Consider the following 144179-nt stretch of genomic DNA (forward strand, 5'->3'; position numbering starts at 1 on the left):
AAAATGATTAGAAGGAGAAGGTTACACCCACAAGGACACAAGCAGCATTGACTTTTCTTCTCCCTCTATTCTCTTCAGTCCTTTGTGGGAAAACTACCTGCCCCAAACAAAATTGTACTTGATTCAGACCTGAAGGGCTATGGGAACTGGAGTAGATTGTTTGCAAAATGGCCCCAATAATTCCTCCCATCTCTGTGAACATCTCTTGGCAACGTTACTTTGCCTGCCTCTTGTCAAGAAATAGCCTATTTCCCCAACTCTTGAATTTGGGCTGGTCGTGTGACTTCCTATGACCAAAAAAATATGATGGAAGTGATGTTGGGTTCTTTTTGAACCTAGGCTTCAAAAGACCTTGCAGATTCTGTGTTTGTCCTCTTTGACCCCCGAGAACACCATGTGAAGAAACCTGGACTAGCTTTCTTAAGAATGAGAAACCATGTGGACAGAGGTCCAGCTGACACCTGGCACCAACTGCTAGACATGCGAGTGACGCTGTATCAGACCATCCAGTCTCAGCTGAGCATAGCCGCACGCACGACATCAGTCAAGACCAGCAGAAGAACCGTTTGCTGAACCCAGCCCACATGCTGCTGCACGTAATCGTGAGAAAATGAAATTGTTACATAATTCAAGCCACTGAATTTTGTTATACAACAATAGATTAGCAATAAGAAATAGATACATCATATTGGGATGTTATGAGGAGTATTTCTAGTTTATTTCTCCTCACTTCTCAGTTCCCGCTTTTCCTGATCTTGTAAAAAATTGGGAGGGAATAGTTACCGTTCTGTGTGGATTACTAAAGCTGGCTATTGAGGATATTGAGTGAATATAGGAATATCTCCCTACTGCTTTCTACTTCTTACCAATTTACAACCTTCATTCTTCCAGGTATATAAGGTCAAAATTCTGAGTTAACAAATCTAGGGAAAAAATGTAAAGGAATAGTTACTGACAGATAAAACCTTTAAGACCATATCCTACCTAGAATTTCCCAAGTTGAGTCTCTGGTTGAACTTACAAGGAAAAGTCATAGGTTGTCTTTTTCTGTCTCTACAAATGCTGCATGTTACAGAGGATCAGACTCCTTTCATAAAGAGGTTTCTCATTACAGCAGAGATGGCCAGTGCTCCCTAAACATATCACATGTTCCCTTGCTTTGCTGTAACCTCCATTCAGGCAGAATGAGACGATGGGATGAACATGAGCAGAGGTGATACATATCTCCTGCGGGATAAAAAACTTAAGAGACAGTGTATAACCTCCATCTTTCTCTTCCTTTGCCCCCAAAACCTCAGAGGCCCCATGCTCTAGGCAGTACAAGGTAAGTTCTGCTCCAGCCTAGATCCCTGAGTATAGATCCCCTCTTTGCCCACTGACCCACTGTAGGCGTGAAATGCCATCAAGAAATATACTTTTAATGTGTTAATCTACCAAGGTTTCTGAGTTTGTGTGCTGCAATAGCAATTACTTGCCTTGGCTAATACATTACTTTTCATGTGTTTTAACCTTTGGCAATCAGAGCGTAAGATCCAATGGCTTTACGCATCACTTCATAGCTCTCTGGCTCACACATAAACACAATGTAGCGAGAAAGGTTTAATTTCAGGTCTTTGTGTATGTGTGTTTATGGAAGGAGAAGGATCTGTTCCTACTGAATTTTTCACTAGTAAAGCAATGGTCATTCCTCATTAAAGTTATTATCAATTGTAATTGACTTGACTGTTAGCTGTAATCACAGCTACATTTGTGAGCATTATTCATAGTGTCATCTATACAGATTAAAAGCATGAAATTGCCAAATACATTTTTAATACCCTATTGAGGAAAATGCTTCTACTACGCATCTGGCCTGACAATGATCAAGTGAATCATACTAAGGAGAAATAACAACCAAGACTCTCCACTAATTAACTTTAAAATTAGTTTTATTACTTTATATATTAAAATATTTAATTGATTATATCTTTTAGTCATTTTTAAAAATTTGATAAGATATTACACTTAGTAATTGATACTATTAAATTTAAATAGTAGTTTAGATAGCAGATATATTTTTAAGTTTATAGTTCTTTAAGTATAAACTTTTTCACTTCCTATGTTTAGTTTATTGCATTTTTCTTTTCTCACAGCTATGCCTTTCAGCTTAGAAAGACATTTAAAAATATTGGGAGCTTGGAAGGGCCCATTAGTTAGTATCCCTTTTTCCTGCATGAATTTTGACCAATTCGAAAAATAAAACAAAGACATGTAGGTGGAAGTCAGCATTTCACCTTGATGTGAATGCAAGCTAAGCTGAAAGACGCAGATGAGTGTGTGGGCCAGCTCCAGAATTACACAGAGCTACTCATGAGAAAACTAAACTGGCAGTTCTTCCTGCAACGGAACACGTGGCTCTGGTGGGGCAGAACGTGATGCATTCTCGCTCTTTGCATCCAGCAAACTCTAATGTGAAAGGAAGGGGAAGCTAAATCCATAACAATTACTGATTTTGAGGGCTCATTGGTTTTTGCAGAAGATAGATGGGTCTTAAAGAATGACTATGGATTATTGTAAACTCAGTCAGGAACTAGGAGTCCCTGTGTGGTGGTGGCACAAACAGTTAGGCGCTGGAATACTAACCAAAAGGTTGGATGGTTAAACCCACTCAGAGGCTCCTTGGAAGTAAGACCTGGCGATATGCTCCTGAAAGGTCACAGCCTTGAAGACTCTATGGAGTCCTTCCACTCTGCACACGTGGGGACCATGGGTTGGAATTGACTCCACAGCAGCTCACAACAGCTGAGAGGTCACAGCCTTGAAGACTCTATGGAGTCCTTCCACACTGCACACGTGGGGACCATGGGTTGGAATTGACTCCACAGCAGCTCACAACAGCTGAGAGGTCACAGCCTTGAAGACTCTATGGAGTCCTTCCACTCTGCACACGTGGGGACCATGGGTTGGAATTGACTCCACAGCAGCTCACAACAGCCGAGAGGTCACAGCCTTGAAGACTCTATAGAGTCCTTTCACTCTGCACACGTGGGGACCATGGGTTGGAATTGACTCCACAGGAGCTCACAACAGCTGAAAGGTCACAGCCTTGAAGACTCTATGGAGCCCTTCCACTCTGCACACATGGGGACCATGGGTTGGAATTGACTCCACAGCAGCTCACAACAGCTGAAAGGTCACAGCCTTGAAGGCTCTATGGAGCCCTTCCACTCTGCACACGTGGGGACCATGGGTTGGAATTGACTCCACAGGAGCTCACAACAGCTGAAGGGTCACAGCCTTGAAGACTCTATGGAGTCCTTCCACTCTGCACACTTGGGGACCATGGGTTGGAATTGACTCCACAGGAGCTCACAACAGCTGAAGGGTCACAGCCTTGAAGACTCTATGGAGTCCTTCCACTCTGCACACTTGGGGACCATGGGTGGGAATTGACTCCACAGGAGCTCACAATAGCTGAAGGGTCACAGCCTTGAAGACTCTATGGAGTCCTTCCACTCTGCACACTTGGGGACCATGGGTTGGAATTGACTCCACAGCAGCTCACAACAGCTGAGGGGTCACAGCCTTGAGGACTCTATGGAGTCCTTCCACTCTGCACACGTGGGGACCATGGGTTGGAATTGACTCCACAGCAGCTCACAACAGCTGAAAGGTCACAGCCTTGAAGACTCTATGGAGTCCTTCCACTCTGCACACGTGGGGACCATGGGTTGGAATTGACTCCACAGGAGCTCACAACAGCTGAAAGGTCACAGCCTTGAAGACTCTATGGAGTCCTTCCACTCTGCACACGTGGGGACCATGGGTTGGAATTGACTCCACAGGAGCTCACAACAGCTGAAAGGTCACAGCCTTGAAGACTCTATGGAGTCCTTCCACTCTGCACACGTGGGGACCATGGGTTGGAATTGACTCCACAGCAGCTCATAACAGCTGAGAGGTCACAGCCTTGAAGACTCTATGGAGTCCTTCCACTCTGCACACGTGGGGACCATGGGTTGGAATTGACTCCACAGCAGCTCACAACAGCTGAAAGGTCACAGCCTTGAAGACTCTATGGAGTCCTTCCACTCTGCACACGTGGGGACCGTGGGTTGGCACTGACTCCACAGGAGCTCACAACAGCAATCAGGAGGTAACTCCAACTATAGCTGCTTTTCCATGTCAAGTATCTTTACTGGTGTTGAGTTAGTTCTTTATTCTCCAGATTTACTGGAGATAAAAAGGCTCTTTAAAAGAGTTAAAGAGGCTTGGAGGCTTCTACTTCAGGGTCCTCTTTTTGTTTTGTCTGTTTGCTCGGAAGTTTTAGTTCAGACATTAAACAGACTTTGTTGGACAGATAAGCTTAGATTTAGGCTTTTGTACCACACATTTTGCTACATGACCTGATGATATGTCAAAACATAGAGCAAGTGCTTTTTTTTTTTGCCCCCTTTTTCTTTTTTCTCCCCCCTTTTTCTTTTTTCTCCTTTTTATTCTTTTTTCGTCTCTCTCTGCCCTTTGCTTTTCTATAAAAAATGCTCAGCTTGCTTTTGTTCAGGGAAGTACCTCCTAGTTTTTGCTAGGTGATATGTTTCTGTCCATGCATCTTTTTGAAATCACATGAACTATAAAATTAACCTTGTCAGAATTTCTTTTTTTTTAAACACTGGGATAAATCATCACACTCCCTAGCACCTGTTATGTTGCTATTGATATGAAAAATACCTTTCCCCACTATAAGTTTAAGAGCCACCAAGAGCAGCTTGCTTTTGCGTAGCACAACCTAGTTCACATTCATAATCTTACCTTTCATCGAATCTATTTTCTTACTCTCTGTCACAAGATCAGGAGAGATTTTAAGCATGTCAACACCCCACTGAGCTTCACACTGGTCCGCCATATTGATTACAGAATGCTAACTGGACCTGATGAAGAGGAAGTAGCAAGTTCAGTAGACACCTTAGTAAGATGAGTCAGAAATAGAGGAAAACTCCACTCCAGGTACCAAGCAACACACCACTGTGGGTTCAATCGAGATAACAGAAATAACTCCATGTATTCAATAACAAGAATTTAATAAAAGGAATTGGTTAAAATAGATGTTTAAGAACTGCAGAGTTGAAATATGAACATCAAATTAACACAGAGGTTGACACTTCAGGAAGCAATTGTCACCCCTAGTGCTAAAGAACAAAAGGAAGAAGTTGGGGTTACAAGAACTTAGAAGTTTGGAGGGAAAGCCCTATAGACTCAGACTTCTGAGGAGGGAGTGCACCAAGCTGGCGCCGATTCTTAGGCAACTCAGAGGAAAGGCCCCAGAGTAAAATGTGGGCCTCGAACTTCAAAGGAGGGCTGTTTCTCAGCTGTTGCTATGACCTCTGAGGGAGTGTGATGAAACCTGCAGTGGGAGTGCTAAAAAAAGTTGGAGACCAGAACCAACTGCCCTGCCAGGTGGAGGTTTATTGCTGTGGTGACAATTTGAACAACAAGCAAACAGGAAACAGTAAATCCCTTCTCTTTCTAGCCTCCTAGGCTCTCTAGTTCCCCCTAGGGCAGAATTTACCAGAAGGCCTGGTAAGGGAGAAATCAGATTGCAAAGGCACAGATCAGCGCCTGGTGCATAGCTAGGACTCAATATTTGTTGGATGAAGGAATGAATCATGCTTACTAGGGCATCTTCATGAAGCCTGAAAATATAGCCTACAATTTGTTTTCAAATATTACATAATTTTTATGAACGTTTTATGTAATAATTAATGAAATAGGCATGTTACAGTTTTCAGACATTAAACATTAATTTTAGTTTTGCAGATTTTTCCTTGGTGTTTTGGAGCAAAACACTTATCTTTTCCAATTCTCCAACAAAAGCTGTCTTTGTTCTCTGGTGTCTCCTAATACCCATTCCCAGATGCTTGACTGAAAATAAGCCTTGACTGGGCAGAAACTACAAAGCTTAAAATGCAAATTTATGAGCCAAGAAATTAAAACTACATAAAAAACTGGCTAGAAATGAATGAGGTCCACAAAAACTGGGACACTGGAATTGAAATCTCTGCCCAAATTTGAAGCTCCCCAGTCTGCGCCCAGGGGCAAGGGGTCCAGAGATTGAGTCCCCCAACCAGGGCGTTGGACCCACACGGACTGGAGGTGCCTAAGGAGAGGACTGAAGCTCGGCCCCGCCCCGCCGGCTGAGGCCCCGCCCCACAGGATGAAGCCCGCCCACAGACCGAGGCCCCGCCCCCGGATTGCTGTTGCCATAGAAACTCAGAAAGCGGAATGGCTGCCGCCGGCCTGGGAGGAAGGCTTTTGGCTCAGCCGGCGGCCCCTGTAGCTAAATCACCGTCACTTTCGCCACAGCCAGCAGCTGCCCTCCAAGGAAAGCCGAGGAAGGGTCTGGTTTATCCGCACCCCCCGAGAAGATCCCGCCTGTCTCGCTCCGTTCTGCGCTGGCTGCAGGGCCTGGATCTCAGCTTCTTCCCCAGGAACGTCAACAGGTGCCCGAGCGAGCCGGGCCCAGGCCCCCCAGGCTGGCACGTCCGGCCTGACCGCCCCGGGATCGCGCCCCCCTCGTCTGCCGCCTGCCCCCCCCCGCCTTCCGCTCCCCCCGCCGCCCCTCCGCCTTCCGCCACCCCTCCGCCTCCCCCCCCACCGCCCGCCGCCCGCCGCCCGCCAACCGCCCCTCCACCTTCCGCCACCCCTCCGCCTCCCCCGCCACCGCCCGCCGCCCGCCGCCCGCCAACCGCCCCTCCGCCTTCCGCCACCCCTCCGCCTCCCCCGCCACCGCCCGCCGCCCGCCCCCCCCGCCGCCCGCCCCCCCCGCCGCCCCTCCGCCTTCCGCCCCCCCCGCCCCCCCGCCCGCCAACCGCCCCCCTCGCCCGCCTCGTCCCTGCCCGGTTCCTGTTTCCGATCAGTCCCCCCCACGCGGAGACACAAACACACCTTCCCCTCCGGGGCGAAAAAAAGATGGGATGAGGCATTTCCTTCATTCCTTCAGTCGGCCTTGGCCTTGTCCCTTTACCTACTGTAGAATGCTTTGGGGACACAGAAGGATTCTAGTCGAGGCTTTTCTTCGTGGATATGGGGCGTTAGTATCCGCCGGGACTAGTTTACCCTGCATCAGAGGTTATTAGGGTTTACAAAAGCTGCCGCTTTACTGTAGCCGTCTTGAATTTAACTGGCAGTTAATATTTGCTCTGGGCATCCAAACGAAATTCCATAAGAATTAGGACCATGGATCTTTCCCAGGCAGGGACGCTGGTTTACTAATGGCGTTATTCCACGCAAATAAGGCACCTGAAAGTGTAATGTGCGTATGCATAACCTGTGAATTTTGTTAAAATGAAGATTCAGTGCAAATTAATAGTTCTGGTTTATAAAAAGAACACCAAACCCTCGGGTATGTGTATAATCTATTATGACTCGTGGCGACCCCATGTGTTACGGAGTAGAACTGCTCCACAGGGTTTTCCTGGCTTTCTTTATTGAAGCGGAAGCCCAGGCCTTTCCTTCTGTAGCCTGGTTGGGTGGGTTCGAACCAATAACCAAAATACTGTTTCATAAACAGGGATCCACCTCAGAGCAATGAGCCAACAAAACTCTAATTTTTTAAGTTACTTCCGTCAGTATGGAATATTGAAGTGGTGTTGACTAACTGCAGAATAATACAAATAAAAAATAAAATATAATAAACTACATTAACTTTGTTTCCTTATTGCTATGGAGCAGGGACTTTTCAAATGGCTACCTGATTGCAGAAATATTCAGTATATATTTCCCTTGGGACCTTAAATTGTCATCCTTTGAAAATGGAACTTCTTTAAAAGTCAAGCTGGATAACTGGGCACAGCTGGAGAAGGTGAATCAGCAATCATTTACACTTTTACCTGTTAAGGAATTTATACTGGTTAAAAAATGTTTTTAGAAGTACTCTCCTGAAGTCTTGGCTATCTGTGTTTGTATGTGTGTGACTGTATGCTAGAATACAGTGCCGCTGAGCTGGCTTTACAAAGTAGGTTGTTAAATGCCAAGTGCTTGTGCCGTGAGTCACTCCTGAGACTAAGCATACCCATTTCAAATCAGAATAGAGTATAAAGGTCAGTTTTATACTCTGAATAATAGTATCTTTTAATAATAAAAATATTAAACATAAGAAAATCAGTTAAAAGGTAGATAAAAGGGGGATGAAAATGAATCTGTAAGTAATTGGAAATTTTTATAGAACTTCCTATAATGAAAATATTTTTCTTTCTGCTACTCAAGTTCCTGGCAAGAAAAAAATTCAAATTACCTGAAGAACTAATCCATGGAACCATTCATTGTAAGGCCGGAGTACCGGAAATACTGATACAAGAGGTTTACACTTTGTTAACACATCGAGAGTGAGTGATTTTGCAATTTTCTAGTAACAGTTTAATGTGAACTCTTGATAATATAAACCTCATTACTCAACTATGTTTTGTAAACAGTATTTTATTTTTTGTTTCCAGAATCAAAAGTATCCAGGATGACCTTGTGAATTTCACAGACTATAGTTACCAGATGCGTTTGCCCCTGGTCCCCAGGTCTACAGCTTCAAAGTCTATTAAGGATAACATTCGGTTATCAGAAGTACTAAGCCATCCCAACACGCTCAGCAATGAACTTAAAGTAGAATTTCTCTTACTTTTACAAATGTTGCAAAGAAAATTAAGCAGAAAATTGAATCCAAGTAAGTTTTCCTTGGAAACAATCAACTGAGTTTTTCCAAGCTCAGTAAGAGTACCCTTGAGCCCCGATGAAAGGAAAGCCTGCCAGTGCCCCATTATGGCTTTCTTCTGTCACTGGTTTAAAGAGAGAATACCTCTTTTATGCCATCGGCAGAATGGATTATTATTACCATGGGAGGGGTTTAAGTCATAATTCATTATCTTTAATGAATGTATAGGTCAGTATAGTGTACACTTTTCTTCTTAGGAAAATGTTAGCCCATCCGTTCATGTAGAATTTTGTGGGAAACAAGAAGTTCACATAGCAACTCAAGTAACTAAAGAAAATGGGAATGTTTGGGAATTCATCAGGACATAAGTACATTAAGAAAAGCCCGATTACCACAATTCACTCTAGACACTCTATAGAGTATGGTCAGTGTTATCCTATCATAGGACAGGCAGTCCCCAATTTACGACATACTTGGATTACAATGAACCGCACTTACCGCTGTCCCACTTTATTTTACTACACATCTTATCATAAGTGATATGTACTACATAAAATGTTGCAGTGTGTAATTTGCTGTTCTCATTCTCAGATATAATGTTTCCAAATAAAGATCAAATTTATAAAGATAATAAAAGGCAATAATAATGAAAGCTAAAAAAAAATGAGGTATTTGACTTAAAGTCAGAGCTGACTTATGACAGAGTCCTTGGAATGGAACCCAGTCATCAGTTGGGGACTATATACCTGTAACTTGTTGCAATATAGAAGTTAGGGCAGATTGGGGCATCCTATGGCAATTTCCCAGAGGTATCACAGAGGTAATTCTCAGGGTATCAAAAGCATTTGCCGTCGGAGCCCTAGGCAGACAACGAAGTACGTGAATTTTCTCTTCACGCTTCGCTAATGCTCATTCTGGACACGACTCGTGTCTTGGAATCTTCTTTGATTCCAGACACCTCCTGGCCTGATGATTTCCACGGGCCCCTGACGTAGCTCGTTAGGATTTCTCTGCCTTTGGGACTCTGTTTTCTGAAAAGAAGAGCCTCTTTCTCTCTGGTCTGTGGAAGGAGGAAAGCAACAACTTTAGCTCCCCCCAAAACTGTGAGATGGGTATTTTGGATTTTGTTCTCCCTTGCTCTGTCCGTTCTTCCTGTCACTTCTTGTTCCTCCTCCTTGATTCATTCTCATCTCTGGCTCTTCTCATAAATTTGTGAATAAAGAATGAATTATTAATCCTATTATAGAATTTTATATTCAAAAGTTTAAATAGTAAATTTTTGTTGTGACATTTATCACACATGCATGCAAATAATGTGTATGTACAATTTAAACAAGACCAGTAACAAAGAGTAAACACTTGCACGTCCTTACATAGTTTAAGAAATGGAACATAACCAGCAACTTCACATTCCCCTGTGTGCCTGTCTCTGATTACATTCTCCACACTTCCTTCCGAGATAACCGCTGTCCTTCTGGCTTTGCTTATACCTTTCTTGATTCCATCTGGAATCCTAGAGGTGAAGCAAAAGGCCAAGTAAGAGAGATTTGCAGTGTGAGAGGGCTTGGACTGCCATTGCTCGAGGGGCCACGGGAAAAGCCTGTGGCCTGAAGGGCAAGAACAGCCCTTGACTGACAGCCAGCAAGGAAACGGGACCTCGGTCTCACAACCTCCAGCAACAACTTGAATGAGTTTCAAAGCGGATTCATTTCCAGAGCTTCCGGAAAGGAACGCGGCCCTTCCAACACCTTGATTTTTAAACCCTGCGAGACTCACAACAGAGGACTGGGTTGGTACCCAGGCTACAAAACTGTGAGAAAAAAAGATGGTGTTAAGTCACTAAATATGTAGTTATCTGATATGGCAGAAATGAAAAGCTAGTATGAACTTCATATTTAATACTGTTTGCATCATGAGGTTATAAATATTTTCTCCTTAAACGTTAGCCCTTCACTTTTAAGCAATTAATTCATCTGCAATTGATATGGCAAACCAATTGTCTGAGCACCATTTTCTGAAACCTGTTCTTACCCCACTGACTTGCATTGTTCTCTCATGTTTCAAGTTTCTGTGTATGTATATGGGTATCTCTATTAAACATTGTTTACGTGTGTGTCACTTCGATACCCTTATCGTCTTAATCACTGTTGCTTTATTAAAAAAAAAAAAATCAGGCATTATTATTTTTGACACCTAATGTTTGCTTACATTTAGTCTATCTCTTAATTCCACACACTGGTTCTAATTCTGATTTCTAGAACAAAACTCAGTGATTCCACTTAAATTTTCTATTTTAAAGTCCATGATATTTCTGCACAAAGCTAACCTCTATCTGTCCTCTTCTTTTGAACACAGCTTCTTTTTAGCAATGGATTACCTCAACCTTCAGATTCTTGAATAGTTCTCTTTTAGCATCAGTCTTGATTCTTGAGACTGCTGATTTTGAAAGTTTCTCATCTGTTGCCAAAGCAATTATTGTGATAATCACAGTCCCGGGAACGTAAAAGATCAGGGCTGTGTTTAGCATTAACAGGGCATGACTGATCAGTAGACGTCACCTTAGACACGTCTTCAAGCTCCAGTGAAGGGAGAGCTGCAGGGGAATAGGTTGTTGGTAGACGCACAGGGAGATTAATGCCCACGTGTGGCAGTTTATATACTCAGTTGATAAGTACAGGAAACGTGGGAATAATTTTACATAAAGTGTAAAAATCTTTGCAAAATGAAATAGGTACTTTATGATTTTATTTATATGAAATGTGACAATAAGCCAAACAGAAATCAGAAGAGTGTTTTCCTTTGAACGTAGTGTCTGAGAAGGACAGGAGGGAGATTTTGGGGTACTCTTAATGTACTGTTTCTTCATCTGGGGGATGGTTGTCCAGATGTATTCACTCCAAAACTTCATCAAGCTATAAACTTAGGAACTGTTCATAAGTTTACAGCTTGACGAATATATATATAAAAACTTATTTAAAAAAACTAACATGAACATAAAGATATTGTCTTTAAATTTTTCTAAATATACAAGACTTCCCTTTTTTTTCCTCCTCTCACTTTCTGATTTGTATTATTCTAACATCGCCTCTGCCTTTCTAATTAGGCAAACAGTAGACTCCATATAAGTAACTATTTTGTGCATTAACGGTTTCATGAAAGATGTGCGGGGCGGGGGGTGGGTATTAACCTGTGTAGTCACATCACTCTTAGGATATGATGAAATATGTCTAAATAATTTGCTTAATTTTTACATTGCGGCATCTTATTTTGACAGTGACCCTTGTGGCTCTTTAAGGAACGAATTTTGTGTTTGTATTTTATAGAATGGTTTGAGGTCAAGCCCACAGTGGGAGAACTTACTCTCCATCATCTCCCTGCCCAATCCACCGGGCGCAGAAATAATTCAGCGATTTCCAGGGAGGTAACTGCTCCTGTTGCCTGTAAGTTTATTGTTCATTTGCTTAATTTTACCTGTTAAAATGAATTTTCTGGGGGGCTTTACTTTATTCAACTAAACTAAAAAAATACAATAATGTTGGTCCAGGCAGTCTAAAACTATGTATCAGATTGGTACGCTACTGTGCTTCTTGACAGGTAGAGGGGACATGTGGTCAGCTCAGTACCAATCATGTCAGGGCAGGTTCCCAAGGAAGGGTACCCCCACCTACCATTACTGGATTCATTTCAGTTCTGATTCGTCCTTAATAGGTGAGTCTGAAACACAGGTGATCATCCAGCAGCTGGAAGATGACCCAGTCCCAAGGTAGTTATAGTTACACGCCCACCTAGATTTCCCACCTAGCTGTTACTACAAATAGTGACTGTAAAACCCTGTTAACTCAGAAAGCATTTATATGATTGAAAACTAAGGTCTATGGGCCAAATTCAGCCTGCTCTGGTTTTATCTAGCCTGCAAGTTAAGAATGCTTTTTATATTTTTCAGTGGTCGAAAAATATATCAGAAGAAAAATACTATTTCTTGACACATGAAAATTAAGTTCAAATTTCCATGCCATAAATAAAGCTGTACTGGAACACAGCCACACTTACCCTTTTGGTATCTTGTCTATAGGTAGTTTTACACTACAATGACAGTACTTGCAACAGAGATCGCATGGCTCACAAAAGTAGGTTTACCAGATTTAGCAAGGAAAAATACAGGATAGTAGAACAAATAACTTTTAGGATATACTTGGAACATCCTTTATCTGAAATTCAACTTTAACTGGGTGTTCTGCCATAAAGCCTAAAATATTTATCATCTGGACCTTTAGAGAAATGTTTGTGGACTTCAGCTAGAGGGCATGTTTCCTCAAGTGTTAACAGGGATTTCTTGAAACCAAAAATTCCTTATTTATGTAAGGTCTGGGAAAGCACTGTCAAACAGACTTCTCTTTTTAAACTTATGACTTCTCAGAGACTTTAATATGCTAATATGAATTGTAAACATTCATCCAAACTCTTATCTATTCACACGTCACTGTTACTTGTTTAATGGTCCTGTAGAACTACTTTCTTCAGAGCACACTTGATATGCAGACATCAGGTATACTTCAGGTATACAACCTAGCATGATAGAACCCAGCAGAAGTGAATAACAATGTTTCTGTGAAGAAAATACATCCATAGTTTTATCTTCAGATTCTGGGAATAAATCCTGTCCCTCAACCTGCCACATCTTCTTCTATCAGTATTACCTGCAGCTAAAGTCCCAGCGGGGTGGGAGTTGAAGCTGGGACAATAGGTTGAGGCATGGGAGGAGGGGATAGTGAACGGTACAGAGGACTTGGGACCTGCAATGACAAGGTAGGAAGGAGTCGGTAGTAACTCACAGCAGGGCTTCCTTCCTGTGTAAGAAGCAGATGTAAATATGATGCTAATTTTGAATTGTTAAAGAGTATTTTTCTTTTCTGTTATCCTTTTGGAAAATTCTCAAGGGTCACATTTGAATTCTTAGGAAAACTATGCTATGATTACTTCAGATCAGGAATCCAAGTTGAGTAGATTTTTACCTTTACAATTTCAATCACGTATATCAACAACGTTATATGTGATTGAAACTGTAAAGGTTCAACAGCACTGGGTATAACAACAACCAAAAACCATTGACGTGGAGTCCACTCGGACTCACAGCGACCCTACAGGACAGAGTAGAACTGCCCCATAGAGCTTCCAAGGGGCACCTGGTGAATTCCAACTGCCAACCTCTTGGTTCACAGCTATAGCTCCTAACCACTACATACTCAGGGCTTCTGATCACGTATAAACTGCTGTAAATAACTTCTCCATTTCATTCTCTTCATGCTTGCTTTTATGAATCCCTGGACACTTTTCTTTTATGATTATCTTTTACTTCAATGGTCTTTTCCTCTTCTTTTCAAAATGGCTGCTGGGCTTCTGGAAGTCTTCAAAGGACAAGACAGATGCTTTTCTATTTTTTACTTTTCTCAATCCTGTTTCAGATACTTGGATTCTCTTAGTCTAGGGATACGGGTAATTAACAGATGATGTGGCTCTGACTTTGATAATTATATGGAATGAGAACTGTTTTGCTTTAATTTATTTTTCCCCTCCATGTTTGGTAAAGGGATTCCATTTCAGTTATTTCTGATAAAAGGGTAGTTCAGGTCAGCTAATATGATTTGAAAGTTAATGGGGGGAGGCATGGCAAGAAAACAAGACTGTAGGAATTTAACCCTATTTTACCATCTAAAATGGCACCTAATGGCACTGAAACTGTTACCGGAATAAGGTCCTAGCCTCTCACTGGTCAAGAATGAGCAGGTAAGTCATGTGGCTTTCCACACGAGCAAAGCTTTATTAAAGAGGTTTGCAAGCGGAGACAAGGAGCGCCTAGAGCAACGCTTACCCTCATCTCACAGAACAAAAGAGGGGCCTGAGTTTTTCAAAGTTCTTGGACGGGGAAAAGATTCATGTTTATTCATAGACACGGGCGGGGATATGTTAACTAAGGTGCTCTGCAGCAGTTCTCCAAGAGGGCCCCTGTCCTGGAGGCTTCTGGGATTCGTAGCAGGACTTGTTATGGGATGTTGCACCTGTGTGGTCTCTGGCTCCCCGGTTCGACTCCCCAGCTGAGGCTCTAGCCCCTCTCTGCCCCTGGTGGAAGGTCACAGGTGGATGTTCTGCGCATGTCCCTGGGCCTAGTTTTCTCCAGCTGCTTCTGAAAGGCAACTTTAAAGAAGTTTGTGGGCTATTTTTAGATATCCTGTCCCATTGTTCTGGGGAATGGATTTATTCCTGTGCCCTGGCCCATTTCTTGTTAACTTCCTTTGCAGATCTGGGGGCCGCTCTGTTCCTTGTCTTACTAAGTCCCTAGGTTCTACACCCAACTCCCTTTTACTTCTCTGATAGTTTAGTCCATTTCTCTTTTACTTGCTTCTGCCCTAACCACACCAGTCTCTTCGGTATTTCTCAAAAAGGCACCCTCCGATCTCAGGGCCTTTGCTCCCTGTCTTAAAACCACAGGTTGTTAATCCAAAAAGCTTCTAATTATGAAATCAAACAAACAAACAAAAAAACCCATCACCTTTGAGTGAATTCCTACTCATAGCAACATTATAGGACAAAGTTGAACTTCCCCATAGGGTTTCTAAGGAGCAGCTGGTGGATTCGAACTGCCGACCATTTGGTTAGCAGCCTGAGTTCTTATCCACTGCAACACCAGGGCTTCAATTATCAAATAGGGCTGCCAAAATTAATTTTAAGATAGGTAGTTACCCTTGCTTTTTTCTTTTTTTAATACTTAAGTTTCTCTATTTACCTAAATATAGCATCTAGCAACATAACGGGCCAAGGGAACACAGGTTGCTTAGTTACCACGGCCCTTCACATTAGAACAGAGTGACCCAGAGCCTGGGTGGCCAGCCCGGATGCCTCAATGCAATCGAAATCCAGAAGCTGAATTAGGAATTGTGTAGCTGTGCCAAATCTACGTACCAAATCGTGCCACTATTGCCTCAGCTGCTTTCTGAAGCAATATCTAAAATCAGTGGAGTCGTATTCAGTGTCAGATACACCAGAATCAGACCAGGCTATTTTCAGGCACCGCCTATGACTTTTGGAGGTGGGTGACGTTCGGACTCTTTTTAACCATGGCTATACTACACTGCATGCTTTAAATAGTCTGTTTACCAGGCACTTGGTCCGCGCTCAGCCTGTTGCCAGTCATCCTGCGCATTTGGAAACATGGATGGTTGTGTAAATATTTAATAACCACGAATTGATTTTAATTTTGTTTTATTTAAATCTCCCATCAAATACAGGTAGTGGTGGTAATCTACTTAGAGAAATTCAAGAGAAGCAAGCTGGGAAACATTCTTTTGAGTCTACTATAAAACCTATCAGAAATAAGAAGAAAACCTGAGAAACACCTGTCAAAAGTCACATGACTTTAAAGAAGTGATGCCACCATCTCTTGTCATACTAAAGGGATCTGATCACCTGGTCTTGGATATATTTCAGTAATATGTGAATTAAAGTGGTGTCTTATCCATAACTGGCTAAAGAACATATCTTTTCAATTCAACTCACAAACCATTTATTGAACACCTGTCATGTGCCAGGTATTGTTGAAAATACAAATTCAAGTTAATTAGTACAACAACAAAAAAAACCCATTGCCATGGAGTCAATTCTGACTCATGGCAACCCTATAGGACAGAGTAGAACTGCCCCCATAGAGTTTCCAAGGAGCTCCTGGTGAATTCCAACTGCTGACCTTTAAGTTAGACATAGCTCTTAACCATTATGCCACCAGAGTTTCTGTTAATTAGTAAAGAATGAGTAAAACTAATTCTAAAGGTACAGTTAAACATAATTCAACATGAGAAGAGTTCTTTCTCATATATTTTGAAGGAATAGTGAATCTACTTTGTAATATAATTAAAAAAGCTAACTACTTTGCCTGACACTATATACTTACATGTCACATTCATTAATTAAAATTCGGTTCTAGATAATCATTATTATATGTTGGCCATAGAAGAATCCAGCCCATCTCCATGAGTAGGCTTCATCTAAACAATTCTTACAAATTAGTGTTCCTCTTGTTTACTAATGAGCTATGAGATGGCAGAATCATGCTTTTCTTGGAATTTGGTTCTGGTATTTAGCAATTCATTTATTTCAATTTAAAAATTTCTACTCGTCACTGCCATGCCCTGTGTTCTTAGTGAAGGGAAATAAAACCATTTTGGTATCTAGAAAGGCTAATTATCTTTCATATATTCTTGGAAGTTTTATATTCTTATCTGGAAACCTTTCTTCCAGTGGAATTACCCAGGCGTTAGTACTATCTGGAAACCTTTCTTCCAGTGGAATTACTCAGGTGTTAGTACTATCTGGAAACTTTTCTTCCAGTGGAATTACCCAGGCGTTAGTACTATCTGGAAACTTTTCTTCCAGTGGAATTACTCAGGTGTTAGTACTATCTAGAAACTTTTCTTCCAGTGGAATTACCCAGGCGTTAGTACTATCTGGAAACTTTTCTTCCAGTGGAATTACTCAGGCGTTAGTACTATCTGGAAACTTTTCTTCCAGTGGAATTACCCAGGCGTTAGTACTATCTGGAAACTTTTCTTCCAGTGGGATTACTCAGGCGTTAGTACTATCTGGAAACTTTTCTTCCAGTGGAATTACTCAGGTGTTAGTACTATCTGGAAACTTTTCTTCCAGTGGAATTACCCAGGCGTTAGTACTATCTGGAAACTTTTCTTCCAGTGGGATTACTCAGGTGTTAGTACTATCTGGAAACTTTTCTTCCAGTGGAATTACTCAGGTGTTAGTACTATCTGGAAACTTTTCTTCCAGTGAAATTACCCAGGCGTTAGTTCTATCTGGAAACCTTTCCTCCAGTGGAATTACTCAGGTGTTAGTACTATCTGGCAACTTTTCTTCCAGTGGAATTACCCAGGCATTAGTACTATCTGGAAACTTTTCTTCCAGTGGAATTACTCAGGTGTTAGTACTATCTGGAAACCTTTCTTCCAGTGGAACTACCCAGGTGTTAGTACTACCTCAATAACGGTCTCATTTGACTTCCGAGGTGAACATCACTAATGCTGAATCCCACAATATGCATGTCAGATTCTGGCCAAACTTTATCACTTTTTTTTTGCCTGTATTTTTGAAGGTTCAAACATTTATGTTTGTTTTTCCACCTCCAGAGACTTTCTTGTTTAATTTTACATTTTTTGGATAGATGACATTTAGGAAGAAAACAAACAGGCCCCCGATGATAAGAGATGATTTCTTTGAATTAGGTTTAGAATCCAGTTATACCTGGAAAGGCAGAGAGATGCCCAGTTCAAATGCACATCTGAACAAACTACGGTAATTTCCTGTTGTCTTGCTGGACAATGGAAAAGAAAGTTTGAGGGAGTATTGATGCATTTGACTTGTGGTGTTGGCAAAGAACATTGAGTATACGTGTGGTGCAATGGATCACTTTTATGTGGCCTTTCTTGCCATGGTCTTCTGTCTCCCACCCAAGTGATTGGGTGGGACTCTACAAATAAGGTAATTGTGGTCCACCAAGGGGACCGGTCAGTTTTGCCATCCTGCTAGGCTTAAAAGAGCCAATTCCAGGGCAGGAAGAGGATCCCACCACTACCACCAAGGAAGAAGGGCCAAGAGCGGAGTGTCTCCTTTGGACCCGGGATCACTGTGCTGAGAAGCTTCTGCAACCAGGATAGAGAGAGAGAGAGAGAGAGCTGTAACACTGAAGACGGTGAGAAGTAGCGGCAGAGAAACAGCAGCAGGAGAGACCAGCAGGAGATGACATGGTGGGCTTCCTGGCCCATAGAGAGAGAAAACTGAGTGTTTTGGGGCAAGAGGCTTCCTGGAGAAGTAAGGTGCCTCTGGGCACCTGGTGGAGCAAAGTTTACTGACCCACAGAGACAGAGCTGAGCATCTTCAGGCTGAGGCTTACTGGTGGAGTGGGGTGTCTCTGGGCACTTATCGGCAGAGCTAAAAAAGCTTTGTAACACCTGCCCAAGCAGGGCACAGGATGAGGGCCAGAGAGAGGCATGCTTGTGAGCATAGCTGAGAAGAGGCTGTCCTGATGGAAGAACTGTATCCTGAGCGTTTCTCAACCTGAAATGTAACCTGTTACTTCCCCAATAAACCCCATAATCGTGAGTACGGTCTGTGAGTTCTGTGCGGCCATCACAATGAACTGTTGAACCTAGCAGAGAAATAGTGCTGTGGGAGGGATGGTTGGTGTCAGGATTGGTAAAGATAGCAGGAGGAGGCGGCATGTCTGATCTCCGCCTCATAGGAATCAGCGCTGGGCTGTTGGTCATTATTCTCCTCCCCCTGGTGAAGTGAGAAGAGGTCAGATGTTGCCCCCAAGCCATTTTAACACCGTGCACTGCCAGAAGAATAAACAAATCAGTATTGGAAAAAGTACAGCCAGAAGGCTCTTTAGAAGTGAGGATGTCCAGATTTCGTCTTGCTTATTCTGGACACGTCACCAGGAAAGACCAATCGCTAGGAAAGAACATCATATTTGCTAAAGTGGAGGGTCAACGAAAATGAAGGAAACCCTCTACGAGATGGATTGACACAGTGGCTACAACAATGGGCTCAAACATACCAACGACTGTGACGATGGGGCCGGACCATGCAACGTTTCCTTCTGTTACGTATAAGGTCAAGGAGCCGGGTGTTGCAGTGGATAAAGCACTTGACTGCTAACCGAAAGGTTGGCAGTTCAAAACCACTGGGGCTATGTGGGAGAATGATGTGGCAGTCTGCTTCTGTAAGGATTTACAGCCTTAGAAACCCTATAGGGTCGCTATGAGTCAGAATCAACTCGATGGCAGTGGGTTTGATTTTATATATAAGGTTGGCAAGGTCAGAACCAACAGCAACTAACAACAACAAAGTAGAGAATTACAAGGATAAGTATCAAACCCTTAGTTCCTTAGGCAAGAGTTTTAGAAAAAAGCCTCCTAAAGTTTCGTTGGGTAAAAGATCCTGAGAAAGTTTGGGTTGGCTGTCAAGTAATAAGTTTCTTTCTTCTCTGGGGTCCATGTTCAATCTCCTAAAAAAGCTAGGCACTCATGGGCTGACTATAGTAAGTTCCCAAGACTTACTGTGAGGCCTAAGGAGAGTTGTGAGGAACATAAAATAGTTTGCAGGCTTCATCACATAGTGAATGAGCAAATGGAGGTAGCAGGTATGGTCAAAGTGAGAACCCTCAAGAGCTTGTCGAGGAAAAATTATATCTACAGAAGCCAACACTACAGGCATGTCTTAAGATTGTTTAGTTCATAAAGGATCTTTGACTGAAGGAAGCAACAGCTTTTCTAGGCACCGTACCAGTCACTATAGGAGCAGAACCCTTTTGGTCAGCTTTCCAGCAGAACGCTTATTGTGGGAATAGAAGCTATTGTGATACGCTACTTAATACAATCAGTAAGTACTTTCCCCCCTTTATACTAATTTTGGGTACTGTCTATATGCAATCAAACCCCTGAAGAGCCCAATGAAGGGATTTTCCCAGGTTTTTGGGTAGGGTGATAGCCCAGATGGACAGCCTGGCCCTCCATACCTCTAGTGATTCTGACCCAGCATGTTTAGAGAAACCTCTCTCAGTGTTGGTTTGAGAGGTGAAAACGCCTCTCATCTTAGCAGTTACGTGTGCCGTATCAGGCTTTACCTGCGGTATTTTTTAACTTAGAGGACCTGAAATACACACATATAAATCTAAATAAAGTACATGCAACATTAAAGAGCAATCATATGGGATTTAAATTCAGCATGAAAGTACATGTTTTGATTGGGTATACGTTTTAAAGATTGGGTGCAAGGAGCATTTTCAAGAGCTGACTATTAAGACCACAGTGGTTAAGAGTTCAGCTGCCAACCAAAAGGTCGGCAGTTCAAATCCACCAATTGCTCCTTGGAAACCCTGTGGGGCAGTTCTACTCTGTCCTATAGGGTCACTAGGCAGGTGGCATCCACAGGCCCTCCTTGGAACTTCTATAGGGCAGTTCTACTCTATCTTAGAGGGTAGCTATGAGTTGCAACTGACTCAACAGCAATGGGTTCTTCTTCAATGTTGTAAGGAGAACAAAATACAGTCCTTACTCTAATGCAACCATTTCTGTGGTTTCTGAAGATAACTGGATGATTTCACAGGAATATATTTTTATATACATCTTTACACACACACACACACACACACACACACACTGTTGTTGTTGTGTGCTGTCAAGTTGATTCCAAATCATAGCGACCCTACACAACAGAGTAGAACTGCCCCTTGGGTTTTCTAGGCTGTAATCATTACAGAACCAGATTGCCAGTTCTTCACTTCTGCAGAGCCTCTGGGTGGTTCCAACTGCCAACTTTTGGTTGGCTGCCAAGTGCTTAACTATTGCACCACTAGGGCTCATATACATACACATACTATGCATACATACGTATATGTATATATCCACGTATTTTGATTGAAATAAAAATCGTGTTTTAACAAGATGCAACTCATTTTTATATGTTCTGATTTTGCTAACCTGCTGGTAACTTCTAAAGACAAATTCTTTTTCCAATGTTTTAAAAAAAATCATTGTCCAAACTCTCCTTTCATAAAGGTATACTTAAATCTGCAATATAATATTGCCTGCACTACTGGTAATATTTAAAAACAAACAAACAAAAAAACCATTGCCATTGAGGGTTTCCAAGGAGCAGCTGGTAGATTTGAACTGCCGACCTTTTGGTTAGCAGCCAAATGCTTAACCACTGCACCACCAGGGCTCCACTGGTAATATGGACAAGTTCAAATAGTAAAATAAGTTCATAGTATTTGTTTGGATTTTCAAGCATATGAAATCTAACAATGAAAAAAATACTTTCATAAATTAAATAATTGCTTTGTTTTACATATTAAAGCACAATATATACAGATTGACACAGTCACATGACATATTTACAATTCTATAAAGAATTAATGGTTATAATTATTATTAAGGTATGGAGCCCTGGCTGCGCAGTTGTTAAAACACTTTGCTGACTGAGGTTGGCGGTTTGAACCATCAGCCTCCCCATGGGAGAGAGATGTGGCAGTTCGCTCCTGTGAAGATTGCAGCATTTGAAACCATATGGGGCAAGTTCCACTCTGTCCTATAGGGTCGCTATGAGACATGAGTAACTTGAGGGCAGTGGGTTTGGTACCGAGCATTGCAGAAGTTAAAGAATAACAGAATGGCAGTTGAATCACTCCTATTTTTATTTTAGACAGAAATCCGGTCACTCCTCTATTGTCTTTGTGTGCTAAAGAGTTGTATAATCACCTTAGATTATTTTTCTTCATATTTTATGCAAATATTATTATCCCTCATTCACTAAAAATACAGGGGGAAAAATTATGATTGTTTATATATGTATAACTTAATGACATATTTGGAGGTATTTAAAGCACAAATAAGCATAGGCTTATTTATCTATTTTAAGACAAAATTAAGAGAATGACAGTGGGATTTAGACTGCCATTTTTAAGTGAGGAAATTTATTACATACATGCCAATTAACAATCTTCGTCACCTAAGAGAACTTGGACTTACGCTTACCAGTGGAGTCCACACAAATAGATGTCTGATAGTTTCTACTACCCACTGCATCTCTTGAGTTGCACACATTCTATTTTCTTTCTTTATTAATTTACTTTGTATAAAATGGAATTTAAGCCTATAACATCTTTTTGAGTAGAAATAAGTGATCAGCATTATAAATATGGTAAGTGCATAATATACATTGTTTTCTGTTCTAAGAAACTCATTTAAGGCATTTTTAAAAAGATTTTAAATGGAACAAATTTATAAATAATAAAACTACAATTATTCTAGTTATATGAGCTCATTCTTTAGTCCGATAAAAATGCCTATATTATAAATTATGTAAAAACAACTTGAGTATCAAAGTATACTTTTCATCTTAGTATACACTAATTTCATAAATTTCAAAGTCCAAATTCTAGTCCGACTGAAATACTTGTAATCACATATCAGGCTATTTATAGCTTTATATTTTTAATAAATATTTAAAAAACAATTGAATTTACAGACTGTATCCAAAATTTCAACTAATAACTTACAGAAATTTATTTGAAACTAATTTTTATAAAATAAATTCAAGTTTTAAAAGTTAATATAAATTTGTTTTATTAGGTATATATTAAATGCATTAATCAAAACTAGTATCTGTAACATACCAAATATTTATTAAAAGTCTTTTATCATCTAATGCAAATTCCCACATCTATTTGACTACATTTTGTGTTTTCACCCCAAAATTCTTTTCATGCTTATATAACTTCTATAACTAGACAGTTGAACTTCAAATGAAAACTTGGTAATTTTTTTTTTTAAGTATTTGACTGTGTATTTGTTTATTGATATTTATTAAATTTATAACTGAAAATTTGTATTAAATATGAACTAAAACTAATGGTTTACTACACATTTTGTAATGGACAAGATAGGTGCCTGTTAACTTGAAGATTAGTTGTGCACGCCTTACATTTCTATATATTGAGACATTCGGCCATTCAGATATTCATTAAGTACTTGCTGTATGTCAAGTAGTATTCTAGGCATTGGAATATTTCATGTATTTCAACGTTTCAACAATATTGATATGTTCATAGCTTTTTTGCTTTGTGAAACTTTTATATGCTCTTTTATATTACCAACCCTTTTTAGCAAATATTATTAACTACCTCCCAAGTGTGGTTTCTATATATTATAAAAGACACCTATTTTTACTTTTAATTACATAAATATTTTATTTTTTGAAGTGAATGAATAAAATCAACTGTTGTCTCCACCTTTTTCCCTCCCTGCAACATTTGGTTTTGGTTTAATATTTGGATTCAGGTAATACCAACCCATGAGAGTTCTTCTTTTAAAAAACAAGTCATCATGGAGAAAAACCTTCTATCAAAACGGATTGAGGCGCAGTCCAGTCCCTAGGGGTGAGAATGGGTTCACCTTTGCCCACATCAATGCATCATTCAGTGAGATGGCTGATTTTCCATCTTCAAGGAAAAATACAGGGCCCTGCACACAGTGAGCATTGGGGAAAGAGATGAGGTTATATATAAATCAGCAACATAATTTTACATTTCCAGAAACAGAATCACACTAATAAAACATCACTGGTGATATTTAGGCAATTCCAAGAGGAAATTAAAAATACAAGCAAAATTAGTTTTGGAACTATCGCCAAATACAGCATCATTTTCAAATATCTTAACATTATGTCTTTATGCCCTGATGTCTTTCAAAATAGAAATTCAGTTTCATAATCTGAATTTCTAAGAGTAGTGCTACCAATACGAACAGGCGTTGTTAACTTATCGTTATGAAGTAAATTTATAAAAGCATATTGCCTGGTTATAAACTAAAATATACTTCACTATTTTAATCATGTAGCCTATGCCTATATAACTGGGGTATTCATTTAAGTCGGAAAATTTTGTACTCACTCTCCAGAAGATGAAGAACGTATTTCTGTGTGTGTGTGTGTGTGTGTGTGTGTGTGTGTGTGTGTGTATACATAAGCAGCCCTATGATATACCAGCATACTTATAATTTAGTTACATCACTTATTGTGTATGGCAGGTTAGTTCTGAACAACTGTTGCATAAAACCTCTCAACCTATATTATCCAGCTCTTAAAAAGGAAAAACATAAGTTAAAAAAAGCACAGAATACAACACAAACTTTATTTTTCTTAATAATAGTCTAAAGCTATTAAATTTTTGTCATGATTTCAAATGATACACTTTATAGTTAGCAAATTACTTCTAGGTGTTAGAAAATCCACCATATAAATAGGTAGATAGATTCCTATTAGTGAGTAGTTGACATTTCATAATTATAACCCGAAATATCAATTTTCTGTTGAAATAAAAATGTGCTGGAAGAGTAGCACACCATCTAAATTAGTCATTTGCAGCTTAGTGTATACTGGGTAATTAGTAGGTCCTTTTTCCTGAGTGTAGGTTTGGGTACAGAGAGGTGAGATAGCATATCTATCTATCATTTGGCTATCCCAGACAGAGAAAAGGAGTCTGAAGAGAAGAAGAAAAGGCACACAAAGCTGCCAAGTACTAGAAATGGTACCCAAAGGGCAGTAAGTTGTTCCAAAGACATATCCCAAAAAATTCACAGTGGTTTTTGCTCTTGGTTAAAGGTTACTGAATCTACAGCTTGGTTCTTTATCTCTGATAAATAAATGGATAATAAATATGCATACAACTATGCTTCCTGTCTGTTTTGTGGAATGAATATATTTGTGTATTCTGAGAATTTAACTAGCCTGCAGTGGTAAGCCAACCTATAGTTTGGGTTTACATTAGTAGCAAGCTATTTAGTTTGGTTGTGCCAAAAAAACACCTTTTCCACTGGCTTGGTATGCCAGCATTAGAAATGTAAACACTGAATTTTGAAAGCTTTCTAATTAGGAATTTTCTCAGCAAAATGGGTATGTTACTGGGAGGTGGCACTCTCTTTTAGTCCAATTTGTAGTCTCAATTAGCATTTCCTAGGGATTCAGTTTGGTTTACTTCATGGGAACTCCTACAACTGGTCGGGGCCCTAAGATGAAAAGGCTTCTGTATTTGCTTGAGATAATGCCATGACTGGGTCCCACTGGGAGGTTTTGGCATCGTTTGTCATCACTACTTCGATAGAACATCAGGGACTATTCCCTGGGAATTAGTCTTCTCCATGACTGATCCCGATAACACTTAATCACTGAAAGGCTCAGTAACTCACAATGTAAAAATATGCATGATGTATGAATCAAGTACTATATCAGCTTTGACTGCTTTATGTTTATAAAACACAAATGGAGACTAGAAAGTTAAACTTAATTTACTGAGATATAATAATATATACATAATAATAACTGCAATTTCCCCAATGATATAAACTGTATATATTTTAAAACATACTTGTTACTAAGTATATGAATTACATGAAATGCTTCTATGATAACAGTACAATGACTCTCTTAAGGACAAAAAGGCCACCGTAGGTACCTACTTTTACTCATTTTAGACTTATTTCAAGAGCTTTTTTTTTTTTAATGACTGAAATACATAAACATGATGGAAATGTACCATCTATGCTTGACATTGGACTGTACCTGGATTTTCAGTCCTGTAAGACAAGAGATGTGAATGTCAGAATGACTTGGAAGATTTGATCCGGTCACATAATCTGGTCCGATAATTCCTTTGAGTGGTTCTTCTTTTATTCTCTTGAGTAAAGTTGAATAAACCATTCTTTGTGAATCAGAAGGGGGTGTAGATGGAGATTCTTCTGTTAATCTATGTTATCAACAGATGATAAAATTTGATTTTTGTAGAATCATAGCATTATTGATGTTTACATTAGAAACAGCCCCTAATAATTCTTTAGTCCCCCTTTATAGATGAGGGTAAATCAACTTTAAACTTAATTTATAGTAGGACGAAGGACTTTACAAAGACAGAAAGAACGGCACTGCAAATTGTTACTGATTATATGGTAAAAATATCAAGATTGATTATTATGTTAAAATTAATAGTGAGACAGTACACACTTCTAACAAGTTCATCTATAATATGAGTATTTTTTGCATTCCAATTTTTACATCACATTTCCTCACCGGTTGACGGACTGTGTGCAAGATCTCCATGCATCCAATTCCTCGGAAAGATGTTCAATTTTTAAAGGTACTGACACTTCCCGACGCTTTAATAGCTGACTGAAACACATGAAAAAGAAAGTAACATTTGACATTAAAAATTAAGGTATCAAATAACTATACTTTTAGATTTCATAGTACTGTGCAAAAAATTCAGTATGTGTATATACATGCAGTTCTGTTCTGTCCTATAGGGTCACTATGAGTCGGAATTGACTTGACAGCACATTACAACAATATACCCCACTGCTTTTGTTCATTCATTTAGATACCGCTCTTGCTCCCTTCCCACTTTGCCTGGTATATGTTAGCTGTCTCTTTCCACTGTGTTCTCAGGATAACCTGCATTATGGATACTATGACACACATTTTATTATAATTGTTAGTTTCTGTTTCTTATCAACTGCTCTATAAATTCCATGAAGGCAAGGGTTATGAACACCTTACTCATTTGTATCCTTAGTGTTTAATTCCCTGGCAAATCAAGGCTGTTTGATAAATAATGGATGGCTGGGTGGCTAAGGGAGTGATTGAATGAATAAATGAACTTCATAATGTACAGAGAATTATTATATAAGGCAAGCAATGTTGAATAATAGCTAAATGTGGTTACTGTATTGTCCAATGCACAACTGTATTAAAGATAAATATTACAGACGAGCGAGAAAGCAAGAGAGAACAGTGACAGAAGAATTTTAGCTAATGGAAAAGAATGGAAATGCTCATTTCAATTCTTTAAAGACGAAGTGCGTGAAAAAAAAGCAGTGAAGCAGCCAGAGTAGGGATCCGTCATGCAGATACACAGAAAATTGAGAAGCAGAGACATAATGATTAACTAGGAGGCTTTAAGAATCGTTAGTCCCAGTTTCTATAATAAAATCTAAACTCAGTATGTCTAAATTAATTGAAAATTAAAAGCTCTTTAGGGGATAAGAAAGAAAGAGAACATAAGGCCTTAGAGACAAGTTAACAGTAAAAGTATTTCCTCCATTTACACTTCATGGTTACTCTTGCCAGTTGTCATCATTCTGAGGGACAGTGATAAGAACTGGCGAGAAAGACAGGTATAAATACTTCCTCCCCTCAACACATGAATCCAAATCTAACATGTCACTAATATCTCAAATCTATTTAGTAACATTTTTTTAACCCAAAAACAATGAATTAAAATTTTTTTCTTGACAATGTGGCTTAAATAATAGGACTTCCCTTTCCACAATTTTGTACTTGCTGGTACTTTATTTGCCCAGTAGTTTTTGATGGTCTACTACACATAAAGCATTGTTAGGGAGTGAGGGAAAAAAACAAGTTAAATAAGCAGATGCAACACTGTGAACAAATATCAGGGTGGAAAAGCTTACAAGTAATTTAGCTTGGCTGAAATAGAGAACACGTAAAAGGGTACAGTGGAGGACAAGTTTGGAACTGAGCCTTTGTGCACCTCCAATGGAAGACTAAGGATTTAGAATGTTATTGCAGATAGTGGGGAGCCTTGGAAAGTACCGGAACAAGGTTGGTGCCTTCAGGAAGGTTGTTATAACAGTAGTACTTGGGACAGACTGACAGTAGAACAACTGAGCTAGGGCAACTAGATGCCCTCATCTAGTTACTGTAGATGATGAGAAAAGGTATGGATGTGGGGATTTACCAAATAATTGGACATGGACAGTGAGGGAACACTCAGTCCTGACCCTGATCATTTAATCCCGGATGACTGGAATATAATAACACCATCAAGAGAAAGAGAGAACACAGGGGAATGAGTAGATTTGAAAAGGAAGATGATGATTTTAATTTTCAGCATATTAAATTTAAGGTTGGAGTTCAGCAAGCTGCTAGATACCCACAAAAGAGCTTGGAGAGTAGGCTAGGCCTGAATATAAAATAATGAATTACCTTCAGAGAGTTGATAAGTGAAGCCATAAAAACGGTTAGATTTCTGGGCACAGAGTATAGAAAGGAAAGAGAAGAGAAGAGAAGTGGAGATGTGGGAGGAGAGTGAGATGGGGCAGCAGAACAAAGGGAAGGAGAAGACAGGGAGAGAGCAAAAGAGAACAAAGACAAAAATGCGTGATAATGTATTTAGTGGCTAAGTGAAATGTAAGCAGCAAGAGAAGACAACAAAGACTGAACTGTTAGAGAAGTAAGTTTTTTTTTTTTATAAGTGAGAGTTCTTAAATTTCTCTTCCTAATTTACAAATAAAAACCTTTGCTTTGGTTTTTGATATTGCATCAAGTGATCATTCTCTCTTTACTTTCATAATTACTGAAGTTATATAAGGCTGAACATGTTCCATTAAATATTATCTTAATTTTGTGATACATCATATTGTTCCTGTATTTTATTATTATTTAAAGTTACTTTGGAAGTTCTATAATAATTGCTGGAGACTTCAATATACCACTTTCAGTAATGGATAGAATATGTAAACAGGAAATCAATAAGGAAATATAAGACTTGAAGAATACTGTATACCAGTCAGACCTCACAGACATATAGAGAACACTCCACCCAACAACAGCAGAACGCACATTCTTTTCAAGTACACACAGATCCTTCTCTGGGATACATGAGACCACAAATCAAGTCTCACTAAATTTTGAAAGTCTGAAATCACACAAAGGGTGATTCTTTGACCACAATGGAATGAAGCCAGAAATCAAGTACAGAAAAGAAAAAAAAAAACTAGAAAATTCACAAACTATGTGGAAATTAAACAACATTCTTAAGTAACCAATGGGTCAAAGAAGAAATAACAATAGAAATTAGAAAATACTTAGAGATGAATGAAAATAAAAACACAATATGCCAAAACTTACGGGATGCAGCAAAGACAATGCTCAGAGGAAAATTTACAGACGAAAATTCCTACATTCAAAAAGATTTCAAATCAATAGTCTAACTACACCTAGGCTACAAACTAGAAGGAACAGGGCTAACTAAATCCAAAGTTGGCAAAAGGAAGGAAATAGTAAAGATTAGAGCAGAGATACATGAAATAGAGGCCAATAAGGGAATAAAATGGTCCCTGGGTGGCACAACTCATAGGATCCTCATATAGGATTGCTATGAGTCAGAATCAACTTGATGGCAATGGGTTTTTGGTTTTGGGTGCTGCAAATGTTTAAGTGATCCATTACTACCCCAAAAGTTGATGGTTTGAAGCCACTCTCAAGCACCTGGTAAGACAGGTCTGGCAATCTGCTTCTCAAAGGTCACAGCCTTGAAAATCCCATGGAGCACAATTCTACTCTGACTTAATCAAAAACTTCTGTGCATCAAAGGAGGAGTCCTTGGGTAGCACAACGGTTAAGTGCTTGACTAACCAAAAAGTTAGTGGATCTAACCCACCCAGAGATACCTCAAAAGAAAGGCCCGGTGATCTGCGTCTGAAGGTCACGGCCCTGTAAACCCTATGACGTGCAGTTCTACTCTACACGCCTAGTGTCGCCATGAGTCAAAACTGGTTTTCATCTTGGTGCATCAAAGGACATTACAAGAAAGTGAAAAAAAAAAAAAAAAAAAACCCTACAGAATGGGAGAAAAAATTACAAATCATATATCTGATAAAAGCTTAATATCCAGGATATATAAAGAACTCCTACAACTCCACAACAAAAAGACAAGCAACCCTATTAAAAAAGGGACAAAGGACATTAATAGACATCTCCAATCAAGAAAAACCAATGACCAATAATAACCTGACAAGATACTCGACAACAGTCGTTGGGGTGATGCAAATCAAAAGCACAATGAGATACCACTCCATACCCACTAGGATGGTGGAAGCTCTGCATAGACCAAGGGGCAGTCTTTTAAAATCAGGAAAGGTGTGTGTCAGGATTGTATCCTTTCACCATACTTATTTAGTCTGTATGCTGAGCAAATAATGGCGAAGCTAGACTATATGAAGGAGAACATGGCATCAGGGTTGGAGGAAGACTCATTAACAACCTGTGTTATGCAGATGACACAACCTTTCTTGCTGAGAGTGAAGAGGACTTGCAACACTTACTAATGAAGATCACTATGGATTACACCTCAACATAAAGAAAACAAAACTCCTTACAACTGAATCGATAAGCAACATCGTGATAAACAGAAAACACTGAAGTTGTCAAGGATTTCATTTTACTTGGATCTACAATCAATCAATGCCAATGGAACCAGTCAACAAATCAAATGACATATTGCATTGGGAGAATATGAAATGATTTTTTTAAAAGTTACTTTCTTTCAAATTTTGGTTATACTGCCTGTGTAGAAACATATTTCCTTGAATACCGTGAAGTATTGACCCCGTGTTGTTACTACTGCATGCCATACAGTTGATTCCAACGCATACTGAGCCTGTAGGACAGAACAGAACTGCCCATAGGGTTTCCTAGGTTGCAGTCTTTACAGGACAGATTACCATATCTTTTCTCCTGTGGAGCGCCTGGTAGGTTCAAACCCCCCAGCTTTCAGTTAGCAGCCAAGTGCTTAACCACTGTGCAACCAAGACTCCTTATTAACTCCGTATTACCCCTTCATCTACACTAGGCAGCAACTACTGCTTCACCTACACAAGAGGGACAAGTTAGGGATGAGAAACCCTTTTGCTTCTCTCGGAATTATCTGACCCACATAGAGAATACTCAGAAAAATTGTGAGAACCATGATCCTATAGACACCCAGTACCTTTAGGAACTAAAAAAAAAAGGGTCACCTATTATACTAGAAGTTGGAATCAACTCGATGGCAACCATTAGCAAACTAGTAAGTGGCTTGGAAATGGGTTTTTAACATGGCGCTGTGCATTTTATTTTTGAACATAACAAGATTAAGCATAATAACCGGAGTTTCAAAAGCTGTGAGAAACATAGGAGTTTGTAAGGTAGGTTATATCTGAATATAAAATAGTGGGTTACCTGACACTCATAAATCCTCTTTTTTTCACTTTTTCTACTATAGAGATTGGAGAGCTAAAACAGTCAGTTTTCTATATTCTTTTAAAAGTACTGTTACAAAGTTCTGGCCAGTGAGATGTAGGCATAAAGCCTTAAGCAAGACTTTTCTTACTGAATAATGTGCTGCCAGGATGAAGCTCTTTATGGCCTCTACTTTTCACCCTTATTCTTTTCCTGTTTAGGATGTAGACAGAATACACGGAAGGGTAGCAGCTATCTTGTAAACCATGGGTAACTCAAGCAACAGGAGAGAAGCCAAGGATGGCAGAGTGGAAAGAAGGGAAGGATCTAGGCTTTTGATGGAACCGTGGTGCAGCTGTAACGTGAAATGCCTATCTCAAGTGTGTGTGGATGCAAAGCCAACAGACCTATGTGTTTAAACTAATTTTAGGATTCCTATTTTTTTTTTTTTATTATTTACAGCCTACTGCATTCCTAATTCATACAGTTCATTGTTTCTGCATTATAAAGTACATGTGGAGTGAATAAATGGATACAGACAGCAGCGGGTTAATTGTGTCTGGTGCCTTTTATGATCCACTTAGAGATTAGCCATCCTAGTGAAAGGAATTCCTCTAATTTCACGATAGCAAGAGAAATGATTGTTTTTACCTTGTGTATTCATAAAGTGCTGGAACAATGCTTTGGTACTGTCTTCTGATAGCCAACAATGCACCAATGTAACCACATAAGATGAGTAACTCATTCCGTGCTCTAAAAGAGAAGGTATTCATTTTTTTAAGCTCACAATTTGAGGCCCAGAACATTACTCTTATATATAGTTCATGCATTTGTACCTCTATATTTTGATGGATGACATTTATAGCAAAATGTTTAGAAAATTTTCAAAACTTTAGGAACATCTTTTATTCACCAGTTCATAATTCCTATTTAGGTATTTATGTTGTTGTTGTTGTTAGGTGCCGTTGAGTCAGTTCCAGCTCATAGCGACCCTATACACAACAGAAGGAAACAATGCCCGATCCTGAGCCATCCTTACAATCGTTGTCATGCTTGAGCTCACTGTTGCAGCCACTGTGTCAATCCACCTCGTTGAGGGTCTTCCTCTTTTCCATTGACCCTGTACTCTGCCAAGCACGATGTCCTTCTCCAGGGACTGATCCCTCCTGACAACACGTCCAAAGTATGTAAGATGCAGTCTTGCCATCCATGCTTCTAAGGAGCATTCTGGTTGTACTTCTTCCAAGACATTAGATATTTATACTATATCATAAAAATAGCCTAAAGCCTCTCTTGCAAATTATACATGAGTACACGGCTTTAAGTCTATGGATAACAATGTCCTTAAATTTTACTTGAATTCAGAGATGGTGTCTAGTTTTTACTTCCTAGCTCTCTCACTTTCCCCTAAGCCAAGTATGATGCTTTACATACAATAATTAGTATATATGACCATTAGTTGTTCAGAGACTCGAGGTACAAAACTACCCAAAAGCTTGAACCAGTGTGTATGAGTGTGTATCTGTGTGTGTACACACATGTACAGACATACATACAGTAAATATTTCTAACTGGACCACAAAATTTAGTATTTCCCTTTCAAACTGACCTCTGTCTTTTTAATTAAGAATGTAATACAAGCGTAATTTTTCTACAAGGGCAGCCACGTGTAGAAGATGATTCCATTGCTTGATCTGAACATCAAAAACAATACAGCCTTTTTAAAAACAACACAAAGGTTCGTGCCGGTATCTTGGAGAAAAAGTACTCACACAGTACATGTATGCAAGACTAGTTTTTCAGTACGAATGTAACTCAATAGGTCAAGAACAGGATAAATGGTATCCAAAGTCCAGTCTGAACTGCTGATGCATTCTGGCAAAACAAAAACAAGCAAGTATCAAAACTTGTTCACCCAGTTTTAACTCATGTAATTGCTCATCGGTCCCATCCACCTCTATATTCCCTAGATCACACCTATTGACCTACCCACTCTACTATTTATGCCATAACCATAAAACCAGAAGGGATGCCGTATATCACATCAGCACTCTCCATCCTTTTCTAGTTTAGTGTGGCTAGTGTTTGCTTGACTTTAAGGCTAATTATCATATGAGCGAAAGGATCAAATTAATGCATGGATTTTAAACTGGATCACCAATTAGAAACTCACCTTTAATAAAGCTAACACCAATAGGAAGGGCTTTTTCAGGCTCTTGACTTAATAAGTAATACTTTATAGTTTCAAATATATTGCCATTTGCATGGGCTGTCTCAGCTAACTGCATACATTCTTCTACCGTGGGTAGCTTGCACTAGAAAATAATTGGTTTGATGACAATGTTAATAAAATTTATAGGGATAAAAGCAACAGGAAAAGTAGTACATATTGCAAACATATCTAATATTTTTTCTTACTAAAGTTGCCCAACAGAGGTGCAAATGAAATGATTCATTTTAAAAGCATACATTTATAGAAATAACTTTAAGATCTAATAACAACAAATGGTGTCATTAGCTAACGACTCAGTAGTTTTTCATCATACAGATCCCCATGAAAGAGGTGAAAGTAAAGAAAACTGTCCTGATTGAAATACTGGAATTAGTACCTGTAAGTGCAATTTAGCAAAAAAAAAAAATCTGATATTAGTTATTTGAGAACAAATATCCTGACCACGGTCAAAAACTACATTAAACGTAGCAAACATAAAACGCTTACACGCTCTCTACCCTGCCATTTAATTTCACTTGGCCTTTGAGATAAATTAACTTAATTTCAAATGCACTGCTGTCGAATCGATCCCGACTCCCAGCAGCCCCACAGGGTTTCCAAGGCTGTACATCTCTCCGGACGCAGCCTGCCACATCTCTCTCCTGTGGAGCCACTGGTGGTTTCAAACCATCTACCTTTCGGTTAGCAGTCAATCACTTTAACCACTGCGCCACCAAGGGTTCCTGTTACTTCAACTAGAGGCAAAAAATGCAGACACTCTAAGTTTTTAGCTTTGACAATCTGAACTGCCATATATACCTTAGATTTCAGTCCATGAAGTCTCATTCACTATAAACTGAAAAGTGATACTCCCATTTTTTCAAATATTTTTTTCTCTGTTAAAACAGAGCATGGTCCTCCCTCAGTTAAGTGCTTCTGCTTCCAAAATTCCATAGGTAGGAATTAAGTTACCTTTTATATCAAATTCCAACATGTTTATGATTTTTAAGTTTTGATGTTTATCTGCTTTGAAGCAACACTCATAAACCATTGTTATAATAAACCCTTGGCCACCACCGAAACTGACCTTCCAACATTTTGTGTTGTGGCTCCTGACGGGGTTCATCCCCACTAGGGTCATCCTTCTCCTCTCTGTTTGAGACTCGCCACTCTCCTCCCTTTTGACTTTTCTTTCATATCTCCCTTGAGTCAGTATGATGGTTTATTCAATTTATTTTTTAATGCATTTATTCAACATTTTTTAAAATTTCTTATTTTTCAAAATTTAGGTAACTTGACATTTTAGGAACTGCTCTCTCAAAAATAAATTATAACAAGCTAAATAAAGTGGACTCTCATGTATAGAACATTTCATATTGTTTCCCGACCCTCAGTCACTAAATGCCAGTCATTTACTGAGCAACTACTATGTGCCAGGCACTGTGCCTGGCTAGACAGTCTTCATCTTGATCCGTGCTCATGGAGTAAAGGGAATTAAAAAAATGGCTCCCATTGAAATTTCATTCTCAAACAGAATAAGAAAAGTAAGATGATCATCCCTGTAACTCTTATCTTAAAATTCTAAAAGTTAATAAACTGACATCATATTTAAATATATAATTGAGTTATTAACACTTCTACACATACTCACTAGGTTTTCAAGAGAGTCATTAATGGAGTCTCACAAAAAAACCAAGCCAAACACATTACTGTTGAGTTCAACTCATAGTCATTATGGGTCGGAGTAGAACTGCCCCACAGGGTCTCCAAGGCTATAAATCCTTACAGAAGCACACTGCCACAATCTTTGTCCTTCAGAACGGCTCAGGGGTTCGAACCACTGACTTTTCAGTTAGCAGTCAAATGCTTTAACCACTGCACCACCGGGGCTCCTTGAAGTCTGACCAGAGAGTCTAATTATAACCTTTGAGCATGTAAGATCAAAAGACTAGGTAAATACTATTTTTGCCCCATCATTAAGAGCTGTGTAATCTTAAACAAGTCCCCTAACCTCACTAAGCCTTGATATTAACATCTGCCTCAGAGGATAGCTACTGATGTACATTAAAACACCACTCAGTAAATGTAAGCATAATTGAGAAATGCTCCTGCTTTCTTCCAGATAACCTTTAAATTTCAAACTAAAATAGCTTTTATTTGTCATATTTATAATAGTAAAGCAGAGCACATTTAAAATATAATTCACAGAATACAAAGTGTATAAAGAAGTTACAATCACCTATAATCTCACAACCCACTGTTAATAACTTTGGAAATTTATCCTTTCACAAGTATTTGTCCTGAACTCTCTCTCTCTCCCTCGGCCACACACACACACACACACACACACACACACTCACTTTTTATCTATCTGTATTAACACAATACTCAGTACACATCTATGGTTGAATGAATAGGGCCCCTCACTCCCTGGGGGAAAAATCAAAGTTTAAATAAGCGAAGCAAAACTTTACAAAAGATGAGGAAAATGTTGTATTTGTATCTTATCTTTCTCAAAAAGGAACTATTGGTATCTTCTTAAATACATACACAGTTACTTTCAAAGTAAGTCATATGGCATGTGCCTAATTTTTTAATCTATATTTTATACAACTGTCTTATAGGCGTCTATCAATGTTAAGGGGCCTTGGAAGTGCCGTGGTTAAAGTGCTCAGCTGCTAACGGACAGGTCGGCAGTTGGAACCCACCAGCAGCTCCACAGGGGGAAGACATGGTAGTCTGCTTCCGTACAGATTACAGCCTTGGAAACTTTATGGGGCAGTTCTGCTCCATCCTATGGGGTTGTTATGAGTCCAAATCAACTCAATGGCAGTGGGTTTGGTTTTTTTTTTTTTTAAACCACTGTTAATAAAAACAGACCCTCATGATCTTTTCCCTGAGTTCATAGCACTGAAATATACAATTATACTATAATTTAAATAAATAATTGCACTATTGTCAAACATTTCTGTTGCTTTTATATATAATCTTGATACACAGATTTCTACATTCAGCAAAGAAGCATTTTTATAAGCATTTTTACAATAATGAATGTGAATTTTCTTATACTTAGTTAATTCATTTAAAGACCCTACATTGTCTATTTTTGCAAGTTAGCATACAGATGTCTCAAAACGAAAGTGGGGTAGTAGAAAGAGCTAGGGATTTAGAGCTGGGTTTGAGGTTTTTTTTGAGTTAAAATTCTCACTCCACCATTAACTAACTAATTTAGGCAAGTTTCTCACCTTCTCCAAGCTCACTTTCTTTGTTTACAAAATAGAAATAATATTGTCTCCTTTTCAGAGTTTCATGAGGATTTAGTAAGATACAAAAATATGTAGAAATTTAGTTCCAAGCACACAGAAGATGCTCAATAAATGTTACTCCTTACTGTTATTAGTTTTAGAAAGGGTCCTGTGGAGCCCCGGCGGTGTAGCGGTTAAGCATTTGGCTGCTAACCAAAAGGTCGATGGCTCAAATCCACCAGCCGCTCCTTGGAAGCCCTATGAGGTGATACTACTCTGTCCTCTAGGGTTGTTATGACTCGGGATTGACTCGATGGCAATGGTTTTTTTTTTCTTTAAGCTACTGTATATTTGTTTTTCTGCATGTATCTCTATTTGCATAAACTTAACATTAGTTAAATCATTGCATTTCATTCCAAACTAGAATATTTAATATCGCTGGCATACCTTCTCGTGAAGATCATTTAATTCTTCAGTACACCCTTGGTAGAAAGCACAGAGTTTTATTAACTGTAGTTCATGATCAGGAGTCATCAGGAGAAGGTCAGCTGCCAAATTCCTATTCACACAAAAGGAAAAGATCTGAAAATAATGTTTACAGTTATTTCAAAGGAAGGAGGTTCTTATGACGCCTTCCTTGCTTTGGTATTTACATAAGCAGTACTGATCTCCTACTTAATTGTGAAGCTTCTCTAAATGTAGATAGCAAAAACCAAAGGGCATGAAGGACATTTTATTACAAAATTCCTAAATATTTTCTAAGACTCTAAACTGAGTCTTCACATATTTACAAACAATTTTATTATTACACAATAATTCCCTAACCAAACGAAGTAATGTTCATTTTCACACTACTTTCCCCAGCCATTTGGTAATTTTAAGCTCTCCCCAAACTGTCACATTTTTATTATAATTGGTCAATAAATCTTTGAGTATTTTCCAAGTTACAAATTAGATTGGTTTATCTGTTCTTGCTGAAATGTTTGAATGACTGTGTTTTCTGATACTACAATTTAATAGCAGTTTTAAATAATTCCCATGAGAATAAAGAAATTATCATTTGCTTTATAGTATATAAAACAGCTTGCTAAATTTCCATGAAAACTTCCATGGCTTGCTTATTTAAGATTTATATCCTGATAAATAGTGAAATTTACAGCAAGATCAGTTAATTTCATTCAATCTTTACTCTAATTCACTACTTATTACAGATTGAGTACATCAGTGTGGAGGTATATTGATATTGATATGTAGATATATTGATAGAGACCAACCAAATGATCTAAATTCTTAAATTTCACTATCAGAACAGGTATATTTATTTGCTTAGTTGAGTTCGGTATTACGGGGTGTTGTACAAAGCCACAGTTCATCTATTATACAAGTGTTAAGCATAAAATCACGAGACTGATGTTGTACCTAGATTACAGGAATTGTTCTCATTACTTTGTGGTCAGGTTTTATCCACTATAAATTATGTAAATTAACCAGCATTGTGTAAAGCAATGAATTAAAAATAGGTAACTAATATTTACTAATATAGAATTGCCCTTCCAGTAATAAAATAAAACAGTAAGTTACTTTTTTGAATTAGACCTTTTTATTTAAATTGGAAACTTGGTGGTGTAGTGGTTAAGTACTATGGCTGCTAACCAAAAGTACAGCGGTTCAAATCCACCACTCCTTGGAAACCCTATGGGGCAGTTTGACTCTGTCCTATAGGGTCACTATGAGTCAGAATTGACTCGATGGCAATTTTTTTTTTTATTAACGTAAAACTAGGTACCTGTATCCAACAGATGGAAAGCTAGGAAAAAAAAAAATTAAAATTGCAATGAATACAAAGAAGAAGCCAAGTTTTACCAGTAAACGTACAAAAGAAAAAAAAATAAAGACATGTTCTTGGTTTACAACATTATGAATGTTATTTTGAAATTATGAAGCAGCCTTAATTTTTTTAATTATGGAGCTCTATTAATAGCCATGAGGATTACAAATTTCCCCTGGAGAGAACCCTAATCAGCACTAATATATGTCAGAATGTGAGCTTTTTCTTGGTTTCTGGGATATGTATCTATGGAGGTATAAAGGAAGAACTCTTGGGAGGAGTCACAATGAGATAAAAGTTTGTTGGTTATTAAAAGTAACCAAAATGTAAATAAAGTCAGTTGAAAGGATTTTAAATACATTTTTATTTAATATATATTCTTTTTGCTATTTTTTACCTTTTTTAAAGAAAAACAAACTAATCCTGTTTCATTTAGATAAGTTAGCTTTTTGCATGGAGTCAGCTATCTTTGTAAATAAATAATTTTGAGTTAGACCTCATGGCTTAGCATGGGTATGAGGCAAGCTGTGGTAACTGTCATTGACAATTATAATCCTTGACCAAGGAATAACTGGGTGCTTTCATGGGAAGACCAGAATTAAACGCTAAGACCGACAGTGGGGTACCAACACATTTTGGTTGAGGGGAGGGAATTTGTATATCACTGTCAGACATGGGTAAAAATTAGAACAGCCCTGAAATTCCTGATTCACCACGAAGCACCCAGGTCCAGATAAGGAGAATGGAAAGGGCTACTCCTTGTCTGAGTTAGTCCCCATAAGGAGGAGGGATAGAGTGGTAGTTCACTGTGCAGGCTGTGGACCCAGTGTGTGTAAGTTTGCATCTTGGCTCTACCACTTACTGAGAATCAGGAAGATCAATATTGACTTCATAGGACCTAGTGAGTTATTCCATGTAAAGTGCATAAAACAGTCTGGCACACAGTCAGCAGTACAGAATGGCAGTTAGTTAGCTGCCATTATTGCTGTTATCTGTAGTGTTCACAGGTATAGTCATCTACATAGCTCCATATGGGTGGTGTACGTATATACAGGGTATATAGTGGGGAAGGTAGCAGTCCTGATAAACAAGTTTAGTTAGAAACTTCTTGAGGTGCTAAGGAGTTTGGGGGAAAGAGAAGATAGAAGTCTAAACCCATCTTTATTCAACACACATTTATTGAGTGACAGCATCCTCTCTTTCCTAACAGACTGTCTGACCTAAGAACAGGGCTCTGCAGGTGTGAGCTAGGATTGCTTTAATCTGGATTTCCAGGTTACCCAAGTGACTTGCACAGGTCTGTATCTTAGAGTGTCACTAGAGTTTGGAGAGACTGCCTGTTCCAAGGCTCTAGCCAAACCATCTTTGTTTACTATTCTCCATTAGAAAAGTGGCTTTATTCCTCAAACTTTAAATGAAGATACAAGATCTGAGAAGAATGAGTGTATATATGTAGAAGATTAAGAAACAGAAGTGAGTTGTCCCCACAGTCTTAAGAAGTGCACATTTCCTGTCTCGTGATGTGCTGACAACGTTATGTGCTTTGGTGCTCAGGGCTCCTAGCTTGTCTCATATGTAATCATTTCAGTTTTTTTCCCCAGTCTTTGTTTTAAGAGGGATCACGGCAAGTGTCTGACTACTCTGCCATCTTGCCCCCGCCTCCTACATTACATGTGCTGAAAACATTATAGAACTACAACTGGCCTACTTCAGAATTGGTCATGGTAGATGTCCTTATATAACCATGGTTGTTCTTATCACTTTATTCTTGTATTGCTGCTTCCTCCCACAAGCTTATTTTTATATTTAAAAAAAATTCTATATTTTACCAATGCACATCTTATTGAATGCAATTTACAATGTTTAAAAAATGCATTCTATCAACTGTAAAATTACTCTTTGAATTTACAAATTCTTACCATGTTGGAAACATCATGCATTTTCTCGCCAATAACTCCAGGGCATAGTGGGTTGCTGGTGCTGCAGACTCTCCTAGTACTGTGCCCACACAGACTGCCAACTCTAGCTCATTCCCACGGATCAGGTATGCCATAGCAAGCTTGCTCAATAAGAAAATAATTTCTTCAGTTGCATGGATGCTGGACAGGATCATCATTCCCCTCCAAGCTCATAAAGTAGACAAAGTAGCATTAACCTATAAATCAATTATTCTTATAAAATATGGATTGTAACGTTCCTACAAAGTCCCTGTGTAAGAGCGACAGTGATTTTTAGATGGAAAAACTAATAAGCGAAATGTGGGAAATGTTACAAGGGCAGAATTTAAGCATCTAGAACCCTCGCCTCTATTTTTGAAATTAATTAACATCAGTCTCTGCAATATAGTCAATATGCTTCAATCTCCATATCAGAAATATATACATTCTTAAAAGCTCCTTCAAGATTGTACAATTACTAACCATTCCGCAAAGCCCACATATTTCAGCATAAATAGTAAAAATGCAAAATAGAATCTATAGCCCACTTAATATTTTCCTCATTACATCAGCAAGTCAGGTGAAAATCATTTTAAAAATATAACTTGTGAGGAATATACTTAGTTATACTTAAAAACAAGCACTTTCATTTCCATTTGTTTTCATAATCCTAATAGCTGCATGTGAGATTGGTAAGGTAGGTATTGATATTTTTACCTCAGAGCTGTCAACACTTGAGACTCAGAGAAATTAAGTGACCTGCCCAAGGTCAGTATGTGAAAAGAACAGGACTTCAAGTCAGGCCTGTTGAGTCTCAATCTAGTGCTGTCTTCCCTTTACTACACTGCAGATCCTCACATCTGATGAAATGCTTAAAGTGAGGTTGCTATAAATATTTATCTTGGGAGAAAAAGAAATAAAAGAGCTCATAGACTGTACAGAGTTTACATATGCTTATTGGGCACGTGTTACACAGGCTTGGAAAGCAGGTAATACGAGACCTTAGGAAGGAAGTCACCATGTTTTTTTTCCCTCCAACACCATGACATAGCTTTTCATTCACATAAACCAACTTAAAATGTTGTACCTCAATATTATCTACAGCTAGATGGCAACATGCGGCTAGCACAGCTTGGCCATCCCGAAAATACCATTCTGCCAGTTCTTTACTGACTTTGTGCAGGAGCCTAGAGAGAGAGAAAAAAGTACACACTCTATACAAACACAGTAATTCCATCATCAAAGTAAACGAATGCCCCTTTATAACAGGCTTATTGAAGGACCAAGTGGGGTCTCATTTGACATTCATGATTTAGGCATAAAGCCTGAATTTTGGGGAAAAAAAATCAGGAAAGCTGTCTTTCCTGACACAAGAGCTGATAGATAAGCACACCACAGCCGTCAGAAAAGAGGTCTAGGAAGCCTAAGAGGAAAACTTACCATTCTGCACTGAATAAATTATAATTCAACTTTAGGGAAAGTTAACCTTGGAGAAATTACATATTGAAATGAAACTTTTCAGAATTTATGTGGTACCCAAAATACGTCTAGTACATGGTAAGCCTTCAAAATGTCAAGTTTAAAAATGGCAGAGAACAGCAGCAAACATTCTCAGAATACCCAACTCTTAACACACTATTTACTGAAAGTTTTATACTTTCTATTTGATGAAGGCCCTGAAAGATTAAATAAATTTTTCTTAGGGCAATACTAAGAGTCAAGAGAAGAAGGAAGTATTTAGTCTAGGATTACAAAAAGAGTATAGGCTGAAAAAAAAATCTAATTTTCATTTCCTTTTTAGGCTAATCTTTTGGGTTTCTTTTTTAAAAAAAGAGGACCAAATGCTATTCATGACACTACACTGTGGTCACGGGATTACAAACTACATTACTGTGACATTATACATACTGGCTTTGCAGTAGTAAGCAGCACACCTCATTTTTATGATTCTCAAGTCCCTAAGAATTTAGGTGTCTTATTTATAGGTCAATCTCTCTACTGAATGTTTTTGCTTCTCTGGAAGGAACATAAAACGTGTGTAGGCTGCATCTGCATGCCTGACACTTCTGTGTTCATCTAGAGATGGATGCTGTTATGGAACTTGACTGAGGTGAGGAATGCCATAGATGACTTGAGACAGCCAAGACCTCTGTGCACAGAGAAGGATGGCATGCATGGCCCTCAAAAACTCCTAAAAGGAAACCAACCATAAACAATGCTAACCAAAAACAGAATAAATCACTCACTCATTAAAGTCTTCCTTGTAGATATCATCAGAATATGAAGATCCTTTAGGTGTGGAAACATGTAGGGTCTGCATATTTCCCTCAAAAGCAGCCTAGAATTTAATTAAACCTTTAATTCACCTAAAACTAATCAATAATAATGGAAAAATTTCAGAACATTATTTTGAGCAAGGCATACTTACATATTGTTTTACATTTATACTACTATTTGAAGATAAAAAAAATAATAATAATTGGAAGATACCAGATATTAACTACATTGGGAGTATCAAAATGTAGTTTTAAGTAAATGATTGCTAGAAAAGTTTGCTCAAGTGCGTGGTATAAAACATTCAGCAGCAAGTGCAATGATCATTGTTGAGTTGCTGGCATGGTTAAAGATCTAAAATAAATCCAGTTGTGACCAAAACAAATACAGTAAACTGAAATATCAAGAGATGGCCAAGGGGGGAGGCAGAAGCCAAGCCACTCATAGCTTTGTTAATCACGTGACAGTGGGTCAATCAACATAATCTTCTCCCTTTTACCCACCCAGCTGCCTACCAAATGTATGTGGCTTATAGGTAAATGAAGTTGTACCTGTGCAACAAGCAGAGATTCTTTAAGTTGACCTCTTGACATAAAAAAATTGACTAGTTTTTTCACATCGCCAATGGCTATGCAATATGGGATGACCTCATCCTTATCTTCCTGGATTAACTGGTCAGCTCTCCTAATAAAATAAAAACATTTTTTATGACATGCTAATATCAAAGTTCTCAGTTGGACTGAAATTTTCTGAAAGCATATTTAAAATTCAAAAGGAATTTCATAAAGTCCTCTTTGGCAAACCTTTTTTTTTTTTTTAAACTTAGATTTTAGAGTCAAATCACATATGGAAGACAAATAAAAGTTTTCTAAAATAACAAATACTATAGGTAATTCTCTTTAGGAAATTATATATTTTCATATTTAAATGCCTGAAACATTTCAGGTTTTAAAATCAATTTAGTTTATCTATCAAAATGAGCAACTTATTTATTTTAAAATAAGTTCTAAACTAGATGTATGTTATAGGATATCTACCCTCAACTGGATTAATCAAATATGTGGGTTAAAGACAGAATTTTTAGTGTTTTAGTGAACACAACAAAGGGTAAGAAAGACTCTAACCTCAAGTATCTTAACAATCATTAAAAAGGATAATACACCTAAGTCCTCACTTACTATCTTGTTATCCAAAATTTCACGTTTACAACAATAGTAAAAAATCTACTATCCAACTATTTTGCCCATTAACAACGTACATCTGGCAATAATGAATACCGAGGTGTGAGGCAAGAGTAATGCTGGCTGTGATGGTTAAGGTTATGTGCTGATGTGGCTGGGCCATGATTCTCAGTGGCTTGCCAGTTACGTAATGATGTAATCTGGCAGTTATGTAATGATGTAGTCATCCTCCATTCTGTGACTTGATGTGGGCATCCTCCATTTTCACATAACAACCTGGTCTTTGGAACCTAACCATGTTGGTAAGTGATAAGTGGGAATACAAGAAAATAATTATTGATAATAAAATGCAGAATATTTTAAACAAAGGAGTTTAAAGAACAGTGATATTCCAGATATAAAATGTGGGAAATGGGAAGAATTATAGGGAAGAAGAGAAAAAATTATCTAGTAGTTTAGACCCTGATCTTGGGGATTGTGAAGGGTCTATCTCTACCTATATGTCTGTCTCTCTCTCTCTGAGCTCCCTGTTGTCTGTCTTTTTGTCTCTATTTTTTTGTCTGTCTCTAGCTAGGCCCCAGATGCTTTCTCAAAGGCCAATCTAGCTAATTCTACCCATAATGTTTAAAGTCAGCTTTTCTAAAAAAAATAAAAACTGGTATATTTATGTTGGCATTTACATTAAACTTGAGTTCAAAGTCCAATCTTTGAGTAAGTATAGTACAAACTTTTTATGCTGTTTCCCAGCTCACTGTAAACAGTCTCCAATTCATAGAGTCATTGAGATACTCCCCAACACCTATGTTTTTTCTTCAAGGTTAATTCAATTATACAATTTTCTTCTTTTTTGTTGTTGCTGAAAATATACACAGCAAAACATACACCAATTCAACAATTTGTACATGTATAATTCGGTGACATTGATTACATTCTTCAAGTTGTGCTACCATTCTCACCCTCCTTTTCCAAATTGTTCCTTCCCCATTAACATAAAATTACTGTCCCCCAAGCTTCCTATCTAACATTTCCAGTTGCTGCTGCCAATTTGCTCCCATATAGACAGTTCTTTAAAAAAGCACAATACTCAAGACAGACATATTTTACTATTTAAGCTAAATTATTCTTTGGTTTAAAGAAGACTTCAGGGGATATTTTTGGTTTATGGTTTAAAGATTATCCCCAGGGCAACAGTCTTGGGGGTTCATCAAGAACAGCTATGTTTTTGCTATGTGACCCTAATTTCATTGTTATAGCTGCTTGGAAATAATATTTTCTTCCTGGGAATTTGGAACCAGGACTGAGAGACTACCAATCAATCCCTTTGAATGGCTGATTCTTTAACACATAAACAGAGGCATTATAGGGAAATCATTTTCTGGCCACTATGTGGACTAAAGGAGCCCTACTGGCTTAATGGTTAAACGCTCAGATGCTAACCAAAAGGTCAGAGGTTCAAACTCACCAGTGGCTCTACGGTAGAAAAGACGTGATGACCTGCCTAGGAAACTTTATGGGGCAGTTCTGCCCTGTCATATAGTGTCACTGTAAGTTGGAATTGACTCGATGGCACACAACAACAACATGTGGACCAAGGAGCAAAGAAAACTAAGTGTTGGTTTTCAAAGACAAATAAAACAGAATTGGAAAGGTTGTCTATAATTCCATTTGCATTCCTTTCCCCTTACTCCACATAACCAATTTCAATCTCACTGTATTACCCTTTCTGCCAAAACAACTCTTACTGAGAGGAACAATACCGTTCATGTTGTCCAGATTTCTTTTCTTGGCTGTAGGCTCAAGATTGCCTACTTGATGTTGCCACTAAAAAATTCACAAAGGAATGTCAGACTCACCACATATAAAGAGAACTCATGATCTGATGTCCCATTAGATTCAAATCCTCTACTAGTTTTTTTTTTTTTTTAATCCCAGTTTCTCTCCAGTTTTGCAAACCAAAAACTCTAGGAAATATTTGACACTCCATTTTCCCCTCTTCTGTCTATTACCAAGTTGATTTTAACTCCTAAATATATACCAAATTTACCTCATCTACTTGTCTCCATCTCCACCATCCCTACTTAAGGCCTCTATTCTACTCTCGTCTCTTGACCCGACTGTTCTAGTTGCCTTCTTCCTATTCTCCCCGTATCTGTTATTCACCCTTTCCAATCTGCCCTCAATATTTCAGCTGGTGTGATCTTTCAAAATGCAAATCTGAAAAGGTCACTTTCTACCTTGTTTAAAATCCTTTAATTTCCTCTGCTCTTAGAGCAGAGGAATAAAAAAAAAAAAATCTTACTATGTTTATAAAGCCCTAAAAAGTCTAGCCCATGTCTACTTTTCCACTCTTACTTGGCACTACTTCCCCCTGGTTTCTGCACTCCAGACACAGTAAAGACATAAACAGTTGCCATCACGTTGACTCTGACTCCTGGCAACCCCGTGCATGACAGAGCAGAACTGTGCTCAGTGGCTGTAATCTTTCAGAAGCAGATCACCAGGCCTTTCTTCCAAGGTGCCTCTAAATGAGCTCAAACCACCAACCATTTGGTTAGTAGCCAAGTGCTTAATCATTTGTGGCACCCAGGGACCCCCCAACACAGGAGCCTCCTTTTAAGTCCTTTATGATGCTCTTTAGGCCTGTAAATAGGCTTTCTCTAGCCTCTGCACTTGGCTACCCCCTACTTCATTCTTTATAGCTCAGTCCACATGTTCTGGGCTAGGTCAGGTTCCCTCTGTTCCAATACACCTTGGATATGCCACATTCTAAACCTGTGAGTACCTAGCAAAAATAAGCAATCAAAAAAAAAAAAAAAATCAAACCCATTGCCACTGAATCGATTTGACTCATATAGTGACCCTATATGACAGAGTAGAACTACGTCATATGGTTTTCAAGGAGCAGCTGATGGATTTGGACTGCCAACCTTTGGTTAGCAGCTGAGCTGTTAACCACTATGCCACTGTAGCATATTAGTATTACTGGATGATAGCAAATTATGTCAATCAATATTCGTATACAATAAAAATTATTTTTGTTTTTGAAAATGTTTAACATTCACTTGACCATACCTTGAACCCAAATGGCATTCAATTAATTTTTTCCCTGAGGTCAAAACACAAATCTTCAATGAAATAAATGTCTTCTGCTAACTTGACTTTCTTCAGGATTCGGTGGAAGCAGTAACTTTCACAGTTCTGCAATGAGGTTAGGGGGCCTTAGAAATATTTGGGGTAGTTAGAGCTTAGGGTAGAAAGCCTACAGTCTGAGCACTGGGGCCAGCCTGTTGCTTAACTTAGTACTGGGAAAGGAGGTGCTGGAGAACAGACTACTTTCCCATGGCAGATGTGCTAATCCTTCTGGATGTCACGCTTAGCCTTTGGTTGATTTTTATCGTGTATGTGCTTTGCGTAGCGGTTAAGTGCTACGGCTGCTAACCCAAGGGTCAGCAGTTTGAATCCGCCAGGTGCTCCTTGGAAACTCTATGGGGCAGTTCTACTCTGTCCTACAGGGTCACTGTAAGTTGGAATCGACTTTTGGGTTTTGGTTTTTTTTGTGTGCTTTGCAGTGGATTTTTTCCCAAACCCTGTCCCACAAAAGAAAAGTAAAAGCTTCTAATTTTTATGTCATAACCAAGGTATTCCTGTAATAACCTACAGCCCTAGCACAGTAATCGGCAAATAAACCAAAGATAGTTGCCATCTAGTCAATTCCAACTCACTGCAATCCCGTGTGTCCGAGTGAAACTGTGTCCCACAGAGTTTTCAATGGCTGTGATTTTTCAGAAGCAGATTTCCGCCCCTCTCCTCTAAGGCACCTCTGGGTGGATTCAAGCCACCATCCTGTCAGTTAGCAGCTAAGTGCTTAACCGTTTGCACCACCCAGGGACTCCTGATTGGCCCATAAAAAGCCAAAAACCAAACTTGTTGCCCTCAAGTGGATTCTGACTCATAGTGACCCTATATGACAGAATAGAACTGCCCCATAGGGTTTCCAAAGAGCAGCTAGTGAATTCGAACTGCTGACCTTTTGGTTGGCAGCTGAGCTCTTAACCACTGCACCACCAGGGCTTCAACTGGCACATACCTAAACCCCATTGCCGTGGAGTTGATTCCGACTCATAGCAACCCTGTAGGATAGAGTAGAACTGCCCCTATAGGGTTTCTAAGGAGTGTCTAATGGATTCAAACTGCCGACCTTTTGGTTGGTAGCCATAGCTCTTAACCACTACACCACTAGGGTTTCCCAATTGGCACAAGGTGGGCACTAAATAAATATTTATTGAATGAATGACTAGAACAGAATAGTCTTAGATGGTGAGTGAACTGTGTCCCCCAAAAAGATATGGTGAGGTACTAACTCCCAGTACTTGTGAATGTGACCTTAGTGAAAAGAGAGTTTTGACAGATGCAATTAAGATAAGGTCATGAGGGACTAGTGTGGGCCCAAAGTCCAAAATAAGTGATGTATTTATAAGAAGAAAGTCTGGACACAGAGACACATGGAGGAGAATGTTATGTGAAGATGGATGGAAGCAGGGACTGGAGTGATGCTTCTACAAGCCAAGGGCTGCCCAGGATTTCTGGCAACCATCAGAAGCTGTGAGAGAGGCATGGAATAAATTCTTCCTCAGGACCAATCTGCCAACATCTTGATATTCAACTTCTAGCCTCCAGGACTGTGAGAATAATCCTGTTGTTTTAAGCTACTCAATTTGTGGTGCTTTGTGACAGCAGCCCCAGAAAACCTCCTAGAACCAATCTTCTTAGTTAATTGCATTCTAGAACAAGGACTTGTAGTGAAGCCTGCTCAGTGGTGAAACCATTCTTTATCATCAGTACATCCCTTACCTCCACAGACAGGAAACAGCAGGAGGTGGTGTCTACAGAAACAGTTTTGGGGTTTTTATAGAATAAGTATGCCTCTAATTATACAGTCACTATGAGTCAGAATCAGCTCAATAGAAATGAGTTTGGCTTTTTGGTTTTTGACCTTCATCAGAGGTCAGGTCAAATGCAAGAACACCAAAATGACTTGTAACCAATTTATTTCGTTTATTGTATTAGTAGATAGAAAATTCTGTCACTATTTGAAATGACATAAGAAATCTTACAAGCTACTACCATATTCATATACTGCTTCTTTTTAACACGTGATTTTAAAGCACGTATTTGGACACAGACCCTCTGCCTTACCTCTGCATTAACTTCTTCCAGTATTTCACAGACACTCCTGGTGCAACCGACAGAGCTTTGTCCCACTGGATGAGAAGAGAAGAAGAGCGTAAGCACGTCTACTTTGACCACATTGTCTATCCCTTAACAGACTCTGTTTTTTGATAAACTCATATTTATAAGATGGAATTTTTTGAGTGCTTAGATTCACAGAATATTTTTGTATTCTATCTATGCATTCCACAGAGTATAAGTATGATCAGATTTAAAAATAAAATGGTAAGACAAGTAAAATTACATTATTTAGCAGTGAAAATCTCAAACCTAGAGACACAGTAAGAAAGAAAAAGGAAGGAGGAGTGGAGAAAGGGAGAGAGACAGCGAGAGATGGAAGACTGATACCAACTGAAGTATGTAGTTCAAAAAATATATTAACCTACAGAGCAACACCAGTCATTTGTTCTACCATCTACAATAATTTGTACTGAAGTTTTTATTTCACCGTTACTTATACTTAAGCTTTTTAGCCTCTCTCTACTCAGTTTTATAAATTTTATTTGTCACTTTTTCCTTTATAATACTCGTCTCCATATTTTAAAAATTAGACTGCTATTGAAGAAGCTCACTGTTCAGTCAAGTCTGGTGGGCTGTCATTTGATAATATGGATTTCAAGGGAAGGGAAGGGAACTGAAGAGAAAATATTCTGTAAATATTCATGTTAACTACTAATTAACCCCCAAACACTAAGATTCTACTGTAATTAAAGCTAGAAAACTGACAATTAACTTGAAAATAACAGGTTGAATTTTAAGTAGGTAATTTTTAATATTATATATTTGAATTATGTCACCTTTTTTTTAAGTAACTCTTAAAAATATGTTTCTAGTAGGTTTTAGTAGAAATTTATCTTTACTAAGTGGGGGCAAGTAGAGGAAAGAAGTTGAAATGTAGACTAAATTAGCTTTGAATTTATCAAGCTCTGTCAATAAAAACATATTTGGTAAGTGAAAAAATGAAATGTTTTTCTACCTCCAACAACAGCCCCATAGCATAAAGCTTGCAGAAACAGAAACTATTCATGAGCAGGTGACCATACAAGGATGCCCATAATTATAAAGGACCACAAGCACAGTTTTTGGATCATTAAGTCCCCTGAGGAAACTGCACACCAACAAAATCAGTAAGCTGTATTAGTAACTATCTGACTGAGAGAGGCTTTAAATTCATGATGGTTTAAAATTATATATGTTCAAATACAAAACTCAGAAAGATAAAAAATGGCAGTGTTCTACCAAAATTTATTCCTTTCTCCTTGATTTTTTAAAATACCATTTTACTGTATTTTCAGTGAAAGTTTACACAGCAAATCAGGTTCCCATTTGACAATTCCTACACAAAACTGTTCAGTGACATCAGTTACATTTTTCACAATGTGTCTACATTCTCTTTAATTGTATTCTGGTTATTCCATTTCCAGTACTCAAGTTTCCCTGTCCCCTCATCTTCTCATCCATGCTTTAGAGTAATTGTTGACCTTTCAGTCTCATAAAGATGGTTTTTTAATGGGGCACAGTACTCACAGATAATATTCCTTATTTTGTGTGTCAATCTGTTGTTACACTAAAAGGTGACCTCAGGATAAAGAGTACCTCAGGTGACAGTCTCAGGGTGTTCTCTTGTCTCAATTGGTCCAGTGAGTCTGGACTTTTTAAGAATTTGAGTTCCATTCTGCATTTTTCTCCCATTGTATAGGGTCACTACAAGTAGGAATTGACTTGATGGCAATGGGTTTGGTTTGGTTTATCAGGGTCCATCTATTGTGGCCCTGTCTCCTTGATTTTTGTTAAATTCTTCCTTGCAGTGCTGTCAAAAGTAACTGATATGTCAAATCTTTACTTGTTCAGAAGTAAAATTTTTACATTTCTCTTAAATTATTGTTGTTAGCTGCCACGGAGTGCGTCCCTTACTCCATACATAATGGGATCCAGTACTTAGCTGTTATCTATAGGGTTTTCACTGGCTGAGTGGTGGCTGGGCTTGAGGTACACTGGCTGGATCTTCTGCTTGGAAGGCAAGAATTCTACCACTAAACCACCACTGTCCTTGCTCCCAAATTAAATACTTTCAAATCTGCAATCCTTATCGATAACATTTTTCAATGGCACATGTTATTATTTCAGGTCAAGCAGTAACTTATTGTTTGTCTCTGAGTGTATGGGGAAGTAAAAAGGTGAATTCAATTTAATTTTTATATATTATAATGAAACTATATTGCTTAGTTTGATTTCATTTATAACTATTCTTAATATCATGTTTTATAATCATAAAATTAACCAACCTACAACTTTTCAAAGGAGTCCTCGTGGCATAGTGCTTAAGCGCTTGGCTGCTAACCTAACGGCTGCTCTGCGGGAAAAAGATGTGGCAATCTGCTTCCATAAAGATTTACAGCCTTGGAAACCCTATGGAGCAGTTCTGCTCTGTCCTATAGGTTGCTTGCAGTTGGTATCGATTCAATGGCAATGTTTTTTGTTTTCCCAGAGCTTTTCAAAAATGATAAACTGTGAAGTGAGTCCATGACATCTTTTTTTTTTTTTAATTGGGGGAGGGACAAGCTATTGAATTAAAATATACACACAGATAAATGAAAAGCCCAAAGAATTTTCACAAACTATCCACTCATGTAACGAGTAACCAGATAAAGAAACAGAATATAACCAGCACCACCTCTTCCTTCTGCTTCCTTCAAGTCACCACCCATTTCTTAAAGTAACTACTACCCTGAATAACTACAGCATAGATTCATCCTGAGCCTTTTTGAAAAACCTGTTTTGTTGATTCAGTCCATCCTTCACCAGGTGCTCCACAGTGGAAACTCCTCTCCTGGCAAATGTGGGACTGAGTTATGACAAACAGTATTAGCAAGGGGATCCCAACCCACCCAACCCACGGCCATCAAGCCGATTCCGACTCATAGCGACCCTATAGGACAGAGTACAACTGCCCCATAGAGTTTCCAAGGAGCGCCTGGCGGATTTGAACTGCCAACCTCTTGGTTAGCAGCCGTAGCACTTAACTACTACGCCACCAGGGTTTCCCAAGGGGATCCCAGTGTGAGCAAATTAGTCAATACGTATTTTTTCTTTTTTAAAGAAATGAGGATTCTATTCTAGGGCAGTGGTTCTCAAACTTTAGCATGCAGAGGAATCACCTGGATGGTTTTTAAAGACACAGATTATTGGGCTCCATCCCAGAGCTTCTGATGCTATAGGTCTGGGATGGGGCTGGAAAATTTGCATGTCTAATAGGTTCCCAAGTGATGCTGATTTTGCTGGCCTGGGGATTTTTCTTTGAGAACCACTGTTCTAGGGTACACACCTGATATCAGATTGGCAGAGAACTAATCAGATTTGGAGAAAAAATAAGCTCAATACTTAGTATTTAACTAATACTTTTTAGAATACTTAGATAGACTCATTGATTTTACTTGAACAGCATATTACCTCTCCAAGTTCAACCATCAGTTCACAGTATCTCTGAATCTGTCCTAGTCTCAGGTGTATTTCAGCGGCTTCCTTCAGTCTTTCCTCTTTAGTAGGTACACCAATACCACCACCAAATTTGGACATCTTGACTGTTGTTAGTTCTTGAGCTTCAGACTGGTTAAAAAGAATACAAAACGTTCTAAATTTCTAGCGATAACAGATGATTATAAAAGCATTATATAAATAGATTTTAGAAAATTAAATGTTTAAAAATCAATACTCAAAGAGTAAATCCTAATGTAAACTTACTGACTTTAGTTAATAATACGGTATCGATATTGGTTTATCCATTATAACAAATGTTCCACAGGAACGCGAGAAGTTGACAGTGGTAGACACAGGGTGCAGGGAGGAAAGGAGGTATATGGGCACTCTGTACTTTCTGCACAGTTTCACTGTAAACCTAAAACTTCTCTAAAAATTAAGTCGATTTTAAAATACAATGGTTTCTCCCTATAAAACATGATACCTATTTAAACAGAAGAGGACACGGAACCAGGGACATCATTGCTGATATCAGATGGACCCTGGCTGAAAGCAGAGAATACCAGAAAGATGTTTACCTGTGTTTTAATGACTATGCAAAGGCATTTGACCGTGTGGATCATAACAAATTACGGATAACATTGCGAAGAATGGGAATTCCAGAACACTTAATTGTGCTCATGAGGAACTTTTACATAGTCCAAGAGGCATTCGTTTGGACAGAACAAGGGGATACTGATTGATTTAATGTCAGGAAAGGTGTGCATCAGGGTTGTATTCTTTAACCATACCTATTCAATCTGTATGCTGAGGAAATAATCCGAGAAGCTGGACTATATGAAGAAGAATGGGTCATCAGGATTGGAGGAAAACTAATTAACAACCTGTGTTATGAAGATGACACAACCTTGCTTGCTGAAAGTGAAGAGGACTTGAAGTACTTACTAATGAAGATCAAAGACCACAGCCTTCAGAATGGCACCTCAACATAAAGAAAACAAAAATCCTCACAACTGGACCAATGAGCAACATCATGATAAATGGAGAAAAGATTGAAGTTGTCAAGGATTTCATTTTACTTGGATCCACAATCAATAGCCATGGAAGCAGCAGTCAAGAAATCAAAAGACACATTGCATTGGGTAAGTCTGCTGCAAAGGACCTCTTTAAAGTGTTGAAGAGCAAAGATATCACCATGAAGTCTAAGGTGCGCCTGACCCAAGCCATGGTATTTTCAGTTGGATCATATGCATGTGAAAGCTGGACAATGAATAAGAAAGACCAAAAAAGAATTGACGCCTTTGAATTGCGGTGCTGGCAAAGAATATTGAATATACTATGGACTACCAAAAGAATGAACAAATCTGTCTTGGAAGAAGTACAACCAGAATGTTCCTTAGATTCAAGGATGGTGAGACTGTGTCTTACATACTTTGGACATGTTGTCAGGAGGAATCAGTCCCTGGAGAAGGCCATCATGCTTGGCAAAGTACAGGGTCAACAGAAAAGAGGAAGACCCTCAACAAGGTGGACTAACTCGGTGGCTGCAACAATGAGCTCAAGCATAACAACGATTTTAAGGAGGGCTCAGGACCAGGCAGTGTTTCGTTCTGTTGTGCATAGGGTTGCTATGAGTCAGAACCGACTCAATGGCACCTAACAGCAACAACATTTAAACATAACATCTTGGTATGGGTGATGGGGTGGAAACTGGAGAGGAGAAGCTCAATCCCATTGTTCTCAAAACTTTCCAGGCGTTGTGAAAATACAAAAGTGCAGGGGCCAAACGGTAGCGATAATGAACTGCAGTATATAACTGGTCAAAAAAAAAAGTACTTCCTCTTTAGAAAAATAACTTCCTTTATGACCATCAAAACCACATCCCTGGCACAATTCTCTCCAGTCTTTAACCGTTAAGGTAGCCGTTGATATTTATTCACTGCAAACATGTAAGTGATTTCCTCTTTCTGGTTCCAGGATTAATTTTGCTGTCACCACAGGGTATCACACTAGGTGTCAGGTAACTGCTAGTTTTGCATTGAGCTTCATTAAGAGCTAAAATCTGACCAACTTTAATACAAAGATCTCAGAATACAGCCTGTTAGGCTCTCTGAGGGTAAAAGCAGGGTAGTCCATATGTCACAATCATCCGGTAACAGGGTAAAGATTAAAAAAACTTCAAGGAGTTCCAAGTGACCTCTGAAGAATTTCATGAGATTCAAACCTATTCAAAACTACGGCTACTTTAATTTGTTTGTAAATACGTCATACTCTCATAATTGGTTTGCCCAAAGATTTATTTCCTTGATGTTGACTTACTTCAGTCTGCCCATTGTAATCATACAGATTTTTAGCTTTTATCATTTATTTACTTTGATAGTGAAAAAGCAAAATAAAAATTTTTGCTTGAGCACATCATATTTGCATGCTTTACTTACTGTTCTAAATTTAATCAGGTGTTTCAAATGCATTATTCCCTTAGAGTAGTTCTGAGGAAGTAAGCTATCATCTTGCCCTTTTATCACAGCAACCAAGTTCCATAAATTGTTACTGCCACCTGGAGGCTAAAAAGTTGACACTGAATTACCAAAGATATAACAGTGAACAAAAACCCACAGCAGTTTGCAATTTCACAAACATTACAACGCAGGTATATTTAAATAAAAAAATTCATAAAATAACTGTACCTCATTTATTGGTTTTGGTTTTACATTCGCTTCCTCACACTGTACCAGTTATGCTAACAGGGACCCACTGAATTGGGACGGCACATGTAAACACCTGGCAACTTAATGACTATAGCTGTGATGATTCATTTTGGCTAAGGAGACAAAGTTCACGGTTAATTCCTATTATACTTACTGATAAACATTCTGAGAACCATCTTAGTTTTTTCACTCGAAGGTTCCCAGTTACTTTCTCTATTTCTTGTTTAATATCTCTTGACACTTTACCACACAAAAGAGGAGGAGTGCCTTGTTCAATAGCGTTATCTGAAGACAGACAATGTTCAGTGAGAAAAACTGCTTATAAAATATTATTTAAAAAATAAAATCCAATGCATACATATGGTCAATACCAGTGTTCCCGATAATTTCTTCCCAGGGTCTGTCTGCCAGAATATTTATTTGTAAAGGAGTGATGAGAGGTGCTAAGGACCAGAGTCTCACGGTGGAATCACGGGAGCATGACGCCATAGTGAAAGGGCGACTCGAATGGCATGTTAAACCTGATGGAAAAAACAAACCCATTTTAACTAAAGTAGACATTCAAAAATGCTTCTATTTTATATGTACCTCATAAAACTTTTACAGAACTCAAGTTGTGAAGAAACGTTGTGAATAACTTCAAGGTTCTCGGAGCCAAAGTACGTTACAAATGTATTTAATATATTGTCCAAAAGAATAATATAAGAATGTATCACTTAGCATACTGTATAAATATGAAATGTAAAATTGAATAGTTATTATGAAGCAAATGGTCCTTGATGAAAATGCTGAAGCTATATTTCAGTCAGTTAAGCAGCAGATATGCTGTACTACCAACAGGGTGCATGGTAGCCTGTGAATTAACGGATGGATGGAGGCAAGTTACAGTTACGAGACAAAGGAAGAGCTGGGGCTTTAAAATTTAGAATATCAAGAAATGTGATTCTCTTTCATATTCAATTCCACATTGCCCAGCTAAAAAGTCATTGGAGTAAAGCATATATGGGTGGGAATGGCTGGATTGGGGTTACAAATGAGGGTCGAGTGATGTGCAAATATAATCTGACCGTCCATACCCAGTACCACAGTGCTGTTACCTTCTGATAATTTCCAGCGACTCTTTCTACTATCTTCTATATATTGTGATATTTTGATAATAAACATTTAATTTTCTAATAAAAAAGTTATTTATAAAACAAAACACTGCAAGATATTTGAAATACTTATTGCTCAGAAATAACAATAATAATTAATACATCAAAATAACAAATAAATGAAAACCACTTTACCATACACATCTGCACCATGATCGTACACGGTATCCAAACAAGTTCCTTCTCGAGTGTCCCATACTTTTATAGTATAGTCCCAGCTACCAGATATTAGTAGATAAGGAATCTCAGTATTCCAAGTTAATCCCCTTACAGGTGCAGTGTGTCCACTGAGAATGTTTATGCAAGCATCTTGAGTATAATCCCAGATTCGAACAGAACTGAAAATAGAATATTATACTTCATTCAAGGTATAATTTATCTAAAGGATTAACCTATTCTTAATGGAGCACAATGACGATTCCTTCGTATATTTAGAAACCATTTTTAAGATATATTAAGATTTCTTTTTTTTATAGAAGATAGAAATGAATATTTAACTATCAAGAGTTAGCCAATTCCAACATAGTTTTTCCCTTACTTTCACTGGCCATTTACTACTGAAAATAAAAACACTATCTCATAGTTTATATATTAAAAACAGCTTTCTTAAAATCCAGAACAAATACAGCCAAAGAGAAAAAATGACTAATAACATAGATACAGTAATTTAAGAGTTCTCACGTTGTTTGTAAACCATGAAAGTGTAGCATGTGTGATGGTGGGTATTATTTGAAAAGTCTCTTAGTAAGTATGCTTTCAACAATACAATAAATCACTTCTTCATGTTTCTGTCAGTAAAATTAGTCATTTAGCTTGAACTCAGTCTCAGAGCAGGAAAATAAATATGTGTGGTTGATTCATGATATTACTTGAATCTACTGATTGTAGAAAGGAAAAACATTATTGAAATTTAAGACCTCCAAATGCCAATTTTGTTTGAGAAAGTGACAATACTTTTTTTGGTCACATATTTTTGTCAACCTAACAATACCAAAATATTAATACTTCAAAAAGCAAAACGAAACCAAACCCGTTGCCATCGAGTTGATTCCGACTCATTGTTACCCTTCAGGACAGAGTAGAACTGCCTCATGGAGTTTCCGAGGAGTGTCTGGTGGATTCAAACTGCTGACCTTTTGCTTAGCAGCTGAAGCTCTTAACCACTATGCCACCAGGGTTTCCATAATACTTCAAAGGTTATATTATATTATAAAGGAGACCCATTATATATTTTTGTTTCTTTGAAGCATGTCTCTTTCTGCTTCATATAAAAAATTTCCTTTTCCTCTTATCCTTGTACAAGACAATGTATCCAGATGTACCATAAATCTAAATTTTGTTAGTGCTAATATCTTATATATGTTAGCATTTAAGTTATTTTAAATTTGATATTATATGTTCATAAATAAGAATATATTAAAGTGGATTGTATTAAAATACTTTAATGTTACTATAAACCTGTTGCCGTCAATTCTGACTCATAGCGACCCTAGAGGACACAGGCCACAAAAGCAGGCATCCTTGCTTTTATGGCATAAGTTAGATTAGGCAAACATTAGGGTTTGAGGTTCCAACATATGTGTGTTGGTAAGATTTCAGGTGCCCCTCTGTACACAAAGAGTGCCTAAAACTTTCTAGTCTGAAGCGTAGTATGTGTGAGTTCTCCCACAAGTACAAGAGCAATTAATGGTTTCCCTACAATTTTTACTCTTATTTAAAGTTTCTAGTTAACATGAGTGAGGTACAACCTCTATTTAAAATAACTACTACTAAAGGGACCAATAGTCAAAATTCATTAAACCCCTTCAACTTGCATTATCATAGGTCAGTAAAATGCTTTATGATATCTTTATGACAAATATTTCATAGACAAGGACTGAAGACTACACCTTTTACCATGAAGAATATAATTTAGAAGTTAAGAGACTGGAATAGCCTCAGAAATGAACTCATGCTCACTTTCTCATGATACCCTGATTAGAAGTGCCATTTTAAGTGATAACCCACAAAAATCTCAAAATTGTTCCTTATCCAATTTGTAGTTATCCTCAAATTTCAAGATAAAATTACTTATTCAATATCAAACCTATGGTTACTAAGTACTATGACTTTTACTTGCATAAAATAAAGATTTTTCTTACCTAAATTTATCCCCTCTTTAAACAGAGACCAAAACTATACTATACAAATCTATCTCGTTTGAATATAAAATACAGACAAGATTTCAGAAGCACTCATAAACCTAGAAAAAATGTTTAATCGCTTTCATTTCTAAAATATCTTCTATTCAGGCTAAAATCTATGACCTTCTTTTATTCCATTCAAATGAAAACACGGTACAACTCTTTTCCATGTTAAATGCAGGAACATTTTTTTAAAACAAACTCTGCTCTATATCTTTGAGAGATTTGTTTCAGATCTTTGCCCCTTTCCCCACAGATCCTTTTAAAATTCTTGTTTCTGTCAACTTTGTTGCTAATAAGATAGAAATAAGCAACCATATTAAGCAAAATAAATAAGGAAACAAAAATCATGAAGATTAGGATAATATAAGCGTGGTAGAATTTAGTTTTGGTTGAATGCAATTAGGAGCTTGTTAACTATTTACTTGTTATATACATATTTAATATATTCCTACATGTTATTTGAACAGACAACTACATATATTTCTTGAAACATATATGCTTATGATTTTAGGCTCTAGAAAATTAGAATCCAAAAATACATACCCATCGTCAGAACCGCTGCAAAGAATTCCCTCCCTCAGAGGAGACCACCTAACATGGAACACTTTTGCTGTGTGCCCACTGAACACTTTCAATGGTTGATCAGAGCTGGTGGCTATGTAATAGACACGAACATTTTTGTCTTCACAGCCAGTGGCTATCATGTCTCTAAAATATCAATGGCACATTAAAATATGAAAATGTTGACATTATTTATTAATAATAATTTAAAATGTAGAACATTCCTAATTTCTAAAAACAGAATTTGTGTCAGCTAAGTTTTACACGTTAAATACTGGGCTCTTAAGCAATGCTGTCTTTTCAAAACTACCTACGTAAGTTTGCACAACCTGTGAAATTCTCGAACACGATGGCAATGGAAAGCCACGGTGGAACGACATTGCACAGATTCCTGAAGTTTAGAGGAAGGGTCACGTTTCTACGGTAGAAGCCACACACAGACTGAACTTATTTCTACGTTTCATTAGTTGGTCCTATGCTTTTCTCCCAAGTATCAGGAAGTTGTTTTGAGAGCAGGAAATCAGTATTTCTAAAGCATGTACAAACTTCAAGAAATGAAAATAGATAGCAAAAATAAATGAGCATTCACAAGGCTTCTCATTTTTTAGTCAAGGGCAATATTATCTTAAAAAAAAGTGACGTGTATTACATATAGGAATAGCATTAAAATTTATGGTTATTTAAAATCTCCTAAATATAATTATTAATTATTTCAGGGAGAGGGGTAACTTACTTGTTGTTTTGGCTCCAGTCACAACCAAAAACTGCAGCTGGATGTTTGTATTTGTGTAGTACTTTACCATCAATTGTTCGAATAATACTGAAATTAATTATGTTAATAGAAAAAACAGCATTCTTAATATGTTATTCACTGGAACAAAGTCAGAGTTGTATAATTCAAATAGAAATATCTTAGGATACAGGCCTTGATTGCAAAGCATAAGGAACATTTAAAAGTGTTCTATAAATGACATTACCAATTATGAGTATATTTACATTAAATTACATAATACTAATTATGGTAATCAAATTAAGGGTGATAAATTTTGAGTTAGAAACTATTGCTTATAGAATTTTTTGAGGAAAAATATAGTTTAATAAAATGTTTTGAAACATATGAAATAAGTAAGATATGTTTTTCAGCTTTAAAACTTAGCAGTTCAAAATTTATAGTATTTAGACAACTCATTATAAATCTGGTTGCATAAGCTATTACACCAAGAACAAGACGTGTGTTTTAACCTCTTCATGGTACATTCTCAATGATATGGCTAGACATTCAGAAACCCCCAAAGATCCCATATACGTTAACTGCTCTACTACCCTATGTTATACCAAAATGTAAGAGCTATGATTCTAAAAAAAAAAAAAAAAGTAGGGGGAAAAATCCGTGTATAAGTTAATGTATTACGGGGTTTTAAAAGTTTGAATAAGACCTTTGAATAATAAAAGCCTTTGAATAAGACCCAAAGTTTGAGGGGCCTGACAACATTCAAGAAGTTAAGTATCATTAAATTTTTAGGTTATGGGGGAGTTTTGGCGGCCTATGCTTACAAATGTTTACTCATTGAATGTGGAATTTATAAAATAAATAGTGCCTTGAAAATATACAATAAAACTAATTACGTATTAAAAACCAAACCCATTGCTGTACAGCTGATTCCGATTCTAGTAGAAGCATTCCATAGGGTCTCCAAGGAGCGGCTGGTGGATTCCAACTGCCGACTTTTGGTTAGCAGCCGAGCTCTTAACCACTGTACACCAGGGCTCCTAATTATGTATTACTTAATCAAAAAGTTTTGGGTATATTCTTTCTATTTTGGTATCTATCAATTAGCAAATCGTTCCTTTCAAGGAAAAAAATGACCATTATTGTTATTTCTGCATGTTTGAACTTCCTGGTACAAATTCTGGTTTCCATAACTACTATCTTTTCCACTACAACAGGGAATACTCAACAACCATGAGCGTCTATACCACTAGATTTACTACCTGTCAAAGATGACTACACCTATAGCTAGAGGGTACCATTATCTGAATTAATTTCTTTTCTTCTTTTTAATTAAATTCTGCCCTTACATATTTTTACTTGGCAATCTACTTTCTCTCAGGACATAACAGAATTAAGAAAGCACACATTTCTGAAACACAGGGTCAGAGGAATTAGCGCCTAAAAATAGCACTTCCCATATGCATTACCTTATTTTTCCTCACAAAGGCTTTCTATGCTTTTATAAATAGTATCTACAAAACTGTGAACAAGTTTCTAGAGCGCTTGACATGAATTACCAGTGAAACGGAAAGTACCAATTCCCCTAAAATGCGATGAGATTTATTTAGACTCTTTGTGAAACATCCTTGGAGCTTCTCTGAGGCAATTCAGAGTCCTTTAGTTATAATTCAGATAACACTTTTTCATTTAGAAAGTAATGACTGGTTCATTTACTTATTTTTCAAATACCAATACAGCATTATTATTGAAACATCATAGGAACATGGTATGTGCTTATAAATAATATTTATGATGGTTGGTAGCACTGTAAAAGTGAAATCTCAGAACATCTTAATGTACGTGCTAACATGATGCAATTGGTGCTATCTGGTGCGTCTTTTATAAACGGCACTGTTTCGTACACTGTACTTACCAGAAACCATCGCCACTGCAAGTTGCTATTCTTTTGGAATCTTTATGACTCCAGGCAATGCAGAATATTCCATTTTTTCCATGCTTCAAAAAATGCAAAATACCTATCAATAAGAAATAATTCACCCCTTTTTTCTCTTATTTATTTACTTCTTCTAAGTATTACTTTTCTACTAGGAACTTTCTCGAAGTGATACTAACAGAGATTCTTGCCATTAGCAGAAAGAAGGCTGCATATACCCTTTCAGAGAGCACAACACTGTCAATCTTAGAAAGCAAACCACTTCTAAGACATAACTCGGGGAGGAGGGCTCTATCTCTCTTTGTTGAACACAAAGTGAAGAGCCAAAATCCACTTCTTCAGCATGCTCAGGACTAAGCCTCGCTCAGCGCCTGCTGCCGGCAATGGCAGTCGGAAGGAAGACAATTACCCACCTGCTGTGAAATGCACTCCTACTACAACTGTAGACTGAGATAGAAATGTCGCAACTCACTGTCGCTATTGCTTGTTCTTCCAAATTTCAAAGCACTATTTTTATAAAAATAAATTAAGGTCAGCTTATTCCTGTAATAAATCACTCTGAATGTATCTGGTTCTCTGCATTCTTGGGCTGGGAAAGCGTTGAGGGTATCATTAACAGCTGGTCTGAAGGGAATTTTTTTAAACACAGGCACAATATTATGCATGGAAGTGCCATTCATCAACTGCGTCATGGGTGACTGAAGGTTGTGGTCAATTGATTTCCAAATTTAAATAAAGAACATTTCCATTTTACATGAGGCTTAAAATGTGGCTGCAGTTAAGGGGGAACGAAAATGACTTATCCTGAGTTTCAAGATTACTTTATAAATACACAGTTTCAAGTTCATAAGGGAATTCCTAGTTTGCTGTTTTTACCTCTTTTTGGGGGTAGGAGTGGGCCGTCTTTAAAAAGGTGGCTATAAAAAGGGACTAGACCCTTTACTCATTCAGTTTAAGGGGCTGTCCGCCTCCTCTATGCCATGAAAAGTGCATTTACAAATCTCTAATACCCTGCATTTCCGTTAGGGAGGTCTAAGCCACTCAGTCCAAGCTGGCATCATTCATTTTTCCCATTTTTATTATCCAGGATTTAAGTGATTTTGATATTGGTCTTGATTACGCTCCCGAATGCTGAGAAAGACATGAATAAGTGTAAGAGAGGTCCCTGATGCTAAGACGCTGGCACTGAAGTGGGGGCTGTTCTTGTGCTAATACCAACAGCCACAAGAGGAAAACAACAGCTCTGATCTCTAAGGACGCATTGGTTAAATCCATGTCACAAGTTTCACTGCAGGCTCATTTCTCTTCTATCCCACTATGCACTATGGGGTACGTGTTGTTTTGGGGATGGAAGGGCAGAACGAGAGCTTTGTTAAACTGAAAGAGCACCATCGTGTTTGGAGAAGATGGGAGGAGGTAACGTAACCAATCCTCCGTCACAGGTTCTGGTCTGTGAGCACAATTGCTCACTGGTGGTCGGTCAAGTTTCCCAAGGCTCTGCATTTACTACATTACTACAGTCCCCCGGGAGACCGAGGACATCCTCACAGGGCTAACAGTCTTGAGTTTTAAAGCCTCAACTACGTAAGCAATTTTCAAAGAAATCAAATAGAACATACGTATCACCTGGTTATTAACTGTTAAATTAAGAGAGAAAAAATGTTTTAAAAAATAAGTAGTATAAGACATTATTTTATTCAGCTAACAATAAATACATCTTACCTCATTAAATCGTTGTACCATTTTGCCCTTTTTAATATCCCAAATAAAAGCACCATTTCGGGAAGTTGCCCCAGCAATGCAATTTAAATCACCTTAGGAAACAATTTGTGAGATATTATAGTAAACGTCTGCCACAAACACAGCTCTTCTAAAAAGAAAAAATGTTATGGCTGAAAACTAAGACTTCAGATTTGCAAAGTAGTGCCTTTTTCACTCTTTTTTAATGGAAATTATCAAATGTATGCAAATGTAGAGAAAAGAGAACAATAAATTCCCATGGATCCAGCACACTGTTTCAATAATTATCAATATATGGTCAATCCTGTTTTGTCTACAACCCTTACTGGATTTCTCTGGAGCCGATCTCTGACACGATTTCATCAATAAATACTTCAGTACGGGTGTCTAAAAGACTGCCACCATCACCAGCTGCCATCAAGTCGATTCCAAATCCTGGCAACTCCACGTGTGTCAGAATAAAACTCTGCTCCACAGGATTTAAAACGGCTGATTTTTGGAAGTAGCTCACCAGGGCTGTCTTCCAGGGTACCTGTGGGTGGACTTGAATCTCCAACCTTTCAGTTAGCAGCCGAGCACATTAACCATTTGCTCCACCCAGGGACAGTGTTATTAACATGACCAAAGTATCACAAGCACACCTATAAAATTGTCAGTAATTCCTCACTATTATCATACACCCAGTCAGTATTCACATTTCCCTGGCTGTGTAATGATTTTTTTTAATGGCGAGGAAAACGTTTCTGGATTTCAGTTTCTCTACCAAAAATACAAACAATGCTTTCAGATTTTAAATGTATTTTTTTCAAATAAAAAATTCTGTGAAAAACTGCTAAGTTACTAGATGGTGCTAACTCAAGGAGTTAAATAGGATTTTCCTCCATGGGAAGAAAAGCACAGTTGTCATCTGCTGCCTGGGAGGATAAACATGGAGGAATTAAAAAACTATAATGCTAAAAAAATAAGTCCTCAACATATATATGATATTTTCATTCTGCTCTCCTTTCTAGGTTTCTAAATCATTGGAGGGAAGTTTCCAAATTATTTGCACTTTTTTCTCCTTTTTCTGTGTCATCTGCTCTAAAGTATAGAGAAAATTATAAATTGTCTCTACCCTAATGTATTTATACCCTTGTCAATCTTCCTTCACCTTTTAAATTTCATCCACACTTAGCTAAAAATAGTGCTTCATCAGTAATAACATAAAAAATAATGACAACATTTCCATTTTCCAACATTTTTACTTGCTTGATGCAAATTCTCAATGTAGAGAGTGAAAGAATGCTTTTAAGTGAGGTTAGGCTTCCCGTGTTCTGAGTTGAAAACCATGATATTTACAGTCACAGCTGCTAGTGAAGCTTTAGATTTGACAATTATATACTTTCGTAGGAGGAATAATGTTCAACTAACTGCTGCTATAGTGCTCACTACTGTCCTGGCTGGTCCAACTAGCCCTGGGCACCTGCCGTGAAGATGTACGCTGCAAAGGTTAAGAGCATAGGGTTGTGAATACAACTGAGGGTTGTTTGAATCTTGATTCTGCCACTGTTGACTTAAGTTACTCAGCTTCCAGGATCTCAGACCTTTTAAATAAAGGCCAGCCATGGCAACGAAACAGTAAAATAGGGATGGAGGAGAAAGGAGGAGGTGAGCGACCACACCAGTTCTTTTTGTGCTGCAGTCCTTAATTAGTGAAGTAACGGTTTCCTTCCAAAGAGTCTTCGATCTACAATGGCGTAGGTATGTTCTTTTTAAAGGAACAACCACTGTCATTTAATGTTGTAAGGAAAACATTTTTCTAGATCTTTTTCCTCATTGTAGGATTGAACCAAAAAAAAAAAAAAAAACAAAAATCCGTTGCCATCAAGTTGATTACTACTCATAGCAATCTTATAGGACAGAGCAGAACTGCCCCGTAGGGTTTCCAAGGCTGTAAATCTTTATGGAAGCAGACTGCCATATCTTTCTCCTATGGAGCGGTTAGTGGGTTCGAACCACTGACCTTGGGGTTAGCAGCCGAGTGCTTATCCACTGCACCACCAGGGCCCCCTTGTAGATACAGGAAATGAGCAATACATAAAACAGTTAACAATTTTTGTGTCTGGACTTTTCTGAAAATTGGATTCATTTTGACAGATATAGGCATATACACACCGTCACTAAAAATTATGTATACAATTCCAAGAGATTTCCAGAATCATTGAAAATATCTCTAACCCTTGTGGGCCCACAGATTCAAGGTTAAGAATCCCTCTGTGTAGGAAGTCATGCTAACAAATAAGCTATATCCTGGTTATGGGTGGAGATTAATATATTACTACTGGAATAAAAAAGTAAACCATTGTAGAGTAAAATCATCCTTTTAAAGTGAACGTTTTACTTAGGTGTGTAAAATGGTTTATTATAGGGAAAGGGTTACCATTTGGGGAAAATGTCAGAGGCTTGATTGGGCAGATTGTCTATCTTTTAGGAACAGAAAGGTACGAAGGTACTCTCTGAAATCAAAGAAAAGAAGAAACCTCATCATGGCATAAAAGTTCTTTAATATCACAAAGGTGCAATTCATATAGAATTGCATGGTCACAATTGATATATAATCATTCATATTTATAAAACAGATGAATCAGGGAAGGGTACCCATTGCAAACTTTAGAGAATAAATTTCTCTTCATTTTCAGTGATTTAATTCCATAAATTTGATTTACACACAATTTTCAGGATACGTGTATCATGGAAAATCGTTATACTTTGTGTATCTTTATAAATGCAGCTAAAATCAGGAGGACCAACATCATCCTGATTTATTGTGGCTTTTCTATATGATTATGTCATATGCGAGAGCCCAGGAACAAAGTCTCTCTGCAGGTAGTCTATTCTAAAACCCCACAAAAACTAAATTAACCTAACATGTTGGTACTAAAATGTTCCTATAATCATTTGAAAGCAGGTGGCATTGACGGAAAGAATTCAGATGAGAACAAAATTTAGGAAAAGTCATTTAACCGTATTCCCAATTAAAAAAAAAAAAATACTTCTTACCTGGAGCCCATGAAAGGGAATAAATAACCCCTTCATTACCAGGAGAAGTGTACACTGCTGTCAACGTGTTTATGTCCCAGACTTTGATAGTGCCATCGAATGAAGCCGTCGCTAAAAGATTAGGATCATCAGGTTTGAATTTGCAGTCAAAGATAGTTTCCACATGTCCCTAAGAATACAGCATAAAAAAGCCAGCCAATGAGAAAGCATATTGTCAGGAGAAACGTCACATGATTTAAAAACAAAGTATAATATATAATCAAGCTGAAACACGTACCATAGTTTTCAAGACATTAATGAAAAATATATAGACAAGAAAAAAAAAAAACATAAAATTGGGATCGCCACTGTGACTGAACGCTCTCTGTGCTATATTACTGCATTATTTTGTACTGACCTAGATTTCACTCCACCACAATTCTTCAAGTCAGAAATTTAATACATACATGTACCAAAGTTTTCATTCTTCAATTTCAATTCAAAACATATTTTTCTGATTATTTATAATGCAGAGGATGCTATTCTAGAAATTTATAAAGTAACCAACTATAACTGTTAAAAAACCCACTGCCGTTGAGTCAATTCCGACTTTCAGCGACCCTACAGGACAGAGCAGAACTGCCCCACAGAGTTTCCAAGAAGCACCTGGTGGATCTGAACTGCTGACCTTTTGGTTAGCTGCCATGGCACTTAACCACTATGCCACCAGGGTTTCCATTAACAGCTAGTATATGTTATTTTGGCAGTATAATAATAATAATTAAAGATAAAACCAAAACTACAAGTCCTTTAATTCATACTCCAAGAAAATTTTCCAATTTTGGCAGAAATAAGAAAAATCAGGCATGGCCCCAATTTTTAATGAAATTTGTTCTGAACTTCTCTAGCAGGTTTATTGTTTGAAGCTTGGTATATTTGTTCCCATTACATGGTGATATGGATCCCAAACAGCCCACAAGATTATAAAATGGTTTATACAGGTATATGTTAGCAACAACAACAACAAAAAAAAACACTGTTGTTGAGCAGATTCGGACTCAGTGACCCCAAAGGACAGAGTAGAACTCCCCATAGGGTTTCCAAGGAGCACCTGGTGGATTTAAACTGCCAAACTTTTGGTTAGCAGCCAAAACACTTAACCAGGGTTTCCTACATGTTCATATACATCTTTAAAATCAAAACCTATACTCATTGCCATTGAGTCAATTCTGACTCAGCAACCCTACAGGACAGAGTAGAACTGCCCCATAGGGTTTCCAAGGGGCGGCTGGTGGATTTGAACTGCTGACCTTTTGGTCAGCAGGCGAGCTCTTAACTACTGCGCTACCAGGGGAGCTTGCCCATGAGCAAGTCTATTAAGAGCTCAACTTAAATGGCCAGAGTTACATTTTGTCTTTTCCAGCTGTTGTAGAGTGGGAATTAAAACTCCTACTCCAAGCAGCAGAAATTGTAACATGTTGGGGTCTGGGGAAGAAGTTAAGGGACAGGGCTAGGGCTTTACATTCACCAGCTGCTGTCGTAAAGGCACAGAAGGGAGCCCTTTAAATTCTCTGTCTCTCACTAAGCAGCGGCAACCACAATCTTCAGGAAACTAAACAAGGGCTATAAATCTCTTTTTTAGGTGGAAAGTTGATAAGAGAAAAATCTCAAGGAAAAAGGGGGTTTTCCAGCCAGTGGTACATCTGGCTGGAGTTGTTCCAGGTTGTCAGGCCCACTTTTAAGAATATACTTAAGGCAGGGACTGTCTGTATGTACATTTTTTTTTAATGTGATTTTATTACTACACCTTCAAATTTTATTTTTGAAATTTGAAGAGTCATATAGCAAGAACCAAATTACAAATTTTTTTTTTCTTTCTTCTGCTTATCAAGGGGAGGGTACAAATAAAGAGAAAAATTGTGTAGCATGTTTCTTAATTTTAATCAATCAAACATTCACAAGGAATTATACATGTTAGACAGCATTTAATAAGACTTTACTTATTCCGTGTAATATGGAGTCGCTGAAGGTGCTTTACGGGTACATGTCAGAATCAGATGTTTCTTTCGGTAGTACTTCTGGTAATCTCAAATTTGGGGCTAAACTAAGATGAGAGAAATTACAAGGCAAAAATGGCTGCCTGTTCTAAATAGCAGACATTTTAAAAGTGAGAAAAGCTACTGAAATAATTTTAACTAAGGAACTTTTTAATATACACTAGAATTACAAATTTAAAACAGCTCTTAAATGACGCATATTTTAATGAGGCTACATACCTTAATACAAAGTCTATTGAACTTATACTACAAGACTTCTTTTATTAACTTGTAACAGATTAAAATTTATTCTTATATTTTTCTTCCTTTCCATTTTTTAAAAAGTAAATGGTAATTTGAATGCTAGCAAACACTCACGCACTGAGAAAAGCTAGAAATACATAAATATGGAAGAAAATACAATCATCTTCTAACGAATATCCACAAAAAGAATGCTTCAAAATAAGCTTCAACATTGTCTCAAAAATATTTTTTGCTGTTGTTCAATATTTTCATTTTGAGGAACGAATTAAAAGAGTAGTCTTGAAATGCTACGGCATTACTGAATCTTGCTCTTCCTTTTACAAGAAAAAATATAGCTCTAGATTCTTTTTCAAAGTGAGATCACAGAAAAACAATGAACATTTAAAAGTTTCAATAGATCGGTGTAATTCAAACCTGTAAAAATGGAGGCATTTTTATAAACTCTGACCCAAAGAAGAATTAAGAAGGATGATTCTTGGCAAATATTAATTACAACACAATATACATTACCATATGCACTCATTCATTCATTCGACAAAGCTTAATAAAGTCTTGCTACGTGCCAGGCACTATTTTAGGGAGTAGTGAGAAGGCACAGAAAAAGGCAAAAATGGGAGTCCTCAGAGAGGTCACAATCTATTCTATATAGCGCCTTTAGGAGTCCCTGGGTGGTACAAAGGGTTAACCACTTGTGTCCTAACCAAAAGGTTAGTTGTTTGAACCCACCCACTCGAAATTTGAAAAGTCACACAGCAGGAACCAAATTACAAATATTTTTTTCTTTCTTCTGCTTACCACGAAGAAGGTACAAATAAAGAAAAAAATTGTGTAGCATGTCAGTATGTGCATTTTTTTAATGTGATTTTACGACTACATTTTCAAATTTTATTTTTTGAAATTTGAAAAGTCACATAGTAAGAGCCAAAGGATGTGCCTTGGAAGATAGGTCTGGTGTTCTGATTCTGAAAGGTCAATGCCTTGAAAATCCTATGGAGCAGTTCAGGTGGGGTCGCATGAGTCCGAATCTACTCAATAGCAGCTAACAGCAATGATCATAAGAACAGAAGTCATAGAATTCTGTCAGCAATTCTGGTAATAGTTCAACAATGCAAATGAATCTTAGAAAACATCTAATTCAACCTTGCTCATTTCACAAATGAGAATAAGGCCTGGAGTAACTGGCAGAGGTGGGCACCTTCTTCCTGCTGATAGAATATCCTATTCCTCCTTTTGCTCCCAAAATATAATACAGCTAGACAACTTTCCAATACTATTTGCTATAAAACATAAACTAGGTAAATATTAACATTTAAAGAAATCTAATAGTTTTATCATCATTCCATACATTTTCCCAAAAGTCTCAGCCAACTAAGATGCAGTCCTAACATATCATTACTTAAAAAAATAATAATTTTAATAATATTAATATGTAGGTAAAATTAAACATCATGGATTTACAAAACATAAGAATTGTGTACAATAGAATAATAAGATATTAGAATTAAGGAATGCCCATAGACATACCAAGTCCCTAAGAAAATCCCATTTCTTGGCTCCCATGTCATAAAGTCCAACTCCACCATCCAAGAAACAGCATACTGCATGACCAGGAGGAAGAGAAAAGGCTTGATTCTGTGTCATATTTGGGGGTGGAACTGCTTCGCTGGTTGAGGATGTGTAATGATTTTTGGTTGGAGACTGGATTGAAACTATTAAAAAAAAAAAAAAAAGAATAAACAGGTAAGTTTTGTGCTCATCTACTAAGGTGAAGGCTGTGGTTCAAAGCCACCCACCAGCACGGTGGAGGAAGGGGTTGGTGATCTCCCTCCATAAATATTACAGCCAAGAAAAACCCTATGGAACAGTTCTCCTCTGTCACACACAGGAAGGCCATGAGGCAAAACTGACTCCAAGGCAGTGGGTTTGTTTTTCTTGTTTGGTATTTACATCAGTAGCTTCCCCTATCCTGGAATGAAGGCAACAGAGCTTAATTCATAGAGAGGCTCCATTGTTCTCCCTTATTCAGAATCTGTACCAGTAAACCCTTAAGCAATGATCACATTTTTCTGCCACAGGGTACTTGCACAACATCACCAAAAAATGTGGAAATTTAAGCACAAAATTAAATTAAAAAACATTATTTTGAAGAGATATACAGAAGTGCAGATGAAATGAAATGGATTAAAATTAGCACGTAAGAAATTACAACCTATTGTGGACATCTGGTTGCTGATTTCCCTGAAAATTAAACCATAGCATGAACATTTCTAAATTTTAATCTTCTTCCCAAATACTGAAATCATAGTTTATACTCCTTCCCTTCTACAGACACAAACGCATATGATTTTTTCTCTATTTTAAAGCAAATAACTCTTCCATTAATTTCCAAGCCAAGGAAAATAATTCTTCAGATTATTTATAATTCACTTTAATTTGGCATACAAATTAACACTTACTGTCTGACATATATTTGGACCTGAGTTTTTCTTTCCTGTTTCTCAGTTTGTTTTTTACTGCTCACAAACTCTCATTTCTCCTATTTCAATTACATAAAAGTCCCCTTGCTTAATTATTTTCTGTATATTCCTTTTTCTATATTCTGTTACTTTAATAACTACATTTTCCAAGAATATTCTCTTGTAAACATAATCCAAAACAATAACAGTGTAAATTATCAGACCAATTTGTTATTAATTAAATTTTGAATATGGATAAATATTCTCCAGTATTTTCTTTTTGGATTCAAATAAAAAAGTCTTTTTTATTGTGTTCATTAAGGATGACATTCATTTCTCAGTACATGAGAACACAAGACAGTCCAAACTAGAATGAACCACTACTAACAGAAGATTCAACATGGTTGTAAACAATTTAGTTCAATGCAATTTGCTGACAATTTGGTTAAAAACTCATATATTCTGTGACCTATTTTTCTTATGTTTTACCACAGTGACATTATGGATGGTTCTGACACTCTACATAAATATCTGTTGTTGCTGTTAGGTGCTGTTGAGTTGGTTCTGACTCATAGCGACCCTATGTGATACAGAGCGAAACAATGCCTGGTGCTGGGCTATCCTCACAATTGTTGCTATGCTTGAGCCCACTGTTGCAGCCACTGTGTCAATCCATCTCCTCCAGGGTCTTCCCCTTTTTCACTGACCTTCTACCTTACCAAGCATGATGTCCTTCTCCAGGGATTGGTCCGTGCTGATAACATGTCCAAACTACATGAGACAAAGTCTCGCCATCCTCCCTTCCAAGGAGCACTCTGGCTATACTTCTTCCAGACTTGTTTCTTCTTCTGGCAGTCCGTGGTAGAGTCAATATTCTTCACCAACACCATAATTCAGAGGCATCGGTTCTTCCATCTTCCTTATTCACTATTCAACTTTCCCAAGCATATCAGGCGATTGAAAATGCCATGGCTTGGGTCAGGCACACCTTAGTCCTCAAAGTGACGTCTTTGCTTTTCAACCCTTTGAAGAAGTCTTTTGCAGCAAATTCTCCCAATGCAATACAATGTTGGATTTCTTGGCTGCTCCTTCTGTGGGTGTTGATAACAGATCCAAGCAAAATGAAACCCTTGACAACTTCAATATTTTCTCTGTTTATGATGATGTTTACTGGTCCAGTTGCAAGGATTTTTGTTTTCTTTATGTTGAGATGTAATCCATATTGAACGCTGTATTCTTTGATCTTCATCAGTAAATGCTTCAAGTCTCCTTCACTTGTTTGGTATTTACATTGGCAAGCAAGGTTGTGTCATCTGCATATCACAGGTTGTTAAAGAGTATTCAACTAATCTTTATGCCATGTTCTTCTTTATGTAGTCCATACAGATTGAATAGATATGGTGAAAGGATACAGCCCGGACGCACACCTTTCCTGATTTTAAACCACAAAGTATCCCCTTGTTCTGTTGGGATGACTACCTCTTAGTCTATGAACAGGTTCTGCATGAGCACCATTAAGTGTTCTGGAGCTCCATTCCTGGTAATGTTATCCATAATTTGTTATGATCCACACAGCTGAATGCCTTCGTATAATCAATAAAACACAGGTAAACATCTTTGTGGTATTCTCTTCTTTCAGCCAAGATCCATCTGTCATTAGCAATGATATCCCTCATTCCACATCCTCTTCTGAAAAAAAAAAAAAACAACCCAGTGCCATCAAGTCAATTCTGACTTACAGCGACCCTATAGGACAGAGTAGAACTGTCCCATAGAATTTCCAAGGAGCGCCTGGCGGATTCAAACTGCTGACCTTTGGTTAGCAGCTGTAACACTTAACCACTATGCCACCAGGGTTTCCATCCTCTTCTGAATCTGGCTCTAATTTCTGCCAGTTCCCTGTCAATGTACTGCTACAACTGCTTTTGAATTATCTCCAACAAAATTTAATTTGCATGTGATATTAAATTATACTGTTCGATAATTTCCCCATTCTGTTGGATCATCTTTCTTTGGTATGGGCACAAATATGGATCTCTTCCAGTTGGTTAGCCAGGTAACTGACTTCCAAATTTGTTGGCATAGACAAGTGAGCGCTTCTAGCACTTCATCTGATTGCTGAAACATCTCAATTAGTATTCTGTCAATTCCTGGAGCTTTGTTCTTAGCCAATGCCTTCAGTGCAGCCTGGGCTTCTTCCTTCAATACTATCAGCCCTTGATATCTTAACTTCTGAAATGGGTGAACGCCAACCAATTCTTTTTGGTACGGTAACTCTGTATAGTCCTTTCCTCTTCTTCTATGCTCCCTGGGTTGTTCAATATTTTGTACACGGAATCCTTCAAAATTGCAACTCAAGGCTTGAATTTTTCTTCAGTTTTTTCAGTTTCAGAAATGCCAAGTATGTTCTTTCATTTTGGTTCTCTATCTCCAGGTCTTTGCACATTTCATTACAATGCTTTACTTTGTCATCTTGATCCACTCTTTGAAATCTTCTGTTTAACTCTTTTAATTCATCATTTCCTCCATTCGCTTTAGTTACTCTATGTTCAATAGCAAGTTCCAGAGTCTCTTTTGACATCCATTTTGGTCTTTTCTTTCTTTCCTGTCTTTTTAATGACCTTTTGCTTTCCTCATGTATGATGTCCTTGATGTTATCCCACAGCTCGTCTGGTCTTCGGTCATTTGTGTTCAAGATGTCAAATCTATTCTTGAGATGATCTCTAAATTAAGGTGGGATATATTCAAGGTAGTACTTTGGTTCTTGTGGACTTGTTTTAATTTTCTTCAGCTTCAGCTTACATTTGCATATCTGCAATTGATGGTCTGTTTCGAATTCAGCCCTCAGCCTTGTTCTGACTGATGATATTGAGCTTTTCCATTATCTTTTTCCACAGAAGAAGTCTATTTGATTCTCGTGTTTTCCATCTAGTTAGGTCCATGTGTATAGTTGTCGTTTATGTTGTCAAAAAAAGTTATCTGCAATGACGTCATGGGTTTTGTAAATTTCTACCATGATCTCTGGTGTCATTTCTATTACCAAGACTATATTTTACAACCACTGAGCCTTATTTGTTTCCAACTGCCCCACTGCAATCACCAGTAATTACCACTGCATCTTTATTATACGTTTTGATCAATTTCAGACTCCAGATGTTGGTAAAATTCTTCAATTTCCTCATTTTTGGCATTAGTGGAAACCCTGGTGGTGTAGTCCTTAAGACGTACAGCTGCTAACCAAATGGATGGCAGTTTGAATCCTCCAGGCGCTCCTTGGAAACTCTGTGAGGCAGTTCTACTCTGTCCTCACAAGGTCACTAAGTGTTGGAATCGACTTGATGGCAACAAGTTTGGTTTTGATTTTTTGGTATTAGTGGTTGGTGAATAGATTTGAATAATAGTAAAATTAACTAGCCTTTCTTGTGGGCATATGAATATTACCCTATCCCTGACAGCTCTGTACTTAGATCTTGAAATTTTTTTTGTTGTTGATGAATGCAACACTTCTATGGTTTACTATGCTGGAAATGCCAAATTGAAGAGCAATGGCATTACGTTCATCATGTACATCTCTAACTAGCTATAACTCATTTTTTTAGATCTGGTATGTCTATATTTTAAATTATTCATTTTCAACCAGTTGTTCCTATTCCACATTTTTGTTATATTAAATAATTGAGGGGGAAAAAATTAGATGTCTAACAATAGGGGACCTGAAAGAATTACTCAGAAGTGGTTTGTTATAAAACCCAGAACCCAGTGCTGTCGAGTCAATTCCAACTCATAGTGACCAGTTTGTTATATGCTTTTTTTATTTTCTGATTTTTCTCTAATGGTCCCAGGCTGCTTTTGAAATATGAGAAAAAAAAAAAAAATGAATGAAAGCAATCCATGGTCTTTCAATTATCTCATGATATAGAAGTTCATAACCATTAAAAAACAAACAACTAAAAATTCAGGATACATAAACAATATACCAGTCTCCAGAATATTACTTCTCTAGTTCTAATATTTCTAGACACTCCAGCTTCCAATATCTAGAAATATTAGGACTCCACAGAAAAGTTTAAATTTGTAGAATGGGTGGAGGTTCAAATATAGAGATTTTCTGCTACTTCCCATTGCCTGCAATATTAGACATTAAAGTTGCTTGCCAAAATAGCATTACTTTGAAGAGTCATTGCTAATTATTTAATATGTTATAAAGGTAGAGAGTAGTGAGTAAGGAGTAATCAATTACTCTAGATATCTGAATTACTAGATTTACTGCCTCATTGTTCATGATCCACACAAAAATGGGAACACTACTAGCATTCAGAGTACTCATGATTGACTTAGGAATTAGATTTTTTTTTTTCCATGCATTTAGAAGAATTTCGAATTCTAAACCTCACCCAAAGTTCCAGATTTTTTTAATTTTATGGCTTAAGTCTATTTTTTTCTTCATTACAGAAGCAATGAATGATAACTAAAAACGCACACACACACAAAAAAAATAAATGAAGAACATACAGAAAATACATATAATTAACTATTAATCCAGTTGCAACTGTCCTTCTAGATCCTATATTTTGAATATTAAGATTATTTGAACTTTGTTATAAACCATACAACTTGTAAAAGAGCCAGGTTTTAAAACATAAAGTCTCCTAGTTCAGAACAATACACTTTAACTCCAAACTTCTTCATATTTTTAATTTATTTACATGAATATCATTTATTTTTCCCATGGAGATGACTCAAGATTACCCAAGTACTCTCACTTAACTGCATCTTTTAAAATGTAGGTTAGCTCTAAATATTTCATTTTAGTAATATTAGATATTGTAGGGCTTTGATTATTCCTTTAGCACATATATTCCCAAACGTTATTTTTTAAAAATTTACTCTTCAGTAGCATATGTTATTTCATATATTTGTGGCACTGTATCAGTCATTTTATTCGACGGCAAATACAATATTTTAAAATATTAAAAATGTGATGTTTTTACTTACATTTCTTCCTTGGAGGAGAATTAAGTACATGTAAGCAGTGAAATCCCGTTTTCTTCAATTTAAAGTTATCAATAGGTGTTGTTTTTGAAACATTCCAGATGCGCAGAACACCCACCTGAGAATCTAAGGCGATCAGGAAGAAGGCATTCTGTTAAATAACGACATTGCTGAGACATAAAATAACAAAAATTTGAACTTGTAAGATTTTTAGGACAACTTATTCACATCCTTCTAACAATAATGTGTACAGTCAAAGGAACAGTTGAAATGTTATTCAACGGTTACATTTTAGGTATGTTTTATGGGCAGCTTCTCCCCATAAAGAGCATTATGATAACTGGGGAACAAAAAAGTTCCCCACTGACCCCTACTTGTTCTAGGAAATGGCTGGCCCACAGAATACTCTCTACCCTTAACACTAAATAATCCTCCTTCTTTAAAAGGTTCTTAAACTTCTTGCTTATTCACTGCAGCCAAACAAGGACTGCTAAATATACATGAACACCAATTAAAAAACCGCTTCTGCCACCACTTCCAAAAGCCCCACATGAACAGAACACTTCCAATCAGAGACTGTCTCAGTATTTTTTTTCTTTTTATTCCATTAAATGTACTCTTTCAAACACCTTTGGATCTCTGCTGAAGAGAAAGTGAGGGCAGATGAATTCATTTGTCACAAGTTTGTCTACACAATTTTTGCTGATTTTGACCTGGACTTAGTTTTGTCTTTAAGAAGGCGTTCAACTGTGTGGATCATAACAACTTATGGATAATACTGTGAAGAATGGAAATTCCAGAACACTTAATTGTGCTCATGATGAACCTGTATGTAGGCCAAGAGGCAGTCATTCAAACAGAACAAGGGGATATTACATGGCTTAAAACCAGGAAAGGTGTGCATCAGGGTTGTATCTTTCACCATGTTTATTCAATCTGTATGCTGAGCAAGTAATATGAGAAGCTGGACTACATGAAGAAGAACATGGCATCAGGATTGGAGGAAGACTCATTAACAATCTGCAATATGCAGATGACACAGCTTTGCTTGCTGAAAGTGAGGATCTGAAGCACTTACTGAACAAGATCAAAGACAGTATGGATTATACCTCAACATAAATAAAACAAAAATCCTCACAACTGGACCAGTAAGCAATATCATGATAAATGGAGAAAAGATTGAAGTGGTGAAGGATTTCATTTTACTTGGATCCACAATCAATCCCCATGGAAGCGGCAGTCAAGAAATCAAACAATGCATTGCATTGGGCAAATCTGCCGTAAAAGGCCTCTTTAAAGTGTTAAAAAGCAAAGATGTCACTTTGAGGACTAAGATGCACCTACCCAAGCCACTGCATTCGCAACTAACTGTCTCATACAAATGCAAAAGCTCGACAAAGAATAAGGAAGACCAACGAAGAATTGATGCCTTTGAACTGTGGCGCTGGAGAAGAACACTGACTATACCATGGACTGACAGAAGGGACAAGTCTGTCTTGGAAGGAGTGCAGCCAGAGTGCTTCTTGGAAGCGAAGATGGCAAAGCTTCCTCTCACGTACTTTGGACATGTTATCAGGGGAGACCAGACCCTGGAGAAGGACATCATGCTTGGTAGAGGGTCAGCAAAAGAGAGGAAGACCCTTGGGAAGATGGATTGACACAGTGGCTGCAACAACAGGCAACAATTTTGAGGATGGTGCAGGACCAGTAGGTGTTTTGTTCTGTTGTACACTGGGCCCCTATGAGTTGAAACTGACTCAACGGCACCTGACAATAACAATGAGAAGTGTCTCATTTTTACCTAGCCTCTTCTATACTGTTTGTAATTTTATTTTTTTACATTTATAATAAAGAAAAAAAAAAAACACCTTTTATTTAAAAATGTCCTTGATAGTTACTTCTGCTTAGGATACAGAAGGCTGCCAAGAGAATATTACTCCCATCCTAACAATGAAAAAAGGAAGATAATCTAAAAAGAAATCATAATTTTCTTCAGTCAGAGAACTAAGGTTGCATGGTAACCACATGATCTGAATTCCAAAAAATAACCAAAACCAAACCCACTGCTGTCGAGTCAATTTCAACTCATAGTGACCCTGTAGAACAGAACAGAACTGCCCCATAGGGTTTCCAAGGCCATAAATGTTTACAGAAGCAGACTGTCATATTTTTCTCCCACGCAGTGGCTGGTGTGTTCGTTCAAACCGCTGACCTTTTATTCAGCAGTTGAGCACTTAACCACCAGGCCACTATGGCTCTAAACGAACAATACTCCCTTTAAGAAGAAAGGAGATCCACAAACTTTCACTTTTGGCAGAAAAAAGGAATATGAGGTGTTCCCCATAAAAGTGGGTAACAAGAAAACAGCTATAATTTAATGATGTCATACTCCAAGAAGTAGAGCATATGATAACTAAGGCCAGTTGACTGATAATCAGCTATTCCCAATCTTCATTTTCCATTCATCTCTCAAAGTCTGGTTATAAGTGCTGAGTTACATCGTTCTCTTCATTAGAATTTTCTTATATTCTTCTGTGTCCAAAAACTTGGCATGATTCAGGCTTAAAAATTATAATAAACTATGATAATGGAATATAATAGTTTATCAACAATATTTATAATAATAGGTGACATGTAGTAAGCTCTAAATATGGATCAGAATTTATAAGATTTTACACAAATTATTTCATTTACAACAACCATATTATCTTTACTTTAAACGTTAAGTGACTCACCCTAGATGTACCGCTACTAGTGGGGGAGCAGCATTAAAACCCAACTAGTTTGATGTTAAAGCCTTTACTCTAACAATGAAGCCACATTTCTGAAGAAAATTCTCTTCATTACTATTACAACCACTCCTCAAAAAGCAAAAATATTATGTGAAGATTTATTACACAAAAACTTACTTAAAAATTATGATTTATTATTAAATAGTAGTATTATTAAATATTGAGCTCGGTATTGAGGGTTTAAATTACCCATTTGGATCATAATGACCCAACCAAGGCCTGAGACTCAGGCTTTGCCAAAGAAGAAATTATGTTCTGTATCAGTTTAACAGCAGTCATATAGGTGAATGAGGTAGCTGTAAAGTAAGATTTGTTAGCTTTAATCTGAAAGCAACTAAAACAGTAACATAAACTCTGAAAAGGCTACCAGTGTATTACATTAAATCATGATAAATATTCTAATTCACATTAATAAGTGAAAAACAAGAGAACATATCAGGATGTAACAGCAGAAGAGGAATGACTTTATGGTAAAATTCTAGACCTATGCCAAGAAAACTCAATGGGGAAAGAATAGTCATCGGTGTTGGTACAACTGGATATCGATATGCAAAAGTATGACATTCAATCTCTACCTCACAACATATACAAATTAATAACTCAAAATGGATCAAAGACCTGTCACCTTTAACGCTGTGTGTCAACTTGGCTGGGCCATGATTCCCAGTGGTTTGGCAGTTATGATGTAGTTTGGCAGTCATATGATGATGTGATCACTTCCACAAGGAGATCTGATACAATGTGATCACCTCCATTATGGGATCTGCCATGAGTAGCCAATCAGTTGAAATGGAGTTTTCTCGGGGATGTGCCCTGCATCCAATACAGGTGGACTTCTGGCAAGTCGCGTGGGCTTTTGCTTGCTCTGGATCCTGCAGCTGGCTCTTGCTCATCTGACATCCAGTTCTTGGGACCTGAAATAGCAGCTTACCTGCCGTCTTGCCTGCTGATCTTGGGATTCCTCAGTTTTCTCAGCCTGTGAGCCAGAGCCCTGCTGTCTGACTTGCTAATACTGGGTTCTCCAGCCCCTGCAGCTACATGAATCAGAAGAAGCTTCCAGCCTGACCCATGGACTTGGGACATTCCAGTCTCTACAACCCTGTGAGCCATTTCCTGAATATAAATCTCTCTCTATATATTCATATGCTGTACTGGTTTTGCTTCTCTAGAGAACCAGCCGAAGACAGACCTAAATGTAAAAGCTAAAACCATAAAACTCTTAGGAAAAAATATAGGTATAAATATTTTCTGATTTCAATCAGGCAATGATTTCTCAGATACGATACCAAAAGTACATGTAAAAAAAGAAAGAAAAGAGGCAAATAAAAACTTTTTGCTTCAAAGGACACTATTAAAAAAGGGAAAAGACAACCCACAAAATGAGTGATTGAGAAAAAATATTTTGCAAATCACATATCTGATAAGAGTTTACTATGCAGAATATACTAGAACTCTTAAAACTAAAAATAGAAAAGCAAATAGCCCAGTTAAAAAATGAATTGGAGCAGACACTTCTCCAAAAGACAACGTCCAGACTATGAGCATGTCAAAGGATCTTCAGCATCATTACTCATTAGGGAAACGCAAACCAAAACTACAATGAGACACCATTTGGCAACCACTGGGACAGCTACGGTCAAAAAGACAGACAATAAGATGTATTGGTGAAGATGGGGAGAAAGTGAAATCCTCCAACACTGTCAGTGGGAATGTGAAACGATGCAGCTGCTTTTGAAAATAGCCTGGCAGTTTCTTGAAAAGTTAAACATACAGTGACCATAAAAACCAAAAACCAGCTGGCATCAAGTAGATCCCAACTTATGGCAACCAGTTACCTACCATATGACCCAACAATTTCATTTCTAGTAATATACGCAAGGAAACTCAGAATATATATCCACACAAACACACCAGTATTCATAGTGGTATTATTCATAATAGCCAGAAAGTATAAACGATCCAAACGTTCACCAATGAATGAATGGATACACAAATGTGGTATGTCTATATGATGGACTATTACTCAACCATAAAGGTACTAGGTATTAATACACGTTGTAACACAGGTGAACCTTAAAGATATCATGCCAAGTGAAAGAAACCAGAAACAAAAGGCCACATATTATATAATTCTTATTAAGTGTCCAGAAAGGCAAATTCATAGACAGAAGGCATATTAGAGGTTTCCAGGGTCTGTGGGAAGGAGGGAAATGGGGTGTGACTGCTACGGATAAGGTTTTTTGGGGACGAGGGGTTTAGTTACATCACTCATGAAATGTTTGGGAATCAGATAGTGGTGATGGCTATACAGCTTGGTGAATATACTGAAGTCTGCTGAATGCATACTTTAAAAGGGTGTATTTTATGGCATGTGAATTATATCTCAATAAAAAAATAATTTAAAATATTTTAAAAGTTTCAGACCTATCATTAATGATAAGAAGTCCCTGAGTGGTGTAAATGGTTAAGTGCTGGCCAAAAGGTTGGTGGTTCAAACCCACCCAGAGGCACCTCGAAAGACAGGTTTCCAATCTACTTCCAAAAGGTCACAGCCTTGAAAACCCTTTGAAGTGGCTCTACTCTGCAGCCTGGGGCCGCCATGAGTCAGAATTGTCAACAATCATTGATGATGATATCCTGTGAACCTGAAGGCAAATGTATACATTAACAGCCCATCTACTGCCGTGTAATGTAAGTGCTAAAGAGGTAAGGAACTTTGTAAAAAAGTTGAGGGGATAAAGGGAATTTGTCTATTGTTTTATGCTAAGCAAATAAAGGAAGTATTTACACAGCACCCTAAAGTGCTCTGTCTCTTCAGAGGCCTTTATCTCTGAACCTAAGTGAACGGTCAATGTTTAATGATCACTTAATTTCAAAATATGATTCCTAATCTCCCATCTTCCCATCCCCCAACATGTCTTAAATTTGCTACTTCTCTCATGATTAGGAAACCATGATTAGGAAAACAGTCTTTCCATCTATGCTGACAAAGCCTACTTTCATTTTCAGCATGGGTCTAATTAAGCACATCTGGTCACTGACGGTCAAAAGTGCTAGTGAAGTTAATACATCTGTCATCCAGTTAACCTTTTCTTCTGGTCACTACCTTCACTGTCATCCTGTCATGCCTGACATTGAACTTTGTCTTCTGTACATACACGCACACACACACCCTTACACGTGTACCTATATAGGATGTATTCCAATGTGTTTCCAGAAACCTGGAATAACAGGCCTTAACTTCATTTTTACTTGTCACTAGGTTAACGATACACAGTACAGATAAAAGTAAACACAGAATTTACTATCATAAATATTATTTGTATATTAAGTTTTGCATAAAATTAGTAAAAGGGTCTAATTTCTCAGATTCAATTAAATAATACACACATATTTAAAGTCCTGGGGAATGAGAGGAAGCTTACCTCCAGTTACAAACATCCCAGGAGCACTGGGAACCCAGGCCAAACATTGGACAGAAGCTGCTGCACTGGGAAATGTGAATGTTGTAATGCAATAAAGTGATTCAGAATCAACTAGGCGGATTCCATAATGCAAGTTAGCTACAAGAAGGTAATCGGTAGACAGTGGGTCCCATTCCAGGGCTGTAACTGGATCCTCTTCATCTGTGCCTTCAAGAGATTCAGGTCTCAGAACATGTTTCTGATTTTTACTACCTAGTGAAATATGAAGGAAACTGTTTCAAACAAGATTAGAAAAAACAACAATTTAGATCATATTACCGCTCTCCTCTACACACCACTGATCTCTGAGAGCACTCAGGGTCTGAATCTGGAATTTCTGTGCAGGAAACATAATTGACATGTGAATTCAGTGGAATCAGGGTTTGTCCCAAGGATGAAAGTCAGTCTGAACTGCTTTGCTTTGGCAATCTCTAGCATCTTGGAGGTTTTTCCTATTTATTACTAAAGAGCTGTTAGAAGATGACACAGGTAAGGAATAAATAATACATTTGATCTTGTGAACAACTACAAACTTCCTAAAATTGAAATAGCATACTGCCTGGGTTCAAAACCTAGTTCTACCATTACTAGCTTTGTGGTCTTGGACAAGATACTTAGCCACTCTGTGTTTCAATTTCTTTATTTTGATAATTGAGGTTATAACAGTACTTAAAGAGTTTTTTTTTTTTTTAAATTATGAGTTAGCTGATGTAAAGTGCTTAAAACAGTGTGTGGCATATTATAGTTTATGTATTAACTGTTATTATCTTCTCATATCATTTATGATCATAATTCAAACCTGATTACTGGTACAAGGCAGCCAGAAAAATAGGGGGATAAAATAAATGGAATTAAACAAAGTAAAAGATCATCAAACATTCCTCTTGTTTCCCCTAAATCGTGTACACAGCTGGCACCATGGAAAATGCTTTCCCGGGATGTACCCATGTGGTACTGTAGTACTGTTCTAACCCCCACTATAAAAATAATGAAACTGAGACAGAGATGCTAAATGTCTTGCGCAAGACCACAAGTCTAGGCTTTGAACACAGGCAATTTGCTGTTTCAATTATAAAAGTAGGGGAAAAAGATTTCCTTGGATAATTAAGGCCTTTGTTAAGCAAAATGAAAACCTTGTGGTTTCTTGTTTGGATACAATTTGTCATATTATTCTTCAACACAAGGTGAGTCTTAAATAAGAGATATTTTATTTTAGAATGTTTCCACACATAATCCTAGAAGATTGATGTGAGGTTTCTTTTATTTAGTTTTACCATATTTTGATATATAACTTCCAAGAAAAGTTTGTTTGCTTTTCCTTTTCCAAAATAAGCATCTACTAAACTGCTATTTGATACACCGACGGTGACTAATTTCTTCGAGTTGATCACTAAGAGGCAGAGAGAGAGTTAAAAAATGACTTATTAACCAAAACTGTACTGTTTCTTATTTCAGGTATTTGTATGTGCCAGTTAGCATTGATTAAAAATATTTCAGCTTGTAAAAAAATATCAGAACAGCCATACAAAACATGGGAAATTCTGCAACATTAATACTGCAAGAAATCTTAATTGTTATTTCAAAGCCCCAGGCTTACACTCAAAATTATAATGAATTACATTTATTGCTTTCTTTTCACCTTGGTACTGATTTTTTTTTAATTATAAAATACAGAAAAATGAATCTATAAAATTTTATAGCCAGTCATTAGAACAATGCAATAAACAATAGGTGACAACATTTCCTAATTTGTCGTTATTTATTTCTTCTTATTATTTATGTCTCATTTTATTATACAAATTCAGGCAATTCATATCGTCAGATAAGGACAGAAACATGATATGAACAAGCTAATAAAAAGATGAGGCTCACAATGTCTATATTAAAAAAAAAAACTGGGGCAAGGGAATTGGGGTTCAAAATTAAAATAATGTATAGTCTGTATAGTTGTTAAAGCTGAGAAAAAATTCTGATTTTCAGATAAGTAGCCAAAGCAAAGAGGAAAGAAAACAGGAAGGGTTACACAATTCATAGAGCCCATAGGATAAAAACAAAACAAAATAATCAAATAAAAAATGTGACCTAGGGGACAACTTTTCCTAGAATTTAGAAAGAAATGTCTCCTGTGAGTTTTCAAAAGGGGGACACAGTGTTACACATGGACAATGTCATCGACAACATTCCTAAAATTAAACAACGCAAATTTAATTAATGCATACACATGAGATAATACGAAGGTCAATTCTAATATGACTGTTCCATTACGAAGGACAAAAACAAACTTCTCTCCTGGTCTGGCTCGGTCTAAGCATACCACATGAAATAGCTAAAGCTTTAGGTTTCCAGCTTTTCTGCCTTAGAATTCTCTGTTCAAATAAGAAGTTTTACATGAAAGTCCTACACATAACATAGCAGAAAATGGTGCTTTTCAGGTTCACGGGAACAGAAGACTTAGGGCCCAGGTGGGTCACCAGCTAAGTCCTCCTGCCTCACGTATAAATATACAAACATACAAAACAGTTTAAAAATCACGGATTTAAAATGATGCAGAAACTGCATAAAATGATGGATAAACTGCATTATTAACTCAATTTTTTTTTCTCCCTCTTCTAAGAAAGCTTTTGATACAAACCCTGGTCTACCTGGAGTGTGAGGTCATAGTCTCCTGCGAGAACCTGGAAGGCAGAAACTCTACGTTGCTAAGGCAGAACAGGCCATCTGTGGAGCCAAGAAGTCATTAAGAAGGTAAGATTCAGAACTCCTCATGAAAATTAAGAAGCCTAACAATACTTAATTAACACTGTATTAACGCTATCAGTCTCACTGTTTCAAAGTGGCAACTCAGAATGCAATGTCAGAGTTAAAATTGTAGTGTCTCCTTCATGATCCGTGAGCTCATTATACGTAAGAGGAAAATATCTAGGACTGTGCCTTTTATTTGTACATATTAATTGCTAAATAAATTCTGCAGAATAAATGAAGTCAAGGAGATCCGGTATATCCAGAAAAACAACACTGGATGATTTGTTTATAGGTCCATAAATTAACACCCGGAAGACTGAGTTATTGGAAAACAGTGGCCTCTTCCCAAAGTCACATAGCTGAGATTGTTGGAATACTGTACTTTCTATCCTGATGTAAACCTAGGACAGAGAAAAGCGGAGGAGGCTTTGGTTCTTCCCTATCCTTTCTATGCTAAAACAGGAATACAATACCTCATGTTTTCTATATTAAAACCTTGCAGGATGTTTAATACTAATAATAAAACAAAAAAGAGAGAAAGCCATAGTGGATGAAAAAGTACACAATAACAATCACAAGATATGAAAAACATCTAGAATGAAATTTGAACCCAAATAAGAGCAGGGTCTCCATACCCTCTTCAGATCTCAGGCAGCACACAAATTTCTCAAAAAGAAAGTGTCACATTCCTGATAAAATCCACAGGTGTAGGCCAGCCAGGTGAAGTGGGGAATGTACATAAGGAGATCTGGCTACACATTCCAGAGGTGCCAAAGAGGAACCGTACAGTACATCATCTTCTTTGTTGTTTGTTGTTGCTAGGTGCCGCCAAGTTGGTTCCAACTCACAGCAACCCTGTGTACTACAGAACGAATCACTGCCTGGTTCTGCGCCATCCTCACAATCGTTGTTACACTTGAGCCCATTGCTGCAGCCACTGTGTCAATCCATCTTGTCAAGGGACTTCCTCTTTTTTAGCTGATCCTTTACTTTACCAAGCCTGATGTCCTTCTCCTGGTACTGGTCCCTCCTGATAACAAGTCCAAAGTACGTGAGACTAAGTCTCACCATCCTTGTTTCCAAGGAGCATTCTGCCTGTACTTCTTCCAAGACAGATTTGGTCATTCTTCTGGCAGTCCATGGTATATTCAATATTCTTCACCAGCACCATAATTCGAAGGCATCGGTTCTTTTTCAGTCTTCCTTATTCAATGTCCAGCTTTCACGTGCATGTGAGGCAGCTGAAAATATCACGGCTTGGGTCAGGTGCACCTTAGTCCTCAAAGTGACATCTTCGCTTTTCAACACTTTAAAGAGGTTCTTTGCAGCAGATTTGCCCAGTACAATGTGTCATTTGATTTCCTGACTGCTGCTTCCATAGGCGTTTATTGTGGATCCACGTGAAATGAAATTCTTGACTTCAACCCTTTCTCCGTTTATCATGATGTTGCTTAACGGTTGTGAAGATTTTTTACAATCTTCTTTATTGGACATAAATTACCTCCCAGCTACCAAGGAAGACTATCAGAAGAGATGAATTGCAGGAGGGAGGAAGGGTGGTACTCACCAGATCAAAACAGAGACAGTCTGTGAATTAAGTTGCTTAACTGAGATCCTGAATTATCCATTATAACCAGAATCTGCTCCTAATGCAGAGAACGTAACAGATTTGGTGAAGAAGTTTTTGAGACAACAAATCCAAATGAAGCAACAAATGGTCACTGATCCCTTCCATACTAATCTTCAACAAATAGATGAAACTACCCACATGTGAAATCAGTAAACCAGAAGGAACGACAGAGGACACGTACAAAGACACTGCAGAAGAACAAGGAAACTCGAAAAGGAAGTACAGTGCGTGCGTCATTGTGGTGGGCAGAATATCTCCCCCTACCCTGCAGAATGTGCCCACGTCGTAATCCCCAGAACCTGTGAATGTGTTACACGACATGGGAAACAGGACTCTGCAGATGTGATTACATTAAGGATCTTAAAACAGACAGATCATCCTGGATCGTTCAGGTGCGCACGATGTAATCACAAGCGTCCTTATAACGGAAAGAGGAAGGCCAGAGACTTGGCACCAGAGAAGGAGATGTGACGATGAATGGCAACGTGACAATGGAAGAAGAGGTTGGCGTAATGCAAAGCCACGAGCCAACAAACGTGGGCAGTCTCTAGAAACTGGAAGAATCAAGGGAGCAGATTTTCCCCTAGAGCTTTCAGGAGGAACTCAGCCCTGCAATACCATCATTTTTGCCCAGTGAGACCCATGTTAGACTTCTGACCTCCAAAACTTAAAACACCTTTGTGTTGTTTCAGTCCTCTAGAATTGTGGTTATTTGATACAATAGCAGTAGGAAACTGATACAGTCAAAATGATAATGAAAGAAGAACGTGAAACGGCAGAAATCAGGAAAGAAAGAAAAAAATAAAAATAGCGACAAGAGCCATGTCGAAGCCCGTTAGGTGCAAGAGGATACAATCAGGATGGGCTTCTGCTTCTCCGTTGTAACACTGAAGGCTAAAAGACAGGAGTACAGCCTCCAAAGTCCTGAGGGGAAGGCAGGGTAACCCACGGAGTACCACGCAGAGCCAAGGTATCCCTCAAGTATGAAGGCAAAGGTAAGATACCCTCAAACACAAAAGAGCTCAGAGACCTATACAGTGTTGAAAAGCCACCACCATGAGTTGTTCTGAAATGTAGCCAGACTAAATAGTAATAAAAATAAAGAACTTTGGGTTGTAGAAGCTGAAACCTACAGTACATATCAAAATCATTTAAATATAAGAATAAGGTTATAGCACAATAGGATTTGGTTAAAAATGTAAATGTTATAAACCCTGTTTTATTATTATAAAACTAATAATATCACGATTATCAAGAGGTAGAGCGGGGGGAGGAGGAAAAGGATTGTTTCTTTTTACATTTTAAAAGAAATAATAGATACTATTTAAAATTTATTTAAAAATTTAATGGTGCTAATCTAGCAAAGGTTTACATAATCTTTTTTTTCTGAAGAAAGATTTATTTGAAGTTCAGCAATTTTTTCTGTTCATTTTCAACTTACTCTTCTATTAAGATATGTTTAATGTAATATGTTCTGTGAAAGTTGTGATTCTAGTCATGAAAAAGTGTTTTCACCCATTGATCTAGCCCAACGGAAGTTAACATACATCAGCAGAGATGCTAGACAGCTAAGGGCTTGTTTCCCAACTGTTAAAAATGCTTATTTACAAGGGAAGAGCTATTCCAGAAATTTTACATTTTCTTCATTATACTTTACTGTATTGTTTAAATTTTGAACGAGAACATAAGCTGATTTCCCAGACTGTTTCATTCAGCCAGATTAACAACTAACAAAAAGTTCAAAGGGTTACCGTTCCTTTTTATACCAGGATCAAGGACTTTGCTAAGGAGCTTTGGGATCAGAGGGATATTTTTACAAGCAGGTGGAAAAATATTTTGGAGTAGTGTAAGAAGGCTGTCATGTCTCTGTCCATTCAGGTTTTTTTCTTAGTAAAGGAGAAGAAATAAAGAATTGACTAAAAAGTAAAAACAAGGAATACATAACTGATTTGGGTTAATTCAAAGTCAAATCTACACAGTTGAGCTGAATGTATTACAAAGCATTACAAATGAAATTTACATCAAATCGCTGTTTAGAATTAACACAATGCTGAATAGTGTTTGTTGTTAAGTGCTGTCAAGCCCGTTCTAGCTGATAGTGACCCCATGTACAAGAGAACAAAACGCTGTTTGCCCAGTCCGGCACCATTCTCACAGTTGTTGCTATGTTTGAGCCCATTGTTGCAGCCACTGTGTCAATCTATCTCGTGAGAGTCCTCCTCTTTTTTGCTGACACTCTACCAAGCCAGATGTCCTTCTCCAAGGACCGGTACCTCCTGATAATATGTCCAAAATACGTGAGACAAAGTCTCGTCATTCTGGCTTCTAAGGAGCATTTTGGTTATAATCCTTCCAAGGCATATTTGTTTGTTCTTCTGGCAGTTCACAGTATACTCAGTATTCTTTGCCAACACCATAATTCAAAGGCACCAATCCTTCATCAGTCTCCTTATTCACTGTCCAGCTTTCACATGCATATGAGGCAACTGAAATACCATGGCTTGGGTCAGGTACACCTTACTCCTCAAAGTGACATCTTTGCTTTTTAACACTTTAAAAAGTCTTTTGCAACAGATTTGCCTAATGCAATACATCCTTTGATTTCTTGACTGCTGTTTCCATGGACATTGATTGTGGACCCAAGTAAAAGGAAACTCTTGACAAGTTCAATATTTTCTTCATTTATCATGCTTATTGGTTTATTGGTTTTAGTTGTGAGAATTTCTGTTTTCTTTATGTTGAGGTGTAATCCATATGGAAGGCTGTAGTCTTTGATCTTCATCAGTAAGTTCTTCAAGCCCTCTTCACTTTCAGCAAGCAAGGCTGTTTCATCTACATATTGCAGGTTGTTAATGAGTCTTCCTCCAATCCTGATGCTGCATTCTTCTTCATATTGTCCAGCTTCTCGGATTATTTGCTCAGCATACAGACTGAATCAGCGTGGTGAAAGGACACAACCCTGACGCATACCTTTCCTGACTCGGATGCAGTATCCCCTTGTTCTGTTCAAACAATTGTCTTTTGGTCTATGTACAGGTTCCTCATAGACAAAAATTAAGTGTTCTGGAATTCCCGTTCTTCACGACGTTATCCATAATTTGTTATGATCCACTTAGTCAAATGCCTTTGCATACTCCATAACACACAAGTAAACATCTTTCTAGTATCCTCTGCTTTCATCCAAGATCCACCTGATATCAGCAACGATATCCCTCATACCAAGTCCTCTTCTGAATCCGGCTTGTATTTCCGGCAGTTGACTTTCGATGCACTGCTACAACTGCTTCTCAATTAACTTCAGCAAAATTTTACCTGCATGTGATACTAATGATATTATTCCATAATTTCTGTATCCTGTTGAATCATCTGTCTTTGGAATGGGCACAAATATGGATCTTGTCCGGTCAGTTGTCCAGGTAGCTCTCTTCCAAATTTGTTGGCATAGGTGAGTGAACACCTCCAGCACTGCATCTGTTTGTTGAAACATGTCAATTGGTATTCCATCAATTCCTGAAGCCTTGTTTTTCACCAATGCCTTCAGTGCAGCTTGGACTTCTTCCTTCAATACCACTGATCCTTGATCATATGTGATCTCTTGAAATGGCTGAACGTCAAACAATTCTTTTTGCTACAGTATCTGTGTATTCCCTTCATCTTCTTTTACGCTTTCTCTATTGTTCAATATTTTGCCCATGTTGTTGTTGTTGTTAGGTGCCATCATCTCAGTCCCAACTCATAGTGACTGCACGTACAATGGAACAAAACACTGCCCGGACCTGCACCATTCTCACGATCATTGTTATGCCTGGGCCCACTGTTGCAGCCACTGTGTCAATCCATCTCGTTGAGGGTCTTCCTCTTTTTTGCTGACCCCCTACTTTATCAAGCATGACGTCTTTCTCCAGGGACTGACCCCTACTGATAACATATCCAAAGTATGTGACATGTAGTCTTGCCTTTTTTGCTTCTAAGGAGTGCTCTGGCTGTAATTCTGCCAGGACATTTGTTCATTCTTTTGGCAGTCCATGGTATATTCAATGTTCTTCATCAACAGCATAATTCAAAGGCATCAATTCTTCTTCGGTGTTACTTATTCAGTGTCCAGCTTTCACCAAAGATGAAGAAATTGAAGATTTTTACCAACTTCTGCAGTCCGAAATTGATCAAACACACAATCAGGATGCATTGATAATTTCTGGTGATTGGAATGCGAAAGTCAGCAACAAAGAAGAAGGACTGGTAGTTGGAAAATGTGGCCTTCCTGATAGAAATGATGCCAAAGCCCACAATAGAATTTTACAAGACCAACAACTTCTTCATTGTAAATACCTTTTTTCAACAACATAACCAATCACTGTACACGTGGACCTTGCCAGATGGAATACACAGGATCAAATCAACTACATCTGTGAAAAGAAATGATGGAAAAGCTCAATATCATCAGTCAGAACAAGGCCAGGGGCTGCCCTGGAACAGACCATCAATTTGCTCATATGCAAGTTCAAGTTGAAGCTGAAGAAAATTAGAACAAGTCCATTACAGCCAAAGTACAACCTTGAGTAGATCTCACCTGAATTTAGAGACCATCTCAAGAAAATATCTGACACATTGAACACTAATGACGAGTCGTGGAATTTTGCCCATAGAATCCTTCAATATTGCAACTCAAGGCTTGAATTTTTTCTTCAGTTCTTTCAGCTTGAAAAATGCCAAATGCTTTTGATTTTCTAATTCCAGATCTTTGCTCAGTTCATTGTAACACTTACTTTGTCTTCTTGAGCTGCCCTTTGAAATCTTCTGGTCAGCTCTTTTACTTCATCATTTCTTCCGTTCACTTTAGCTACTCTACGTTCAAGGGCAAGTTTCAGAGTCTCTTCTGACATCCATTTTGGTCTTTTCTTTCTTTCCTGGCTCTTTAATAACCTTTTGCTGTCTTCACGCATAATGTCCTTAAGGTCACACCACAACTTGTCTGGTCTTCAGTCATTAATGGTGAATACATCAAATCTATTCTTGAGATGGTCTCTAAATTCAGGTGGTATACACTGAAGGTTGTATTTTGGTTCTCGTAGACTTGTTTTAATTTTCTTCAGCTTCGACTTGAAACTTGCATACGAGCAATTGATGGTCTGTTCCACAGGCAGCCCCTGGCCTTGTTCTGAGTGGTAATATTGAGCTTTTTCATCATCTCTTTCTACAGATATAGACAATTTGATCCCATCCAGCATGGTCCCTGTGTGTAGTCACCATTTCTGTTGCTGAAAAAGGTTATTTGCAGTGAATAAATCATTGGTGTTACAAAATTCTATCATGCAATCTCCAGTGTTGTTTCTATCACGAAGGCCATATTTTCCAACTCTCGATCCTTCTTTTTTTCCAACTTTCACATTCCAATCACCAGTAATTATCAATGCATCTTTATTGCATGTTCGATTGACTTCAGACTACAGAAATTGGTAAAAATCTTCAACTTCTTAATATGTGGCCTTAGCGATTAGTGCATAAATTTGAATAATAGTCATACTGACTGGTCTTCCCTGCAGGCAAATGGATATTATCCTATCATTGTCAGACCTGTACATCAGAATAGATCTTGAAACGTTCTTTTTGACAACGAATGTGATGCCATTCCTTTTCAATTTGTCACTCTTTACATAGCAGACCATATGACTGTCCAATTCAAAATGGCCAATACTGCCCCTTTCAGCTCATTAATAACTAGGATATCAATACTTCTGTGGTCTATTTCATTTTTGATGACTTCTAATTTCCTGAGATTCATACTTTGTACATTCCATGTTCCAATTATTAATGGATGTTCCCTGCTGTTTCTTCATTTTGAGTTGTGCCACATCGACAAATGAAGGTACTAAAAGATTGACTCCATCCACATCATTAAAGGCAACTCTAATTTGAGAAGACAGCTCTTCCCTAGTTGTATTTTGCATGTCTTCCAATCTGAGAGGCTCATGTTCTGGCACTATGACAGAGAATGTTCTGCTGCTATTCATAAGATTTTCACCAGCTAATTTTTTCAAAAGTAGGCCACCAGGTCATTCTTCCTGGTCTTTCTTGGTCTGGAAGCTCCGCTGAAACCTGTCCACAATGGGTTACCCTGTTGGTATATGAAATGCTGGTGGCCTAGCTTCCACCATCATGGCAACACACAAGCCACCACAGTACAACAAATTGACAGACGAGTGGTGGGAATAATGTTTGCACAACTATTATCTGTCACAAAGTTTTAATTTTAAAATAACAGAATAATGTTTGCAAAACTATCATTTTGAAATTAAAACTTTTAATTACCTTAGGCTTTATGCCATGGAAATAAAAAAATTACATATGCTAAGAATATAAAATTTAAGATTGAATTCTTACCTGGTTGAAAAATTGATAGACTTCCATCAGTATGACCGAACACAACTTTCCCTTTTTTCTGAGTATGCCATCGGAACATACAGATATCAGACAGGAAGCTATTAGCATCTTTGTGCACAGTCACTCCACTATCTGGTCCTGAGATGGTCCACATTAACAGTGGGCCTCTGTGGGAAGCAAAGGCCACAGTATCTTCTGCATTCCAGCACCAGCTAAGAGAGGCAGGCATTCCTGGAATAAATTAAACAAATAGATGCACCATACGGAGATATGGTATAGGACTGTACTGTTAAATATTATTTGCATTGTACATTTCTAAAATACAAGAATACGTTGGTTGTTCAAAAAATAAGTTGTATCCTCATTTGGGAGCTGTATTCATATAGCAATCCCGAAGAATAAAGTTAACATACAAACATACGTAGGGTACGTCCATGATAAAAGGAAAAGTACCCTAGTTTGGTCCAAATACCACAGATATGTTTTTATTTGATCCTATACTTTCACTGGGTTTTGGTTTTTTTTATACTTTCATACAGTCAAAGAAATTTACAAAAGTCTTATTTCAGTAGACTATATACTGTTACATAGAAGCAACATATACTGATTGAGTAAGCCCTGGTGGCGCAGTGGTTAAGAGCTCGGCTGCTAACCAAAGGTCAGCAGTTCAAATCCACCAGCTGCTCCCTGGAAACCCTACGGGGGCAGCTCTACTCTGCCCCATAGGGTCTGTCTGAGTTGGAATTGACTTGACGGCAATGGGTTTGGTTTTTTGGGTTGTGTATAAGGCCTCCTCCAGGCACACAATTATACACAGTAGTATAGGATAAAATTCTGTTTTGAACCACTTTAAATATGAATTGGGGAGATAAGGATTAGATGCATGAAAAATTAAATGTTACCATAAAATTTTAATAACAAAAATTAATGTCATAATCTGTCTTGTCTGAAGTTGAAATTAAAATCATAGCTTTGCCTCAGATGAACTGAATAAGTCACCTTCCCTCTCTAAACCTTCATTTCCTCATCTATAAATGGAGACAACAATATAAATAGCTGACTTACCTATGTCACATGAATGTTAAGTAGAAGAAATATAATAATATTTGTAAAACAGCCTTTGAAATTAGAAGACAGAATGTAAAAGTTGATTGTTAATATTCCCATTATTGTGATCAAATAAATCATATATGGAATAAGTCTTATGGTAAGTTTATGACCCAGAAGAGGTTACTGAATATCCCAAACACCACCACCAAAAAATGAAAACAGAAAAAAAAAACATTGTTGGTGATTAAAGTGCTTGGCTACTAACCAAAAGGTCAGCAGTTCAAACCTACCAGCCACTCCATGGGAGAAAGATGTGGCAATCTGCCTCCATAAAGATTTACAGCCTTGGAAACCCTATGGGGTGGTTCTACCCTGTCCTATAGGGTCTCTATGAATCTCAAACACAGATACATTAATTGAATCATCAGCCTAAATATGGCCTATTAGAACATGCCAAGTTAAGTCCCATTAGGGGAAAAAAAAAAAAAAAAACAAAGCCAAATCCATTGACGTCAAGTCAATTCCAACTCATACGAATCCCACAGGACAGAGTAAAACTGACCCATAGGGTTTCCAAGGAGCGGCTGGTGGATTTGAACTGCTGACGTTTTGGTTAACAGTCATAGCACTTAACCACTGTGCCACCAGGGCTCCTGTTAAAGCCCAGGAATCTGTTTTTAACAAGCTTCTCCAAATGATTTTCATGTACAGAAGGATTTGAATTTGATATATACCTTAAATGAGGGACAGAATTTAAATATGTGGGATGAATAACATTTCCCAGGGAGAAGAAATGATATGAATAAAGACACAGAATTGAAAGTTTTTCATTGACAGCAAGTTCAGTACGTGCCACCAGTCCACAAGCCCTAAGAGGTAGGAACTGGAAGCTTTATGCCTAGTTCAGAGCCTGGCGTATAATGGGAACCCCATAAATATTTACTGAATGAATGAATAAGAATGCATGAATATGGTCAAAGAAAAAGCTGATGTGGTTTTAGTATATGTTAGCAGAAGTAGAATTTCCCCAATAAAGAATAAGATACTCTGTATGACTCAAACTACCAGACTGTAAGTACATTGAAATGCTACCACTACAAACGCATACCGAGAGAAAGGTAGCAAGGAAATTAAGGGGCCCTATGAAATTTTTTTTTTTTTATGATCACACGTCATGTAATCATCATAGCAAACTCTTCCATAGTGGCTCCTTATGTACTAAGCACTTCTTAGAGCTCCACAAATATTAACTCGTATCATTCTCCTAGCGATGTTCTAGAAAGTAGGTAGTACTATTATCCTCTTTTACAGTGTTTAGTTTTTTTTTTTTTCTTAAAAGGTTATTATTAAGTGTGACATTTTTCAAGTTGGTGACAATTTTAACATTTTACATTTATTCAAACTAATGCTCATTTTCCTTTAAAAGGATTGTTTCATTACAAGAAGAAAAAAGAACGATGAAGTGAAAAATAGAGAGGAAAGTTCAACTGCTGGATGAGGAAGCTGAAATATTAGCAAAAAAGTTGACTAATGCAAACTTCTACTTAGGCTGACATTCTAAAAAGAAAAACCGAAGTCTAAGACTTTTCAAAAGAAATTATGTTCAATGAAAATAACCAAAAGTATTTACAATGATATTCTTTCAAATAAAATATCAAAGCTTTCAACTTTCAAATTAAAAAGACGTTTGGAAATACAGCAAGAGGAACTTGCTGATAAGCCCTTTGAATGTTTTTCAAAGAAAGAAAAAATAGGCAAAATTTACTGAAATTATTACCACCATTTCTTAATCATTCTACAACTGTTGCTAATAAAGTCTTGTTTAATTGTACATCACGTGGCAAAGTAAGCTGTAGCGTCCAGAGCTAACGGAAAACGTTCCCCCCGTCATGGCCGGGTACGATGCACATGGCTTGTGATATCAAACCAGCTGATACAGAACAGTATATATTCTATAAATTATACTTCTGCATAAAAGTTTCAATAAACGTGTTTATTATGCAATACGGCCTGCTACAGATCTTGCATTAACACTTTAGAAAAGCACTAATATTATGGGACATTTTTAGTTTATGTCAGAAAACACTGTGAAAGTTTTGTAAAAACGGTTTGTTGTACTGTTTAAAATTAATCTCACACAAAGCTGGATTTAAAGGATTTAGAAAGAGCATTGTTGATCAATATATAAACAATGTTTGCCAAAACCTGTACGATTTGTAGTTGATGGAGCAACGTATGTGACCAGAAAACATAGGGAGACATAAAAATTCTTGATAGAGGCTACTAATCACTATTTATATATCACAAAGCTTTGCAACAAAAATAATCTGGCTTTTTCTCATTGATGGATACAAAAGTAAGGGGAAATTGTTAATTGCATCAATGGAAACTCACTGAATAGCTGGTTTTTAAAATATTAAAAACTGGAGGAAACCACTCTCTCATAGGGAAGTTCGTCAGTTGTTGCAATGAAAATAATAAGCAGGGCATATAAATTTGGGAATGAGACTCACATTTTTCTAGCTGAGAAATTAATCTCGTTTGGCAAATATTTTAAGAGGTGGCTAAACAAATTGGTGTAGTTGACTGATATTTTTTAGTAGTCTTGATCTAAATTTGAAAAGACAGGGAAGATCCAATATACTCAATATGTTGAACATATTCTAAGGTTCCAAAGACATTATGATTATTTTGGAAGCAAAAAATTGCTTATACATTCCAGATATTGTTGCTACATACTGAAAAAAAATGTTATCAATTAAGAAACTTTGACTGAAATTAAGTTAGATTTTTCACTTTTCAGTTTTCTATGTCAAATTTACAATCACTAATTTTTAGAGAAGAAAATTTAAAATATTAAAGAAAAAATATTTGGAAAAAGTATCCAGCAGTAACTTTCAAGTGGAGTACTGGTGGACAGTGTCAGGCTGCTAACCCAAAGGTCGGCAGTGTGAATCCACCAGGTGCTCCTTGGAAACCCTATGGGGCAGTTCTACTCTGTCCTACAGCGACGCTCTGGGTCACAATCGACCCAGTGGCAATGGGTTTGGTTTTGGTTTTTGCTGTTGTTCAAAGAATAGATTGAATTATTGTGACATTTAACATAGAAAAATGATTACTTAATCTTAACTTTATCATTGTTATAAACTAGACCAAACCAAACCCATTGCTGTTGAGTTGACTGGATTAAATAAGTGTTTTGAATGCTAAGTAGAAAGAGTATAATGATATTATTAACATCTACAAACCTATTTGTATGAACTAGGACTTTCTACTTTGACCTAATTAAAAACAAAGGAAACAAACCGGCTCAACAATGCAGAGTAGTTGCATAATATGGTCCTTGTATGTTTCAGAGTGTAATAAATAATTAACAGCAAGGCCATTTGCTTCACTAAGAAAATCTTTTCTAACTACTGTTTTTATATTTATTTTGGAAATTTTACGTTCTATTTAAATATTAATGAGATTATATTTGACATCAACTGTGTTTACCTTATCATTTGTACTAAATATAATTCTTCAACGAAATTTTGTTTTGGTGGCCATACACTCACACACACACAATACTGAGTCATGATGTGAAATGTTATTTTTTAATAAGTTATTGTTAGAAAGTTTGAAAATATTTCTATAAACCTTAAACTGGTAATACTAATAGCGTTTACTGAAATAAAAATATTTCATTTGGCAAAATAAATTCCAGGCAATACGGTTACCTTTTGTACTGTTGAGTTTAGCAACAGCTTTCTGTTCTGCCACGTTCCAAACGATCACCAAGTTATCGCTACTGCCACTTGCAAACAAATCCGGGTTATGCGGACACCAGGAGATTGCTGTGATTGTTTTCTTATGTTCTGACATAATTGCATGAAGTTTAAACTCATTATAACGATGATCCAACTAAAACAAAATACATAAATAAAACATTTCAGTGCTTCCTTTTAGATAATACAGTATCCATTAAAAATCACATTATAAAAACAAAAGCTACATACATGAAAGCTGGCACACCTCATAAGAAAACTAAGAACATATTTCAAGCCTTGGTCTACTTTCAAGTGTATTCAAATGTATTCAGTCAGCTGAAACAAACCATTTGAAAAAAGAGAATTGAATAAAACAAATTTTTTAAATAAGTAAATGTTTTAGATTTAAATATGCATAATACTTCAGATTATTATTATATTTCCATAGCCATACCTACTTATGAAGGTAGAAAAAACTACGTTATGGAATCATTTTTTTCTGTAATTTAACAACAAAAACACTTAAATGAACCAACTGCTCAATTTTTCATTACTACAATGTCCAAAGTTTCCAGAGCAATGCTGTCATGGATTCACTTTTCATTATTATTATTATTATTATTATTTTGCATGGGGCATTACATCGTGTTTTTATATGTAAATAAGCAAAAAGAATAACCTCATTTTTCCTATTTGTTTTATAAATATGCCCCCATTAATCAATGGAGAATATACAATAAACAAAATTAATAAATGAATCCATGAAAATCTTATGTTATTTTTTACTCTTTAAAAAGTAAATTATCTTTGTGATCACTGTAGAAGGCTTCAAAACTCTCAGTTGAGGAAATCAGTACTAATACTCTGTTGGATTTCCTCTACCATTTTAAACATATTTGGGTTTATATTGCATGCGTCATTTTGTTGTGCCTGGCTTTTTTTCCTTAAATATTTAATAAACCTTTCACAGTGTTACTGGAAAAAAATCTTAAATCATCATTATACTATTTATTACACCAACCTTTCTTTAACTATATACTTGAGTAAAATCCTAACTCTTAGCACGGCCTTCGAGGCCCTACTGATCAAACCTCTACTATGCTGCCAATCTCATTTGGTATCATCCTCCACCCTGCTCGCTTTGATATTCTCGTTTCTCTAATACAACAAACTAACTCATGCTTGCTGTTCCCTGGCCTCAAATGCTCTCCCCAAGGCTTTACTCATGGTTATTCATTCTCCTGTTCAGGCCTCAGTTCAAAAGCACCTGCTCAGAAAGGAAATCTGCTGATTACTCTTTCTAAATTCATTTCCCTCCCTGTTACGTATCCCATGACTTTTTATCCTATCTGTTTTTTATAGTCTTTGTAGAACACATTCCCTCCTGGAATGCTTACTGACTTGTATATGCACTTATTTATTTTATGACTTCTCCTCCCACTCTAAGAATATAAGTTTCACGAAAGACTATGTCTGGTTTGTTCACAGTAGCATTCCTGCTGATGACATATTGATGAAAGAATGAACCATTATGCTACTGTTTAGCACGTAGACAACTTTAAATTTTTGCTATCACAAGTAATGCTGCAGTGAACATTTTTGTATACAAACTTTTGACTACAGGTCTAACAATTGCCCAAGGCTTTCTCTTCTCTAATTTCTGTGTCTCCTACTACCTGAACTTCACTATTCTTGGAAAAAATTAGGTGAAAACATTGTTAAAGATAATCCAGCAATGCATCTATGATTTTCAGTTGATCTATATTAATTTATAAATGAATTTGTAGTACACTGAGAAATGAATAGGTTTTTAAATTTTAAATTATTCAGCAATTTAAGTTACAATTACACTAGTTACTGTGAATGTACATGTATCCAATAGAAAAAATGCTTCATAAATTACAAATTTAGTAGACAATTCCATAAATACAATTAATGTACTGAAAAGCTATGCTTCACACCAATTATCTTCAATTGCCTTACTATACAAATTATCCACATAGCATCTGCAAGCACAGTATATATAACGTACTATCTGTTTATCTGTAGGGATTAATTTATTTACACATACCATGGACTGCCAAAAGAACGAACAAATCTGTCTTAGAAGTACAGCCAGAATGCTCCTTAAAGGCAAGGATGGCGAAACCGCGTCTTACATACTTTGGACATGTTGTCAGGAGGGATCAGTCCCTGGAGAAGGACATCATGCTTGGGAGAGCACAGGGTCAGCGGAAAAGAGGAAGACCCTCAATGAGGTGGATTGACACAGTGGCTGCAACAATGAGCTCAAGCACAACAACAATTGTAAGGATGGCTCAGGACCGGGCAGTGAGTGTTTCGTTCTGTTGTGCATAGGGTCGCTATGGGTCGGAACCGACTCAACGGCACCTAACAACAATTATATTTATAATCCACTATTATGAGAGTGTACTATTATATTCAGGTGGACCATAAATTACTTTCAAAGTAGTTAATACAATAAATTAGCTCAATACAACTGTATGGTTAAAAAAAAATTCCAGTTGCATTTAAAAGTATCATTCAATTGTTCAGAAAAATCTGATAATCCATCAGGGTCATTATCCAGGATAGATTATCAGGCTTTGTATACTGACACTCAGTGCTATTTAATAAATATTTCCTCTGAAAACCATATTTTATACTTATGTACTATAATTTTCAAAGTACTTTTATTTAGATAATCACACTTTAAATATTAATATAATTTAACATTAATGTCACCTTTAATAACATAATTTTCCACTGGCATACTTTGAAATGAACTTTTACTATGAACTTTGTACCAAAATGTTACCAAGTTGGGTTTGCACTAAATTCCAAGGCCAAGTAATTTTTGGTTTGGTTTTCAGTCTTTGTTGTTGTTAGGTGTCATCAAGTCAGTTCCAAGGTTCCAACTCACAGTGACCCTATGCACAACTGAACAAAACACTGCCTAGTACTGTGCTATCCTACAATTGTTGCTAAGCTTGAGCTCACTGTTGCAGCCGCTGTGTCAGTCCATCTCATTGAGGGTCCTCCTCTTTTTCGCTGACCCTCTATTTTCCCAAGTATGATGTCCTCCTCCAGGGACTGATTCCTCCTGATAACATGTCCAAAGTATGTAGGACATAGTTTTGCCATCTTTGCTTCTAAGGAGCATTCTGGTTGTACTTCTTCTAAGACAGATTTTTTCATTCTTCCGGCAGTCCACAGTACATTCAATATTCTTCACCAACACAGTTCAAAGGCGTCAATTCTTCTTCGGCCTTCCTTATTCATAGTCCAGCTTTTGCATGTATATGAGGCAATTGAAAACACCATGGTGTGGGTCAGGCACACCTTGGTCCTCAAGGTGACATCTTTGCTTTCCAACACTTTAAAGAGGTCTTTTGCAGCTGGTTTGCCCAATGCAATGTGTCTTTTGACTTCCTGACTGCTGCTTCCATGGGTGTTGATTATAGATCCAAGTAAAATGAAATCCTTGATAACCTCACTCTTTTCTCCGTTTATCATGATATTGCTTACTGGTCCAGTTGTGAGGATTTTTGCTTTCTTTACGTTGAGGTGCAATTCATCTTCATCAGTAAGTACTTTAAGCCCTCTTCATTTTCGGCAAGCAAGGTGACACAATTCCTGGACCCTTGTTTTTCGGCAACGTCTTCAGTGACTTGGACCTCTCCCTTCAGTACCATTGGTTCCTGATGATATGCCACCTTCTGAAATGGTTGAACGTCTGCCAATTCTTTTTGGTATAGTGACTCTGTGTACTCCTTCCATCTTCTTTTGATGTTTCCTGCGTCGTTTAATATTTTTCCCATAGAATCCTTCAGTATTGCAACCTGAGGCTTGAATTTTTTCTTCAGTTTTCTTTCAGCTTGGGAAATGCTGAGCATGTTCTTCCCTTTTGGCTCTCTATCTCCAAGCTTTTGCACATGTCATCATAATACTTTGTCTTCTCAAGTTGCCCTTTTGAAATCTTCTGTTCCACTCTTTTACTTCATCTTTTACTTACAGTCTTTAATGACATGCAAATTTTCTTCCTAGGTGTTTTTATATTAATATTTTTAGCTTAATCTTCCTAAATTTTTATGTCACAAAATGTTATCATAAAACCTAAGACATATGAAAATTTTTTAAAACTAAGTTCTGGCATTATCCACTCAGTTTCTTATCAGGCTTACTGCTTGAGGGAATAGTTTGCCTTGCCTCATAAGTTTCTCTTCTTTAAGAGGAAAACCCAGGAAAGAGGAAATAGGGCAAAAAACAAGATCAAGCGCTAAGACTAGGTAAAATGTTTAGCGGGAGGGATTTTGGAATGAGAAGGCTGGGAGCACAAGCAGATTGTAATAGAGGTCGATGGGTGATAAAAGGAGGTACTTAAAAGTACTACTCCTGTCTATGCAGCTAATGGAAGAATGGGAGTTATCTGGAGAGTGCATCTTCATTACTAGATGTTTCACAATCTTGAGAAATGGATTACATAAAATCGTACTCTATGCTGTGGAAACTTAATTGTCTTATGGATTAATGCTATTATTTCTTATATTTGCAATAACTGACAGCACTGTTAATAATAAACTAATATGTAGTACTGGTAAGGAATTTTTACTCCAGAATAAAACTGTTATGTTTATTCTTAACTGAAATAAGCTGGTATCTTAAGGCTTTTTTTAAAATCATTCATTCGAGAAAGAGTCAATGAATATCTGTAAGTGCCAAGCAGTGTGCAAAAACTTGAGAATTCAAAGATGGGGAAGACTCATTTCTGGTAGATGGAAGCATGCAGAGAGGCAGTCAACTTTGTGAGACCCTTCACTAATAAGAAATGGAAAAGGTAAGATATGGAAAAAGTTGACACACTTGAGCTGAGATCTGAAAAATGAGGAAGTGTTCTGAAGATGATGAAGACAAAAATTCAGTGAAGCAGCAGCAAGATATGAAAGCGACTGAGATGTTCTGAAAGATGCCGTTAGTTGGGTGTGTCTGGAGCACACAGGGACACGGAGGCAGGTGTGGGTACGTCTGGAGCACACAGGGACACGGAGGCAGGTGTGGGTACGTCTGGAGCACACAGGGACACGGAGGCAGGTGTGGGTACGTCTGGAGCACACAGGGACACGGAGGCAGGTGTGGGTACGTCTGGAGCACACAGGGACACGGAGGCAGGTGTGGGAGATCAGGAAAGGCTCTGACTGCTACACAATGAAATCTGGGTGTTAATATCAGGGAATAAGAAGCAACTGGAGAGATTTTAATGTAGTAGGGTAATACAACTAGATTTGCATTACACATGGTTGATTATACCGAAGGATAAATTAGAGAGAGCCGAACAACCAGCAGAGAAACTATTTAAAAGCTATTATAACATTTCAGATGAAAAGCGATGAAGTCTGAGTAAAGAGAGAAGGAAAAATGATATAAAGAAGATAACAAAATATACAATATACTAGAATCGCTCTTGGTTGCCTAGGGTACAGAATGGTAACTCTCGTATCTCTGGTTTGGGTGAATGGCCAGCTGGTGATGTATTTCACTGAGAGACTACAGGCCTAGAGGGAAAGACTGGATTTAGGATTTTAGGCACATCTCTACGGAGTTATTCAGGAGGCCATCAGCTCTATAAATTGGGAACTGATAAGAGATGTCTGGATGAAGCTATCACATGAAAAACAAAAGTAGAATATAAAGGTTTTCCCATAAGAATATCGCAAAATATATTATACCTGTTGCTGTCGAGTCGATTCCGAATCATAGCAACTGTAGAGGACACAGGAGAACTGCCCCACAGAGTTTCCACAGAGCGCCCGGTGGACTGGAACTGCCGACCTTTTGGTTAGCAGCTGTAGCTGCAGCCACAGCACTTAACTACTATGCCACCAGGGTTTCCCAAAATATATCTGTAGTAATTTTCAATTACCTAATGATCTCCAATAGACTACCCACATTCTTCAACTGATAAAATTTTCTCACATCATATGTTGCTACTGAGGCTGGAAATAAGTAATAAAATGGATTCCTTTTATTTATATGGGAACCTAGTTACAGACACTTAAAACCTATTTGCTCACCTTTCCTAAAATGGGCCTTTTTAAATCTTGAGAGATTCTTTTTGATGAACAGCTCATAAAAGATTATAAAATCCATTAAGATTTTGCTAGTCATTTAATAATATAAGCATTTTCTAAGTATAAATTATGAAACCAATATAGAAAATATAGCAATAAGATAGAAAATATAAATAGCAAAAAACTTATAGCATCATATTTTTTATGAGATGTTTAACAACAGATGTTAATTGCATAATAATTTTACTTGAAAAAATTAACAATTGAAATGAGTCAATATAAATTTTACCTGATAAACATAGATGGCCAGGGTAGCACAGTAGGCAAACCTGCCCCCACTGGCAGCACAGACGTCTTTGTTCCATGGCTGACATCCAGCAGGCAGCAGTCCCACTTGCCTTACCTGGGACATGTTTGCCTTGAAAAACAAATGTGGAGAGATATCAGTGATTTTCATTATTTCATAAGCTACCTAATCACTGTCTTACATCGATCTTCTCTAACATTTACAGACATCTGACAGGTAATTTTAATTAGGTAAACAAGAGATTATCAGGTGATAAATGACTACTGACAGGCCTGGGAAGCCCACAGAAGTGAAGTAAAACAGAAAGTGTACATTCAATTTGAAGAGCTCTGGTACCACTGGAAGGAGCCCTGGTGGCACAGCGGTTAAAGTGCTTAACTGGAAACGGAAAGGTGGGATGTTTCAACTTGCCAGCTGCTTCATGAGAGAAAGATGTAGCAGTCTGCTTCCGTAAGGATTTACGTCCTTGGAGACACTATAGGGCAGTTCTACTCTGTCCTCACAAGCTCACTATGAGTTAGGATCGGCTGAAGGCAACGGGTAGTACCATTGAAGAACTCAGCCCATGTTGCCAGATTTATGGAACCTGCCAGAAAAACTAAAATATCCAGATTTTTATGTGAAATGCACCAATTTTTAAAAAAATGGCCAGGTTTTGCACATGCTGAGTTTGAGACACTACTTAGCCTTCAAAGTGGACACAGACTGCAGAATCCGTTCTGGAGTTAGAGGGAAGGTCAGAGCCGCAGACCAAATGTGGGGATCTCTGACAGAGAACTTCATGGTTTTCACATTGGTTCATTTTATCTTCAAAAATACTACTTGAAGTACACAATGAAGGTACACAAGCTGGGTTAACAATGTTGTTCATTGTTAAGAGGACACAGAAGGAAGGTGGAAGCTAGTTTATATTTGAATTAAAAATTGTAGGTACAGCAGGAGAAAACATAATTGGAATAAACAACCCCCGAGATGGAAACAATGTCATGTAGCAGAAGCACCCCAGGGCTGACAGTGAGGAACTGGATCGAAACCAGCTAGGCATCAAGTGTAAGGAGCTCTTGTGGTACAACAGCTAAGTGCTCGTCTGTTAACCGAAAGGTTGGCAGTTCAAACCCACCCAGCGGCTTTGCAGGAGGAAGACCTGGCGATCTGCTTCCACGAAGATTACAGCCTAGAAAATTCAATGGGGCAGCCCTACCCCGTCCCATGGGGTGCTGTGAGTTGGAATGGACTAGACAGCACCCAAAACAACAATAACAACCCTGTGCCAAGTGCAGAGTGTAAACTGCAGTAAGGCCTTTAAGTCGTAGGTCTCTGTTTCCTCATACCTAAAATAAAGACTCTGAACCAGGTTTTGTCCAAGATTCCTCTTGGCTCAAAGAATTCTATGACTTTATATGTCAATTCTAAATTCAGTTGTTCTAGGAGACTACAGGAAAGAGAGTGAAGAACGAGGCTATCTGTCAAGACTACATGCCTCCTAATGAGACAGCTCGTTCCTCCTCTCCACCCTGTATTCCCTGTGTCCATTCAATCAGTTCCTGTCCCCCTCTTTCCGAATCTCATATCACCACTGGACAGGAGTTGCCCACACAGTCTCATGTGTCTACTTGAGCCAAGACACTCACTCCTCACCAGTATCACTGTCTATCGTACAGTCTTATAGTCCAATCCCTGTCTGAAGAGTTGGTTTCCGGAACAGTGCCAATCTTGGGCTAACAAAGGGTGCAAGGACTATGACCATCAGGGTCCCTCCAGTTTCAGTCAGACCATTAAGCCTGATCTTTTTACAAGAATTTGCGGTCTGCATCCCACTGTTCTCCTGCTCCATCAGGGATTCTCTGTTGTGTTCCCTGTCAGGGCAGTGATCAGTGGTAGCCAGACACCATCAAGCTCTTCCGGTCTCTGGTTTATGTGGCCCTTTCTGTCTCTTGGGCTCATCTTTACCATTTGTCTTTGGTGTTCTTCATTCTCCGTTGCTCCAGGTGGGTTGAGACCAATTGATGCATCTTAGGTGGCCGCTTCCTAGCATTTAAGACCCCAGACACCTCTCGCCAAAGTGGGATGCGGAATGTTTTCCTAATACATTTTGCTACACCAATTGACCTAGATGTCCCCTGAAACCATGATCCCTAGGCCCCCGTGCCTGCTACTCCAGCCTTCGAAGCATTTGGTTGTATTCAGGAAATTTCTTGTCTTTTGGTTTAGTCCAGTTGTGCTGACTTCCCCTGTGTTGTGTGTTGCCCTTCTCTTGACCTATTTTTTTTTTTTTTTTACTATCTAGTTAGTAAATATCCCTCTCCCTCCCTCCTCAACCTCGTAACCATCAAAGAATATTTTATTATGCATTTAAAATTAATCTAGAGTTCGTATGATAGTGGTCTCATACAATATTTACCCTTTCTCAATTGACTAATTTCACTCAGCATAATGCCTTCCAGATTCCTCCATGTTCCGAGATGTTTCACAGACTAATCGTTGCTCTTAATCATCGCATAGTATTCCATTGTGTGAATATACCACAATTTATTTATCCATTCATCCTTTGATGGGCATCTTGGTTGCTTCCATCTTTTTGCTATTATAAAGTGTGCTGCAATGAACATGGTTGTGCATATATCTGTTCCTGTGAAGGCTCTTATTTCTCTAGGAAATATTCCAAGGAGTGGAATTGCAGGATCGTATGGTAGTTCTATTTCTAGCTTTTTAAGGATGTGCCAAATTGATTTCCAAAGTGGTTGTGCCATTTTACATTCTAACCAGCAGTGTATAAGTGTTCCAGTCTCTCCACAACCTCTCTGTTGTCAACATTTATTTTATTTTATTTTTTTGCATTAATGGCAGCCTTGTTGGGGTGAGGTGGTATCTCATTGTAGTTTTGATTTGCATTTCTCTAATGGCTAATGATCATGAGCATTTCCTCATGTATCTGTCAGTCGCCTGAATGTCTTCTTTGGTGAAGTGTCTGTTCATATCCTTTGCCCATTTTTTAATTGGGTTATTTGTCTTTTTGTTCTTGAGTTTTTAAAGTATCACATAGATTTTAGAGATTAGATGCTGATCGGAAATGTCATAGCTAAAAACTTTTTCCCAATCTGTAGGTAATCTTTTTACTCTTTTGGTGAAGTCTTTGGATGAGCATAGGTGTTTGACTTTTAGGAGCTCCCAGGTATCTAGTTTCTCTTCTGGTGTTTGTACATTGTTAATAAAGTGATATCTTTGCTTTTTAATACTTTAAAGAGGTCTTTTGCAGCAGATTTGCCCAATGCAATGCATTCTTTGATTTCTTTACTGCTGCTTCCATGGGCATTGATTGTTGGTCCGAGTAAAATGAAATCCTTGACAACTTCAATCTTTTCATTTATCAGGAGGTTGACTTATGGTCCAGTTATGAGGATTTTTGTTTTCTTTACATTAAAGTGTAATACATATTAAAGGGTATAGTCTTGATCTTCATCAGTAAGTGCTTCAAGTTCTCTTCACTTTCAGCAAGTAAGGTTGTGTCGTCCGCGTATTAAAGGTTGTTAACGAGTCTTCCTCCAATCTTGATGCTGCGTTCTTCTTCATATAGTTCAGCTTCTAGGATTACTGAAGTAGAGAAAATATATTGTCTCTAGTGTTTTAGTATTAAAGTACAGGGAATATACTTCCTAGTTTTTTTACAGCTGTATAAGCTGTGATTAATCTGTAGTCTTTGAAACATATTCACTTCCTCTAAAATCTGTCTCGAGATTGTTCCTTTAAAGAAAAATGAGGTGATCAATTTTTTTTATTGTTGATTAAACTATGTTCCTCTCCCAGGGGGAAAAACCACACAAAACCAAGATAGCTGAAAAAAGCTTGGCTCCACCTCAAAGAGAAGTCAACATTCCTGGAAATCTCTAAACCTTGACAGAAACCAGGACGGAGTGGAGAGACTAGCAAGACTCCAAGATGACATGAAGAGACTTACAAGGCTTCAACGATAGATCACTTTATCATCATGACCGCCACAAAGAAAAGTCAGGATTTTTGGAAATCTCTAAACCCTGAATTTCCCCCTATAAAACCCTCCAGTTAGCCCTTCAGAGTTAGACAGACTTTGGGAGAAATTCAACCCCTTCTGTTTCCCGGACACTGGTGTTTGATAAAGCCCTCTTGCTGCTTACCTCCTCCTGTCTCAGTGTTGGCTTTGGGACAGGTGGCTTGAATCCGCGATTTGCGGTAACATTATTTGCTCAGCACACAGATTGAATAAGTAATGGCAAATGATACAACCCTGATGCATACCTTTCCCGACTTTAAACCATGCAGCATCCCCTTGCTCTATTCAAACAACTGCCTCTTGGTCTATGTACTGGTTCCTCATGAGCACAATTAAGTGTTCTGGAATTTCCATTCTTCACAGTGTTATCCGTAATTCGTTATGATCCACACAGTTGAATGCCTTTGCACAGATGATAAAACACAGGTAAACATCTTTCTGGTATTCTCTGCTTTCAGCCAGGATCTATCCGAAACCAGCAATGGATATCCTTGTTCCATGTTCTCTTCTGAATCCTGCTTGAATTTCTGGCAGTTCCCTGTCAATGTACTGTTGCAACTGCTTTTGAATGATCTTCAGCAAAATTTTACTTGTATGTGATATTAATGATACTGTTTGATAATTTCCACATTCAGTTGGATAACCTGTTTTTGGAATGGGCATAAATATGGACCTTTTCCATTTGGTTGGCCAGGTAGCTGTCTTCCAAACTTCTTGGCATAGATGACTGAATACTTTTAGCACTGCTTTTTGTTGAAACGTCTTAATTGACACTCCATCAATGTCTGGAGCCTTGTTTTTTGCCAATGTCTTCACTGCAGCTTGGACTTCTTCCTTCAGTACCAGCAGTTCTTGATCACATGCTACCTCCTGAAAGGACTGAACATCGAACAATTCTTTTAGTACGGTGACTCTCTATTCCTTCCATCTTATTTTAATGCTTCCTGTGTCATTCAGTATTTTGCCCAGAGAATCTTGTAATATTGAAACTTGAGGCTTGAATTTTTTCTTCACTCCTTCCAACTATGTAATGTAAAAAATTTTCTCATTTTTTTTTTTTACTTTAACTATCAATATATCATGGAGTCCTGCTGGTGTAGTGGTTAAGAGCTTGGATGCTAACCAAAAGGTCAGCAGTTCAAATCCATCGGCCACTCCTTGGAAACCCCTACAGGGTTGCTCTGAGTTGGAATCGACTCGAAGGCACTGGGTTTTTGTTTTATATCTTGAGTATTTATTTAGTTTCCAAAATTAGACAATATCAACTTTCCTACAATGACATACAATTCGGTATGTCCTTATCCCTAAATAATTTTTCAAGTCTTACATTCCAACAACTTAAATTCTTTTAAAATTCAGAGTGGAATAACTTGTCCAAGAAAGTCATTAAAATAATAAATAGGATAAAACAAATGGAAGCTTATTTTTAAAATCTATGATTTTGAATGAAATATAAAAAAAAAATCATTAAATATAAAAATAGCACTGCATTTAAAAATCTGAATTATATATTTAAACAACTGCGTATTTGAAACTTCTGGATTATGTTTTGAAAAGCAATGGAAAATATATGTAATACTTTAGTAGCCTTTACTAAGTGATACCTTCAGTTGCCAAGGAGATGAAAAGACATGTCCAGAAGCTTTTATTATCTCTGTAGTCAGCATGCATGGTCACACAATTAGTGATTCTGCATTACTGAAAAGAGAGAACATTCAACTGAAGCTCTCCTTCAAAATAGATATTTATATTTAAATCTAAATCCTACAAAATGTAACACATGGCATTGAACTGCATATTTCAGATAAGTATTAGCCATGCTTCATGTTTCCTTTTTATGTGCGCTTCTTAAGTATTTCAGTGCCTGTTCCAAAGATTTGCTGCTTCAGAAAATATAATCTTTTTGGACCCACAACAACACACATCACTTGACAGATGAAGTAGTAAGCCCTACAGTTCACCGAATAGTGCAGATTCATAAAGGATTCAGACAGAGAGCCTGAGCACTGTGTCACCCCACAGGCAACGGACAGTGTTCGTAGCCCAGCAACTACAGGGCTTGAAGAGATATTATTTTCATTTTTTTAACCTAAATTCTACCCTGGTTTCAGTCTCATCCTGTATGACATACACACACACACACACACACACACGGCATAATTACACTAAGTTTACTGTTAAGTCCAGGAAGGAATACACGGTAAAGAGGCTTTGCACGGTAAGTGAATGGAATGTAAAAACATGTGATAAGAGTATATCTACATGAGATTTGCACAGGCAATGAAGCTCAGTTTTGAATATGCAGGAGTATTAACATATGAAATAATCATAATGAAGTTAAAGCTAATATAGAGCTCTAACTGCGTCAAAAATAAAACTATAGCACAAAGTCAAAACCAAGCCCCTAAATTCATGTCTGCAAGTGTACGCATAAGCCATAAGTATGAATTATATCAAAGTGAAAATGACAATTCAGCACTCAAAAGACCAAATTTACACCTCTATGTTATTTTTTTTTAATGTCTAAATTACTCATTTTAACTCAAAAGTCAAACTTATCTCTTCCTGTAATTTTTTTTTTTTTTTTTTAATTTTCAATGAGTCGTCTCAAAAATTCACGACACAGAATGCTCATTATATAGGGTGCATACTCACATACACAAATCGTGGAGAATAAAAAGCTCCATTTCTGGGAGAAAGTAAAGTCAATATTCATGTGCCAATTTTATTTATTTAAAATATGCTTTTTCATTCTCATCTAAGTCTGTAAAATAAAGAACGCATAAAAACAGGCTGTAAAAAGGAGCCCAACCTCATAAAGACAATATGGTAATTCTAGGGTTGGACTATTTCTGTATGTAAGAACATCTACTCTTTTAATATGTCTCAGGATCAGGAATTCACTTATAAAAGGCAGGTAGTAGTGTTTAAGGGCAGTTTGGGGCCAAGGTGGAAGGAAAGGTTTTGAACCCCCACAATCTCCATGAGCTACCCCAAAGCCACTTGAAAGAAACCTACAATTTTGGTAAAAAGCATTCTTCTGCAAATCAGTCTTCATACTCCCTACGAATCAATCATACGATCAGCCCTAATCCCTCACACAGAGAAATGTATGGGCTGCACTCTCTCAAAACATCGGAAATGCACTTGTTATTAGGTTTAAGAGGCACACGCACAATACAAAGGGTGCTGGTATGTTTCCAGTGAGCCTTGGAGTGCTACTATTAAAATCATATGCTGGACTATTTCCACCCTTTACAGATAAGGCTGGGATTCAAGATAGAAAGCTGGCCACTATTTCCCACTTGTTTTCTGAAGAAGGCCGTAGGACTAACAATTCGATTGTTACCCAGACTTAGATATTTGCTGCCCTAGAAATCTTCATTAACTTGTTTCACAGCTTTAAAAAAACAGATCTGGGGGGAAAAAAAAAAAAAAAAAAAACCCAAGTGGGTTTAAACAGCTGAGGATTTAAGACAGTAAAAATAGAATAGAATAGAACACTGAGAAAATATCTTTGATTGGCACGATTAGGATGGGAACCCAAAGACGTAGGGAGGGAGAAAAACCAATGTGGCTTGTCTTTACCAGCATATGCCTTTGAACAACAATGGGAAAAAAATCTGGGGAATATTTTCTGGCTCTTCTGTTCTAACCATTAATGAGAAGAAAAATCAACAATGTGTCTTTCATTTAAATAATTAAGAAATCTTCCATTACAAAGGTGAAAATAGTCAAAGAAATAGAACGTATACTGTCCTAAACTAAATCCACTTTGTAAGATGTATTTTTCAATAGCACTTTTTCTACTGTTACAATAACAGATCAGAATGGCTATTTTCAAAGTACTGTGCAAAAGTTGCCATAGTAACAATGCAAAGTCTTTTGAAACATAATCGATAGCCTGAAAATTTACCAGATGTGGTTTGGCACTCTTCCTCAGAAATTTTTTATATCTTTTTTTACAATATTGTTATAATTTAAAAAAAAAATTTTTTTATTATATACATACTATTATTATATACTTGACTTCTATTTCATTACATGTTTTTCTTTAGTTGAAATGACTTCCTTGAAACTTGATATTTTCACGCATCAATCTCATTTCATAAAATGCTATTTTATATTTAAAGCCTAAAGACAAACTGTAAACATTGGTAAGAATTTGCCCAGAATAAGGGCAGAAAAAAAATGCCTTTTCTCAAACATATAATTTTAACTATCTTTATATATTATGAGAACATATAATATATAAGAAATACACTTTGCTTTGAAACTTATTAAATGTGTCTTTTCACCTTCAGAATTCTGCAATGCAGAAGTATCCACTATACAAACAACACAGAGATACAGCTCCATGAGAAACGTAACAGAAAAAAAAATCACAGAAAAGCATAATGACAACACATAAATATGTCTTACTCTTTGTAGTCCTTCATACCAATCATCTTGATCAAACCAATGTGAAATGTAGGTCATCCAAGCCATAGGGTGTTTCTACTTTAATCGAGGCAACTGGAAATTCGGCATCAGAATAGTTAGCACCTAAAGTAACAACAACGTGTTTCAACTCAACAAGCTTTACCAAAACCTGCTTTGTGAAATGTTTAGTTTAAAAAGCTGGATCTGTGTAAACATTTCAACTAAAACAGTTTAATGATTTTCAAAAAACAGAATCTGTTGTAAGAATACTAAATTAGAAAATGTAAGCCTATATTCAAACACACACACACATACACACACACACACACACAAAAATCAAATACTAATTATGTTGTTTTACAGTACCTAAAAATGCTATACCAAATATTTTATCAGGCTTACAACTTACATCCTAAAAAAAGCTTAGATTTTACTCTTGTAAGAAACAGGAAAATGAGTTTTTAAAGTTATCAAGTTAAAAATAATGAATCTAAAAAAATCAAGAAGCAGAAAATTAGTTCCATTTTCAACTTCAGGAGTTGGACATAAAACTAGAAGAAAACTTCTAGCTTAAAAGATATACAATGACAAGGTCAATCCTAGACTTGTATTTGTCACAACTAAATATTTGAGAGTTAAATCATTTCACAATTAGCTGATTGCCTACTACCTAATCGGCTCAAAAGTGTAAAGTCATCGCATCACTTAAAACATAGCTAATACGTTGAACAGACAATCGAAACCCCATGAATTCGGTTTCTTTTTATTTGTACTCACTTCCTGAAAAAAAAAATGTATTTAATAGCCACAGTTAATAAGAGATTTGTTGATACACTGGAGAATATTTGTACTTCAAAATATCCACCATAAAGTCTAGGTGCTTCACCGTTTAAGACATGAAACAAGTTCCAAGTTATCTTTTCCTGACAAAACTCATCAACCCTGGTGGCGTAGTGGTTAAGAGCTACAGCTGCTAATGAAAATGTCAGCAGTTAGAATCCACCAGGCGCTCCTTGGAAACTGTAAGGGGGAGTTATACTCTGTCCTATAGAATACACAGGAATCAAATCGACTACATCTATGGAAAGAAATGATAGAAAAGCTCAGTATCATCAGTCAGAACATGGCCAGGGGCCAACTGAGAATTAGACCATCAATTGCTCATATGTAAGCTCAAGTTGAAACCGAAGAAAATTAGAACAAATGCATGAGAGCCCAAGTACGACCTGGAGTATATCCAACCTGAATTTAGAGATCATCTCAAGAATAGATTTGACGCATTGAACACTAATGGCCAAAGACTAGATGAGTGGTGGAATGACATCAAGGACTTCATATACAAAGAAAGCAAGAGGTCATTAAAAGACAGGAAAGACCAAAATGCATGTCAGAAGAGACTCTGAAATTTACTCTTGAACGTCGAGTAGCTAAAACACGAACAGAAGAACTGATGAAATAAAAAGAGCCGAACATAAGATTTCAAAGGGCAGCTCGAGAAGACAAAGTAAAATATTATAACGACATGTGAAAAGACCTGGAGATAGAAAACCAAAAGGAAAGAACATGCTCAACATTTCTCAAGCTGACAGAAATGAAAAAATTGAAGCTTCGAGTTGCAATACTGAAGGATTATATAGGGAAAATATCAAATGATGCAGGAAGCATCAAAAGAAGATGGAAGGAAGAATACACAGTCACTATACCAAAAAGAATTGGTCGATGTTCAACCATTTCAGGAGGTAGCATATGATCAGGAACCAATGGTACTGAAGGAAGAAGTCCATGCTGCACTGAAGGTATTGGTGAAAAACAAATCTCCAGGAATTGATGGAATACCAATTGAGATGTTTTAACAAAGGGATGCAGCGCTGGAAGTGTTCACTCATCTATGCCAAGAAATTTGGAAAAGAGCTACCTGGCCAACTGATTGGCAGAGAGCCATATTTATACCTATTTCCAAGACAGGTAATCCAACCAAATGCAGGAACTACCAAACAATAGCATTAATATCACTCACAAGTAAAATTTTGCTGAAGATCATTCAAAAGTGGCTGCAGCAGCATATCGACAGAGAAATGCCAGAAATTTAAGGAGGATTCAGAAGAGGACGTGGAACCAGGGATATCATTGCTGATGTCATATGGATCCTGGCTGAAAGCAGAGAACACCAGAAAGATGTTTACCTGTGCTCTATTGACTGTGCAAAGGCATTCAACTGTACGGATCATAACAAACTATGGATAACATTGTGAAGAATGGGAATTCCAGAACATTAACTGTGCTCATGAGGAACCTGTACATAGATCAAGAGGCACTCGTTCAAACAGAACAAGGTGATACTACATGGTTTAAAGTCAGGAAAGGTGTGCGTCAGGGTTGTATCCCTTCACCATACTTATTCAACCTGTATACTGTGCAAATAATCCAAGAAACCAGACTATATGAAGAAGAACGTGGCATCAGGATAGGAGGAAGACTCATTAACAACCTGCAATATGTAGATGATACAACCTTGCTTGCTGAAAGTGAAGAAGACTTGAAGCAATTACTGAGGAAGATCAAAGACCTGTGGTCTGGAAGTGTTCACTCGTCTATGCCAAGAAATTTGGAAAAGAGTTACCTGGCCAACCGATTGGCAGAGAGCCATATTTATGCCTATTTCCAAGAAAGGTAATCCAACCAAATTCAGTATGGACCAAAAAGTAACATCATGATAAATGGAGAAAAGACTGAAATTGTCAAGGATTTCATTTTACTTGGATCCACAATCAACACCCATGGAAGCAGCAGCCAAGAAATCAAAGGATGCATTGCATTAGACAAATTGGCTGCAAAAGACCTCTTTAAAGTGTTAAAAAGCAAAGATGTCACCTTGAAGACTACGGTGCACCTGACCCAAGCCATGCTGTTTTCAATCATCTCAGATGCATGCAAAAGCTGGACAATGAATAAGAAAGACAGCAGAATCGATGCCTTTGAATTGTGGCGATGGTGAAGAATATTGAATACACTATGAACTGCTAAAAGAATGAACAAATCTGTCTTGGAAGAAGTACAACCACAATGCTCCTTAGAAGCAAGGATGGTAAGACTACCTCACACATACTTTGGACATGTTATCAGGAAGGATCAGGCCCTGGAAAACGACGTCATGCTTGGTAAATCAGAGGGTCAGTGAAAAAGAGGAAGACCCTCAAGGAGATGGATTGACAAGGTGGCTACAACAATGGGCTCAAGCATAACAATGATTGTGAGGATAAGGCAGGACCCAGCAGTTTCATTCTATTGTACAGAGGGCTGCTATGAGTTGGAACCGACTTGAAGGCACCTAACAACAACAACAACAACGTAAGTTTATACGTCTTTGTGTCTATATGTCTATACATCTCTCCAAACATACACATAGCAGGTTGGGAACAGCCTTATCTATATTACGATTCCTTACTCTATAGAAGTATTTTCAATACCGTAATCTCTGCTTAAAGACCCAGGTCAAAATGCTTCGGAACAGACCCTTGCACAGAAAGCTCCAGGAGGGGCATAATCTTTTGCTGCTAATCAAAATGTCAGCAGTTCAAATCCACCAGCTGCTTCCTGCAAACTCTACAGGGCAGTTCTACTCTGTCCTATCGGGTTGCTATGAGTCAGAATCAACTCAACAGCAAAGGGTTGGGTTTTTTGTCACTGCATCAATAGTCCCAGCTTCTCTCCTAATACACTTACTTCTTCTACCTGTGCCAAACTCCTAAACTCCATTTCAAACTACCTCCTAATCCTAGATCCCCCAGCCTTTCATTGGGCAATCTCAATATCAACATGTTTATATTGAGAGTCTACAGTATCTTTCTCAAGTGAGAGTTACCTTTCTACCATCCCCAAACATTCTTTTTCCTGCATTTCCCATTTCAGTGAATACCATTATATTCTAGATAGTAACCCAAGATGAAAACCTCAATCCATCTTGGATTCTTTTGTCAACTTCCCTTCCCCCTCCTACTAATCTGATCGCCAAATTTTATCTCTTTAAAAGACCCTTTTTTCTCTATCCCTAATGCTACTGTTTTTAGTGAAACCCTTCATTGTGTCTTGTACAAACTAAGTCAACAGCCTACTTACTGGTCCTTCTGCTTTCACCGAAATTCCCAATTTTACAGGAACTTTCACAACGTTATGCCTTGAAGATGTGAAATGACTTTGCCTGGCATGCCCTTCTCCTTCACCTTTTTCTGTGGATAATGTATCTTACATATTTTACAAGGCCTAGCTTAAATATTCGACCTCTTTGAAGCCTTTCCAAATTTTCCAAACCCCTTATCTGTGCACCTGTATACTATGCTTGTGGTTATTTGTGTAGACATGAATTGTGAGTTCCCCACGACAAAGGACCATGCCTTACTCATCTCTGATGAGAGGATACAGAATGTTAAGTGAATTGACACCTGCAGAGCTGGGAAAGTTTGTCACCTCGCAGCAACTCACATGAACTAAAGGCACATATTACTGAAACTCAGAAATGATATAAAGGAATGTCTCCAATTGACAGGTCATGTGCTCATCAACCAATGAAATGTGATGACCATTTAAGGATAAATGGGGCCGTCACTAAACCACATCATTTAGGAAATTGTTTTTTTAAAGGGTAAAATAAAACACAAATTTGGATTGGCAAAATGATTATTTTTGTAATCATGCTAGGCACCAAGTATGCATTTATTACAAATCTAACATAATTAAACTTAATATGCTGTTTATGAAAAAAAAAAAATTATTATTTATTTATTTATTTTATGAAGCACACCATAATTCTGATTTCTTATTTCCTGATACCCTTCCATGAGCACTATTTACCATATTTGCAAGAATAAAAAAAAAAGCAGAATATTTCGTCATGTAATTTCAGATGAAATATTATCTTGCACAAAAATATATACTTCTTGGCTGTACTCCAGTCAAGATTATCTGAGAGTCAATGGGATCTGGTTCACTTAGTATAAGAACATGAAATAACTGTTGCACATCCTTGATTGGTTATGACTATCTGGGGTGCAGAGTTGAAAGCTTTAGCTGAACTCAGTGAGAAAGTGTGTCATGATCACTTAGCTATAACTGAGATGGCACTTATTAATACCACAGCTTTGCCTCTTGGTATTTGTCCGTTAGTATGGTTAGCTAATATTTTGGTAAAATCAGAAATTTAACCAAATTCAGTCAGAATACTCTTATTACCTATTAAAATGAGTGATGGAAGGAAATTTGTTCGTTGAGTGCTAGATAGAGGTTCAAGGTGGAGTTAAAAATAATAATCAAAAGCTAAATGTCACCATGTAAAATAAAATAGTAAAGACAATGAAGTCAAGTGTTTTTCAGTGTCAGAAAACCTACTGTAGACATTAAGTATCCAAACGCACAGGTAACCTGTGGTCTGATTATTGGTCCTGATTTTTTTATATCCTCGCTGCATCTAAGCCTTTGCCATGGCCTCGTCATAGGAAGACAATCTGTCCCTGCCTGCTGCCTTTGGACTTGCCATGTAACTTGCTTTGTCCAATGAAATGTGGGCAGAAGTCACCATGTTCCGGTTCCATGCCCAAGCATTATGACTTGTTTCCGTTCACACCACTGTGCCTCTGCCATCAACATGAGAAGAACATGCCATGGCTACCCCATTGGTCCAAGAAAGGTGATAGGCACATGGAGCAGAGCTGCCCCTGACAAAACACAGACCTCCAGTGAGAAGGAGGGTCACTCAGCCAAACCCAGCATAAATCAGCCAAATTCAAATTTTATACTCGTAAGCATAATGCTTATTATTACTGCACTGAGTTTTGGAGTGGTTTGTCACATGGCATTTTTGTGGCAATGGCTGTTGTAGGCTGGGTTCTCTAGAGAAGCAAAACCAGTAGAGAGTATAAACATATATGTAGAGAGAGATTTATATCAAGGAAATGGCTCACACGGTTGTAGAGGCTGGAACGTCCCAAGTATATGGGTGAGGACAGAAGCCTCTCCTGATTCACACAGCTGCAGGGGCTGGCAAACCCAAGATCAGCAGGTCAAAGAGCAGAGCTCTTGCTCACAGGCTGCAAAGATCTGTGAATCCCAAGACTGGCAGGCAAGACCGCAGGTAAGCTACTAGCTCAAGTCCCAAGAACTGAAGGCCAGACAAACAAGAGACAAGTGCAGGATCCAGCATGAGCAAAAAGCCCCAAGTCTTGACAGAATGTTCACTTACATTCAATGCAGGCCACGCACCCAAGGAAACTTCCTTTCAACTGACCGGCTACTCACAGCAGATACCATCAAAGGAGTGATCACATATCAAATCTCAACAGGGAAGTGATCCCAACGTTATATGACTGCCAAAACACAAAATCATATCCCAGCCAAGCTGACACACAATCTTAACCATCATGTTAACCAACAATTCCTCCTAGAAATACTGACAGCCAGCATGTCCATACTCTATGCACTAAGAGATTAGTTAATCAAATCAACGGTCTTGCCTTACATTTACTGGGAAATCAGTGTCTAATAGCCTGCAAAACTCATAGGTGCTACAACAATCTATTTCTGGCAACGAAACACAATCTTAAAAGATAGGATTTTTTTTTTAATTAACTAAATATAGCAAGAGATTATATAAAGAATCTGAGTTATATCTTTGTTTTCTCGGCCTCTAACAATGCATCATTGAAAAATATTTTCGATTAGCCTCTCTTTTCATGAGAGGAAGATTCATCAGCACATCTTGTGTGATCCATTCATACATGTGTGATGTATCCTATTAGTTATTCCTCCCCCTTTTCTAAGTAACACTTTGTAATAATTTGGGCTAGGCCTGTTAGAACTTTGTAGTGGATGTAGCAATCTTAAGCAAATAAAGTATCTCTAGGGCCCTGCTCTCATTCTCAGAAGCTGGTCATACCTGCCAGTCATCAACAATCTACTACAAATATGGGATTTAAAATCACGACACAGGACTGGCAATCTATGTCCTAGAACTGAAAGTATTAAAAGTGCTCTAGTTATCATTTTGTGTGAACATATTTGCACCAGATACTGAAATGCTTATTTCTGCTCTCTCTGGCTACACTTGATCATCTCTTTATTCACTCACGCCTGTTAAAATCTTAAACAGAGTAAAAAGCATTTTTGCCTCTTCTGTAAAGCTTGTTCTCAATTATTCTACTTTGATTCTACATCTAGATTTTTCCATCCAGTTTTACCTGATATCCCGTACCAAGATATTGGCTTAATCCTTGGATTGTGGGAATGTACAGGCTATTCTTTTCCCTACTAACTTCCTCCCTTCCAAGGCATGTCTTCTTACCTACTGTATTATCTTCGGGTCTTAAGACTCTCTTAGTCAGCCCTTATCTCCCTCTATTTTATGACACAGCCAAAAACCACCAAACTCATTGCCTTCAAGTTGATTTTGACTCATAGCGATCCTATAGTGACCCTACAGGACAGAAGAGAACTGCCCCATAGGGTTTCCAAGGAGCAGCTGGTGGATTTGAACTATCAACCTTTTGGTTAGCAGCCATAGTTCTTAACCATTGCACAACCATGGTACACCGTAGCAGTGATACTTATTTAAAACTTCCTAACAATCTAGGTGAAATGTAAAATAAACATATAAAATAAACAGGGCAGAATCAAGTATAAATTATATGGCATTACTTAAAACCATTTTCTCTTAGATATTTGTAGCAGCTCTTTCTAAAATAATGGTTGGGAAGGTTGCAAAAGAACGGAGGACTCTTAAAAAGAAACTCAGGCATGTAAATGCTTCTCGAGCTGAAGATGTTAGCTGCACAGGTCGATATAGATCTGGGAACACCTATCTGCCTATGAATAGAAGTTTCTTACTAAGAACAGGTACTCCTTTTGAGGAATAAGAATTAGATGTGAAAAGCACTATATTGATAAACTTTGAGTTGTCCTCCCTAACTAGGTTAAAAACCTACATAAAAATGTGAGAAGTCTGAGTTAGCAAGCAGATGTACAGCTAACCCAAGTGTGCTTTGAATAGTCAGAATGATTCTGAATTTTAAAGAATTAAAATATTGTTACTTATAAGACCTTAGCTTCCAGCAATGGCAGACTTCTTATTGTTGTTGTGTACCATCAAGCCGATTCTACCTCATAGTGCCCTACAGAACACAGTAGAACTGCCCCATAGGGTTTTCAAGGCTATAATCTTTATGGGAGTAGATCGGCAGGTCTTTTCTCCCAGAGAGCTGCTGGTGGGTTCCAATGCCCAACCCTCTGTAAGCAGCTGAGCTGCTTAATCACTACACAACCAGGGCTCCTTCAATGGCAGGCAAAACATGTATATCCAAGTCTCCCACTGAAGACAACTAGAAAAACTGGAAAAAATATGTAAAATTTAACACCAAGATCCCAGAAACCAGGAAAATCCAGAGTCAAACCAGCATTTTTTGTTTGTTTTTGGTATTGCTTTTCCTCATGTATCTACTGTTCCTCTAATATACTGCGTCTACCATTCAACGAAAAATTATGACACAAAACTGGGAAAAAAAAAAGACCCAATGCCAAGACATAGAAAAACAAACAAAACCAGGCCCAGAGATAACTTAGATGTTGAAATTAATAGACAGGGACATTAAAATAACTATGATTAATGTGTTATAAGATCTAATGGAAAAGATGCACGGACAGACTGGGGAATTTTAGCATATCAAGAAAAATTATGTAAAAGAGTCAAATGGAAATGCTAGAAATAATAATAATAATAGAAACGATGGTTTCAGAAATGATGAGTTATTTGTCAGGCTTATCAGCATACTGCAAATAATCAGTGAACTTGAACATATCAAAACCAAAGCAAACCAATTGTTCCCTGTGGATTCTGACTCATGCCGACCCTACATGTTTCAGAGTATAACTCTGCTCCACAGGGTTTTCAACTGCTGTCATTTTTCAGAAGTAGGTCTTGCGGGAGGCAGGGCTAAGATGTCAGAAGAGACAGGTGCTTATGGAGAGCCCTCTTACAACAAACACCCAAAAAGACAAGGGAAATGAGTATATTTACGACAAGCTAGGAGCCCTGATCATCAAAGACAAAGTTAGAAAATGAACTGAGTGGCAGAGGGAGGAAGAGACTGTTCAAAAGTGGAGAGGAGTTACTGGACCTGAATCGCAGAGAGCCCTCAGGCACCATTCCCGGGAGTGGCTATGGTGGGCTGATACTAGCATTCGGCCACAGTTTCCTCAGGGAGAAGCAGCCAACCACACAGCCTACTCACACCTCTGGAACCAGAGAAGAATGGCGCTCTTGGCAAAAGCTAAGTACTTATGTATATTTTACGACGCTCCCCGCCGCAAGCTGGCTTCAGTAGCTGTTGACTTCCCTGAGCCTGTGATAGGCCCTGTGGAGCACCCAGAGTCATCCTGCCAGCCTTGGAGAAGGAATAAATTTGCAGTTGGGGGAAAAGATAATTTGCCAGCTCCACTAACCGGCAGAGATCAGGACAGACGCGGCTTCTGTCCAGGCATTAACGGTCAATGTATTTTGAGTACTTTTTCCCTTGCATGGACTTGTGTGGGCCTATTTCAGGAGAATAGGCCCTTGTTTGCAGACTACAACTTTTTCAGCTGTGTGGTGGAGACGTGGGTGTTTGATGTTTGACACCACTGTGCCTACTGAACATGGTCCTCACCTACACACATCAGGGGCCTAAAGACTGGCTGCTCCACTCGGGTCACCTAGCAACCCAAGACAGGGGTCCAAGGATAACTGGTACCTCTCAGTCCTTACAAGCAAAAACATTGGGTCCCCATGGTCTGTCTGCAGAACCCACCCACCTGTATGCTCTAGGGAAGGACACGCTTACCTCAGAGACACTTGGGGGATGATTCTCAGCCCCTGCCTTTTTCATAGTGTCACCCCCTCCTGCAACCAGATACCAGTACCTACACCAATCGCTGCTTCCCCTCTAAGACTGTAGGACAGAGCCCGTACCACACACTTGATGATCAGCTACCTGGACACCTGAGCAGAATTCACAGAAGAAAAGTGAATGGACTCCTAGACTGATATACCTGATTACAGCTCTAGCCATCTGGGAACAGGATGTCAGAGCTCCAAAAGCAAAAATAATCAAGCTACCTCACTCAAGCAACCCACCTGGGCATATCAAAACAAAACAAAGCAAGAAGCTACAATACGGTAAGCAAATATAAAATAAATTAATATAATAACTTATAGATGCCTTGGAGACAACAGTCAATATCAAGTCACATAAAGAAACAAAGCATGATCGCCTCAACAAGCTCTCAAAACAAAGAATAAAGGGATCTTCTAGATGAAAATGCCTTCCTGGAATTACCAGAGGCAGAATACAAAAGATTAATATACAAAACCCTTCAAGACATCAGGAAGGAAATGAGACAATATGTAGAATGATGCAAGGAACACACAGAAAAAGCAGTTGAAGAAATTAAAAAGGTTATTCAGCAACATAATGAAAAACTGAATAAGCTGGAAAAATCCACAGAGAGCAATCAGAAATTCAGAAGATTAACAATAAAATTACAGAATTAGACATCTCAATAGAAAGTCAGAAGAGCAGAAATGAGGAAATGGGAGGCAGAGTTGACGAACGTGAAAATAAAGCACTTGGCACCAATATATGTGAAGAAAAATCAGATAAAAGGATTTAAAAAAATGAAGAAACCTGAACAATCATGTGAGACTCTATCAACAGAAATAACCTACAAGTGACTGGAGTACCAGAACAGGCAGGGAAAACAGAAAATACAGAGAAGATTGTCGAAGATTTGTGGGCAGAAAACTTCCCTGATATCGTGAAAGATGAGAAGACATCTATCCAAGATGCTCATCGAACTCCACATGAGGTAGATTGTAAAAGAAAGTCACCAAGACATATTATAACCAAGCTTGCCAAAACCAAAGATAAAGAGAAAACTTTAAGAGCAGCTAGGGATAAACTAAAAGTCACCTACAAAGGAAAGTCAATAAGAATAAGCTTGGACTACTGGGCAGAAACCATGCAGGCAAGAAGGCAATGGGATGACTTATATAAAAAACTGAAGGAAAAAAAACTGCCAGCCAAGAGCCCTATATGCAGCAAAACTGTCTCTCAAATACGAAAGTGAAATTAAGACATTTCCAGATAAACAGAAGTTTAGGGAATTTGTAAAAACCAAACCAAAACTACAAGAAATACTAAGGGGGGCTCTTCGGTTCGAAAACCAATAATATCAGGTATCAGCCCAAGACTAGAATGCTGGACAGAGCAATCAGATGTCAACACAGACAGCGAAATCACAAAAATAAATCGAGATAAAAAAATGCTCAAAACAGCAAAACAGCGATGTTATTATGTAAAAGAAGACAATATTAAAACAATAAAGAGGGGATAAGAAATGTAGTCATGCATCTTTCATATGAAGAGGAAGACAAGGCAATATAAAGAAATAAAATTTAGTTTTAAATTTAGAAAAATAGGGGTAAATATCACAAAGGAGATTAACTATCTTGCATATCAAAATAAAATACAAGAAAAAAATAAGGACTCAGCAGAAACAAAATCAACAACGAACATGAGGAAAAAACAATAAACTACTCAGCACAAAAAATTAAGTAGCAAAAAAACACTGTCAACAACACACAAAAAACACATCAAAATGACTGCACTAAACTCATAACTATCCATAATTACGCTGAATGTAAATGGAATAAATGCACCAGTGGAGAAACAGAGAGTGGCAGAATTGATTAAAAAACATGATCCATCTATATCCTGCCTACAAGAGACACACCTTAGACTTAGAGACACAAAGAAACTAAGACTCAAAGGATGGAAAAAATACATATCAAGCAAACAACAATCAAAAAACAGCAGGAGTGGCAATATTAATTTCTGACAAAATAGACTTTAAAGTTAAATCTATCACAAAGGATAAGGAAGGACACTATATAATGATTAAAGGGACAATACACCAAGAAGATATAACCATATTAAATATCTATGTACCCAATGACAGGGCTGCAAGATACATAAAAACAAACTTTATCAGCATTGAAAAGTGAGATAGACAGCTCCACAATAATAGTAGAAGATTTCAACACACCGCTTTCGATGAAGGACAGGACATCCAGAAAGAAGCTCAATAAAGGCTTGGAAGATTTAAATGCCACAATAAACCAACTTGACCTCACAGACATATACAGAACACTCTACCCAACAGCAGCCAAGTATACTTTCTTTTCTAGTGCACATGGAACATTCTCTAGAATAGACTATATATTAAGTCATAAAGCAAGACTTAGCAGAATCCAAAACATTGAAATATTACAAAGCATCTTCTCTGACCATAAGGCCATAAAAGTAGAATTCAATAACAGAAAAAGCAGGGAAAAGAAATCAAACACTTGGAAACTGAAAAATACCCTGCTCAAAAAGACTACATTATAGGACACACTAAGGATGGACTAAAGAAATTCATAGACACCAATAAGAATGAAAACACTCCCTATCAGAACCTTTGGGACACAACCAAAGTAGGGCTCCGAGGTCAAATTTATATCAATCAATGCATACATCCAAAAAAAAAAAAAAAGGGGGGGCCAAAATCAAAGAATTATCCCTACAACTTGAACAAACAGAAAAAGAGCAAGAAAAAAAAAAAAACTCTCAGGCACCAAAAGAAAGCATATAATAAAAATTAGAACAGAACTAAATGAAACAGAAAACAGAAACACAATTGAAAGAATTAACAAGACCAAAAGCTGGTTCTTTGAAAAAATTAACAAAATTGATCCATTGGCCAAACTGACAAAAGAAAAACAGGAGAGAAAGCAAATAACCCAAATAAGAAATGACAAGGGTGATGTTACAACAGACCCAACTGAAATTAAGAGAATCATATCAGATTACTATAAAAAGCTGCACTCTAACAAATTTGAAAACCTAGAAGAAATGGATGAATTCCTAGAAACACACTACCTACCTAAACTAACACAAACCGAGGTAGAACAACTAAACAGACCCATAACAAAAGAAGAGATTGACACAGAAATCAAAAAACTCCCCCCAAATAAAAAGCCCTAGCCCAGACAGCTTCATTGAAGAGTTTTCCCAAACTTTCAGAGAAGACTTAACACCACTATTACTAAAGATATTTCAGAGCACAGAAAAGGATGGAATACTCCCAAACTTATTCTATGAAGCCAGCATATCCCTGATACCAAAACTAGATAAAGACACCACAAAATTACTGACCTATATCCCTCATAAACTTAGATGTAAAAATCCTCAATAAAATTCTAGCCAACAGAATTGAACAACACACCAAAAAAGTAATTCACCATGACCAATTGGGATTCATACCAGTTATGTGGGGATGGTTCAACATTAGAAAAACAATTAATGTAATCCATCATATAAATAAATCAAAACAATCACATGATTTTATCAATTGATGCAGAAAAGGCATTTGACAAACTTTAACACCCATTCATGATAAAAGCTCTCAGCAAAATAGGAATAGAAGGAAAATTCCTCAACATAATAAAGAACATTTATACAGAGCCAATAGCCATCATCATCTTAAATGGAGAGAGTCTGAAAGCACTACCCTTGAGATCAGGAACCAGACAAGGATGCCCCTTATCACCACTCTAATTCAACATTGTGCTGGAGGTCCTAGCCAGAGCAATTAAGCTAGAAAAAGAAATAAAGGGCGTTCAGATTGGCAAGAAAAAAGTAAAAGTATCTCGACTTGCAGATGACATGATCTTATACACAGAAAACCCTAAGGAATCCTCAAGAAAACTACTGAAACTAAAAGAAGAGTTCAGAAGACTATCAGGATACAAGATAAACATACAGGAATCATTTGGATTCCTCTACACCAACAAAAAGAACATTGACTAGGAAATCACCAATCAATACCATTAACAGTGGCCTCCAAGAAGATAAAATACTTAGGGATAAATCCTACCAGAGACATAAACGACTTATACAAAGAAAACTACAAAACACTTCTGCAAAAAACCAGAAGAGACCTACATAAGTGGAAAAGCATACCTTGCTCATGGATAGGAAGGCTTAACATTATATAAATGTCTATTCTACCGAAAGCGATCTATACATTTAATGCAATTCCGATCCGAATTCCAAGGACATTCTTTAATGAGATGGAGAAACAAATCACCAACTTCATTTGGAAAGGAAAGAGGCTCCAGATAAGTAAAGCATTACTGAAAAAGAAGAACAAAGCGGGAGGCCACCTCTACTTAATTTTAGAACCTATTACACCACCACAGTAGTCAAAACAGCCTGGTACTGGTACAACAACAGATACATAGGCCAGTGGAACAGAATTGAGAATCCAGACATAAACCCACCCACATATGAGCAGTTGATATTTGACATAGGCCCCACATTAGTTAAATGGGGAAAAGGCAGTCTTTTTAACAAATGGTGCTGGCATAGCTGCAAATCCATCTGCAAAAAAAATGAAACAAGACCCATACCCTCACACCATGCACAAAAATGAGCTCAAAATGATCAAAGACCTAAATACAAAATCTAAAATGATAAACATCATGCAAGAAAAAATTTGGACAATGTTAGGAGCCCTAATACATGGCATAAACAGTATACAAAACATTACTAACAATGCATAAGAAAACTAGATAACTGGGAGCTCCTAAAAATCAAACACCTATGTTCATCCAAAGACTTCACCAAAAGAGTAAAATGATTCCTTACAGACTGGGAAAAAGTTTTTAGCTATGACATTTCCGATCAGCGTCAGATCTCTAAAATCTACATGACACTGTAAAAACTCAACTACAAAAAGACAAATAACCCAATTAAAAATTGGCAAAAGATATGAAAAGACACTTCACTAAAGAAGACATTCAGGTAGCTAACAGATATATGAGGAAAGGCTCACGATCATTAGCCATTAGAGAAATGCAAATCAAAACTACAATGAGATTCCATCTCACTCCAACAAGGCTGGCATTAATCCAAAAAACACAAAGAATAAATGTTGGACAGGTTGTGGAGAGACTGGAACACTTATATGCTGCTGGTGTGAATGTGAAATGGTACAACCACTTTGGAGATCGATTTGGTGCTTCCTTAAAAAGCTAGGAATAGAATTACCATACGATCTAGCAATCCCACTCCTTGGAATATATCCTAGAGAAATAATAGCCTTTACACGAATGGATACATGCATACCCATGTTCACTGCAGCACTGTTTGCAATAGCAAAAAATGGAAGCAACCAAGGTGCCCATCAATGGAAGAATGGATAAATAAATTATGGTATATTCACACAATGTGGAAACCCTGGTGGCATGGTGGTTAAGTGTTACGGCTGCTAACCAAAGTGTCAGCAGTTCAAATCCTCCGGGCACTTCTTGGAAACTCTATGGGGCAGTTCTACTCTGTCCTGTAGGGTTGGTTTGAGTCGGAATCGACTCAACGGCACTGGGTTTGGTTTTGGTTCACACAATGGAAAACTATGCACCAATAAAGAACAGTGATGAATCTGTGAAAGAAATATTTCATAACATGGAGGAACCTGGAAGGCATTATGCTGAGTGAAATTAGTTGCGAAAGGACAAATATTGTATAAGACCACTATTATAGGAACCCAAGAAATAATTTAAACAGAGAAGAAAATATTCTTTGATGGTTATGGGGGGGGAAGAGTGGAGGGGCATGCACTAATTAGATAGTAGATATGAACTATTTAGGTGAAGGGAAAGACAACACACAATACAGGAGAGGTCTGCACAACTAAACTACGCCAAAAGCAAAGAAGTTTCCTGAATAAACTGAAAGCTTTGAAAGCCAGCATAGCGGGGCAGGGGTTTGGGGACCATGGTTTCAGGGGGCATCTAAGTCAATTGGCATAATAAAATCTGCATCCCACTTTGGAGTGTGGCATCTGGGGTCTTAAATGCTAGAAACCAGCCATCTAATACGCGTCAATTGGTCTTAACCCACCTGGACCAAAGGATAATGAAGAGCACCAAGGACACAAGGTAATTATGAGCCCAAGAGACAGAAAGGGCTACATGAACCAGAGACTACATCAGCTTGAGACCAGAGGAACTAGATGGTGCCTGGCTACAATTGATGACTGCCCTGACAGCGAACACAACAGAGAACCCCCGAGGGATCAGGAGAGCAGTGGGATGCAGACCCTAAATTCTCGTAAAAAGACCAGACTTAATGGTCTGAGACTAGAATGACCCCAGAGGTTATGGCCTCCAGACTTTCTCTTAGGCCAAGACAGGAACCATTCCAAAGCCAACTCTTCAGACAGGGATTGGACTGGACAATGGGATAGAAAAAGACGCTGGTGTAAGAATGAGCTTCTTGGATCAAGTAGACACTTGAGACTATGTTGACATCTCCTATCTGGCAGGGAAATGAGAGGGCGGAGGGGGTCAGAAGCTGGTGGAATGGACACGAAAAAAGAGAGTCGAGGGAAGGAGCAGGCTGTCTCATTAGGGGGAGAGCAATTAGGAGTATATAGCAAGGTGTATATAAATTTTTACATGAGAGACTGACTTGATTTGTAAACTTTCACTTAAGGCACAATAAAAATTAAAAAAATAAATAAAGAAGTAGATCTTTCCATGTGCCTCTCGGTGGACTCAAACTGCCAAAGTTTTGGTTAGTAGCCAAGCGCTTAACCATCTGTGCCACTCAGGGATTCCAACTTGAAGGCAAATCAATAGAAATTATCCCAATTGAAACACAAACCAGAAAAAATTGAGAAAAAGAGAATCAAACCTATAAAAAAACATACCCATTGCCATCAAATCAATTCTGACTCATAGCCACCCTATAGAACAGAGGAGAACTGCCCCACAGGGTTTCCAAGGAGTGGCTGGTGGATTCAAACTGCTGACCCTTTGGTTAGCAGCCATAGCACTTAACCACTATGCCACCAGGGTTTCCAAAAAGAGAACACAATACCCAAAAGTTATAAGACCATATCGAAAGGTCTAAAATACACGTAATTGTCATTCTAGAAGGTGGAGAGAGGGAACAGGGCAAAAAAAAATCTGAAGAAATAATTGCTGAGCATTTTCCAAATTAATGAATCTATTCAAGCCAGAAAACATGAAGCAACCTCTTTCAAATTCTGAAAAAAGAAGAAAAAAAAAAAAACCTGTCAAACTGGAAGTCTTAACCTAGAAAAAATATATATTTTTTTAAAGAGGCAAAATTAAACTTTATCAAACAAAAACTAAGAGAATTTACTGTAGGAGACCTATTATACGAAATGTAAAGGAAGTTCAAGCAGTAGGAGTATGATAACAGATGGGAACATGGCACTAAAAAAAAAAATTTTTTTTTCTTTTTTTTACTACACAAAAAAAATTTAAAACACTGGACACACTAAAAATGACATTAAATATAAAATATAATTTGTAATTTAAAAGATTATTGTCTCAAGAAAAAAACAGCAACGTATTATGAGGTTTATAACATATGTAAAAGTAAAAAGGTATGACTAGATTAACACAATCTGTAGAGGGAAAATAAAGGGTTGCTATGGGTTGGAATAGACTCAATAACAACAGGTTTTTCAATGCATAAAATGATATTATTTGAATCTACCAGTCCCAACTGTCATCAAGTTGATTCTAACTCATGGTGACCCCATGTGTGTCAGGGTAGAACTACGCTCCACAGGGTTTTAAATGGTTAGTTTTTTGGAATTACATTGCTAGGCCTTTCTTCCAAGGCTCCTCTAGGTAGACTTGAACCTCCAATTTTTCAGTTAGCAGCTAAACACATTAAAGATCTGCATGGCCGAGGGACTCATATTTCAAGATAAAAAAAAAAAACTTTTTTTTTTTATGGATTGTGATAATTTAAACATGTATATTGCAAACCTTAGAGCAACCAATAAGCTAATAAAAAAAAGAGATGGATTCAATAAGACAAAGCTGTTGTTTTTGTTGTTAGGTGCCATCGAGTCAATTCTGACTCATAACGACCCTATGTACACCAGGGCAAAACACTGCCTGGTCCTGCGCCATCCTCACAATCGTTGCTATCTCTGAGCCCGTTATTGCAGCCACTGTGTTAATTCATCTCTTTTTTGCTGACCCTCTACTTTACCAAGCATGAGGTGCTTCCCTTGGGACTGGTGCAAAATCCAAAGTCCGTGAGACGAAGCCTCGCCACCCTCACCTCTAAGGAGCAATCTGGCTGTACTTCTTCCAAGACAGATGTGTTTGTTCTTCTGGTAGTCCACAGTATATTCAATATTCTTCGCCAACACCATAATTCAAATGCCTCAATTCTCCTTCGGTCTTCCTTATTCATTGCCCAGCTTTCACATGCATATGAGGTGACTGAAAATATTATGGCCTGGGTCAGGCACACCTTAGTCCCCAAAGCGACATCTTTGTTGCTTTTTAACACTTTAAAGAGGTCTTTTGCAGCAGATTTGTTCAATGCAATACATCGTTTATTTTCTTGACTGTTGCTTTCAAAGGCGCTGATTGCAAATCCAAAATGAAATTCTTGATAACTTCAATATTTTCTCCATTTATCATGATGTTGCTTATTGGTCCAGCTGTGGGGATTTTTGTTTTATGTTGAGGTGTAATCCATACTGAAGGCTGTGGTCTTTGATCTTCATCAGTAAGTGCTTCAAGTCCTCTTCACTTTCAGCAAGCAAGCCTGTGTCATCTGTATATCGCAGGTTGTTAATGAGTCTTCCTCCAATCCTGATGTCATGTTCTTCTTCATACGGTCCGTGTTCTTGGATTATTTGCTCAGCATATAGACTGAATAATTATGGTGAAAGTATACAACCCTAATGCACACCTTTCCTGACTTTAAACCATGCAGTATCCCCTTGTTCTGTTCAAACAAGTGCCTCTTGACCCAAGTACACATTCCTCATGAGCACAATTCAGTGCTCTGGAATTCCCATTCTTCACAATGTTATCCATAATCTTTTATGATCCACACAGTCGAATGCCTCTCCATAGTCAATTAAGCACAAGTAAACATCTTTTTGGTATTCTCTGCTTTCAACTATGATCCATCTGATATCAGCAATGATATCCCTCGTTCCACACCCTCTTCTAAATCTGGCTTGAATTTTTGGCAGTTTCCTGTCAATGTACTGCTGCAACCACTTCTGAATTTTAAGTTCTTGAATAATAACCATTTTTGAATAATAAGACAATACTCAAGATAAACCAAAAAAACCAAACCCGGTGCCGTTAAGTCAATTCTGACTCATAGTGACCCTATAGGACAGAGTAGAACTAACTGCCCCATAGAGTTTCCAAGGAGCACCTGGTGGATTCGAACTGCCAACCTTTTGGTTAGTAGCCATAGTACTTAACCTCTACACCACCAGCACTTCTGGAGATAAAATAGAATTATAAAAAATATTTTATCCAAAAGAAGGGAGGAAAAGCAAACAGAAATAAAACAAATAGGAAACATCTAGAAAAATGACAGATCTACATCCAACCATATCAATAGTTACAATAAAAAAAATAGTTATTATAAATTTCTAAACACTCCAGTTAAATGACAGAGATTATAAGACTGGATAAAAACACAAAACCCATTTATATGCTGTTCACACAAAAACTACTTTAAACATCAAAAAGTGAGTTAAAAGTAAAAGGATGGAAAAGGATACACCATTTAAACGCTAATCAAAATACTAGCAAAGTAAATTTCAAAACAAGGAATATTACCAAGGATAAAGAGGGTAGAATAATAAAGGAGTGAATTAATCAAGAAGGAACCATAATCTTATAGATGTTTACATACAAAAATCGATCTCAAAATACATAAAACAAAATTTTACAGAACAAGAGAAATAAGCAAATCTATAATTATATCAGGAGATGGATACATGTTGAATCTCAATAATATTAAGCTAAGAAGAAGCCAGACTCCAAAAGGCAACATATTGTGTGATTTAATTTATACGGCATTCTGGAAAAGGCAAAACTCTAAGGACAGAAATCCAATCAGTGCTTACCAGGGGCTTGGAGTAGCATAAAAAACTGACTACAAAGGGACATGTGGAATTTTTGAGGTGGGGAAAATGTTATATATTATGATTGTTGTGGTGATTACATGGCTATATACATTTGTTAAATTCATGGAAGGCTACCCCCTAAAAAGGGTGAAAATTAGTCCAAGTAATTATACCTCAGTAAAACTGAATTTAAAAAAATGACAAATACTAACTGAAAAATTAAGAGTAAATCAGATTCCCAGATGATTTAGAAATTAGAATTATTAGATATGCAGTCAAAAGAAGTGCAATAGCTATGTTTCAAAAATATTGAGAATTTACCAATGTATCTGGAAAATATAAAGGGAAGTCAACAAACATTCTAGAGTAATACAATGACTAAAATAAAAACTAAATTTTGTATTAATTAACCTTGTATCCTACAACACTGACATAATCACTTATTAGTTCCCAGAGTATTTTTGTTGATTCTTGAGCATTCCTAGAGACAACTATATCATCTGAGAACAAAGACAGTTTTATTTCTTCTTTCCCAATCTATGTACCTTTCAATTCCCTTTCTCATCTAATTGAACTAGCTAAGACTTACAGTACACTTGTGTTATAAGGGTATAAAGGCCTTCTAGGTCAAAATAGCATCTTCCTTCCAGCTCCTCAAAGTGTTCCTTACAACTTTCCACTTATACACAGTACTAACATTTGCTATTTGCCTCCCCACCATCTCATACCCTTATTTCAGCATCAGGTCTACATTTGTATTTAGTGATCCTCCTCTCCTCTGCTTCGGCCCAGATCTAGGTAGAACTACAGTTCCTGAACAAAGCAGATAATTCAGGCTTATGCCTATCATTTCACCAACTTCTTTGATGGTTCAGTGATGGGAACGCTGTGTCTAATTATGTGTGTAATCATGAAACCTAGGATGTTTGTAAAGAACTACTGGAAAAAGAGGCTCTCTCTTCCATGGACTTAAACCACACAAATTTGAAAAGAAAACTAATGCAACTATCTTTCTGTCAAAAGAGACAATCTAGAGTTGCTAGGGGGTACCACCCAGAGCTTGAAAATAAAGCCAGTACAGTAGAGATGGAGCTGATTCACAATGATAACAATAGAGCACTGAAGCCAGCTATGAGTGATACATATACTCATTCACCTCTATCCTTAGACTCTACAGTTCTATGAGCCACTAATATGAGTTGTATTTGTCATCATTTGCAACAGAAAATACCCTATTTGAAAAAAACACATAATAGCAATCAAAGACAATCTCAGCATCAACCTCATCATAATCCAGGAAGAACGCCCACTAAAATAGAAAGGTACTATAATTGGAAGCACTCATTCATCTATGCCAAAAAATTTGGAAGACAGCTACCTTGGCCAACAAACTGGAAGAAATCCATATTTGTGCCCATTCCAAAGAAAGGTGATCCAACAGAATGCAGAAATTATTGAACAACATCATTAATAAGGCACACAAGTAAAACTTTGCTGAAGATAAGTAAAAAACAATTGCAGCTGTACATCGACAGGGAACTACCAAAAATTCAAGCTGGATTCAGAACAGGATGTTGAATGAGGGATATCATTGCTGACGCCAGACAGATCTTGGCTGAAAGCAGAGAATACCAGAAGAATGTTTACCTGCATTTTATTGACTATGCAAAGGCATCCGACTGTTTTATTATAACAAATTACAGATAGTGTTATGAAGAATGGAAATTCCAGAACACTTAATTTTATGTTCACGTGGAACCTGTACACAGACCAAGAGGCAGTAATTCAAACAGAACAAGGGGATTCCGTGTGGTTTAAAGTCGGGAAAGGTGTGTGCATCAAGGTTGTATCCTCATTCAATCTTTATGCTGAGCAAAAAATCCAAGACACTGGACGATGTGAGGAGGAACGTAGCATCAAGATTGGAGGAAGACTCAATAACAACTTTCAATATGCAGATGACACAGCCTTGCTTGCCGAAAGTGAAGAAGACTCAAAGCACTTACTGATGAAGATCAATGACAGTATGGATTACATCTTAACATCAAGAAAACAAAAGTCCTCACAACTGGATCAATAAGCAATACCATGATTAATGGAAAAAATATTGAAGTTGCCAAGGATTTCACTTTACTTGGATCCACAGTCAACGCCCATGGAAGCAAGAATCAAGAAATCAAATGACCTACTGCGTTGTGTAAATCTGCTGCAAAAGACCTCTTTAAAATATTAAAAATCAAAGATGTCACTTTGAAGACCAAGGTTTGACTGACCGAAGCCATGGTATTTTCATTTTCCTCATATGCATACGAAAGCTGGACAATGAATAAGGAAGATCAATGAAGAATTGATGCATTTGAGTTATGGCGCTGGCAAAGAATATGAAATATACCAGGTACTGCCAGGGACAGTTCTACTCTGTCCTATAGGGTCGCTATGAGTTGGAATCAACTCAACAGCACTGGGTTGCTAGGCCAGAAGAAAGAACACACCTGTCTTGGAAGAAGTACAGCCAGGATGCCCCTTAGAGGTGAGGATGGCAAGACCTCATCTCACATACTTTGGACATATTACCATGAGGGATCGATCAGACCCTGGAGAAGGAAATCAGGCTTCATAAAGTCGAGGGTCAGTGAAAAAGAGGAAGACCTTCAACGAGATGAATTCACACAGGGGCTTTAACAACGGGCTCAAGCATAGCAACAATTGTGAGGATGGCGCAGGACCAGGCAGTGTTTTGTTCTGTTGTACACAGGGTTGTTATAAGTCAAAACTGACTCAATGGCACCTAACTACAAAACAACAAAAATCTTTAGGAAAGCCAAGTGTCACGTCTTTCTCCCAGGAGGTGGCTGGTAGGTTTATATTGGTTAGCAGCCGAACACTTAACCACTGTACTACCAGGGCTCCGTCAGGACATATTAGATTAGGAAAAAAATCTGCTTGACAATGGTAATTATGTTAGATAGCAAAAAAAAAGTCTGTCCAGTTATTAAGAAGGAGAGTTGACCAAACACAAGAAGACAAAAGAGTTTGGGGCTAGAAGCAATCTGCATTCTCTTTTTCAACAATCTATGACCAATATGAGTCTCCTGTCATTCAAGAACAGTAGTGAGGACATGACTAGTTAAGATCAAAAGCCTGCAAAACAGGGGGCAGTTATGGAGTCCTCCTGGACATGTGCAAACACCTCACAGGACTGGTTTACTGGGTTAAAGGGCATGGGACCATAGTCTCGTGTGACAACTCAGTCAACTGGCATAACATAATTCATAAAGATAATGTTCTATAACCTAGTCTGGAAAGTAGCGTCTGGGGTCTTAAAAGCTTGGGAGTGGCTATTAGTCTCTTCTCATCTGGAGCAAGAGAATAAAGGAAACCAAACACTCAAAGAAAAAACTAGACCACAGGACTAACAGTCCATATGATCCATGGCCTCTTCCAGCCTGAGACCAGAAGAACTAGGTGATTCTCAACTACTACTAACTGTTCTGACCAGGGACACAACAGAAAGTCCCAGGTAGAATATGTAGAACAAAACTCGAATTCCTAAAAAAGACCAGACTTACTGGACTGATGGAGAATAGAGGAACCCCCGAGAGAATCGCCCTAAGATACCCTCTGAACTTGGAACTGAAGCCACTCCCAGAGGTCACCTTTCAGTCAAATAATAGATTGGCTTATAAAATAAACGGTATGACCCATGAGGAATGTGCTCCCTTAAACAACAATCAATTATTTGAAACCAAATAGTCAACATTTACCCATAAGCAAAGATGAGAAGGAAAGAAGGGGTGGGAAAGCTACATAAATGGAAACAGAACAAACAGAATGGAAACTATGAGAATGCTGACCACTGCAAAAATTAGAACCAATGTCACAGAACAATGTGTATAAAAATTGTTAAATGGGAACCTAATCTGCTTTGTAAACTTTCATCAAAACACAATAAAATATTTTTTAAAAAGGCTAAACAATGAGTTAAAAGAAGAGATGGTTAAAATAATAATCATGAAGAAAATAAAAGGCAATAGAATAAAAATCCACATTAAAGAGCAATAAAGAGAAGAATTAAAACAGCAAAATAAAATATTAATGATTCAAAGAACAAAGAAAAATAATAATAAATCCCTCCAAATCACTGTGGAAAAAGATTTTTTTAAAAAGAAAATTAGAGACAAAACGAAATACATGTGTACAGGGAATAAAAACACAAACTAAATATCATAAGAATTTTCGGGGAAAACTAAAACTCGGTAGAGTAACAGAAAAAAAAGCAACAATCCAAAATGTAGTCAATAAAATATTTCTTGGGCTGAAATGCAAAATCAAAGAAAAAGATCCAACCATAGATACATTGAGGCAAATTTTGTCAAATACAGAGCCACTTTACTTTTTTACAATCCTTTGAACATCTAAGACTTTTTTTAAACGCTATGTACAAAGGAAAAAAGTCAGAATGACACCATATTTCGCCATGGCACTAAATTCCAGAAATCAATGATATAATAACTATTTTGAATCAAAGACCTATTGTGACCTCACTATTCCATAAACAGTCAAGATAGCATTCATGTGTAAGGAAAAAAAACAACAAACAGAAAGGCATTCTCATAAATGCAAGCATTCAGAAGGCAATTTACCTGTGTAATGTTCCTGAAAAAAATTATTTAAAATAAAACCCAGAGGTTTTTGAAAAATAAATCAAAACAAAGAACTCAAATATGGAAGTCCATGGAATTTTAAAAATATGTTCAGCAAAGAAACCTGGTAATCTAAATTACATACTTTCCAACATATAAATGTTAAAGAAAATTATTGAAAGAGAAGACAGATAATATAAAGGGTTAGTTAAACAAATCCAAAAATCTCATATTATTTTCCCAGGTACTCGGATTTAAAAGAAGAAAAAACAAAATAAACAAAAGTATGCTAAATTTCACATTTTACAAAGGTAATCAATAGACCCAATTTTTTTCTTGTTACTTAGGGAGAAAAAGATTTAGTCATTTCATAATTTGTAATTAAAAAATAATAAGACAAAAAATAATTATTAATTTTTATGTTAAAATATCCTATAAACAAACATAAAAGAAAAATGGAAACTGGGTAAAACATTTATATAAAATATATTACCTAATAAATGAAAAGTGATTATAAATTAATGATTTGAAAAAGTCACTGTGATTAACTTAAAAGGTATGTCCCTGTGTTTAAAAATTAATATGTGTATGTCTGTGCACACAAATATTAAAAATTTAAAAATACATACATTATAAGGTAAATAGTTGGATATTTCTAAGTAGTAGGGTTTTGGAGAATTTATTATTCCTTCAAGTTATTTATATCTTCCAAAATTTTAGCAATGACTTCTATCATGGATTGTATTGTGTCCCCCCAAAACATGTGGTTAGGCCATGATTCCCAGTATTGTGTGGTTATCCTCCATTTTATGACTGTAATTTTCCTATGTGTTGTAAATCCTAGGGTTAATGAGGCAAGATTAGATTATATTAAAGAGGATTAGGGTGGGGTTGTAACACCCTTACTAAGGTCATACCCCTGATCCAATGTAAAGGGAGTTTCCCTGGGGTGTGCCCTACAGGACATTTAATCTACAGGAGATAAAAAAAGGACGGGAGCAGACGGGGGTGGGACATCATACCACCAAGAAAGTAGGACTGGCAGCAGAGTACACCCTTTGGACCCGGGGTTCCTGCACAGAGAAGCTCCTAGTCTAGGGGAACGCTGATAAGAAGGACCTTCCTCCAGAGCTGACAGAAAGAGAAAGCCTTCCCTTGGAGCTGATGCCCTGATTTTGGACTCCTAGCCTACCAGACTGTGAGAAAATAAACTTCTGTTTGTTAAAAGCCATCCTCGTGTGGTATTTGTATTATAGCAGCACTAGATGACTAAGACAACTTCTCAATCAATTCATTTATTCAACAAATATTTGTTTAGCACCAACCATGTGCCAGGCACTGTTAGAGGCGCTAAGAAGAACAACAAAAAAAGGTAAAAATCCTACCATCCCAGGGCCTTTATTCTTGTAGGAGAGAGTCACAATATAAGCAAATAGGTAAATGATATATCACAAGATAATTTGAGGTATTGAGAAAAATCATGCAGGGAAAGGGGATAAGGAGCTCTGGAGATAAAGCTGATATCGCAATTTTTAAAAAAATGGTAAGAGAAGGTCTCACAGAGGTGATATTGAGCAAAGATTTGAAGGAGATGGGTGAGCAAAATATAAATATATATGGTAGAAAAGCATGCTAAGCAGAAGAGGCAGCAAAATCAGACTCTGAGACTGAAGCGTTCCTGGCAGGTTTGAGAAATAGTAAGAAAAATCAACGCAAATATCTAAAAGTGTGTATTAAAATGTCAGAGATATACCAGGATGCGAGTACTCAAAGTAATTTTGTTAAACCCACCTTTATACTGTTCGGAATTTTGTAAATTTTCTGTAATTGAAATCTATGGCCTTTGTAATTTAAAAACAAAACACTAAAGCATCTCGTTGACAATCAGTGACTGAAATTTGAATATACCGTGTGCTCATTGTTGTTGTGTGCCATCAAGTCGATTCTGACTTACAGCAACCCTGTAGGACACAGTGGAATTGCACCATAGGGTTTCCAAGGAGCAGCCAGTGGATTCAAACTGCCAACCTTTTGGTTAGCAGCCTGAGCTCTTAACCACTATACCACTAAAAAAGGCCCCACTATATGCTCAGAGCTATACGAAAAATATTTTTCTAAGTATACAGTTAACATGTGCTTATAGGGTCACTATGAGTCGGAACTGACTCGACAGTAACCAGTTATTATACATTTGGAAAATGCAGAAAATTGGAAAGAAAAAAAATTTAATTAGCCATTGGCCCACTAATTTGAACTCTTCCTGTATCTAGTATCCACAGTCCTATAGGACCAGTCTTCTCATTGTGATATGCACAGCCATGGATTACCAGTTATAAAGAGGATGTTAAGGATCTCTAAGTCAGTGCATTTTGAAATATGGTGCTCAGGTCTCTGCGACAGAATTAACTAAGAAACTTGTTTAAAATGCAGATTCCTGGATCACACTCCAAATCTAGAAAATCAGAATCTTGGGTGGAGTCTGGAAACCTGCTTTCTAACATCACCCCCAGATGATTTACATGCACAGTGAAGTTTGAGAACCACTGACCCAGTTCAACGAATAGCAGAGATAATTTAGCAGAAACACTGCATCCGGTACCTTCTACTAATTGAGATTAATCTCCTAAATTTCTATTATTCCTGACATTTCTATTTCATATGCTTAGCAAGACATTTTATCTGAGCATTCTCAATATATGTCAAATCATGATGTTCTTAAAAGCTTAAATAAGGTAGGTTACCACAAGTCCAGGACTAACCTATGTTAAAATCCTGAGTTAGGCTGCAAGTAGAAAAAAATAAGGTCAACATGGCAGTTCTGGTTTGGGTTCACCATAATGACCACTTATACCTGTATGGACTTCAATTTGATCAGCAAAACCCAAGAGTTACACGTAAGACCAAGTACTATATAACGGAAAAGCAAGAAACTGATTCAAAGACTTAGAAGGGTGAATGGAGTTATCGTCAACATCCATCTACATACTATATTTATTTTTATACCTCCTACATTTTAACCATTAAAATTATGAAGTCAGATTTCTCTAGTACCAAAATGTAAGAGAGCCTAGAAAAAAAACTTAGCTAGCTTTATCATTTTACCTAAGGCTACCTACAGTTACGTAAATGCAATCATAATCTAGGTTTCAGATGTACGTCCTGGAAGCCTCGTATTTCCAGTATTCTTACTATTCAACTCTAGGTGCGGTGGCTGTGTACGCTTATGCACCACTGGGCTGCAATGGGATGAAGAATTTCTAAAGTAACTGGATCCCAAAGCACAAAAGACTTCTGCAGAAAAAAATTAAAGTGTGTTTAACAAGCAAATCAAGAAATTGTACAAATTACAGAAGGCACTTTTTAAACTAGTATTTTAAGTAAACTTTCTATGGAATGAAACCGATCCAATGCATGTTGTTCATCACGTACAACAATTATTTTAACAATACAAAAGTGACCTAAATCTTAATTATTCAAACTTCTGAATTAGTCACTTGAACAAATATAACGAAAAAAGAAAACATTGATGGTGATATATTTTGCACCTCTTTAAAGTCAGAAACCCAAGATTCTGGACCAGCTTTTCCACTGCCTAATTTTGAGCAACATAATCCTTATGTTTTCAGTGTCCTCATTTACAAAATAATGGTTTTATATTAACTGGTCTCTAAGGATCCATTTAGCTTAAATTCTGAAATGGTTTCTTCAAACTTGTAACATGTTTATCCTAAAAATAAAATGTTGCATAACTCTTTTCATTAAGAATCATTCATAATGTTTTAAAGAAACCAAACTAAATGAAATATTAGCTATTTCTTATTGACCAATTTTGCAGACTCCATGTGGAGCTGCTTATATTGGGAAACGAAGATCTTCCTGTAGTGCAGCAAACATGCGGTATTCCATCTAATGAGAGGTATTTCCTACTTTCCAATTTGATAATGTTTTTGTGATATGAAATTGAATTCATGTATACATCATTACAAATGGGCCTGCCTAGGATATGGTACATCCTTACAACTTTCATTGTCAAGAATTTGGGAGAATAAAATGACAAACCTATGCATAAAGAAAACTGCTGGATAATCTCTACGGTGCCGTGAGTTCTCCATATCTGAGCATTCAAACCCATTAAACGAAATATTGAGTACTGTAACACCCTCATCAAAGCATGAAAATTTATTTTTATGCCTTTTACCAGAATTTTTCTGAACATGATAATTATCAATTATCCCTATAAGAGAAAATAGTATTAATTTATTTCTTGTATTTTCTTCCTCTAGAAGATTTATACTGCTGTTTCTATGTTATACTATTTCTGAAATTAGAATATAGAATCCCAGAATTTTAGGAGATAGTCTATTAAACCAAACTTTATAATTGCATATAAACTAATAAAAAGTTATACGTTTATTTATTTTTTTTTTTATGTAAGATATAAATTATTTCATTCAATAGCTGGAAATGTGGCATCTGGATGACAAGTGCCAAGTGTGGCTCCAAGTTCAGGTGGCCCTGTTTGCAAAGTCTGGCCCATCTGAAATGTCTTAATTTCTCTTTAATTATACTTGTCTAGACATTGAGATCAGAGCCCTGGTGGGGGCAGTGGTTAAGGGCTTGGCTGCTAACCAAAAGGTTGGCAGTTCAAAACCACCAGATGCTCCTTGGAAACCCTATGGGGCAGTTCTACTCCGTCCTACAGGGCTGCTATGAGTCGGAATCGACTCAACAGCAACGGTAATGGGTTAGTTGTTCAGATAAGGTAAAAACAAACTGCACCTTGTCTTCTAATGTGATTGCCTGTGTTTCACCACATGGACTCTTGAAATCTTTCTAATCAATTATGGTGGGGTGTATACACACACACACATACACATATAAAGGCAGAAGTTGCCATCTTACAGTAATTCTCTATCAATTAAGTTACAAGTTCTTAAACATTGTAAGTAATTTCAAAATAAGCAAAAGGTTTTCTTTCCCTGTACAACAGATTCTTTGGAGTAATTTCTAAGAATCTCTTCAGAGATCTTTATCTAATTTCTTGCTCACAAATCTCCAAGGAATACTCTCATCAACAGTGAAAGAAAAATTCTCACATAATCATAACAGAGCAAAGCGTTGTCTTAGATTTTGTTAAGTGCAAAGCTAATCTCAGTTTAATATGTTTCTGAAACAAAGGAAAAGAAGGAGGAGCCACAGTTAATAAGAAATCCCTTCTAATCTCCTAACACACTTTCTGTGGATTAAAATACTCAATGAAATCTCTGTTCCTGAAGACACAACGGATGCTACGTTGACTTCACTTAATATTTCAGTCCGCTAAATGGAGTAGATTTACAAAATACAGAACGAGATAATTCAGCAGTTAGAGAAAGTAGTAATGCTTCTATATACATCGTTACTATGAATGGCTGAGTAAACTGGTGAGTAATCTGATAAACTGTCACCTTTTCGCACGTATCAGATTTCAAAGAAAATTCTGGAATACAGGAAGGAAATGCGAATCCTTCAAAACTGTTTGATTTTACTTCAGTCTTCATTACAATGTTTAGGAAAATAAAACTAAGTAGTCTGGAGGATTTGAACATAACTGATATTGACAACCTAATCAGGCTGGGCTTGTAGCAACTGTCAGGTAGAAACAAACAAACAAAAATAAAACTTCCTACTTTTGGGGAGGAATTTAACACCTGCCACTGGCCCTCCTAGGCCCAGGCTCTGAGCTATGAGGTGGAGTCTATAGAAAACAACATTCTAGCTCTAGTCATCCCTCTAGTCGGAGTAGAGTAACTTAAGAATACATTTTTTAATTAAATGAACTTGTTCCTTTTGTAATATATGGCATTATTATTGTGACTAATGGGTAGACAAAGTAGAACCACGCTGTAGGGTTGCCAAGGAGCGGACAGTGGATTCGAACTCTCAGCCTTTTGGTTAGCAGCCAAATGATGAACCACTGCACTGCCAGGGCTCCAAAAGTTTCTTAGCATACCAACACTTAATTATTAAAAATAAAAAAGGAATAAAGAATCTTAAACTTTCGAGTAAACACAGTTAACATTTTCTTCAAGAGATGTTCACAGTTCTTCAGGCATTTCTAGTAATATCAACACAGGAAAATCGGGTCAATATAAATGATAAAAATTCAAATTGTCATTTTAATACAGTGCAAATTTGTAGGGCTCACTCAAGAAATATATGATTTTTCTCTTTTTGGCAGCTCTTTGGAATAGTCCATTGGTCTATTCCAATTTAGAATACTTCCTAGGAAACTCAATGCCATGGCCTAAAACTACCACTTTTAATGTTAATTGAGCCACTAAAGCATGTTCCCCAAAATTTTGTTAAATTAACATCTTTTCGTAATAACTAAATG

At 37.5% G+C, this 144179-nt stretch overlaps 2 protein-coding genes across 2 annotated transcripts; one reads left to right on the plus strand and one right to left on the minus strand.

The window, feature by feature from the left end:
- The first annotated feature begins 6248 nt into the window (after positions 1–6248).
- On the plus strand, positions 6249–16680 carry SPATA4 (spermatogenesis associated 4). The gene is made up of 6 exons (XM_064273554.1): positions 6249–6476; positions 7708–7837; positions 8242–8360; positions 8469–8689; positions 12001–12117; positions 15961–16680. The coding sequence occupies exons 1-6, from the start codon at positions 6259–6261 to the stop codon at positions 16059–16061; spliced, it is 906 nt and encodes a 301-aa protein (XP_064129624.1). The 5' UTR covers positions 6249–6258; the 3' UTR covers positions 16062–16680.
- Positions 16681–23015: 6335 nt separating this feature from the next.
- Positions 23016–113435, minus strand: WDR17 (WD repeat domain 17). The gene is made up of 29 exons (XM_023554996.2): positions 113106–113435; positions 104639–104767; positions 98252–98435; positions 93483–93713; positions 82691–82942; positions 76477–76599; positions 70550–70734; positions 66747–66915; positions 63690–63781; positions 61947–62029; positions 60035–60121; positions 59284–59448; positions 56690–56892; positions 55772–55921; positions 55555–55685; positions 55131–55256; positions 52666–52821; positions 49183–49247; positions 43357–43489; positions 42778–42869; positions 41619–41718; positions 40514–40653; positions 37214–37325; positions 33483–33624; positions 33082–33184; positions 31961–32062; positions 26360–26458; positions 25856–26039; positions 23016–23760 (listed from the first exon to the last, which is right to left on the minus strand). Exons 1-29 carry the CDS (start codon positions 113169–113171, stop codon positions 23641–23643), a joined length of 3924 nt encoding a protein of 1307 aa, XP_023410764.2. The 5' UTR covers positions 113172–113435; the 3' UTR covers positions 23016–23640.
- Between the last annotated feature and the right edge of the window lie 30744 nt (positions 113436–144179).

The sequence above is a fragment of the Loxodonta africana genome, chromosome 21 (genome assembly GCF_030014295.1).
Source record: "Loxodonta africana isolate mLoxAfr1 chromosome 21, mLoxAfr1.hap2, whole genome shotgun sequence".
NCBI lineage: Eukaryota > Metazoa > Chordata > Mammalia > Proboscidea > Elephantidae > Loxodonta > Loxodonta africana.

Excerpts from the sequence above, each read along its gene's own strand:
- WDR17 (XM_023554996.2), bottom strand. The coding sequence starts at position 113,171 with ATGGCTTGGATGACCTACATTTCACATTGGTTTGATCAAGATGATTGG. Across the intron at positions 55,257-55,554 it reads GGTTCTCAGAATGTTTATCA|CCTCCAGGTGGCAGTAACAA; the intron begins GTAAGTATAATA and ends TCAACTTTTTAG. Across the intron at positions 43,490-49,182 it reads TGGAAGAAGTTAATGCAGAG|GAGAGCTGACCAGTTAATCC; the intron begins GTAAGGCAGAGG and ends TTATTTTATTAG.
- SPATA4 (XM_064273554.1), top strand. The coding sequence starts at position 6,259 with ATGGCTGCCGCCGGCCTGGGAGGAAGGCTTTTGGCTCAGCCGGCGGCC. Across the intron at positions 6,477-7,707 it reads TTCCCCAGGAACGTCAACAG|GGACTTTTCAAATGGCTACC; the intron begins GTGCCCGAGCGA and ends GCTATGGAGCAG. Across the intron at positions 7,838-8,241 it reads ACTGGGCACAGCTGGAGAAG|TTCCTGGCAAGAAAAAAATT; the intron begins GTGAATCAGCAA and ends CTGCTACTCAAG.